Source organism: Chaetodon trifascialis, chromosome 7 (assembly GCF_039877785.1).
Source record: "Chaetodon trifascialis isolate fChaTrf1 chromosome 7, fChaTrf1.hap1, whole genome shotgun sequence".
Classification (NCBI taxonomy): domain Eukaryota; kingdom Metazoa; phylum Chordata; class Actinopteri; order Chaetodontiformes; family Chaetodontidae; genus Chaetodon; species Chaetodon trifascialis.
In genome coordinates, this window is record NC_092062.1 from 18,154,363 (window position 1) to 18,298,000 (window position 143,638).

A 143,638-nucleotide genomic window follows, 5' to 3' on the forward strand; every position below is an offset into this window, starting at 1 on the left:
CACAGCTGAAAACACCATATGGAGAGGGTCACATACTCTACTCGAGTGTGTGATTCCATAAAGTGTAATAACAGCAGGATTCTGCTCGCGCACTGTAAGAAATGATGGCCGCGCTGTGAAAATGTGAAGAACACCCTGAAGATGACATGTTGCATCTGTTTCTTGTTCATCTTTGAAGTAATCTATATTTTTAACTGTTGTCTGCACTCGTAAGTAGTGATTGCGCGTACTGTAGCTGACTTTTCACCTTTGGCCACTTAGCAGTTATTTGAGGATCAGCAGTGGATGTTTCATCTTGTGCCTTTCTTCCTGGCTTGTTGAATGTTTGATTTGATTGAGCCTCCTGTATTGTACTGTGGTGTAATAAGTCAGATTTGTTATTTTGCCAATAATGTGCAACTGGGGTTGTAAGAGTCTCAGTGCTGCACTCAGTGAAAACTTATAGACTGACTCAAACACACAGAATTTATGATGTTTACCCAAATCCACTCTGTTTATCCCAATTATGAAAAGAATTCAGCATCTTTTTTTAGAGGTAAATAAACACAAACAGGACATACAGATGAGGGTTGATGTATGCAGGCACAACATGACGCTCTGAGCTCCACAAATGAGGTGAAACCACACAGGATTTTTATTATTGTTATTTTTTTTTTGCCATGAAAAGGTCATGTCTTAGCCAGAAAGAGGTAGATGTGCTATGAACATTTTTTTAATCCCCAATAAAAACTGCTTGAAATAAACATACTGCACTCACAGCTTCTCACAGAACATTGCTGTAAGCATAAATAAATACAGTTAAATTATAAATAGTTGCTCTAAATAAATCAAATTGTGGTTTAAAGTGGTTTTGTCAGTGTGGCCATGCCAACAGCAACATCCGCACAGAGGTCAGAGACGGGGGGAACGTGGACGTCAGGGCAGCGAGTGGAGAAGGATGTTTGTGAAGGTCTGCGTATGTGAATCAGCTTCAGTACGACAGATTAAGGCTAAAACAAAAAAGATTGTTAGAGTAGCCCTTAGCTCTGCATGCTATCCATGTGTTTGCATACGGTTTCCACCATTCGCACTTTGTGAATGTGTGTGTGAATGTGTGTTCAGTGTCTCCCTTTCACCTAATGCATGCTGGTGCGGCCTGCAGCCCCTGAAAAGCTACCAGTGGTTATGGACATGAACAGATGGGCATTGTAGCAACCTTCACTACTGTATCTTGTAGTTTGCATCCAGACTAAACTTTTAAGTACATGTTTACCGTATGACAACATTGTCTGTGTGTGTGTGTGTGTGTGTGTGTGTGTGTGTGTGTGTGTTTTTTTTTCTGACAGTTTCTGAATTATCGTCATCATCGTTATGATGAACTTCAGCAGCACTGAGTCCTGGCTTTTTATCAACACGTCATTCTCCGCCCTGCCTGTAGTAGCCAGTCCCAATAGCACAAGTGGCGGGGGAGGATATCTTCTGGCTCATTTAGATGAGGGGCTCTACAATGACTTCTATGGCCTTTGGATTGCACTGATGGTCATAAACTCGCTCATATTCCTGGTAGGCATCTTTTCAGGAAGCCTTATGTTATAAGCAGTCTTACATTCTTACATGACTTTCAGAACTCGTATTGACTATGTTTGACTGTACACACTCCCTACTCCTCCTCTCCTCTCCCACAGGTGGGCATGGTGCTCAACATAGTTGCACTTTACGTGTTCTGCTTCCGCACCAAGCAAAAGACCACATCAGTCACCTACACCATCAACTTGGCAGTGACGGACCTCTTGGTGAATCTCTCTCTGCCGACCCGCATCCTGCTCTACTACAGCGGAGGAACTTGTGTCACCTGCTCATACCTGCACACCTTCAGCTACTTTGTCAACATGTACTGCAGCATCTTGTTTCTGACCTGCATATGTGTTGACCGTTATCTTGCCATCGTGCAGGTGGGCACACAACATGCTGAATACCCGCTCATCCTGACTTCAAAACCACAGGGAATTCAAATCTAAAAATTGTCTTTTGTCTTTGTAGGTTGAAGCCTCCCGTCGGTGGAGGAACTCCAGTGTGGCCAAATGTGTGTGTGTCTCTGTCTGGCTGTTTGCCATCGTGGTCACCTACTCCTTCCTTTCCTCTGCTTTCCAGCACCCAGCCCTCTCAAAGCTCCTCTTTCTCACCATCACTGAGTTCTTTCTTCCCCTCATCATCATCGTGGTCTTTACATTGCGGATCATGTGGGCACTAATCGACCGCCGCCTGATGCAGCAGAGCAGGTACAACCAATGTTTGGTACATAGATACCAGTAAGGATGGACAGAACGTCATGACAATTCTGCTCTTGGTCTGTTATTTGCTTGTATTAGAGTCTGAAGAACTTGTAAAACTTTAAAGTGGCAGCACAAGTTTTTTATACAAGAGGGCTGAGGAAAAAAGTGACTCACATTTGCAGCACTGAAAGCACTGGAGGCTTACAGCTGATGGGATGTCACAGAGGTTTTGACTGTATTTCCTCAGGGAGAGGCGGAGGAGGGCTGTCCAGCTGCTGAGCACAGTGCTGATCATCTTCACTGTCTGCTTCACACCCTTCCACATCAGAGAGGTGAGTGACACATTGTTTTAAGATGTCATTGTCACCTTTTTGTAGCCCTGTAAACCCTCAAGCGGTCAAAATATAAATATAAAGGGTCACAGAAAGAGAGCAAATGCTTCTTTTTCTCCAGAAATCCTTCAAATGAAACAAACATTTGGTTTGGTCGAGCTGCTCGTAACTCACATCCATGCTCAGCTCGTAATCTGGACTAGTACAGTGTTTTGTTTTCAGAGTTTAGAGGCCGGAAAGTTTGTGAACTGTATTATCAAGATGAGCAGACGATAATGTAATGTATGTTGCTGCTTTAATGTGAGATTCATATCTGTTTGTGTTGTAGGTGGTGGTGTACTTCTACCCCGATATGCCTCATCATTTGATAGTCTACCACCTGACTGTCACTCTCAGCAGTTTGAATAGCTGTATGGATCCTGTCGTCTACTGCTTTGTTACAAATAATTTCCAGGTAATTCTGGAGTCCTTTTCTTACTCTTCCTCCCCTTTCTTCATCCCATCCATCACCACATCCTTCCTCTCTTCCACATGTCCATCTATCCATCCTTCCCCGCAGCCATCATTTGTCCATCCATTGTCCTCATTTATTCAGTTATTTACTCATCGATCCACTAAATAATTTACTGGCTTTTCTCCCTCAGGCCACTATGAGAAATATTTTCCGTCGTGCAGAGCATGAGCAGAGTAGCGGTGACATCATCAGCATGCAGCACAGCTCCAAGGCCTCAGGAGGGTCGGCCACTGTCATCGCTAATAATGTGATCATGATGACCAAGATTCCCACTTCACAGCAGAGCGACAAAAAGTGAACAAAAAGTAGCTGAGATGTCACAGTCGCCTGGGAAGAGGTGGCTGATATTTCTGGACTCTGCAACATGCTGACCAGTGATAACAGCAACTAAAAGCTCAGGATCAACAACCACGACCTAATAGGAACTTTTGTTAACTACTTAAGTGAATTACAGCATTGACAAGAGATAAATTTAGTCGGCACGTAAACATTATCATCATGCCAAGAATCCTTCACATGACTTTGAGCCTTTGACTTTCAACTGTGAGACACTTTCCCGAACTGCTAGGCCAGCTTGCTGCCATATTCAGATACAAGTACAAAGCTGACTTATGTGAATTATTACTTGAATCATACATGTGAAAAATGCAAAGTCTCACTAAAAATAAGTCTTTTAACATTCCTATTATTTGAGGTGAGTCTATCTACATCAGGCGTCTCAAACTGATTCCACAAAGGGCAGAGTGGTGGAAGGTTTTCATTCCAACCAAGCAGCAGCACACCAGACTTGACTCATTTCATTAGCTGATCTCAGTCTTCAGACAGCTGATTGGTCAGACTGCGTGCTTTTGATTGGTTGAAGGAAAAACCTGCAGCCACACAGCCCTTTGTGGAATGAGTTTGAGACGCCTGATCTACATCATCTGCATGCCAGTCATTCCTTGCTCACAGTGAACTTGAGCAAAGAATATTTGTCCAAATCCTCTTCCCAAATCAATCACCACTGCAGAAGAGCAATAATAGCTGTGACCTCTGTTACGCAGAAAAGCTTAGAAATGACCAGGACAGAAGCGCTGACATTAACAAAAGAAGATGCTGATGACCAACAAAATGTAAAAAAGACCACGCCTGTATCTGTTTCCCAAATAGCAAAATGTTTTTTGCCTGAATTACATGATGATCAGTTCAGAGGATCCGCAGCAGGAGGATATTTGAGACTGATAACCACGTTCGTTCAGCAGAGGGCAACATTGCACTCCATTTGAACGACCACTACAGTAAGAGACCAAAGAAAATCACTCAAATAGAAACCACTTGGATGACTGAAAGCTGCTACATTGTGAATGTTTGGGCTGTAGTTATGCTGTTTTATCATAACAAAGTTGGATATTATGTCCTTTTAAGAGAACACTTTGTCAATCATGACAAGCTCTCCGTGCAGGAAAATGTCACATTAAATGTTTATTGGAGAAATTAGGGAGGGAAATAAAGGGGGTGTTGAAGCAAGTGAAAAGCTTTGCTTTATGTATTGATCTGGTGCTTGATGGGATAATGAACGAGTCAAAAATGTATAACAAATTGCAGCTGGACCACCTCTGTCAGGTTCTGCAACTGAAGTACTTATGAGACTGATTTTACATTTAATGTGAAATCAGTGAAATCAGTACTTCAGTTTTATGTAATAGGAATGAATCTTTCTGGATAGATAGATAGATAGATAGATAGATAGATAGATAGATAGATAGATAGATAGATAGATAGATAGATAGATAGATAGATAGATAGATAGATAGATAGATAGATAGATAGATAGATAGATAGATAGATAGATAGATAGATAGATAGATACTTTATGCATCCCCAAGGGAAATTCACATGCTGCTTCTCTGACACAGTGAGCAATAAAGATGCAAACTGCAGACATTGCCTGTTCTATTACTACACATTAACAACTACAGTTTTGCCAGAGGCCCCCCGGAGAAGAAGAAACCCGAGGAAGAAGCAGAAGAGAGTAGAGAGTGAGAAGGAGATGGAGGAGGGGGGCAGAGGTGTTCAGGTACCTCTATCATTGGGTAATTAATGGGGCAATATAGTTTGGACATGAGATCTGCTACACCATGGAGGCACCAGTGCTGCTATGGAGAGGTAAGGAGACGCAATATGCTCATATGGACACAGACGCACCGCTGCTCTTCTCTCAGCTCTGAGCATCTTGTTATTTGTTCATGTTGTGTTGAAACCCACCACAGCTATCAGAAAGAGATGCCCATATTCCAGCTGCGACAGCAGTGACAGAACATTGTGGATTTTGACTGGATCTGCTCATTTTTCTGGCTGCACCGCTGTGTAACCTGCGCACCCAGCAGTAGCCACCCAGGGACTACGTAAGGTTTGCCACCATAGCAGAAAGTAAACAAAAGGCATTTTCCCGTGGCTAGGTATGACAAGAATGTCTAACACAGCACATTTTAGTCTCTCTGTTTTCCTCCCTAGTCACAATATTGTAAAAAAGCTAATAGCTTGGCTTATGATGAGTTTTATACAAAGATGACAAGACAAATATGCTTGTTTCCTCATCATTTATCCTGACATGGAGCCCAGCAGCTCAGAACAGGGCGAGGGCTTGAGGTGGAGATTCAGACCAAAATGAAGAAAAGACCAATGACCAGAGGTTGAGTCTGCAGAGCCTCACAGGTGGACGTAGTTTGAAAGAGACAGAGAATCACCCTGTTGCTGGATTAGTAACATGCAAAGAATTATGTTGAATTATCCTCACTAAGCACACGCCACTGCATGTGGGATTTACAAATTTGATTGCAGATAACAAAAGAGGGAAAAGATGAAAGAAAGTGGACATTCCATCTAAAATACTGGGTGGGATGGATTTGGATAGATTATCTTCTTGGATGGAGGACTAACAAGAATGAACAATCTCAGTTTTGCCTCTGCCTGACCCTTCATCCATCACGTCCTGCTCTGTATGTGGACATTACAGATTTTTGCTCAGTTTCACTGGTGGCCCTGAAGCAGCATGAAGCAGGAACAAACCATTGGATATGTTACAGGCACTTCTGCAGCTGTGTTGTACCTCCATCATGTGGAATGGTGCAGTATTGCAGCCATTATCCACATGATGATTCTAAATGTTGCACGGTGGCGCAGCAGGTAGTGCACGTGCCTCACAGCAAGAAGGTTGCCGGTTCGATTCCCGGGTCAGGCCTTTCTGTGTGAAGTTTGCATGTTCTTCCCCTGCATGCGTGGGTTATCTCCGGGCACTCCGGCTTCCTCCCACAGACCAAAAACATGCTCATTAGGTTAATTGGTGACTCTAAATTGCCCCTAGGTGTGAGTGTGAGTGTGAATGGTTGTTTGTGTATATATGTTGCCCTGCGATCGGCTGGTGACCGGTCCAGGGTGTACCCCGCCTCCCGCCTGTTGACAGCTGAGATAGGCTCCAGCCCCCCCGCGACCCCGAAAGGGATAAGCGGCATAGAAAATGGATGGATGGATGATTCTAAATGTCTTGGAGGTTGATGACAGAACACCTGCCTGCATGTTTATTTCTGTTTACATAACACTAATATTCTCTTAGATTGTATCATTGTAAAAAGCACACACCTGTCTTTCACCTGGTCGAGCTGCTTTATAGACTGATAGATTTCCTGCCATTCTGGTAACAAATAAAGCCATTTGTTAAATTTCCAGTGTCTTTCTTGTGACCGAAGTAACAGAAATTACTTTAATTACTTTAATTTCCATGGTGCCAAAGCATAACCTGGTAACTGCAGCTTACTGAAAAAAATCCTGAGTATCTGAATGACAGACACACACAGACTTCATTATGACTCCTGCCCACCTGCCTGACAGGCCAATCCTCTGGAATAAAGCCTCGAGCGTCCAGGGTCTGGCCAAAGTGCTCTCCCTCTTTCTCCAGCTGGTAGGACACTCGTTTCAGGGTGGCAGTGCTTTACCTCCGTCTCCTCCAGGATCCTGAGTTGTGTTTTCTGCTGAAAGTGGCAAAAGTTTTTCATAAGATCCAGACTGCTGCAGAGCTCCTGCAGGGTTCTTTGCAGTAGATGCTGCTGGTAGAGCAGAGGTTTGACCTCTGGCCACACACTGTGTACACTGAGCACATCTTCAGTGTGTGTTCAGAGATGAGTCCTCTTGCTGTGAGATGAAACACTGTGAAAGTGTGAGTTGTCTTTGTGTATTAGAGATGGGACTGTCCCAGTCCTGTCCCTGTCCCACTCTAACTGGAGGAGGGCCAGTGTCTTCAGGAACCTTCCTGTCATTGTCACAAGTCTCCACTGGGTGGAGCTGTTTTGCATCATTGCTAACGTCACTGGTCCATAACTGTTGGTTTGTGAGGGAGTTGACTGTCTGACTAAGTTTCATGTTATTTGTTAATTAACATGACCTTTCTAGATCCACTGATGTATTTTTTGTGAGTTCACCTGTGTCTTAAGAACTGCTTTTAAGTCTAAAATTGCTTTTTTTAATTTCTATTGAAATTGGACATTTTCAGTGTGTAACTCAGTGTTTCTCAATTGCGGTCCTCAGGCCCCCCTGCCCTGCATGTTTAAGATGTTTCCCTCCTCCACCACACCTGATTCAAATGATCGGCTCGTTATCAAGCTCTGCAGTGGCTGATAACGAGCCGCTCATTTGAATCAGGTGTGTTGGAGCAGGAAACATCTAAAACATACAGGGCAGGGGGGCCCGAGGACCGGAATTGAGAAACACTGGTGTAACTGTTGTCCACAAGTTCAGATACCGTCATGATCACCATGATCTTGTGAGACCAAAACATTCCCACTTAACATTAAACAGGCCAGTCATTGTTTTCTTTGGCTACCAGTGTGCTCATGACACAAAATATTTTTTATTTGATGCTAAAACATCTTAATTTAATTATTAATTATGTTCTTTTCCTCCATATTTATTTTATTAGTTTATGCACATGTACTTAACAAAGACTCAAGCTCTGTTCATGTTTCTATATTTGATTTAGTTTTACTCAGCCAGTGAGCAAAGAAGAATAAGATGATGTGACTGAAATTTGTGGGAAGCATCAGATGACTGTGGACTAGTGACTCAACACAATCTAAACTCTCAAATCACAGTTCTTAATGACGCATTCTCCTTCAGTTTTCATGGAAAACAGCTGATGTTTGGTCAGTCTGAGACCACACACTGGAGATGATGGATAACAAAGGGAGCGTTAATAAAAGTGTTTTACATAGTGTTAGTTCAGATACAGATACTTGATGAAAACTTTATTTTGGACTTTAACTGGTGAATTGCTTGTTAAGAAATCAGTTTTGTTTCCTTCCTAATCATGATGTCATAAGTTAAACAGTCATTTTTACCATCATAGATGTTTCTGTTTGTGTGGACATCTTTCACTAATTTTAGTCAAGCCTATGAATCTTTTGTAGACTGTTTTTGTTAAAACAGAAATGTTCCAATTCAGACACAGACGATCACATGAACATTTCAAGGTGCTTCAAGCTGGAATCGTTTGACCTTTGATATTGTAATTACTTTAACACTATTGTTGCCTCCACACCCAAAAAACTCTAAATGTTAAACTTTAAATGTAATGAATTTGATTAGTTCCCCCATGGAAGTTTAAATTGCCACTTTTTCTGCAGGGCTGCAGGTAAAAGGCAGGAATGAAAGTTGTCGTGGGGTATGTCATGCCAGTTAGCCAGCTAATTCAACAGTTCACCTGTTCTGGGAGGTGGTTAGTGAGGAACATGGCATCAACCCGTCTGGGACATACCACAGGGACAGCAACCTACAGCTGGAATGAATCCGCGTGTGTTACAACGAGGCAACAGGTCAACATCAATTTACTAAGCGTTCCGAGCTACAGAGGTATAGAATCAGATTCATGCCAATGAAATCAACAAAACTTTTTTGAGAATTTGAGACTAACACTTTTCTGTGTGGCTAGATTAGGGATGGTATTGTTATACCAAATAATACCTTTGTAATGACAAAAGCACTGAGGCTTGATTCTCAGCCTGAGCCCTCACACTGTAACATTTCCTGTAGAGAACATGTGTTTTTGGCATTTGGGCGAACTGACTCATTAACGTGTTACCATACAACAAATCCTATAAGAATGGCCAGTAAATCTCTGAAGAACTTCTGTGCATTGACCCTTCCTCAGATAAGACACTAGTTAACTATTGTGCGTGCTTGGTCAGCTTAGGCGTTAAACGCTACACACCCTCACACTCTAGCTGTTGTTCTCTGACGCTAGTCAATCTATTACAGAGGTCCATACGTAATGTAGGATCTCCCGGAGTGAGCCACAAATTACATTCCAGTACTCTACAGTGCACTGCTGTACTACTACAATACTGCAGTGTTTGACAGATCATGAAGTTAAAATTCCCCAATCCAGGCCTGGAGGACAGAATATTGTCCCATCAGCAGCTGGACCAGCTGGAGAAGGAAGAGGCTGGAGACAGACCGAAATGGGACAACAAGGTCCAGTACATGCTGACCTGTGTGGGGTTTTGTGTGGGACTTGGAAATGTCTGGCGGTTCCCTTATCTGTGTCAGAGTCATGGAGGAGGCAAGTGATGCTTTCATGGTTTACTGTGCTTATTCATTATTTGATTATTTTTAATAAATGAACAAAAGAAAAATTAATATATATCTCTTGACATCCAGACAAGACGGAGAGGAAAAAGTACTTCCCATACATCAATATTGACACTTCATTCACAGGCATCATTTCGTTTGGTTACATACTTTGATTGATTGATTTGTCTGCTGATAGCAGTATCAAGAATGCATTTGAAGAAGGTGTGTGACAGTCAGTGAAAAAGGGATATTCATTTTACTGCTGGTCAGCCATGAAATCTTTTTCTCAGCTTCGATTTTGATTTGATTTATTTGACTTCAGTGTTTTTGAATCATATTTTGTATTTTCATACTGTGTTTATATGTGTGAATGGATTATTTGCCGTGGTTTTATGTTTGCTAACTAGCTTGCCTCAATTTTCCACCGAGGGACAAATTAAGCACTTTGAATATAACTGAACTGAATTGCATTGCGGTTCTGGATCACCGGGTATGACAGTGGGATCTAAATGATAGTAGTTATTGTCCAATCACAAGAGTGCTGATCCGGTAAAGACTCTATATTCTGATAAGAGCTCAGATAAGTGTACATCGGTGTGAACTCAAAAACCTGTCTTGTAACTGATCTGTTCAGATAAGAAATTTTAAACATGCTGACAGGAAACCCTCTTAAAGTGTTAACTACAAAGGCATGAATGGATTGTACATTGCACTGTAAACCTAAGTGCGTTCAGTGTCTAACTTTATCTCTGTATGTGCTCACGTGCATCCAAAATGATTAACACGAAGATGTTGGAATTCATTTGTAGTATCTATTGAACATATTTTATTATTTTTCAAAAAAAAAAACAAAAAACAGTTTTGCTGTTTTTCCTCCAGGTGCATTTATGATACCATTTCTGATCCTGCTGGTTCTTGAAGGAATCCCACTGCTACATCTTGAATTCGCCATTGGTCAACGTTTAAGAAGAGGCAGTTTTGGAGTGTGGGCTACAATTAATCCTTATTTGACAGGCATTGGTAAGAAACATTTTGCATAATGTTTGTTAAAACTAGTGGAAAGTGGCCTAAAAAACCCTTTTGAAACATTCATTGGCAGGTATTGCGTCCATGCTTGTATCTCTGACAATCAGCCTCTACTACAACACCATCATTGCCTGGATTCTGTGGTACTTCTTCAACTCATTTCAAGAGCCTCTGCCTTGGAGTCAATGTCCCATGAATGCCAATTTTACAGGTAGTGCTAGAGCTGGTTCTGTGTTTCTGCAGAATGGAAAATGAAGTTAGAGAAACTGTTGATTTTGGCTTGGTGACACACTCGGTTGTTAAATTCTGTCAGGTGTTGTCTCAGAGTGTGAGAGGAGCTCCCCTGTGGATTATTTCTGGTACAGGGAGACCTTGAACACAACTCCAACGATTGAAGAGGATGGCGGTCTGCAGTGGTGGACAGTGTTATGTCACATTTGTGCATGGTCTATGCTCTATATCTGCATCATTCGTGGCATTGAGACAACTGGGAAGGTAGTATACAGCGCATTGTTTACTACATGTTTTATTTATTTTATTTTATAAGATTTTAATCCAGCTGAACAATAATTGTGTGAACACTTTATTTTCTTCAGGCTGTGTATGTGACTTCAACCCTCCCCTATGTGGTGCTGACCATATTTCTGATTAGAGGATTGACCCTGAAGGGTTCTCTGAATGGACTGAAGTTTCTCTTCACGCCAGACGTGAGTTGCATTTCTTAAATCAATGTTAGGAATCACACTTACAGTGGAACAATTCATTGCAGGTCATTCCTTCCTGCAGCTGTCAGACTACACAACAAGAACTGCTGAAAGTAATTTTTTGATAATTTATCTGTAAATAATCTGTAAATTTCCTGTGCAATAATCTGGGCAATTCATTGTGTACATAACACTCTGCAAATACAATTTAGAATTTGATAATGCTTATTTTTATATAATGCTTATTTTTATTACACTCTTATGTATATAATTGTGTTTTTTTTACCTAATTCTATCTTTCACTGGTGCTGCTGTCAATTGGAATTTCCCCTTGCGGGACAAATAAAGGTATATTGAATTGAAATTGAATTGAATTGAATATATAATATAAAGACTGGATCCATAATTGACTGCTTTGTTAATTCTTCCAGTTAGCAGAGCTTGCTAAGCCATCAACATGGCTTGATGCGGGTGCTCAAGTTTTCTATTCATTCTCTCTGGCTTTTGGTGGACTTATTTCCTTCTCCAGCTACAACTCAGTGCAGTAAGTTTGGTCTCTCTGACTCAGCATGAGTCATTTAAAGTTACAGGCAAATGCACCGCATTGTCAGTAAAAGAAAAACATGTTTGTTCCTTCAGTAACAACTGTGAACAGGATGCAGTGATCATCTCTGTCATCAATGGCATCACCTCTGTCTACGCTGCGATCGTCATTTACACCATTATTGGCTTCAGAGCAACAGAGAAGTTTGAAAGCTGTGTTTCTGGGTACATTGTCTTTTATGTGAAAGCAGACATCTTAGAAGCTCGTACATTTTTTCTTCAGCAGCAGTACGTCAACTATGAAAATCTTTTAAACTTAACAAATTTTGTGTTTTAGAAACATCCTAACATTAATAAATGCGTTTGAGCTCGCTGAGGGCAGCGTCACTGACAGCAACTACAATCAGACTGTTCAGCGTCTTAATGAAACATACCCCGATGTTATTCAAGAGCTGGATCTAAAGACCTGCAACTTAGATACTTTTCTCAGTGAGGTAAGACTTCATCAAATTTTTGCAATATTCCAGATGTTAACTCTCAATCAATCCTACCATGCGTTGCTATATCACTGTGCTGTTTGGGCCCAGGGAGTCGAAGGAACTGGTTTAGCCTTCATTGTGTTCACCGAGGCTGTCACCAAGATGCCCGTCTCACCAGTGTGGGCTGTCCTTTTCTTCACAATGCTCTTCTGTCTGGGCCTGTCTTCTATGTTTGGTAACATCGAGGGCGTTCTAGTACCACTGCAAGACCTCAGAGTTTTCCCTAAGTCATGGCCAAAAGAGGCTGTCACTGGTAACTCCCACATCTATTCTGTAGTTTCACATTAATAAGGATTTCTAGTATGTTTGATCCATTCGTTGCTCTCTTCCAGGTGTAACATGTACGCTCTGCTGTCTGGTGGGTCTGATATTTGTCCAAGGCTCTGGGAACTATTGGCTTTCACTCTTTGACACCTATGGAGGATCCATCCCTCTGCTAGTTGTCGCGTTCAGTGAGATGGTCTCAGTGGTGTACATATATGGGATAGACAGGTGATAATAAAATACAAATTCACTTTTCTTTGTGTTTATGTCTTTTAAAATGACTTGTGTGTTGATGTTATTCTGAAGTTTTAATGCCTGGTGTTGCTTTTAGTGCTTTATTGTGAAGTCACTGACAAGCAACAATAAGCGATAGTGTAAACCAACTGGTGTCATGATTTATCATATGTGACACTTAAAGTAATAGTGTTCATAATTCAGTACTGTTACTTGGATTTTTAGATTTGAATATAAATATTCCTTAATATATCGTAATCTTATCTTAATTTATCTCATCATGCTCACAGCATTTGAAACCACAGTGGTATAACAGCATGATTAATGATCATTGATAGCAAAAACATACTTCCTTCCTTCACCCTAAATTTGGAGATTTCATATAATCACTTGGACATCGACATTGATTTCCAACTAAGGGGAACAAAATTCTTTCATGGGAAAGCATCCCACATTATTATTCATTTATTTGGGGAAACATGTTTGCTCTTCTGTTATTTTGTCTTCGCACTGTTGACGAAGCTGTTTGTGTGTCACTCCTAGGTTCAATGACGATATTAAGTTCATGATCGGACACAAACCAAACTTCTTCTGGCAGGTGACATGGCGAGTCATCAGCCCGCTTATTATGCTTTTCATCTTGGTCTTTTACTTCATCACTAAAGCTTCTGAAAACATCTTTTACAAAGCCTGGGATCCTGAAATGGTAAATATGAGTTGATTTTCAGGCGACCTCCCTTGAATTATGGATAAACACACTGTCATGTACCATCAAAAACTCAAAATATAACATTTCTGTCTGTTTTTGCAGGAGAAATTCCCTACACTGGAGGAAAAGACATATCCAGTCTGGATCTATGCGGTCATCTTTGTATTGGCAGGGATACCCAGTATTGCTGTACCTTTAGTTGCCGTCTGGAAATGTTTAAAGACGAAGAAGAGGGACAAGTCTCATCTCTGTAATATATCTCACGACACTCAAATGAACAATGAGAACATAAAATCCCCTCTCTAATATTCTGGCGTAATTCCCAATTTTCTCTTTTTATTTTTGCTTTTAAATGAATTGATGATGAGTGATGTGACAATAAGAAAAGCTGCAAAAATTCACAAGGCGCCGTTATATAACAACGAGTGGCATCACTTTGAGAACACCCGTCGTGCAAAGAGCTCACCGTCCCTAGAGAACTGCTGCTAGCAGGGCTAAAAACACCATAAATTATGGCCTCAAACAATATTATGGAGTGTTAACAACTCTCTGACAGTTTCCAGAAATTTCGAATACTATTATTTTCAAAACAGTGTTCTCTCTGGGAGGCGTTATGGGGACCCTCTAGCAAATAAAAATGTATTTAAGAAGTCCTTCACCCCAAGTGCCATCAATATTCTTAACTCTGCAATGTGACTGGTGAGAGTTGTTTGTCTATGGTTGGTTTACAAACTGCTTGTCTGTTTTTATCTTGTTGTTTCTTGTGTTTTGTTAAGGCAAACTTTTCTATGGCTATTATAATGGGTGGCATTATGTTGTACAGTCCATGTGGTCATGATTTAGTTGGGACACTATCTGAAATGATGAGACCCTTGCCATGTACAGTACTCTATCATTATTCTTGAGACAGACAAACGCTAAATCTAGTGAAAGCAGGATCACAGCAAAAGCCCAAAGTAGACTTCTGTCCCAGGGCTCCATCATGGATCGATCCTTCAGTGGGGTTAAGTATGATTTCATAGCTATAGTGGACAATGTAATTAAACAATTAAGGTTGAGAGTGGCCTGAGGTGCTGCTCCAGAAGGAGGCTGACTTGAGCCACGCTATGAATGTACATGTATCTGTCCAGCTGGGGTCACTATTGTGCCGTGTTAACAATGTGGAGGAAAGGTGAATGAAATACTGGCTAAATCAAACCGCATATTCTTAGTTTTAAGCATTTGATTCTTTATTTGTAAAGTGAATTACGTTATAGTCTGTGTGCCCCGGTTTCCAGTTAAGAATAATAGACTGATAGTATCCTGTGTGAATATAATAATAAATATAATAAACTTTATTGATGCTGCTGTATATTGGAATTTCCCCTCCTGGGACTAATAAAGGAATATTGAATTGAATTGAATTGAATTGAATTGAATTGAATTGAATTGAATTGAATTGAATTGAATTGAATTGAATTATACAGAAAAGAAACTGAGCACAAAGCATCTTGAATAGTGTTTTTGGGGACTGGGTCTGATAAGAAATTCCATGTTTTTTTTTCCATAATTACCACTGAATGAAATAACCCAGACTGTGTGCAAGTAGCACTAATGTAAACTGTATCACCGAACAAATTAAAAAGGAATGTGTGTACTATCACAGTTTTACTCCCGGGGTTCCTCATTTATGCCGCGCTAGCTTTACAATCAACTGTTATCGCCTGGTTTTCATCATATCTTGCCGCTTTAAACAAAGGCTTTTATTAAACAAACAAACCACATTGTTCTCACAAGCTTTAAGAGTCGACAAGAAAATACGAGGCTGATAAAGCAAATGTCGCCCCCTTCGTCTCCTGATACAAATATGTAACAAGTCACCGGGGCCTCCACTTCTTTTCAGACAAGAAAGTCAGACAGGAGAGATTTGTGCTTGCCTCATAAGATATAGAGACAAGTGATGGATACAGAAGCTGAAAATGCTGAGCAGATGCAGGATGAGGGACCTAAAGAGATCATTGAAAGACCACAATTCGACAGTAAAATTCAGTATTTGCTAACCTGCATAGGTTTTGCTGTGGGACTTGGTAATGTGTGGAGATTTCCATATTTGTGTCAAGTCTACGGTGGAGGTAAGAGCCTTTCATTTCAATGTAAACATCACCTCCACATATACTTTCAAAACTTGTCAGCATGACTGTCAGCATGTCTAAATTAGTGAATTCTCTTCCTTTTTTTGCTTTCTGCCGTTTGCTTTGTGAGCTACAGGAATGGATAATTTCAATCTGTGTCTTTATTATTCTACTAGAAACAATCTAGAAACATGTCTGACCAGAGGGATTTTAGTACGTTACTAACGTAGAGAGCGATGAGTGATTTTGTGACTGTAGCGTGTTTCTTGTAAAATGTTGTTGGTTACATGGGACAAAATGTTTTCACCAATTCATACGCTGGTGTGCAAAACAGACAGTAGATGAGTCCAAATACAGGTGTTAACATCTATTGCTGCTGATTGTTGATAATAAAATGTCCAGTAAACGGACCTTCAACCATAAAGACAAAGTCAGATCCTTACTGAAAAAAGGCATGTTGACTGTTTGCTTGTCAGTTATTAAAATAATATTATCTCTAATAAATTCAAGGTGCTTTCCTGATTCCTTACGCCATTGCCTTGGTGCTTGAGGGACTTCCTATGCTGTACATGGAACTGGCCATCGGACAACGGCTCCGCATGGGAAGTGTTGGCGTCTGGAATTCGATCTCCCCATATCTGGGAGGTGTAGGTGAGAGGGTTTGGTACAATAAACTCATTTTGGGAAGCAAGATGCCAAAAAATGCGCTGTACAATGTTAAGTTGTGTAAAACTTTCCTTGAGGTCACCTCCATCCATTGTGTGTGCAGGTGTGGGTTCCATGCTCGTATCCTTCTTAGTTTCTCAGTTCTACAACATGATCTTGGCCTGGATCCTCTGGTACTTCTTCAACTCCTTTCAAAATCCACTTCCCTGGAGAAACTGTCCAGTAAATGTAAATCATACTGGTAAGTTTTTACTTATAATAATATGAAATCAACAAGAAATGCTGAATAACATGTGGAGTGAAAGACATAAAGTGGCATTAATTCATCATGATATGAATAATCTCTTTGATACAGCCTATGTAAGCGAATGTGAAAAGAGCTCACCGGTGAACTATTTTTGGTATCGTGAAACACTGAACATAACAGCAAACATCTCGACTAGTGGTTCTGTTCAGTGGTGGCTTGTGCTGTGTCTTGCATCTGCTTGGTGCATTGTCTACATCTGCTTCATACGTGGAATTGAGACTATTGCCAAGGTAATTTACCCGTTTGATGTGATGCTACAAATGATTTTTATTGTTGTATTTATCTGCCTTATAGCCTGTATACAAGCAATTAATGGCAAAATTTTGTTCCCTTTACAGTAACACTGAGCTAAAAGACACATGAATGGGAAATAGATCTGAAATTTGCACTGTGCAAGTAGGCAGGAAAAAAGAAGAGCATCCCACTGCAGAACTTACCCAAATGAAATTCTGGCTTTAAATTGAATCACTGGCAGACTAACAGAAAGTTCAGCAAAAGCACAATAATATTATTCAGTGTTATATTTTCACATATATGACACAGATTCCAGAAAAGTAAGAAAGGAGGAAAATATAAATAAAACAGACTGTGATAATTTGCTAATTCTGACCTTCAATGGAAAACAGTTACAAGACAATATATTTAATATTTAACCTCATCAGCCTCATTGATTTTTGTAGATATATGCTAACTGTGAATTTGATGCAGCAACATGTTTTAGACAAGTTTGGACAGGAGCAGCTAAAGAGTGGGAAAGTTGTGGAATGCTCCAAAAACACCTGTTTGGAACATTCCACAGGTAAACAGGCTCATTGGTAACAGGTGATCGTATCATGATTGGGTATGAAAGAGGCATCCTGGAAAGGCTCAGTCGATCACAAGCAAGGGTGGAGAGAGGTTCACCACTTTGTGAACACACGATTGTCACACTCGAGTGTGGATTAGAGCAGCAATCAAGCTGACTGAGCAAAAAGAAACAGGATGTATTTTTTATATCAAATGTGAGTGGCATACGTGACCAAACGGAGGAACTGTCTGCCTGTCGGGCAAAGGGGAACTAAGTGAGAGGTGTCAGAAAGGTCATGAGCGGATCTAGTTTAGGTCGGTTTTGCTGTTAGCTGTCTGGGGGTACAGTTACAGTTACAGTTACAGACAACTTTATTAATCCCACCAGGGGCAATTGTTATGAACAACTTGCAACAATACAAAATACAAGTGCACACAAGGACAGGTAAAAGGGACAAAAACAGAGAAAAAAAAAAAACAGTTCAAATAGAATACCAAGGAATACAGTGGAATCAACAATGGGAGGGTCAGTAATCAATAAAATCAAGTCAAATATTCCTTATGTAAGAATAACATCGTAAAGGAATAAGAGAAGACCTTATAAAGAATTTAAAAGACGAATGGCAGAGGGGATAAAAGACTTCAAAAAGCGGTTGGTCCTACAGACTGGTGAAACATAGCGACGGCCTAAGGGCAACAGAGAAAATTCTCTGGCCAGCACATGACCAGGAGATGAGAAGATAAGTTCTGCCTTCCTCAAAGTCTGTTGGTCACAAAAACTTGCCAGATCCCTCAGTTTTACTCCAGTTATCTTGGAGCAAGTTTTTATGATGTTGTGCAAGCTGTTTTTATCTCGCAGTGTAAGGTTGGGGAACCAACAGATAAAAGAAAAACACAAGAGACTTTCGATAAAGGACTGATAAGAAGGACAGAGGATGGCAGACGTACCACTGTGTGTACACAACTATGATAGAAACTATGTGTCCGTATACTGAGTTGTTCGTTGGGTTAGAAGTACATGGTGAAAGTATGCTGTGCTGCGTGAAAGTGCACAATATACAGGAAAAACAGACAGGCACATTATGATTAACTGCCTACGTATAACAGGCAACTCTTTTGAAATCAGGGTTGTATTTTGCATTAAAGGCAATAAAGGTGACGGATGGAAGATTGTTGTTCATTATCCAAAAAAGTGACCATGATGGGAGTGCATGCAAGGGGTTGGAAACATGTCTTATTCCACTTGATGTGAATATGAAATATTTTATCAACATTCAAACTTTTTCAACAGGCTATTTATGTCACAGTCACCTTCCCATATCTTGTTTTGACCATCTTCTTGGTCAGAGCCTTGACTCTGTCTGGGGCTTCTGATGGCTTAATATATCTTTTCACGCCAAATGTAAGTTTGTCAACTCTTATCAAATAAAAAGATTAGATTTAATGAGTAAAATCTGATATCTGACTGACAATTAATATGTTCATCACAGTGGGAAACCCTGAAGAGTCCTGACGTTTGGTTGGATGCTGCTACTCAGATCTTTTTCTCTTTAGGTTTGGCCTTTGGGGGATTTATTGCTTATTCCAGTTATAATGCTCAGAAGTAAGAGTATTTTGAACACATTTCCATTCATGGAAAATTGCATAAATTTGTACAAAATTTTAAAAAGTTCAATAAAACTGAGACAGTATTTTTACTTTTTCAGGAATAATTGCGAGAGAGATGCCCTGATTGTTGGACTTGTGAACAGTTTTACTTCAATATATGCATCAATTCCTATTTTTTCCATAGTGGGATTTAAAGCAAACGAAAACTATAATAACTGCAGAAACTGGTATGTACCATTGAGGTAATTATGGTGTGCCACCATACAGTGTATCCAGCTTTCTAATTACACAGTATTACAACTAGATGTGCTGCTGACAGTTTTGTAATTACAAGTTGTCAGACCCTAAAACAATGATTGCTGCTATACTATATGGTCTAAATTTTTAAAAACACTGTAAATGACTTAAATGATCTGTCAATTAACCAGTACAAAAACCCACAGATTTTTCTGTTTTCTCAATTAATTACTAAATCATCATCATTATTAGCAGTGATGCTTGCACTGCTAACAGACTTAATAAAATTCTTGCTGATTTTAGGAACATATTAACGTTGACAAATGCATTCAGCATTGGGGATGAAAACATAACTCTTCAGAACTACGATGACTGGTTCAGCTATCTCAACCACACTGATCCCGAAGAGGTCAAAAGCCTCAATCTAAAGACTTGTGATCTGCAGACTTTCCTGGATCAGGTAGTATCATCTGTCACAGTGACTATAAAAACAGTTATGGTTTGAGCAGTTTTCTCAGTGAGGTTTTGTGAGGTGGTGAGTATGAGATCATGTAACACATCCTACCTGCAGAGCGCCTCTGGAACTGGTCTGGCCTTCATCGTGTTTACTGAGGCAGTGATAAATATGCCAGGCTCTCAGTTGTGGGCAGTGCTCTTCTTTGTCATGCTCTTCAGCCTGGGCCTGTCCTCCATGTTTGGGAATCTACAGGGAGTCTTCACTCCTCTGATGGACCTGCATGTTATTCCACCCTGGATTCCTAAAGAAATTTTCACAGGTAAACTGAAAGATGTGATAAGTTCACACTGTATGGTGTGTGCATTCATGATGTTTGGGGCACTGATAACACTAGCTTGTCTTATGATATATATAAAACTATATCCCAACTACAGATTTCCATTTTAATGAATTCAACATAATATTCATGGCATGAAACTAAATTTCATATTTCCTATATTTTCCTTCTTTACTTACAGGGTTCATTTGCATCATTTCTTTTATTGTGTCCCTCATCTTTACTTTGGGCTCTGGAAACTATTGGCTGGAGATTTTCAACAACTACGTGGGATCCATCCCTCTGCTCATCATAGCATTCTTCGAAATCATCGGTGTTGTATACATCTATGGAATAAACAGGTGATGCTGTGCTTCATGTCACCATTATACTTGCAATATTACAACGCACAACTGATTCCTATATTCCTATTGTTTGCCTGCAGGTTTAGCGACGATATTGAATGGATGTCAGGTCGGAGACCAAATATCTACTGGCAGGTCACTTGGCGCTTCATCAGTCCTGTCATGCTCCTGCTGATTTTTGTGGCCTATGTCGTAGTCGCGGCCGAAAAACGACCAACGTATAACGCCTGGAACCCAGATTACGTAAGAAATATTTTACACTTGCTCTACACTGTAAACAGTTTGTTAAATCTGGCATGCAATGATAACGGATATTGATTTTAAACTTCATTACCCCCACAGGCACTCTTCCCTCTTGCTGAAGTTCAGTACTATCCTGACTGGGCTTATGCTGTCTGTGTTCTCCTGTCTCTCCTTCCTATCATCTCCATTCCTATTGTGGCTCTCTACAAATTCACTGGCTTCCTAAAGAAATACTTCATGAACAGGCACAACCAAAATCCATATGAGCATGAAATGTAAATGACAATTTGTAGCCATCTTATGTGATCTGCGGTCTGGACTACCAGTGGTACATGTGACAGATTTTGTCCTTTAGTCACTTCTTATTGTGTATTTTCATTGGAAAACAAAACGTTTTCACTGATCGTCGTCACAATTTTTTCTATCCTTATTTCGCATATTTTGGTATTGCAAGCATCTCATTACGTTACAGTTTGAATGATATTATCACTAATGTAGCATATTGGCAGTAGCAGCTGTAATTTCAGTATATTTGCTAAATTAAAACATTTAAGCTTTGTCTTAATTTACACAAGTGTATCCATATTGCTGAAGGAAATGCAAACACTGATAGCAGATGAAATCAATGCAAGACAATATCCTTGAGAAAAAATATTGACTATATCAAAGGCTTCAACTGAATATCAGGTTTGTGTTAATATTTGATTAAAGGAAGACAACAGTTAATTTCCTGTGTTGGTGTTTTGAATGGGGAAGAACAGAAGGTGATGGAGAACATGTGTGAATGGTTTGTGATAAGCAGGACTCTGTGGCAGAAGAGATATTCTATCTCAACAGGATCTTATAAAGGATTAATAAAATAAGTGCATTATTAATTCTTGAAAAAATGATCAGAATGAGAATAAATATGTACAAGCAATGCCACATGAATTGGTACTTGTAGCAACGTTGTGTTTGCGTGATCTGTTAGCATCATCATTGTCATCATTTGTTAATATTATGCATCATCTTGAGAATCATATTCCTGTCTGCCAAGTGAGCTGCTTTTGTTATGCGATGAGATAGCCATCTGCCTTGCACCCTCTGCTATTTGCAAGTGTGAAGAGTGATGTAGTGTTGCATGATGTGGGGTTTTTTTTGCATGTCACCAGTGCATGTGGGTGTATGCAAGTAGTAGGGCTGTGCATGCATGTGCTCACTGACCACGCGCATGTGTGTGCATGTGTGTATTTTGAGTCATACGAGTTACACGGTTGTCCTTTTTGTGGTGTGGGTGGACAGTGATATTGTCCTCCCACTGTCACGTGCTTTGGAATATGCTGGCTGCCTTTGTTGCCCCTCTGCCTGTTCTGCTTTTCTGGCACTTTCATACAATGGTGCACTTGAACACTGTGATGTTATTAAGCCTTTCAAACTACTACAGCTTGAATTCCAGCTCTCAGGAAAGACTAGCATCCCAATGTAGGATACATGGCACAAGATACATCATCGAGGAACAGCAGCAAGGATTGAGTGTCACATCAGAACGAAGGTGATTGACCCTGCTTTGAGTCATGTGCGCTTTAATTATTATCATTTTATAACTGCATTTATAGAGCTATGCCTCAGCTAAGTGAGCTACGTGTCATGCTAATGCTATTTTCAGGATTGCCATATCTAAAGAACTGATGAAATTTTACTGTTTGACATTATTTTTCACAATCAGAGAGCCATTATTTAAGCCTCTTGTATTTTTGAAAAAACAAAAACAAGGCAGAAATTATATATACAGTGTTGCATACACACTGAAGAGGTTACAGTGGTCAGCAGGGTTCAAGAGGAAATGGTTGTTCCAGGTTTTGTTGCATTAAGTTGCTGGCTAGGAAAACCAAATTGTGTATTTAATTAGTTGCCACATATTGTCATGTATCGATTCTTGTTGCCATCTTTAAAATTGCTTGTATGTTAATAAGCAGGCAACCAGCAATGCTAGATGTTGTCCAATCTAAGTGATGCTATGACCATCAGTGATGAAACACTGTACTGAGACACGGGTACGACAAGTTCAACAGTTTATTGACGTACGATCCAACACTAGGCAATGTCCCAGCGAGCAGATGCCTCCCAGTGTGGTGGGGTTGTGGTCGAATTTGAGTCCGACGACATCAGGAATGCCAGAGCTAAAAAGGCTAGGAGCATGCCAGGTGAACTCCACTTTAAATCCAACTGGAATTTGTATAATGTGTTTATAGTTTATATAATGTGTGCTAATTACTTTTTCACGCATTTCCTCATAAGGCTCAGCTCTTATCTACCTCAAGGGCCCCAAGTTTCTCATCTATGTGAGTGGAGCATTGTCAATGTGGGTAAGAATCATTTCCTGAAGAAACAGATTCCTGGAGAAATAGATATGACATCGAAACTTAAATAACTGCAAGGTAGTCTAATTGTTGTGAACTCTGTGACAGCATACAGACAGCGCCTTGCAAATCAACACATAATGATGGCGCCTGTTATGTTGTGTTAAACAGGGTGACCGCATGTGGCATTTTGCAATCTCTGTGTTCCTGATTGAGCTGTATGGCCGTAACCTGCTGTTGACTGCCGTGTTTGGATTGGTAGTGGCTGGGTCAGTGCTCCTACTTGGGGCTTTGATTGGAGACTGGGTTGACCGCAATCCCAGGAATAAAGGTATGCGCAAATCCCATTTGACAATTTTAGCATACAGTACACCATAGCACAGTGATATAGATCAGTGGGTCTCAATCTTGGGCCTAGATGTCTGCTGGTTTCCTGTTCCACCAGGTGGTAAATTGCATTCCCCTGGTGCCTCAATTGCAAATCACACACACTGATTTGATAGCTAGCAGGACCAGCAGGACTCAAGGCACAAGCTTGACAGCCACTGACTCATATCTGTAAAGGCTAGCATTTTATTTTTTTTTACAGAATATATCATGGGTGCTCTGGGAATCTAAAACTGTTTTGTTTTGTCCCCTGTTTTAGTTGCACATGCATCTCTTTTCATTCAGAACATCTCAGTGACAGTATGTAGCATTGTGCTCATGTTGGTGTTCTTATATAAGCAAAGGATTGAACAGATCTGGGATGGATGGCTCACTGTGAGTACACGCTACATATTTGACTAATAATTGCATTTCATGACTTGATACCATGTTTATATGCAAACTGAATACTCACCATGGTTATTGCACAGAGGAGTTATTGCTGCTGTTGTTCCCTCTGTCCTGTGTCCCTGTTGTCTCTGCTTCTGAGCTTGTGGCTACTCTGTGCTGTCATAGTAACATGTTGCATTGCAAAACTTACACAAGGTGGTTTGTTATACGGTGGTGATCATCCTGGCAGATGTGGCAAACCTTGCAAGCACAGCACTGACCATTGCCATTCAGAGGGACTGGATAGTGGTTATCACAGGCTACAACCGAGGTCACCTAGCTGGTGAGGGGGAATCATTCTGTTAATGCACATATTGGCTTGTATTCCATGTTTGTCACGGGCTTGCGTCACTGGTTGTCCATGAGAGATACTTGAATTACAAGGAATGTAAGAATGGAATGAAGTATTGGTCTATTCCTGCACTTGCTGAAAGTCCTCTAGTGGAAGCACATTGACCTCTGTGTCTTTGATCCTAACAAAAGGAATGAATGCGACCATGAGGCGGATAGATCAGGTGACTAACATCCTGGCCCCACTAGCAGTGGGACAGGTCATGACCCTGGCCTCAAATGTAGTTGGCTGTGGCTTCATCCTGGGCTGGAACCTTGTGTCTCTCATTGTGGAGTTCTTCTTCTTGTCACGCGTGTACCGCATTGTCCCCGCTCTTTCAATCAAACCACCGGTGGAGGAGGAGGATCAGGTGTATCTGCAGAGGATGGAGAGGAGAAGGTCACAAGGTGAGGTTTCCGCCTTTCCCTGTATACCTAGATTTCAACATTAGAACGCTTTGAGATTTACTGAAAGCACAAATAAAGGCTGGTGGACATAATGGAGTCCTACACTTGCCAAGTGTCCTTGATAGATATAAAAGATAAAAATGGAGTTCTAATAATAAGTTTTAGCATAGTACATTAGGCTAAAATACTTCATGTCGGCAATGTAGAGATGACATACAGCATCGACTGTTAACGGCAGTTGAATCTGGAGTCAGGATTAGTATAGTACAGTATATATTAAAATCCCTTTCTCCTCAGACTGTATCATTTCATCACAATGGTTCCTCTTTGAAGGTGCTGAAAGGTCAATCAAGTCCAACTTTAACATGGAAATTTAATTCAAATGTTAAAAACAGTGATAAATGACAGGTACTGATGTAGTGAGATGTATTCTGCAGGATTTCCATATGGGCAAAGGGATTGACCATTTTATGCTTTTAGGACATTACAGTCCTCCAGATTGTGATAGTAAGCACTTCATTATTACATTATTTGAAGACACAATCCTCAGTTTGTATACAGCACCCAAATGCCACTCTGTATGCCGGTCTGTATTTCACATGTAGGCCATGTAGCTTGGCGTAGATAGTGTATGTGTGTCAGATGATATGGATTCTAACATGAAGGAGCAGGAGGGGTGCAGAACACCAAGTGAGGATTGAGCCTTTAAAATTCATGAACAGAAGTGATGGATGACATTCCTTTTTCTCATCAGATGAAGGTAATGTTGCACAACCTCAACCTCTGACAGAAGGTAACTGCAACACAAGCCTGCACCTCAAAGAAATCACCGACCTGCCGCTGTGTTTCCGGAGGTTTCGTTGGCTGGTGAGCACCTGTAAGGACGGCTGGAGGGCCTACTATCGCCAGCCCGTCTTCCTGGCTGGAATGGGTCTGGCTTTCCTCTACACCACAGTCCTGGGCTTTGACTGCATCACCACTGGCTATGCTTATACTCAGGGCATAAGCGGGTCTCTCCTTAGTCTGCTGATGGGTGTATCAGCTATCACGGGGCTGATGGGCACGGTGATGTTCACCAGACTCAGGAAGACCTATGGCCTAGTTAACACAGGCATCATCTCAAGCTGCCTCCACCTGGGTTGCTTGCTGCTGTGTGTGTGCTCTGTGTTTGCCCCTGGCAGCCCTATGGATCTTAGCTTGCTGATGCCCTATATTACCTCCAACTCCTCTGCTGAGCTTGGAGGGATGACAAGCCAAAGGGAAAAACACACTTACCCTCTGAGGGGAGGCAGCAATCAGCCACTGCTACCAGACCGCTCCTCTATCCACTGGACCAACAACACTGTGCTTTTTGACAATGTGCCCTCTGGCACAGCGCCAGAGTCCTACATCTCCATTATCTTGCTATTCTTGGGTGTCATCACAGCACGCATTGGTGAGTAGACAGCCGTCCACAGCTGACTGGTTTCAATGGATCATATTGATATACAATGTATACTGTCAACTGTAGAGCCTGACCCATACACTGACATGGCACATACTACCAGCCAATATAGTACCCCATTACGAATATATTGTTATCTATGTCGGGCGATAAATAATAAGAAATTGTAGTACAAAAACGCTAAAGACATATTGCAGGCAATTTAGAAAGTGTTGCCATTACATAGTCTATCCATTAGAGAGCATGGTCAAAAGAAGTTAAAATATTGGCAACAGTTACAGTATTTACCTTTGATTTTGGCATTTTTGCCTTTTATTGATAGTTGGCAATAAAGTTGAAATGTCTACAGTATGTATGATATGTAGCATAACCACTCTAGTTCTCTAGTTAACTATTCCTATAAATTCATTTCTTGAATGAATAAATGCATAAGTGTTGTGACAAATGGCTGATTTAACAGCCGGGTCAGCTTTCAAACCTCAGTGACATCTGTGTTTTAGGTCTCTGGTCCTTTGACCTGACAGTGACTCAGCTCCTGCAGGAGAACATCTGCGAGTCAGAGAGGGGTGTGGTAAACGGGGTGCAGAGCTCGATGAATTACCTGATGGATCTGCTTCACTTCATCATGGTGATCTCCGCTCCACAGCCACAGCACTTTGGCATCCTAGTTATCATTTCTGTATTATTCATCACCACTGGGCACACTATGTACTTCTTGTACGCACACAAAACCAAGAGAAAACGCCGCCTCAACACATAAAGAGCAGACATGGCCCACGCATCCAGGCATGAGATGCTTACCAGCACTGACTCCACTCTGCACCTGTGAAATGAATGTCTCCCTCCTGTTCTTTTAGCAATCTTATTGCAACACTCCACTCCCGACTTAGCCATTCATTTCAGCACAACACAGCAAGGGCCTGTCCCTCCTAGGTTGCTTTCTTCCTGCAGGGCCATGTGCCATGGCAGCAAACGAGAACTCAGGTGAAATAGAGTGGGAGACACGCTCTCCCTTCGTGTACATAAGTTGAGGTGGCTACAATAAATGCAGCGATGGTACCTCCAGGGGAAATGTCCTAATCTAACGTACAACTGGACACAAAGGTGACGGCTAAGGCACCAGCACATGCCTTTGCAAACCCTGTAGGATTACAGCGAGACTCATCAAACAAGCCTGTTAACTTGCATAGCTTTTTGGATGGGAGGGTGGATGGACGGAGAGATTTTTCTAACCTTCACTCAGTAAAGAACTGGTGTTGTGAGGAAAACTTAACAGTGATACATGAAAAATACAAACAAGACGAGACAGTATTTTTACAAGTGGCATTGATGTTACTGATCCGTCCACTTGGAAATATTCCAGGATGTCCAAAAAGGAACATAAAGGGAACTTGATGTAAGATTGTTTGATAAAAAAAAGAAAAAAAAAAAAGAAATAGAAAGGCAGCCCCCCTTTTAATGGACAGAAGTGAAAGGACAAAGTATTTCCTTCCCCTGGTTTGTTTCTCTGTGGATGAATCAAGCAAACATTTGCCTTTCTCTTTTGCATGTAAAGCCAGCTTATGGATAACAACAGAGACATTAGCGCATTACGCCATGTACTTAGTCAAACTTTATACAAACTATTTAATTCTAATTGCTTGTGTACTTAGAGAAATAAAAATAGTTTCCAAACTTTCTTTCCTTCCAATATAAAGTGTGATATTAATAGTTTTATAGAAACCCAAGAGGAAAGCAATCTTGTGACGTTTGAAATCAGTGATAGCTGTATGTTGATAGCAAATGTCAATCGCTGCTACCAGCAGTGCTGTATTACACTTTGCTTCATTCTTTTGTAGTTCTGATGAACTAAACATGACCTTACCTCAACTAAGAACAAGAACACTGTTGGGACTATGACTTGGGAATTACTCTCAGCTACTGTATGTTTCATATCTCCTTCATGTACAGTGGAAATAACATCGAAGTTCAACCTTTTGTCATACAACCAGCAACACTCAATATATTTGTTTAATTTTCCTGTGAAATTTCCGTATTGCATGTTGTCCTTATTTTTCAGACTGATAATTATGATAATAAAGATGACTGAAATTGATGTTTGGCTCTGATATGAATATGTTACATGTTACGCTAGATGAATCTAAGCAGACTGCAAAATCTCAGCCATGACATTGTAAATCCATTTGACCCTATCTACAGCTTGATGTCTGAATAAAGTCACCAATTCAACCTTCACAAGTTCATGTTCACGCTGGAATCATTCCAATAAAATGGACAGCCACGTGGTTTAATACAGTCTGCCCCTTATGCAGTCTAGATATACAGTTGTACATTTACAGAATCCTTATCCCCCGAGAGGTCATTAGAGATTTAGTTCCATTAATAACCCTGAACTTGATGTCCAACTACTAGAGAGCCTTTACAACCTGAGATATGGTACTACAGGTGGAGTTAAAGACATTATCCATCAAAATCAAGCTGTAGCACCCACAAATCGACCATGACTGTTGGTAGAAATACCCAAACTGTAAAGCAGAGCCTTCAGGAAGGGCACAACTGAAAATATAAAACATTTACACAGGATCAATGTTGAGGACATAAAGGTATCAAAAGCAGGGTACAGGCAGCGCCGATATGCAAATGTAATGGCTTCTTGTGGCCAGTAGAGGTCAACGTCACATTAAATGGTCATGTCTACTGTATGCCAGTATAGAATACTTCAGACCCTTACTACAATAGAAATATACACACATTATCTTTAGACTGTACCTTAATTCTCAGACTTGCTATAAATAGTCAGCATCATCTAAGAGTGATTAAGACCCAACTTGAGACGCTAAATTATGTATATATATGCATATTAAGGTTATAAAGCTTCCATCACAGTCACTGGCAGAGTGTAGCTACCTCGGTAATGAACAGAAGCCTTGAGTCGGCTTGTAAGGGCAACCAGCCAGGAAGAGCTGTTGCTGGAGTGGGAGGCTGTTTCACTGGAAGCAGTACATACAGTACCACTGTGGATCTGATAAATATTAAGCTTGAAAATTAATATATAACCTACAGGTTTACAGTCAGTTCTTATCTGCACTGTGTTACTGTATGTGAGTCAGGCCTTTCTGTGGTGGAGACTGTTAAAGGCACATTAAGCTGGAAAGAAAAGCAGAGTGGTATATTAACATCTTCTAAAATCTTTTTTTTTTTTAATCCAATTTATCCATTTCTCCAACTCTAATGTTAGTTGGTTAAAGCTACTGAAAATCTGCAGACAACCAGCCCTGCTAACTTCAGCCAAGACCCAGATAATGCCTCTCATGTATTACCATTAACTGCATTTCAGAGTAAAACTCACCCATCAGCAATTTGACTATCATCACAATGAGGAAATACCTGAAGCAACATAGATGAGGACTTCAATTTTCCAGTCTTTGCCTTACAGCTACAAACTGAAAATGAGCTCAGTGGCACCACCCTGTGGTAGAAGCAAGAACACGCAACAGAATTACAAGTCAGAAAACCCAACAAAAAAGTAACCATTCAAACGTTTTTTCACCACATTAGTTGCTCATGTTTGTGTGCTTTCTGTGGCTTTTAGTATCTTTTTCATTTCAGTGTCTGAGTTTCTGTTTTGCATATTTTACTGTTTTCTGCTGCGTCATGTTGCTAACTTTACTCATTGCTAGCTAAACATCACTGTGAGATTCAAGCACCGATCAACGTTGCTAGCTAACGCTAATGACATTTCAGTCACAGAGGTAATCCTCAAGAGCCAGGCTTTACAAAAAAGACAAAACAAAATGAAAAACAATCAAACAAATTAAAAATGTCTTTGAGGGATCTACATGGAAATGGCAGAAAACAGCTGAGTTTCCAATGCACCTCTTTTTAAAAATTTGGCTCCTTTCCCTTTAGAAAGACAGATGTCTTGACTTACAGAGAGGTTTAAGGGTAAGCTTTTGCTATGGTTTAAATGTTCATTTGAACTGACGCCATGGTGAAAATTAGCCTTGTTTCTCTTGTCTATCATTTTGATGTGTGCTTGGAAAATAAAGAAAAGTATTGACGCAGACAATATACTTAACATCTATCATTCATACACAATGTGGTAATGTCGTTGTATCTGTTGTTTATGAGATTATACAGCTGTTCAAAGTCTGGTTGTTATTTCAGAAAGGGGATACTGTAACAAGCTCAGCAGAGTTTCATCACTTCTTCACTCGTTTTGCACTGCCACAGGCCTATAGTAACAGAGCACCTCCCATGCTTTTCATGGTAGTCCCTGGTTAAAGAGCGCAGTGTTAGAGCCATCTTGCTAACAAGTCTGACTTAAGGCATTCTCACTTTGCAATTCATCTACTTGAGAAACTGGGTCAGTGGTAGCACGTTAAAGCTGGAGTTGTCCTCCTGGCTCTGTCTCACAAAGGAATGTTCACCAGGAGGGAGAAGGAAGGAAGACAAGGTTGTTTTTAGATGTTTAAGGCCAATAATGTCCTTTACTTCCTTCCCCTGGTGAAGTGGTATAGAAGAGCATACTGCTAGAAGACACTAATATATAGCACAGTATAGCTACTAGGTTTACTAGCTGAACGAGTCATTGCTTATTCTATTAAGTCCTTGAGGTTGTAAATGATGAGGAATGCTTTATTACAGCATTTCGAGACCTCAGCTATAATTAACAAGCGCCGATATAGAATTAAGGAAAGGAATTATTTAACTCAAGTTCCGCAGAAATTGGCTCACATTCACTTTCAAAGACATATACTGTATATGAGCACAGTGGGCATCTTCCCGATCAGTGGCTTTGAAAGAACAGTAGAGCAATGTGGAATGATGGGTCTCAACCTCACATGAAAGACAAACACCACCTAGAGATGTGGACCTCTTCTCATTCTACAGTTTGCTGTATCAGCACTTTGGAGCGGCAGCACAATTGAATGGCTTTGCAAGGACCCAGTCAAGCGTCACACTGCTGACAGAAGGGGAAAAGATATAACGCTAATAGATTAAGTGTTCATAGGAAGAATTAATGTCCTTGCTCTACCTTGGTCAATACCTGTAGGATCGCGCTGGTCCCTCTGTAACTATGCTAAGCAAATGACAAGCTTCATTTAATTAGCAAGTGCTGACAAGACTGTGATCTTTAATGAAATCAGAGACACAGATACAACAGTAGGGGGGCAGTTCCACAAAACAGCATCACCACTGATAAAAACAAAAACTCCACAGTGTAGTTTGAAGGCTTTACCTATGCAGAAAGGCAAGTATTAGGGCCAAAACTACGATTATTTTTAACAGTTATTACTCACTTAATTGCTGGTTCCTCAACTTTAAAATAAGTAAGCAACTGTTCTGATCAATCGTTTTTCAAGCAGAAACAACAAAATTGTTTGACTCCAGCTCTTTGTTTCACTGCTTTTCTTTGTCTTATGTGTCGTTTGGAAAAAATGAGCAGTGTGATGTCATCATCACCTTGGGCTCCAGGACGCCGTGATGGACAATGTCACAATTTTCTGACCATTTAAAAACCAAATGACTGATGGATTAATTTAGAAATTAATTCAGTTCATTACAGATTGATTACGTAGTCTTGCACCAGAAGTCCATTAATTGGTCGCTCTTGTCTTTCCATCTTATTATTGTGTGATGAAGATGTGATTCATTTACTTGTAACAGCTCTGTGACATTTGTGACTCTATTTGTGACCAGCTGCTTGTTGGTGACATTTAGTTTCTGCATCGTATTCTGAAAACAGAACAGTTAAGAATCCTTTGTGTGCTCGCGCCTAAATAGCTTTAAACCTTCACACTCACGCAATACATCTCTACCCTAACAAGTGTTTGACCTTCCAGTGTAATGTGCCCTGCCCAGTCCTGACTCTAGATGCTCTCCTGCTTTCGGGAGATTTTGAAACTTCCTTTTTGGGGCTGTCTGGCTCACCAGATGTTTCCTGAACCCGCCGTGTTCCTAACTCACTCCCCTCCCCAGTGGTAAAAGGCAAGGGAAGGACAGAGAGAGGGAATTTGTCATTCACTCTCAGTGAAGCCAAGCACACAGAGATACCTGGAGTCCAACTGATGAAGTCTTGTCTCACGGCTACAGAGCTGACCAAGGCAAAGAGCGTCTGGGATTTACTTCTGCTGCAGTGACAGCAGACTCTGTAACTCATCTGAACAGCATACACAGAAACACGCACTATACAAACACTCACATTTGAGCTGCTCACCTCCTCTTACACTTTTTTAAGAGTAGTGTGAGCTCACAGGCAGGAGCCCTGCTGTTTTTCCTGGTGGACAGCCAGCAGTCAGTGAGCCTGCGATGTCTTGGGACTGTGGTCTGAGGTACATGTTCTCCGTGTCCCCTGCACTGCAGCAGGGGAACATGTGCATCCTGCATGACAAGGAGGACCTGTCCAGACTGGAGATGGTCCAGAGACTGGCCAAGGACGGCTGCCGCTTCCTGCAGAACCACAGCAAGGGCCCAGAGAGGACAAGCGAGGTGAGACACAACCAACAACACTGCTGCAGTCACTGCTGCATTTTTATAACACAGGATTTTTACAACTTTCTTTGGTTTTTATACAGCAATACTCGTAAATAGATGAATATAGATCCACTCTCCGATGCATTTGGCTGAACAGCTATCTTTGGCCTTGTCACAGTGAAGACATCAGTCAAACTGCTTATCAGATAGTCCTCTCTGTGTCATTATGAACCTTGCTCAATTAGCATCTATTATCCTTGAATATTCAGTTAGACAGCATTAGATAGTTCATTTCACTCTGGGCGATAGATACTGTGTTGTATGCTGCTGTTTTGTGAGCATTGTGCCTAAGCATCATTCCTCATGCCCCCTGCGGTGATCCATCCATCAAACTGATGTTAATATCTTGTCTGCTTTTATTGGCCTCCCTACATTTGAAAACATCTCTGCTTTCTCTGAAGATGAATGTTGTCATTTAGATTCTGCCGAGCCTACAAAAAGCTTCAGTTAAAAAAATACCATAAATAGTCTCTAGACTGCTTTAAAAGACATAGAAGAATTTAACTGATATATAGAAGATTTCATAACAACATACTGTAGAGTGTATTTTCTCATATGCATAGGAATGTTATAAATGTGCTGTGTTGAATTCAGCATCAGCTAAGCCTCTCAGGCCCTATCGCAGCTGTATGTCATTAATGAAGATTCAGTGTACATGCACTACATGTTCAATTCAGCCTGCACACTTTTTTTAAAAAATCATGACATCACCTGCCAGTTGGCCAGTAGGACGTCTGATTGGCTGACCTCATGGTGGGCTCCCTTCCTGCCAGCTGTATCTGTGCACTGAACTGAACAACAATGGCAGGAAAAGTTGACGCAAGTGACCAGACCACCATGCCAAGGCATTGTGTGGCTTTAGGGTGGATTCCAGTGCATCAGGTCTCTGACCTTTACTTTAACACAAGGCTCGATCGCCTTATCAGTGTTGGTATTCAATATAGTGACCTTTTCATCTGCACTAAGCCACATACGATCAAATGTTAGTGCTGCATATTACAGCAGTCTGTCTGTGTTACCTTTGCTCTAGTAACATGCAGTGCGCACACTTGCATCTATGTGTCATTTATGTAATCCCAGTGGTAATGGCAAGATGACCTTGCATATAGTACTTGACATTATCTAGAAATACTAAGATTATGTGAGATTATCTAACAGTGTTTTGAGATTATAGAATGGTTTAAAGTAATCCAATGATGCCACAATGCACATACTGTGTGGCTCATATAAATATCTAAGCCCAGACATCAGAGAGCTTAGAAATCAGTTTCATCCCAGCTGGTGGAAACAGGGATGCTTAATATACAGTCGACTCATGTCTGTGAAAATGTGTGAGAGATTCTGGCATTGGGAGATCATGAATGTTATGCAATCTCCTTAATTTTGAAGCCAAGCATGTTTCTGGGTCTTTTCCTTTGGTAGTTTAGAGAGAACTATTCATAATTTATTTTGCTGTGGAAAGAAATGTCAGGTTTAAGTGTTGCAGTTCAGAGTTTTGACTTTGGAAATCACTTTTTCTTCTTTTGTTTTGTTTTTTTTAACTTAACTGCTGTTTTAAATTATTCAGTGGGCATCAGAGACATGAACATAGAGCTGCTCTTCTCAGCCAACACATGAATCCTATGAGTGCTTATGTGCCAGTGTTTATAATAACATGCTATATTATCAGAGCTTTACAGGAATTTGAGATAATTGCTGTTGGAGATAATGAAGTGCATCTACATCAAAGGGTTCTTTGAAAGCAACAGCGATGCTTATGAACCTTTGGTCTTCCTTACCTTCCCTTACTGTATGATGCACACTAACGATGCAAATCTGCACCCTGTCAGGACTTGACACCTTCCAGATCCCTTTAAATGTTCCATACCGAGCGTACCAGACCTGCTGCAGCAGCACGGAGACATGCACATAGCAAGTATCCCTCCAGCCAATGGAATGCATCTGGAGCAAAGAAGGAAACAGTAAACCCTTTGACTTTGTGCAGAGGCCTGATAAGTAGTGTTTACGCGTCTGCTGATGGTGTCCATGTTGGGAAGACTTCAGAGCTAGCTGTGAGTCGAGGTCACCTCCAGGCTCGGGTAGGAGCTGTGCGTCCCTGGCACTCAGTCTCATTATGTGCATTCACTCTTCGAGGTCTGATTGTGTTTTTGAGTTTGGACGCTGGTAACGGCAAAGCCCAGTGCGCACTGAGCAGTTGGCCTGCAGCAGCTCCAGCAGGATCAATAATTCATTGTGAGGAAAGGTTTGTTTTGCTGTTTGACCAGTTCGCAATACACTGAGACACCCTGTTAATTATAGTCAAGAATTCGACTTGCTTGGCTGTCACGCTTAGTGGGACAGAAACAGCGGGCTTTGATGAAGCTAAGCGCACACAGTGACCGTCACGTCTTGATAAAGATAGAACCACTAATGTCCTCTTCCCAAGAAGCAGGAAGCTAATCAACACAGCCCTTTCTTTCTGGGAATTTTCTAGTTCTCTGTTTTTCATCATGCCCCCTAACCTTATGTCATACTGTGGGTGACTGGATAATGCAGTCTATTATTGCACAGGATACACCCTTAAGTGCATGAAAGCATTTTTTATACGTGTGTATGTGTTTGTATTAAGATAAAGAAGGAATAAATTCACAAGTTGTCACTTAAACAGACATGCAAACATTGCCTAGAGTCATAAATCACAGCACTGAAAGAACTTCCAGCAAACATTGCCATTAATGGTTCTTTCTGAGGGTCTAAAAACATCTCTGGTGTTTATGGGATTGGTTGACTGCGTAATGTTATGATGAAAATGTGGCCCACACAGTGATGGACACGGTCGTGTGTCTTTGTTGTATTAGATATTGCAAGTGTGTGTTTACATGTTGTGTTAATGCATTCATCTGTGTACGTGCTGTGTATCTCCAGTATGCCTGTTTATGTATGTATGTCCACAGATCACAGATAAGTGATAATGTGCCAGGAAGTCATGCTTAACTGAAGGACTCTGGATGCTTCTCTGCAAAAGGCAATTAGGGTAGAAAACTGCAACCGCTTCCAGCCTGTCTGCCTGGCTAATTGCATGCACAGAGGCTTGTGTTGCATTGACTGATGGCTGAGGAGCGGAGGGGGGGAGCGAAGAGGGGTTAGTTGATGCAGGATGCGTGCACTATACAGTGAACTCCTCATTAAGACCAGTATCTCTGATCCAGACCCTGCACCGCCAAACAGCTACCAGTCTTCTTTACAATTCAGATGCTGCAACCGGCCAATTTGTTTCAAATGTAGGATTTAAAAAGTTCAATTTAGAAAAAAAAAAAATCATTGAATGCTCAGTTGAATTACCAGTGATGTACAGCATCATATCCATCACACTACTGTGTGCATTAAAATTTTGGCCTTCCGTGGCAGACAAAGTGTGCATGTGCGCTTCTCATTCCTGAATCTCGTCTTTTTGATACATCACCAAACATACCTTCATGGGCTGATTGAATTGCTTTGTTGTGTTAATTGTCTGACCAGTAGAATAGTCAATAAACCAATTTTGGTAATCAATTAATCATTAAGATTGGAATGTATTTTGGTCTGTAAGTAATTACACAATGAATAATTTAAACCGATTATCAAGTAAAATACTAAACATTTGCTAGTTCCAACTTCCCTCTGTTTGATATATTTAGGTTTTTGAGTGTTGATAGAACAAAACAAGTCAACTTGAGCACTGGGGTGTTGTTCACTGTTTTGTAGACTAAACAATTAATTGAAAAAAGCTGAATGATTAAAAGACAATGGAATTGTTAGTTGCACCTCTATATCTCACTGCTCTAACAGTCTACTCCTTGAGAGAGAGGCATTAAGAAATGTTTTTCTGTTGGCCAGGTGAAGGTTTAAGGGATAGGATGGATGGCTGTCTTTTGCTGAGGCTTCAATTGATAACATGTGACAGTGACTAAGAGAGAAAGACAGAGAGTGGGAGGCTGTAGGCAACATGAGGATGAATTTATCATTCATAGCACCTCATAGTGGTCACCAGACAAGGACTGACCATGTGAGCTGAAGTCTGAACTAAGCTCAGAACCACTCACCATTGCTGGTGTGCAGAGTTCAACCGTATGACAACTTGAAAATAGATTGTCTCTAGACGCTGCCCATCGTTTAATAGGCTCTGCATAGGAATCAGTAATTAAAAATTGTGTGAGTCTTTTATGTTAATCCCTGAATGGGCTCCACTGATAAGGACTGAATAATGATATATGGAAATTCTCTTTCATTTACAGTGCTGGCTTTGACAGAGTATTATGATGGAAATCAGTGGTGATTTGTGTGGGGCAGAAAATTCAGGGGAATCTCCTTGGTGATAACACCCTTCCTCCCTCCCTCCCTCCCTCCCTCCCTCTCTCTCCAGCCCCAGAGTGACGAGGCAGTCCGTGTGTGTCTAAGGGAGAGGGGCCACGATGTGCTGGTTCTCCAGAGAGTGTCGTCAGAGCCGCCAGCCCCCTCTGCATCAGCGAGGGGAGGAGGGAGAGAGGAGGCGAGGAGCAGGAGGTAAGCCTCTCCACTCCCCTCCCTCCTAGATTCCCTCCCTCCCATCCTCTCTCACTATCTGTTTCTCTCCCTCAGCACTCTCCCTCCCATCATTCTCCCTCTCTGTCTCTCTGGATCACACTCTCATTCAGGCATGCTTACATCACAGCTCCCTACACATAAATGACTACATTAAATACATATAAGTGAGCAGCATGGGACTGTGAGGCAGAGCTCTGCTGGCTGCCTTCCCATTCAAGTCAGGAGTTCTTTCAGCCGTGGAAATACTGGGATACCTCAGTGTGCTTGAGGGATAGGCAGCCGTGGACCACGGGGCTGTAGCAGCTGCAGGTGGATGGATGGATGGGTAAAGGGGGCATGCAGAAGTAACCACGGCAACATTGCCGGTGTGAGGGCACAGGGATTCTGCAAGGATGGGATCTCAGCCACAGCCCCCGAACCTGCGGCAGGAGGAGGGCAGGCTGCTGCACGCTGCCCTGGTGGAGCAGGAGGAGGACGAGGAAGACGAGGAGGGCTCTGAGGAGAGCAGCAGTGATAGCACCAGCCGGGCAGAGCCGGTGACGATGCCCACCTTTGACGTCCCCTACTTTCGCTACATAGACGATGAGGGGACGGAGGGAGAGGAGGAATGGAGCAGCAGTCGCTCTCTGTCCTCTATCGAGGAGGACTCGTCCACTGACTCTGTTGTGTCTGACAGGTACATGGTGCTATCAGGGACCCCGGAGAAGATCCTGGAGCACTTGCTGAATGACCTGACACTGGATGAGGACCAGGGGACAACACAGGGCAAAGAGTCAGGTCAGCATGCACACTTTAATGTTCTGAAACACCTTTCTCATCCTCCTTCTCCTTACTGTGTTTTGCCAGTGTGCGAATAAGCATTTTTGTATTTTAGAGAGCAAAATTTTAAAAAAGGAGGATATTTAGTTGGTGGATAACTTTATGATTATAGCATTGTTGAAATGGTGTTCTTATGTGTGTTTGTGAGAGATAGACAGAAAGAAAAAGAGAGGAATAACTCCCTTTACTTTCCCTTTTACTCCCCTCCCCACCCTTCTCTCTCACAGAGGAGCTGGGACAGCAGCCCCCTCTGGGCATTATTACTGGGCTAATCATGTGCTATCATTCCCAGAATGGCTCAGACTTCGAGCCTGCTCATTTAAAAGCCTTTTACAGAGATAAACGTTGCTCATATCTTTTGAGCGATACCATAACGGTCCGCATGACATGCGGTCCAGCCTCACAGCGACAACAAATCAACACATTTCCTCTCATCCCAGCAGGTACATGATAATGTGACACTGTTGCCAAGGCAGAGGAGACTCTGTTGATTGAGCTGGAAAGATGGTTTGATGAGAGATGATGATTGAGAGCAGCAGCACAGTCAGAGAAGCAGAGGAAGAATACGAGAGAGAACAGAGAAACACTGTATATGCAGAGAAAAAGGGCAAACAAGGAGAGAAAAAAGGACACGCATATTTTTCCCTGGAGATGGAGGTGGTCACAGACGATCTCCCATCAGGATGAAGGCTGGCTAACTGCATACCAAAGATCATTACTCATTCTGATGAGGAAGTGAATGAAATTGATCTAAATGTCCTCTCAGGAGATGTGCCTGGAGTTACAAGATGGTGCTTTTTTATTGGTATAATTTAGTATTTAATATTGATGATATGTTAAACACCAAGCTAAATTAGTGGGCATGTGGGTAAGACCTCCTCCATTCCTTCAGTTTAGCTTACTTACAATAAACCCTTCCGCACCTTATCCTATGGGCTGTGTTGTTGATGAATCATTCACCATTAGCTCACCTTACAAGGACTGTATTGAAGTGAAGCCTCTAAAGGAAGCCGTGGACCAGAGCATGATGCTGAGTGATATCCCAGGGTCAAAGAGCCAGAGACCTGCGGAGGAGAAGGAATGAACTGAGTCCTGGAGAGCAATTGATCTGCACTCAGTCATGTTTAGTAGTGTGACTCCTGCTGGCCTTGGTTCTCTCTGCGTGAATACTGACGCTCTATGCGCTCTAGTTCTACGCTTAAGTGTGCCCCTGAAAGTTCAGACCCCGTGAAGCGTGGTCATGTGATACCCTTGATTTCATCAAAAAGAGATTTATTTGAACATCCACCGAGCTGCCGCGCTCGGTCTCTCTCTCCCGGATGGCTCAGACAGCTTGTGCAGCAACATGACTGATGTCTGCAGCAGATTATTGATGTTGTGTTTATGACTTACATGCAGCACAGCACATTAGAAAGCCAGTTTCATCTCATCATGGTAGCACTTGCTTCCATCTATACTGCATACACAACATTAAGAATGCAGAGGAGCGTTCTGCAAGAGATGGCACTTTTCTGAAAGCACCACCGGCATGTTTGAAAGGAGCAAACATGAAGCACTGCAGTAGTCTATACTGTGGAGATGTCTGACGTGCTGCCATCGCATTTCCTTCTGTGGGCTAGCACTGTGGGTAGCATGCTTTGTTGCCTTGTTTCCTGTACCCAGTCTGAGTGCATCTATTGATTCCAGCTCTGCACAGATTCATGCTGCACATTGCCAGCTCTGAAAAACATGGAAAGGAACATTTGTGTTCCTAATGGGAGGATTTTCCAGCCCTTTAACTGATGCACCATGTGGGGAGATGTTGATGCTTATTCATAGGGGAAAAAAGCAGATAAAATAAGATAAAATTTTTAATTTCTCAATACAGACAATCATGATAATTTAAGGCTTTTACACCAAGACGATGGCTTCTGGTCATTACATTATTATTAGTGACACATCAACATCCTTATTTCAAAGGCGGCATTGATCAATTTTTACGAGTACTTATTGGAATTGGCAGGTTGATTGTCAGGATGATTGATTTAAACAGTAGATTGACAAGCGAGATCAATGAATCCATTCTGCATTTCCTCTGAAAAGGAAACTAAATTTGTTTTGGGTTGAGCAGAAGCAGAAGCAAAATCACCATCATCAACCTACATTCACCTCTCTGATCTCAGCCAACAACTGATGATAGCTGAAAATCCTAAATAAAAATCCTGTGAGGCAGCAGTCACACATCAGCCCTTTAAACTTTATCCGTACAGCACAATCCATACACGTCTTTTGGTCAGTAGCTCCTGCTTAACTGTCTGGATTAAATTTACTCTGCGGGACACTCCCTGTTTTTTTTTTTTTGGTTTTTTTTTGCTGCTTTACCAAGAAAACTTGAGAGTATTACTTTAGGTTAAGATTAAATATTTATTCTGTTTTCCAACTTTCAAAACTTGCAGTGTGTACAGCCTGGGGAGTGGTATGTAAGCTGTTACTCATGAGAAAGTGTTTCAGTTAAGACAGCTTGGAGCATTGCGCACTCACACAGAGCAGTGTGTGAGCAGTGCATGGTGCTCTCGCGTGTGTGTGTGTGTGTGTGTGTGTGTGTGTGTGTGTGTGTGTGTGTGTGTGTGTGTGTGTGGAGGGGAGGAGGTAAAGTACAGTATGTGGGTGGGTGATCTTTTGCATGTTGCTTTCTGGTTTTGTGTTAAAGTGTGTTATTCTATTCTTTAGGGGAGTTACATGTGTACAAGTGTGTAACCTCTCATAAGCAGTGAGTGATGCATCCACAGCTGCTCTGCACGGATTAACATAATGATGTCAGGGTGTCCTGTGGACCAGAACGCACACAAAGCCCTGGGAAGCCAGTGTGAAATTAAAGGGGAGAATTTACAATTCTGGGTGTGAGGCACACTTGCAGAGGGGTTGAGTGGAGGTTGGTCCTAATAGGATTTGTAAAGCCTTTCGCTTGTGGCTGGGCATCATGTCTGGGAGTTACTGTCCTATTTCTCTGTATGCCTTACAATTTTATTTAAATGGCTTACAGTCATTTACTGAAATGCACTTTTACTGTTTGTCATATTGTCCAACAAATAATTATTTACTTAGATTCTGGGAGAAAGGAGCTTTGTGTGTTGTATTAAAACAAAGTGATAGTTTAGAAGTTTAGTCTTTGTTTATCATGGTAAAAAAAAAAGTGTTGCTATAATGTAGTCTATAAGTGCATTTCATGTCACGGGGACTGTTTGATCAGCTTTGATTCAATCCATTTACAGAAACACGTAGCCACGTGTAACCTTGGGAAGGAATCATATGAGGATACAGTGGCAGAAAAGGCTGCTTGTAAACACATTACGATGATGGCTGAACAATATCAGATTGCTTTTCTTTTCACAAGATAATCACAATGAAAACACAGACTTCATCAGAGGGCAGAGAGTCAGTTGACACATTAAACATTATTGGCTTATCGTGGCTGATACAGCCTGCAGCGGCGAATGTGTGAGATTGAAGATAAAGCCAGTAAAGGCTTGTTTTAACTTGTAGGAGCAAAACGCAGCCAGAGAATCCTCAGCGGTTTCAGCACAAGTGATCATCTGAGACTGACCATGAAGGATAATGTGCCATTGAACGGCCTCTCACAGCACGCTCACCTCTGAAATGTCTCCGCTTAGTGCTTGGTTAGACGTTTGACAGAATGAGCTCTCCTTGACGTATTATTAAGATGGAAGAGGAAAAACTAAAGCCAAGTCTCTGAGCTGCCACCTCAATTAAAAGTACAGGCCGACTGTTTGTGCAGCTCAGCCAACATCAATCACGTAGCTGTCAATGTCAGTGGTGCACCTGCAGCTCAGCATCCTGTAGCATAGCACAAACCTAATGAGGATTTATACAACGCTCTGCACAGAATTGAAACTTAAGTTTCTCTCTTCAGTGTAACTCTATTCAACTACAGCTATTTCTAAAGTTAGAACACCACAAAATGTACCATTTTTTGTTCATTGTTGATCATGTGTTTCTCTTCGCAGATACACTTCTGGATGACTTTCTGCTGACCTACCCAGTGTTCATGTCCACCAGCGACTTATGTCAAGCTCTGCTGGGGCAATATCCTTGAACACAGGGACATTATTTCAAACATTCGCACACAATAACCCTCCTTTGTGAATGGTACTAATAGACAAAAACACGGCCGCTTTATTGACTCAAAGCTGCTTCGCTTCCAAGGAAACGGAAAGTCTCTTCTCTATCCTTAAATCAACACTGCGCACACTCTTTTCATTTTATACTGCATTTGATGTCAGCAAATAGATCTCACTCTCCATCTGTGCTGAAGCCTTAACCCAATCCCACCTATTGCACCAAGCGATACCGAGGGAAGGAGGACAGGAAGGAGGCTCTGGAGAGGAAACAAAAAGTGCTGCACCTGGTGTCACAGTGGACGGCTCTCTGCAAAGACTTCCTGAGGGAGGACGAGCATGTCAAACTGTTCATGAAGGTAGGAAATGTAATGTTCTGTGAAAAGGGTGGAAACTGGGGTGTGAGCTGAACTAATATGGGAGAAATGAAAATTGACATTTCCTTCCAGACTCTCTATCGTTACATGTTGGATGATCTTTACGAGCACCCGGCCCTGGAGAAGGATGTGAGGGAACTGCAGAAGCTGTACCAGCTGCATCGCAGACAGTGAGTGGATAACTTTAATATGGCATTATGAGTTATTAGACACAGGACAGTTCAGGACATACATGCTAAACGAGAAAATGGAAAAACTGGTGGATTTGATGATTTTAAGTCTGCGTATGTACAGTGAGTATGACTGTGACTGTTTGGGGTCTGGAAAGATGCAGAGACATGAGCTGGTGTCTGAGGACAGAAAGAGCTGCTTCTCTGCTTGCTCCTCATCAATGAATCCATTCAGAGCCTGAAGAGTAATTGCAGTGTTCCGGGGTGTTATGCACTAAAGTATGAAGGTCATGGAGTTCTTTATCCTGAATCTCTAAAATTGAGGAAATACAGGATTTTTGAGAATTAATGACAAGCCGGCAGAAATTTTTCTCACTTATCATGAGAACGAACAGCTTGTTTACACATTTGTTTGACGCATTTTCAAGCCTGCTTGCTATTAACGGAATCATATTCCATTATATATGTATAATGCACCTCCATATGTATAAGCACAGTGACACACATCATCTGACTGGGAAATAGATTACATAAATTAGCCCATAATCTAAATAGAAAATGCATACAGTAGGAATTTACTGATCAATGCACTAGATTGGCATTGGCTGTGGTACTGACTATTTTTAGCGTTCTACTGATATTACCAAATCAGATTCTATTATACTTAGAGACCACAGTGTGCCTTCATGAAATGTATGGAGTTCACTGTCAAAGGCAGACATTAAGCAAATATTATTTATTCATGCATGTATGTATACACACGGATATAGACGTACTGCATACAAAATGTGCATACACAGGCATATTAGCATACAGGAACATGTATACATACTCACATGGACATAAGCATGTGTATATGCATACATGCATACATGCACATATACAATAAACAGACAGACCTAGTGATGCTCTTGTACACACTGGTATGTTGTATAAAGACATGATATCAACAAACAAAGAAACATCTGATTTTCCCTGCAGATTTTGCTGGTCTGTTTTCTCGTTGTTTAAGTGGAACTGTTGCTTAGTTAAAATTTCTTTCTTTTTTTTTTTTTTTTTTTTTTAAATAAAAGTGAGCATCATATTGCTCTTTGTCGTTACAGTGTAAACTACCCCCAACTCACCAGACACATTGCCACACCCCTGTCTCCCTTCCCCTCCCTCAACCACAGCCTCCGATCAGACCCTTTCCCTGGGGATGCTCCAACCTGCTGCCTATAAGAAACCAGTGCAGATGATTCAACTTGACTCTGCTGCTTTATTCGTGTTTAGAGAGGGAGCTCAACAACACCCACTCCTTTAAAGCGGTGGACTTTGCGTGGGTGTTTCTAACTGACATGCTCTGCTATTTATGAGCTTTTCACAATCAGGCTCACCCCGAGGGAGGACAAGGTTCACTGCTTTTAGGCAATCTGCTACTGAGTGGAAAGCTGAAAGGTGCCATTTTTTGTACAAAGAACACTCATTTAGTCCTTTGCTATAATAAACTTCTATCTGGTCTTTGTGCAAAAAGAAAGCTTAGGAATCAAACACCACTTGTTCTCTTGCGCTCTCTCGTCAGGTGGCGTTGTAATGTACCGAGCTCGTTGACGTCCGCTGTGGTATGTTTTTTTTCTGGAGTAAGGCAGCGAATTAGATCACAAGCTCTGTTTTGATGTGACAGTGGGAATCAGGTTTTTCATTAGCACAGGATTGCTGCTGGCCTGCGGGAGGAGATCCCTCAGGGCAGGCTTTGTGCCAACAAGCCTATTGTGATGCAGAGCCCAGCAAGAGCTGAGGGATGATAATGGACACGGGGCTATCCATCATGCTAGCCAGGCCTAACTGATGAGAATGGGGTGATTAACGGAAGGGATCACATTGGAAGGTCTAAAAATCTGCACAGCACTCTAATCTCGCCTTGACACTGATCTTAAATAATGGACTGAACGCAACAGAGGAGTATACATGTACATTCACTTATAGACTGCATTGATGTGAAGCTGTTATTTAACTTGATATAGGTGCAGCTTGAGTAATCACCAGATTGGGTCTTTTTAGGGGAAATTACAGTTATTTGCACATGTATAGGCGCATGATGGTGCTGATTTCTTTCTTCTTTTTCCAGCACAGTGGATGAATATTCCCCTCAAAGGAAGGTGAGTGATACGATCTTGTGTTTGCTCCCTTTACAACACTTCAGACAGAGAGAATTGTATTAAACAGAACTGGCTATCCACTGCAGCATGCTAGTTTGGCCGTTGGAGCCATTGTCGTCACATTTCCTGCTAAAGACAATGTTCTGTGGCTCCACTGAAATGCTTAATGTTCTCAGGCAATATGAATGTGTGTGAAAATCCACGTATTTCCCTTCTTTTAGAGCAAAGCACTTTTCCACCAATTGAGCCTGAAAGAGAACGGGCTCCAGTCCAGAGGCACACAGAGGGAGACCAAGGAAGGTAAGACGTAAAACGAGGCGTTCTTCACACATTCCTCCCGTCATACGTTGTTTCCAAAGACATTTAGTCTGAAGAGTAGAACAATGGGAATCTTTCCAGGGAATGTATGAAAAGGTTTGGAAATGCAGATTCCTGAGTTATGACTTAATAATTATTTTTCCCTTGTTGGGATCAGGTTCTGCTTCTTTTAAAGGGCAGGTTCATGCTTACTGCTCATGCCATCTAGTTTTCACGACAGTCTGGATTTTTTCTGCCAAGGTTTGGAGGTAGACTAGTTTTCTGCTTCTGGATAAGCCACAGATCCACACTACACAGTGCTCCACAGCTGACCACTGAATGCTTACACTGGAGAAGTTGAGGGTCAGTCGATTCGCTCAAGGTCACCTTATCAATAAGGGGCAGCCCTGTAATATCCATTTCTTCCTGTTGTTTTCGGAGACGGCAGCAGGTGACTTAATTAATTGCTTTCTTTCTGGTTGAACGAGTGCTAAATGGTAAGATAACCCGCCGTAGTCTGCGTCTGGGAAGAAAGCCTGCATGAAGTCTGCCCTCTACTGCACACAGTGGTTGATTATCCCTCCCCTTGAATACACCAAGCCCTTTACCTTTTACACCAGCTCTCACAGCAAAGCCAGCAGCTGCCCAGGACCCATGAAATTTTAGTAATTTGGTTATTTGAAAATTTCCTATGGAATTTGCTCCAATAAAATATAAAATCTCTGAGGCGATTCCGGTATCATTAGCTTGTCTTGTGGCCCTGTGTCATGATCTTATATCAAGAGCTTTATTATTTAGAAAGCCTGATGCCATTTAGAATTGCTCGAGCAGCATCTGGCTGCTGGTTTGTCTGTGGTTATATAATGAAGTGATCATGCGTAGTCTGCTGTGCGCACTGGCCATGGGCCAAGCAGCACTTCAAGGGCTGTGCTATTATATATTGTACTTTACCGAAACAATATTTTCTCTGTGCTACAGTGCTGTGTCATGTGTATATTACCATGGACTCCTACCTAAGTATGAGGGCTCATCTAGGAGTCGTGGCCCAGGAGCTGCTGCAGGCGGTGGCAGAAAGGATGGATGTCCCACAGGGCGAACTGGTATTAGTGGCTGTCACTTACCCTGGAGGTAAATACAGTACATATCAACCAGCAATACAGTCATGCATGACAACTAAAAACTCACAGAGGCAGTCTGAACAGAAAGTAAGAAGCTGCATCTGCATTCTGCACAGCTCTCTCATTAAACACCAGTGTGCAATTCAGTACATAGTAGGTCAGAATAGGTTAATCTGAAGTGTCTTAAGTTATAAACTATCCCAACTATACTAGTCTAACTTGTAAAAAAAAGGAAATATTCCCTATGAAAAACACACTCACACTCACAACTCACAACATTTAATGCTTGAATTTTTTTTCCCACACATGAACGTGTGAGATCATAATCAGCAGAACTGACCCGAATCTCCCAGCATTTACACTCCAGTGATATGAAGTCAGTATCTGTTATCAGCAACTGAAGTGAACCTCACACAGCAAGTCTTATCTACTACTGATAGCTGCTAACACGCTGCCTGACAGATTTTTAATGGTGTTGTGCTATTTGTGATATGCTTTCTCCCCCTGCAGGCAGGCTCCTCCTGCAGCCTCAGGACAGAGTCTTCTCCGATTCTGTCCGGCCGATGGGGAGGCTGCATGTCTGCAGGAAGGACCTAGGAGAGGTCCTGGTAAGAATATCACTGCAAGGTGTCACTTCAAATTAAACATGCTGTTCATATGCTGTCAAAACAGTGTCCTCTGTTAGGTCAGAAATACATTCATGCATCAGATCAAAAGCGATGAATAAAATAATCTATAATTCAGCATATTTAGATTATGTTAGAAGCTTCACATCTCAATTATCAGGACAATTTATCAAAACCTGCTCACATCAAATAACTTCTAATCTGCCTTTCTGGGGACAAAAAGAAAAGACAAGCAGCCCTGATCTTGTCAGTGTTTGATGTTGTTTTTCTTTGGTTTTCCCTCTACAGAACCCGTTCACAGACAACTCCGAGCTGCAACAGAGGACGGCTCGCACGCTCAGTTTAAACACGTGGGACGTGGCTGTTGCTCTCACCAACTTTGACTGGACCATCTTTGACTCAATACACGAGGTTTGTCCCACTACTTGAATGCTTGTGCAGGGTTTGTTCCCTCTAAAATTTAGGCCTGATGTGTCTAAACCAGGGGAGCCCAACTTTTTTCATCATCTGGCAACTGAAACTGAACCTTATGGTCGGCCATCTTTGGCTCGCAGGCCCAAGTTTTAAGCGACATGAGCCATGACGCGCCGTGCTCTGCTCAACTCCTGAATATACGTTCTTCTTTTTACAGCAAGAGCTCGTCTACTTCACATTCAGCCGCCACAGCAGCAGCGGTCACACTATGGCATTAGAGCTGCTGCTGCAGCGCTGCAATGATGTCCAGCTGTGGGTGATGACTGAGGTGCTGCTCTGCCCGACGCTCTGCAAAAGGGTCCAACTCATCAAGAAGTTCATCAAGATCGCTGCCCAGTGAGTAGCTTTTCTCTGGCCAACACCACAGCATTCCAGCCCCAAATGTTAGGGTGAGGTGTTTAGATTTGCGTGAGGATGGTGCCCCCTCCAGTGGCAAATCAATAAACTGCACCTCCTTCTGCACCGATGAGCTGTGCCCCAAAGGTAACTCGATTGTTTGCTCCATTGATCATCTCTAGCTGTAAAGCTCAGAGGAACCTCAACTGCTTCTTTGCCATTATAATGGGCCTGAACACTGCAGCTGTTAGCCGCCTCAGTCAGACTTGGGAGGTAAGGATGTCCTATTTTTCATCCAGACGTCTGCTCCAACTTTATAGCTGAGGCACATCTGAATAAAATAAATCTTATCTTTGCAGAAGATTCCTGGGAAATTCAAAAAGCTGTTCTCAGAGCTGGAGACAGTTACAGTAAGTGTGATCCGTGGCACTCTGTGTATACAACACACTGTATATATCTGTTCTGAGATGAAAAAACAACGACATTCATCGACTCTGACAGGGAAAACAAACCTGTGCTTCAGTGTGTATGCGGTGAAACAAACAGATGTTTTTAATTTCCAAACATCAGGTGAAACATCAGGTGCTCTGGATGATCATTAGTCTCTGATGCTGCCGTAATTCAGCTCTAACAAAGCATGCATGCACAGGCACACATAGCACCCCCCCACCGGGATTACACTCATTCGTTTTGAAAAATGTCTTCACAGGATCCGTCGCTGAACCACAAGACCTACAGGGACTCCTTCAAGAAGATGAAGGCGCCAAAGATCCCCTTTCTTCCTTTACTCCTGAAAGGTGCTCTCATTATTCTGTCCCTTCGCTACCTCACAACTAATCCAGGAGGAGAGCTCTGTGAAAGATTTCTGGCTGGCAGATTTGACATGAAGAAACAAACAGATATCAGATACCTGTTGGTGAATGCTCACAAAATGTTTATCTGTTCCAGACATCACCTTCATTCACGAAGGCAACAAGACGTTTCACGACAACCTGGTTAACTTTGAAAAGCTGGTGAGTTCAGGAGCCCTTTGTAGAAAAAATACAGCAGTGCTGAATTAGAAATGTAGATGTTAATGGCGAAATGTCATGTTTAATGAAGCCTGCATCCCTCTTTGTCTCAGCACATGATAGCAGACACAGTACGGCTCATCCGGCAGTGTCAGAAAGATCACATGGGTCAGTATTCACATCAGTCAACTGTCAGCTTTAAAATACAGGATCTGTATATAGTTTAAACCAGGTTAATGCTATTTATATGATGTCCACATTTCTGTTTTTGACGTAAAAATGACTTGGCTGGCTTGACAGAGGACAGACAGAGGAGCTGTCCTAGGTGCTGCTGTCTCAACTTGGAAGTAAAAGATTTTCTTTCCCACCAGGAAACGGCATCACCCAGAAGAGCAGCTCCGAAGTGCGAGCCTACATTGATTACCTTCATATCGTCGACAATCAGCAGACTCTGTTTGAACTGTCGCACAGACTGGAGCCCCGTGCTTAGAGGACAGCTCTCACTGCGCTTCCCTCTGTGTCAGCCAGACCGTCGGATTGCCAAGGAACAATCTATCGCTGTCTCAGCCATCTCTCAGGACTCAGAGTACGCTGCACGATCCTGTCCGACCACAGGAGGGAGCCGCTCAATCAGGAAAACTCTCACTAGAGACGAGAATAAGCAGCGGAGGACACATCTTAGGTTAAATGCATAAATGTTTGCATAGATCCACAACAGTCAGTGATTCAGAACACCTGAACGCAGGCCCAGCCAACATCACCCCAACAGCTGAGCGTCAGTGCCAGCACATCCACTCCAACCTCTGCTGCCTCTTGGCAAGAGAAAGCAACAGCAGCAGCAGGTCTGAGCTCAAGATGTTGATCAGTATGATTAGATCTGAGTGTCCTAACCTGCTGCTGCTGCTGCTGCTGCTGCTGCTGTTGCTGCTGCTGCTATTACATTACATGCAGAGGCTGGCAGGTTTGGGGCTCTGACCATGACCCAACAGCTCCACTCTGTGGAGAATCAGCAGAAAGAGTTGGTTTGCAGGTGAAATGCTCCCCATCTAATAAAAAGCTACAGGACACAAATGTGCAAACAAAAAAATTAGAGCATGGGAGTTCATTCTCAACCTTGAAAGCTGTACATTTGACAAAAACAGGGTCCACTTACTCACCTTTCCAGAGCTTTGAACACATCACGTCACATCAGGTGATTGAGATGAGTCTTTTTGTATTTATAGATCTGTCAGCGGAGGGTTGTCTCATCAGATTTAACCAAAGAGTATTTCAGTCCGATACTACACACGCACTGCTGTTTTCTCAGAGTCCGCCACGATCCAGATGACCTCTTAGCCAGATGTAGGACATCCAGCGACTAGTAGATCAGCACAGTGGATGACACAAGCTGACGTCTTGCTAAACGGATTCAAGATGATTGTTAAATATTTGACATTTCATATATTATTGTCATTATTTTTTACACTGCAGAATTCTCTTACCATACAGTTTTTTATTAACCTAAAGTGCTGTGTATGAGGCTTTACACAATGCAGAGCAGGAAATAAGAATACACAGTATACTGTATTTCTTTGGTGTGCGTGCAAACAGATGAGTGTCCTGTGTGTGAGTCATAATGACGCATGTTAGTGCCAAATACTGTAAAAATGCTCATTCAAATGAATGCTCATCTTTTTTTCCCCCAAAAGCATTGGTGTGAGGATCTCCATCTAGCTGAGCTGTGGACAATCAGTTCAATGAAGCAGCAGACCCGCACTGACGCAGCCCTGTGTCGCTCTTTAAAGTTCAGGTTCCAACACGATATAGCGTGTTAGAGTTTCCAAAAACGCATTACATGGTGACATATAACAACCCATGCCAAGCCTTCCTCTGGACGGTGTCACTGAGCTGCTTTTGGGTTGAATCGAACGCTACTCAGCTCCATCACTGAGCTACAGCTGCTCTCTTTTATCCTCAGTACATGTATGGATAGAAAAAAATATCTGTCCCTGTAAGTAAAGAGCAATAGCAGAATCAAGTTTTACAGCACCTTCTGGACTAAAAAGTAGAGAAAAAGGAAGAAAACTGGAAGCCATTTGCTTGTGTACAGTGTGAAGTAACACTACTGTATACAGATGTATAGTGTGTAGTCATGGGAGATGCAGTATTTATTCTCTAAATTGGTCGACTGAAAATTCTCCCTCTTGCCCTTAAGTTAGGCATTTCAGGCAGGCGATGTGAAGCGCTGTAGATGGACTTTTGCATTATATTCTTGAGACTTTATTTGTATATTTTGGATTTTAAAGCCCACGGCCGACATGGAGAGAACATGCTTTAGCACTATCTTATTTCAAGTTTCCTTTGTATCATCAACAATGTACAGTTGATTCTGTTTATACTGTATATATGTATGTGTTGAAATTCTGGATAAGGATATTTATTTATTTCAGAATTATTTATTTGTTCCATAGATACAAAGTTTGATCTTTTCTTTCTTTCCTTTTATTTTTTGTACGCACTGTTTTGGCTGGTCTGCATGATATGGCAAACCATGGATTGAACACCAGTGTCAACTGTGCATGCAATAAAATATTTCTCATCATCATGACTTGATTAATGTGAAGGATGCATACAGGTATAAGGTGGTGAGTGAAAATTCATTCCCCATTCCTGCAAATGGCACTTTCTAACTCTTTCAGCAGTAATTCTCTTAACTTGGAATGATTATAATGTCCAATGCGAATGCATTTACATTTCTAGTGAGAAATGTCAGCATCAAACATACAAGATGAGCCATCTCAGATTTACCATATTTATAATGTGTTATTGGTAACTGTATCTATAAATATTGTATTGTCTCTAACTTGCCGTGGTTTAAATTTAGTTTTAGGATCAATCAAATGACTCATACTGAGGTCATAATAAAAAGTGTTTTTAGGGAACCACAAACAACAGCGAAACAAAGGAAGCTGAAAGGCATCTGTTAAAGTGATACTGTGCTCAATATATGCACAAACAACTCGTCAGCACTGTGTGTGCTTCAAGCTCGACACCAAGCGTGTTACATTTCCTTTAATTAAATATCAGAGCATATCGGCTCCTCTGCCCCTGTGTGGCTGACATACTGTACAGGTCATGTCTCATGAACTGGAAAGTCGGGAAAGGGAAATCCCCTTTGGCCCCCGACCCTGAAGGGGCCCAGAGGCTCCAGGTCACTGCATGACAATTAATTTGTAGTTATTTAGTTGCAGTTGAATGATTGTTATTTCTTATGTTTATGTTGTGTACAAGACACATTTTATAAAATTATTTTGTGCTCAATCAAACCACCACAAACAAATCACTTATCCATAAACGATACATGGAGAGGGGGGGAAGCGGGGTGGTTGCTCACTAGGGGCCCACAGCTCATTTTTGGCACGGGGCCCTCTAGTGGGTTCATCAGGTCATGACAATCTAAAATTGTTTTTAAATAAGAACCCACTATTCTAAAATTGTACACTGATTTTTGGTTATGTTTTTCATGAATTGGTAATATTCCAGGAAACTACGCTCAGGTCCTTTATATTAAAATATAACAGCTTTACTGTAACCTCGTGCACAAATGCTAAAGATGTGGGACTGTTCCATTTTTGATTGTTCCAAGACCATCGGTACACGTTGTCTTTCTCTGGGTACTGTGAGGCGGAGGTGTGACCCAGATGCCCTTGCTGACTTTAACCAGGTGTCCTGCTTGGCCTTTTAACATGACTATCTGTGGCACGACCCCTGCTGCGCCGGGCCTCGTACCCTGCCATTTCCTCCCAAACACTGCCAGCACTGTATCATTTCCCTGTCACCAAATGAGTGGCTGGCTGCTGTGGCGTGCTAATGAGAGGAAGAGAGGGCAGATGAAGAGAAACTACAGGAAGACTGGTTCTTCATTTCCCCTGTGCAATACAATGCACAGAATCAATCCTCCATCCTCCACTTGTTTGGCTGCAGGAAGAAATTAAGAGCAACACAGCAGTTATTAGTGTTGGAGAAAATCTCATTTACAAAAGATAAGAGTGCTGATTTCTATCCAAAAAAAAAAACCAAAAACAAAATAGTGTGATTCAGTGGCTCTAATTTGTACATCATAATGTCACTTGTTTATCTTAGCAGAGAATATTGCACTCGTCCTGTTTCTTCCAGAGCATACTGATATCATAAACTTCCGACTCTGGCAGTCAAATAAACTTGTTTTGAATAATGAATGCAGCCTATTTTTTTTTTATATATCCCCTTTTCATGGCTGAACAAAATTCCCATCTAAGCAACTTTACTGTATTACTACGCAACCCCGCATTACTGTGCCGAGTTATCTCAACCTTGACCCTGGAGCTCCAGTAATATTTTAATGCATCTCTGACATAGAGACTTCAGAACAAACGAGTCACCCTTCATTCTGCGCCTTCAGCGTATCTGGAGAATCGCACTTTAATCCGAACAGCTTCTCTTTTTCAATTAACCTCAATTAAATCAGCTTGAAGAGATAACATTTCAGATAAGACGACTGTGTTCCTTTAGTCTCATTCGAAGTAAAAGGTTTGATTTGGTTCGTATCGAGTCAATCAGATGCTGACAGAGAGTGCAGACAGATAAAGGATGGGTAATCTAATGTGTTGCTTTCTCATAGAAAGCTATCAGTGTCTTTGAATAGGTTTCTCCAACAAGGCCCGGGTGAATGAATTACACTAGTCTGTTAGTATTCTGCCTCAGCCGTACAAAAGGTCAATGTCAAATGCACCTCATTTAAAAGTCAATAGCAACCATGCACATCATCTCCTGGGAATTCTGTGCGGGAACCCTCCAGACGGCATTGTGTATCATTCAGTTAGGAGAGGGCAGCCAGAGAGCTTTTTTTAATCTTGACCTTCCGATAAAATATGCTCCCTATCCAGAATTACATGGTCTAAAATGGAGACATAAGCTCCCAACAAATCATGCCCAGACTGAAGCATCTCAAGGGAGACGATCAACAGTGTCAGACACAGACACAACAGGTTCAGCATGGGCTAAACAAGCATCTCTGCGTCTTTATTTCAGTTATCTCCAAATCTAATTGTCACATATGAAGCAAATTGGATACAATGACTGTAAGGCAAGATTAAAGGTGTTTAATTGTGTCTTTAGTATTAGTAATTGTAAGAAAACATGACTGGAAGCAAAATGACCACAATAAATGATTCAATACTGTCACAATGGAAGAACACGTCCCATTAAAAATATCTCTGTTAACACTGTTTGCAGAATACTGTCAGCAGATACTAAAAAATGTGTCTCACACAGACAGCAGCAGTGCTACTCCAGCTACAATCCACTTGGCAGGGGGCTGTTTGGTTCGGAGGCGGACGGTCCACACATATGTGGGCCCACGCTGTTTGGTGCGGTACACCGGACACTCATAAGTACTCTTCAGCTCCTGCTCCTCTGCAGGCACGGCTCTAACATACAGCACCGGCATAGCTGGGGTCAGATCCCTCAAAACTGCCTCGGAGATGGTTCCAGACTGAGTGTCCCAGCGTGCTCCTGAGAGGACACAGGAGGTGCTGTACTGTGAGGTTAACTGGCGATACGTCCAGAGATGCTCATTCTACCAAAACATATGCTTCATCACTTAATCAAGTCGAGTAGTATGAGAGGGATGTTAGACTAATTCTGACCTTCCATGAAGAGTCCGTGGATATAGGCCCCCTCACGTGGCGGATGTCCAAAGTCGTCTTTCGTCTTCTTTGTTACGTCCACAGTCAGAGCCATCTTGTCCAGGGGCCACTGATTCTTGCGAGCAATGCTCTGCAGCACAGCTGGAAAAGTCTGGGTTTTAATATTTCTGATGCATGTGTCATCTAAAATCATATGTCATGTTGGTGTGGAGTTTGTGATCTCACCAGTGAGGAAAGACTGTGGGTTGAAAAGGCCCGGGAGCCAAACAACTGCAGGAAGGACCAAGTCTTGAGTCCAGCTGTCCAACTCTCGACAGCTACAGGTCAGATCACTAAACCTAACAAAAAATAAAGGCATATTGTTGCTTGAAGCCAAGGGTCATCGTCATATTGGCTTCATGTTTGAAGATACTGGTTCAAAATGTATCGACAGAATTTAAAATAAACAACTCAGTGTCAATGGGAAAAATAGGGGAAAGAGTTACCAGTGTGCCAGTGTTTTAGTGGAGGGATAAGCCAGTCTGGCCCAGGAGTCTGGAACAGAGTCAGCGAACAGGGCTGACTGCAGACTCTCCATGCTGGAGGAGATGGTGAGTTCTCCCTGTCAACATAGAAATCCACGTTAATACTAAAGGATCTCAGCGATGAAATTTCTATTGAGTGTATGTAGCAGTGGACTGTACCTTCAGGCCAAGATCCAGCTCATTGAGGGACTTCCTTATTTCTTCTAGCAGAAAATTCATGCGCTCACACTCCTGGAAACAGACTAAAATGAAGGGGCTTCGCTTCGTTGTCTTTGAGATTATCTCTGCCATGTTATACTCCTCCGGAAGCTTGTCAAGGATATCTTCAATGACAGACTTGATCTGGCAATTATAATATACATGGTTAGCTTATTGAATTCGGTAAATAATTGTATTATCAGCTGCTTCTTCTCAATGACACTTCTTTGTGCCTCCACACCTTCTCCTCTGTGCTCTGGGTGGCCCCCTCTCCTCTGGAGGAGTCCTGCGGCTGCAGGTCCAGCAGAGTCCTTAACAGGCTGTCTGAGGTGACAGTGAGGCACTCAAGCTCAGCATTGGGATGGAGACCGTACAGAGTGGGGTTTTCCGATGGAAGATGTCTGTCGATGTAATTGTGGTAACCAACGTAATCCATGAAAGGAGGAGCCAGAAACCCAGGACACAGAAGGAGCTCCCCTTCAAACTAGAAATTCAAAATTTGAAAATCCAAAGATGCAAACACATACAGTACAGCTATTTAATATACAGAAAAAATGGCGACAGTGAGCATTCAACCTAAACTGCCCTCATAAATCAGGGGCTGTTAGCTTGGTAGTGAACTAGAAGGGGGCTAATCAGTAGCATCTATCAACTAAACACATACTAAAGGGAAAAGTACCAAATAATCACCTAATAATGCTTGTAATGGAGTGTCATGCAGAAGCTGGAAGCCAAATTTGTCATAATGTACAGAGCAGGAACATGACCACAGTGAGGATAGAAAAACCAGAAGACTTTCAGTGCAGTACTGCAGTTTAGATTTACATCCCAAGAGGGCAGCCTTTACCTTAACAACGGCACCATGACATTCACAACACCTTTATAGTTTCTTGACTCGTTGGCACAGTTAAACTGAATGTAGCCAGGCTTTGTGTGAAAATCGAACTTAACGAGTAGTGATTTTTGAAATCTTGAATTATGCAATTATACAAGTTTAAATGAAGTGGTGAGGTAATTCTGAAAAAGAAAAATAATATTCTTCTTTCACAGCAACATGAACACTGACTTACCATTTTCGGGTGCATGAACTCTTGCAAATAGGTCTTAGAAAGTCTTCTATCCCAGTCGTCAGTGATGTGTCCTCCATACATGATCTCACCAAAAAGATAACACAAGTCCTCCCAGGGCACCTGCATGGACTATAAAAAAGGTAAATATGACAATTCAAACATAAAAAATGTTGGATTTAATTAATTACAAGCATCTTAAAGAGGTGCTTTTTTTTCTACCTTATTTCATTCCTCCTTTGGAACTTCAAGCCATAACTACATGATCTCATCCCAGATGAGCTCTTGTAATAATGATAAAAGCAGGGAAATGTAACAAAATTATGTTTCTTTACACACACTGATCTAATGTATGACAGAAGAGCCTTTTCCTCAGCGGGAGATTATGATCCGTGAGGGTGAAGGAGGAAGAAAAGAACCTGTGATTCATAACAAATTACAAAAGCTGGAGGTTCACAATCATTTGTACCTGTATTGTTTTGCAAATTGCTTCCTTCATCAGCTCTAATTGCAGTGATCACTTATGTAGCGTTGTGAACTGTCACATTGGCTGCATGTAATTACATTTAGGATTACGCTTCATTGCCCTCCTAATGAATTCTCTGTATACGCACATACAGGTTACTGTTTGGTTAACATAATGAAGGACATTCGTTTTTGGAGGGCAGAATACCTAGGAGGCATAATTGGTTGTGACCAGAGTAATAGGAGTGCTAAGAGAAATGCATTAGGAGTTGTGAGGGGTGCTGCACCCCAAGAATGGATTTTTTGTCTTCATGAAATAAAGCTAAATTATAGGTTGCGTGTTCATAGTTATGAGAGAAGAAATGTGAAAAGGAGACAAGAACGAACATTTTTCAGAAATAAAAGTGGAAAAAAAAGATCCCAATAAGTAATAGATACACTGTACTGTAATTCAACATCCCTGTCTGACAATAATCTCACTGCAAACGGCATTAGCATTATACATTTACACAGTTTAAGGAAGTAGTAAAAACAAATCAAAAGTTTTTATATTGTGTATATTATATTATATTGTATATTAAATAGGGTTAAAATACTTTGGTGTTGGCCTCTAAGTAGTTGTACAAGACACTGGCTGAGATGGTGAGGTCTCCAGTGCTGAAGGGGTAGTTGTGGTTCCACCCTTGGGGACCAAATTTACGGCGCTCCGTAACACAGGCATGAAAGAAGCAGAGAGAGAAGAGCGTGGAGTTGAACTCCTGTTCTCTGGAACACAAATCCAGAGTGTCCTGAAAGGGCAGAGGGAGCGCAATCAAAACAGATTTCAGTAAATTCCAATCAACGCATATTTTGGAAGTATTTTGAGTGTTTTAACACACTTGGCTGAAGTTGTTGAGGGCTGCATGCAGACTGGCATTCATGCCAGTGGGAGGCTCATTGGTGATTTTGATGGCATTCTCCAGTATGCCTCTGGGAATAACATGCCGCTCCGGGCTCGGTGCTGGTTCCCCAGTGATGAACACCCTGTAGTTTGGGTGACTGTCCACCGCTACTGTCTCTAGAAGAGGGCCTAGAGAGGGCAGCCAGCGAGCCACAAGGTGCACATTCTGAACAAACAACATTTCAAAAAGACAACATAAAGATTAGGCAAATTATATCAAAAACTGATTAAATAAATTACCCATTTTAATGTATAATATGTTTTTGTTCATTTGTGAAAGATGCCTTGCCATGTTTTGAATTAGTAAGATAACCTTCAGTGTCTCACTTGGCTGCAGGCCTCTCCTCTGTAAAGGAGGCACTTATGCAGCTGATCTAGCCAATTATGGCTTTTATTGAACCAAATTGAGTTTATTTCTCTTGCGCATGGGGTGAGATGATATCATTAGGTGCACTACAGGCTGGTTGGAAGAGCAGCATGCAGTCACTGCAGCAGCCTAGTCTATGAACAGAAATGCTTCCTACCTGCAGAATGACCCAGTGCCCAAGTTTAGATGCATTCTTCAGAACCCTCTCAGCTACTTCCTCCTGCCCCTGTCCCAGGGATACATTGTGCAAAGTGCCCTGGTCAATGGAAAATCCCAGCTTCAGTCCTGCAGAGAGAGAATATTTACTATGTTTTTCCTTACTGAGTGATGCAGGCTGTGCAAATAACACACACTATGCAAAGTACCTAGCTTCTCTACATCTTTGAGTGGATCCACTCCAGGTGAGAGGATGAAGAACATAGGGGTTGATGGGCCACTATCCTCATACAACTTGTCAAATTCCAGCCTGGCAGCCTCCACGTATCTTGTTCCCATGCTTTCCTCCACAAAGTTCCTGCCACGATACATTGTCAAAGCTTAGTGACATACAGCGCTAACAAATATGAACGTGCATTGTCATTTACTTACCTTAGCGTGTAGGTCATCCTATCAGGGCGGAGTGCTCTAAGTATGATGAGCTTCTGCAGGGAACTTTTATTTTTCCAGTCCTGGGGAAATCTTTCCTTTTCAGGACAACTGGATTCAACGATCTTCCTCCAGCGCTTTGGTGAGCTCTCCACATCTCTGTCAAGTCCACTGAAGTTCTCCATTGTAGAAACTGTCTATATGCAAATAACAGATATTATAAGACCTTCCTAAGCAGTGGAAAATGGCATGCTTGTTATATCACACAGGTTAGCAGCTTCGTGTGTACCTTTATGGCTCCCCAGGCATGTGCAGACAGGAAGGACACAGGACTAACTCTGCCAGCTTCCACAGGGAAACGCAGAAGGAAGTCAAACTCCTGAGCATCAATCAGGCCCTGCTTGAGCAGAATCTGAGGGGAAGATCCAAGAGCAGTTTGTAATGATCCATGTTGTATTGATCTCTTTTCAGTCATTTCTACAATAATTGAAAACAGTAAGAAACCTCTGGCAAAGGGATCATACAGGCTGAATCAGTGCCTCTGACTGTGAAATGGCCACATGAAGGACAGCCTTCAGAGCAGCACAATTTCTATGATGAAAACAGTTGGTGCAATGACAGATAATTGCATTATGCCATCAGAACCAACCCCCTTGTCAGAACCAACTGTCTGAACAGCAGCCACAGGGGAAGGTGTGAGAGGTAATCAATAGCAGCGTATGGTCCTGCTGACTGCTTTTAATTGAAGTTAATGTGGGGGCAGAAAAGTACTTTGATTGATGAGGATGACAGGAGGCCCCACCTTTGAGGCGGCCCTGAGTCCCTCACCTGGAAGGCAGTGTGTGACAAGAAGGTTAACTTGTCTCTCTCAAACAGGCCCTGGCTGGTGTACAGGAATACAGAATAGGTGATGGCCTCAGTCAGGGTGTGCACTCGGGTCCTCACATCCTCGTCCCATTCTGCATGCGCCATTGCTTTGTTAAACACTGAGTTAAAGGTCTGGAAGACAACCAAAAGCAGGACAGTGGTCTGATAAGGAATATGGGCATGTAGCCAGGAGCCCTGTACTGACACATATATATATATAAAAAAAAAAAGTAATTACAAACTGATTTACAAGTCCAACAGAATACTAGTCAAAGTGGACTCTGAGCATTGGTTGAAACAAAAACCCATGTGTGTCCCCTGAGAGCACTTAAGGGGTAAAGGTTTAACCTTGAGAGAAAACTGGTACATGGGGTTAATCTTGCTGAGGTCACTGATGATGAAGAAGAGGAGTGATGCTCTCTCAGCTGCTGGGCGGTATAGTTCTCGAGCCTCGTTGATCTTTGTCTCATTCTCTCTGGCCTCCACCACCTGTGTGTTCCAATTGCACGAAATGAGCTATTAGGCTCTCAGTCATGCTCCAAAACCCTCTCATTACACATATTCCTAACTGCAAATCATTTGCAGCTAATGTAATAAAATGAAGCACTTGCTGTGTGACATTCAAAAACACTTGAGTGACAAAAAAAAAAAACAAAAGGAAAAAACACAAGCACTTGTCTACAGTGGGACGACTGAGAGGACTGTGTTGGTGTAATAACCTCACCTTGCACTGAATATGAGTGGCTGTGGTCTTGGTGTTTTCAAGTTGCTCCACCAGAGAAATATCACCCAGAAAATTACCCTGGGCCGCAGAAAGCCAATTCAACAGGTCATCCTCCAGCCTCTTGAGCTCAATCTTGAAGTGGTTCTGCTGTGTAGTCAGCTCCATCTTGGGAAATGCACACAAAACAGTTCAGGCTTTCCAATTTGGTATTATGGACTGCAGAATCACTCATGAAAATTCAAACTTTAGATTTAAAAAAGTGCAAGGATTCACCTTAAGGGCCTCCAGGTCAGGCCTTTCCTGGGACACTACCTGTCCCAACAACTGTTCCTCCAGGCCCACAGGAGTCACTGTGAAGTTGATGAGGGTGGTCTGGGCCTGGAGCTCAGGGGGGAAATGGGGATTGGCCAACTTGGTGTGGATAATGAGTCGAAAATTACTGTTGTATTCGCACTCCTTGCCCCCAATTTGAATGTACCTGGAAAAACAGGTGAGTGCAATTTTGAAAAAAATTTGCTGAAGGAAAATAAGTTAGCCATTAAAAAAACGTACACTACTCAGATTTGTTATGAAGCCACAACAATACAGGAAGTGAAATTCAGTCATCCTTAACTCTTAAGCTAGCAAGAGAAGTCCTAAAGTACTATGATGAAATCCACGACAGCCGGGCAAACTAATTGATTCAAAAATTCAGAAGCCAGTTGGTAGAATTTGAATTTGGACTGGTTTGTCAAACTACAATTTCCAGCATCAACAGTGAACTTAAAATCACCACTTTGCTGAAAACACAATTGTGACTATTTTTTTTCTGCTGGCAAGAACAAAGAATCTAATGGGGGGAAAAATGAGAAGCTGTAGCTGGTTTTGTCTTCCAATCAAGTTATATTAACATTAACTTTCAAAGTGAGAAAGCGACACATAAATGATGATTATACTGTATGATGATTCAATAATTAAGAATATCAACAGTGTTTTCCTTTACTAGACAGTGCAGATGATTTCAAGATATTTAGACACTGAAAAAAGGATCATGATGATGATGATCTTAAAAGCTATTTTTGTCCCAGTGCATCTGGGCCCATGAACTTCTCTCGTTCATACATTGCAACTTCAACAGCTGAAAGAACTTCACTCCGACTCCAAATGTCACTGTAGACAAATAATCTTGAAATAATATGAAAGATTATTATCACAGCAGCCAATATTTATCTGTTCCTGCATTTCAATTAAATTAGCACTGGCTTGACGAACCTGGTGGCTTTTCATTTTTCTCTAATTACCCCTTGGATGTCAGGCAAGGCCCCAATTTTACGGCACAGGTTCCTCATGGCCTGGGTCTGGTTCAACTCTATATCTTCACAAGCCAGAATTAATGTACTATTGATAGAACCATTACTCCACCAAATTAAAGTCCTTGCTGATGGATTGGCTTGTAGTCTTCCGTCAGCCATGAAAGGAATAATTAGTATTCATTACTTCACACTCTACAACATTCCAATTATTAATGAACTTCAGCTGTGGATCCCTACCAGATCCATCATGGCTGCCCCAGCAGGTTATATTAATCATCGACAGAAACAAGTGTGTGGGTCATCTACAAGGGATAAACTTATAATCAGATTTAGTATGATGAATTGTTACGTCTGGACAGACAGGACTTCAGAAGATGTTCAATGAACATGCGCCAAGATATTCAATATTCATGGTCATACATAGATCGGTACGAGAAAGATGTAAACATTTTTGAGAGGGGAATCAAAGCAGAATGTCAATATGTGGTATTTTCTATTTATTTTGCTGTTGGTTGTCCTGTTTAAGAAATTTGCTGGATTTTGCCTGTTGAGTGTAATTGATAAGTGAACAAAGGAAATTACAGAGCAGCTATTTTGGTGGCACTGTTATGAGTGAAGTGGATCGCAGTGGGCAGCAGAAGTCAGATTTGAAAGTCAAACAGATTTACCAATACAGGGGGTTTCAAACAAGTGCCGGTTTGGATGTAACTTTATGATTGATAAGAAAAGATTTTGAGTAGCATTAATAATAAAGCCTTGTTCATGATTATGTGACACAAATATGTGATTTTATCATTAACATCACATAATGATTTGAGATAATCCAGATGCAGCAAGTCATATCAGTGAGAGGTGAGAAGGTACAGTGATGTTATTTCCAAATAAGTAAATGCAGGCAAATGCTGGAAAACCACCCATCAGCATTATGAAATCAGTGAAGCTGAATTGAATTTGCCATAATGATGGAGGGCCACTGAATTTAGTGCATTACATGCCATCTTTTTGTCAGTGACAGTGTGTCAGTGAGTCCTTATACATAACCATGACTGCCCTCAATTCAGCTTTTTACACTGAGGCTCAGCTGTTCAATATTCATCACATCTAAAGAATATGAACACACAAATATACATCTATCACCCGTCTTGAGGGGCCAATCAATATGTTGGCCTCAGGGATTCAGAACACGCACAGCAAATTCATTTAGAATCCAAAGAGTGGGCAATAATAATGCATTCAGTCATGTCTTACTGGTGTTTCAATGCTCAGTGAGCTTCAACCATCTGGCAAATCTGCCCCTATTGTCTACCACCACAGACACACTGGGACGACTTGTGGGCATCAGGGATACAAAAACCACACATTGATTTAAAAGGTTTTTTGGTGTGCAACAGCCCCATTCTTAATAGCTTCTACAAAGAGTTAACTACCAGTTAGTTTGATACTTCATATATATATTTTTTAATAGAACCATATAAATGTAATGTTGCAGTTTCACTACCAACCTTCCTCTTTTGATAGTGTTTCTGCCCAGTAGAGGCTCCAGGACTGGGTCTAACTTTTCTGGCAGGTTTTCTATCAGAACTGTTTCACCACAGGCAACAGCTCGTTCAATCACATCCAGATACCTGCGGGGAAAGAAAAGGGAACTGAGTAAAAAAACAACAACAACAAAAAGCATAAAAATTTTTTGACATGACTGTTTTTTATGGTATATTAGCTGTTCGTGACATATTAAAACAGGCCACTGTGATAGCGAACAGATGAAAGATAGCCCGTCTCACCCTCCCTGTCCCAGCTGCACCACCCTCAGCTCTGAACCTAGCCGGTTTCGGATCCACTTGATGCCCTGCTGCTGTGGGTCAATGATGAGTGGCCAACGCTCACTGGTGGTCAGGATGGCAGCGTTCTCAGTGGACATCCTATCATTTGGCAGGCCCTGGTTATGCCAGGCAGCCACAGTGGCATCATCTGTAAGCATGAGGATTGGATCCAGGCCGTCTGTCAGGGGTACAGAGACCTGGAACAGAAGAGAGGAATGATGTCACTCTAGCTGGAGTGCTGGTAGCGCCAGTTCACAGATTCTGCTGTGGATGTATGTTGTCTACTCTCTAAACAACTGATGTCTGAACAAACAAAGTTTTGTGGCCTTACCTTCTGAGACTGAAGGAAAGGGATCCATGCGTTATTTAGGAGGTCCACACGATACTGCCATGTAAAGTAACCCATGTAGGAGACGAATGCTGAAGTGATGAGGACATCACCACACAGGGTTTTCTGTTGCTTTTGATACTGAACAATTGCCTGGGACCAGCGTTCCTTCTCTGACTGAAAGTCACAAAAAAAAACAGGCTTCAGTATCGTTTTAAAAATACACAGGAGACACACAAAATATTCAAGCCCATCTGAATTTTGCTTTACGCAGGGGAATGTATAGGATGTGCACATTCCCTAAGAAGATGTAAGCAATAAAGCATACAAGTGCAATTCCCTTAAAATAGCTTTGGAAGTTTGGCTGTAGATTCACTCAGCATCAATTTAGCATTAATTTAAACCTTCAATACCATGACTGTGACAGCAGTACAACAATAAATCATGCATGGCATTTCCTTACAAGGGGCTGTGGATCTAGAATATGTCACATAATAAATTCTCAGACAGTTAAAAATCACTATAATTTTACTCTAATGTATTATGGATTGCCTGTAATATCACTCAGTCTGGGGAGAGACATTGTTAATTTCCAACAGCTGTTGAGGCTTTGAGGTAAGTTAATGATTAAATATAGACGGCCTGATTTATTAGTCTCAACACTATTGCTTCCAGGTCAATGCCATAAAGACAAAACATTTATCTTGATATGCTTAAAAGCCAAGCTGTTCCATGCAAACCACATTTATTCTCTGGAATAAGAAAGTCGAACTTATAAAATGGCCACTGAAATGGGCATCTTTTATTCCATATTAGCATCTATAAAGATAACAGACACTGGAGCCTGAAAAAGGAATGCACAGGAATGCAGAAGAGTTGAAAATATATTCAACAAATTGTACAAATATGCAAACATTTATATTTTCAATCTATGAATATTCCCAAACTTCCCCTCGATATTTATTCAAATCGTTGAAAACATCTTGAGTGAATAATTATTGTGTCATTATTGCAAAAATATGTGCACACACACACAACGACATGCTATGTATACAGTACATACAGTAAATAGACACACAACCCGTCTGCTGCACTGACTGAGAGCAGTATTATTGTTGTGTTCTTGTCATCTCTCTTCCTTTCTCCATTTGGAAGCCATTCAGCCAGCCAGTTGCCCAGTTCAGCCATGCGTTTTCTGTGGTCCAGCCCTCTCTACCTGTCTCACAAGTCCCCAGTATGCTGCTGGGCCAGGCTGTAAAATCTCCCTCTGCCTGATCGACTCACACAACTGTCAGGCTATCTTGCCAGGACATAACAACTTCTAGTCCAGATTACTGATGCAGTTCGATTACCAGAGCCTCTCCATGCATGCCTCCGGTAAATTGACAGTTTACGTTATGCCAGGTCAGCCCCAATGACACCACCAAACTCCTCCATCTCTCCTTGTTTACCTCTAAGCCCTTGACTAGTCGGTTGGCCAAATCTATGGTCTGGTTGGTATGCGTCACCTCCTCCTGACAACTGATTTTCTCAGCTGTAGCCCTTTCAAACTGAGCCGTTAGGCTCTGGAGGCTGGTATCAAGATCCTAAAGAAACAAACCAAAGGAAGACATGGAAATTAGAAACCATTAAAAAAAAATCAAGCTTTTAGCCTAAGTGACTTAATTAAGCATTATAATAATAACGTTGCACTCACCACCAATTTCTTTTGAACTGCGAGCAGTTTGGCTGTTGCTGTTTCTAGCTCTGCATTAGCTTGTGATAATGCATGCCTCTTTGGAATGACTTCACAATAAATCTGCACAAAAAGGAGGTGTACTTGATGAAAAAAAGGCTGTACGTTCAAGAACACATTTTCTTGTAGAAAATACAATAACATGTATTGACATTTATTATAACTACAACCCATCTAAAGGCATTGCCTGACCTCATAGTATCTGACAATATTAATAGTCCAGGCACAGAGACCAGCTGCAGCTGTAGATTTGGTCCGAACTGGATCAGGGTGGAACTCTGGGTTTCTCAGATACTCTTGTTTAACCACAGTCAAGCAGGACTCAGGGATGTGCTCCTTGTCATATGACATCAGGGCCTGCAGGAAATCGTCCACCTGACAGACATAAACACGAAACCAGGGGACACATTAATGCCTTCATCGGCATTTTGGGCTCAAAGCAGTAAAAAAAATCAGGTGCTGTCACAAAGACTATCCTTATTAATAAAAAATTAAAATGAGACAAATCAAAACAGCTTAAGACAGCTCTATGCTATGTTTGCAAACGAGACATATGTCCCACACAAAGATTAGAATTTCTTTCTTGATTTAATTCCGCACAAATGAAATTTATCTGTGTACATAAACATTTGATACATTTGATACTAGAAGACCTCTCACAGATTCTATATGGTCAGACTGAGACAGCATAGTGGTCTAACACTGACTACATGAATCCATCTAGATATTCACATAAAATATAAAACGTATCATCCTGAACGGGAAAGCCTTTTTGAGTATTCAAAAAAACGTGTATCTTTAAAATCGTTGTCATTTTTCTGTACTGAAAGTCACTAACCTTTCCTTTTTTCACATGTTGGCCACCTACAGCCACACACTGCTAAGGACCACACTTAAAATAATGCCTTGGTTGTATTTTTTGTTTTTTTCTTGAAATCATGTATATAAGAGAGATGTGTCAGATATGGCACTTTTCAAATAAATCTGATCAAACAATCATTCCACTGAAAAACCTACGATGTTTAAAATGCTAAAAATACGCTTTCGGGACTGAAAGAACTGATCCCCATTTCATTCTAAATTCTACCGGCATTATAAAAAACAAATACATCTCTTTATGGCCACCCTTGCATTAATAGCAGCTAGAGGTTGAGAGTCAGATTGACACACTTGCTCCCCTACCAAGTGAGCATATTCATTGAGCCATCCAGCTGTAATGTGAGCATTGGAGAGATGCTGGGCAGGGCCAGGGTCAAGGCCCACACACAAATTAGATTGGCATTAATCAGGCAGATGTGATTGACATGATGACAGCTTAACCTTGCCCATGAAGGCCCGCGCCGCCTTCCAGCTCCGATCCTTAGGCACTCGACCGCGGGGAGCTAGCAGAACCATCACAGCTGCTGCTACATTGATCACTGCAGCTGGAGGGTTTGGAAAAGCCTTCAGCTCAGTAAGATTCACCTAAAAACAATTAGAAAAATTACATATAATCTTTAGAATGACTGAAATTTGATGGAATTTTGTCCAGGTTGATAAACTGATGCACCTTGTTGAGGGTGTGGAGTGCTGCTGTGGCAGCTGCCAGTGATGGCTCTGCCTTGGCCAGGTCATTTTCACAGTCTTTCTGTTTGACTGAGACTTCTGCCTGGATGACGGCAACCTGTGCAAAGCAACCACACTGAACTAAACCACAAAAAGTATATGTAGTGAATGATGAGATATGGTGTGGTATTTGTTCATGTGGCATGAAAACCAGTGTCAGATATCTCACCTTTTGTGCCTCGACATCTGCAGCCTCTCTTTTGCTGCTAACCCTCTGAGTCTGCAGTCCAATCTTTGTAATTAGAGCCTCAATATTCTGTTTTTTAAAGGTCAGCTCAGCTTCTTGGGATGCCAATTTAGCTTTTAGATCCTCTACCTAAAAAAGAGAAAAAAATGTTGCACATACAACCATGTAATCAATGTGTAATATACTTAATATCAGGGAACAACCCAGCACAGTTTAAATCAAACACTAATGCTATTCCCAATTTTCTACCTCAACCTGGTTTAACATCAGCCCCAACAGTACATAATACAGAGGCTTACCTGAGTGGCAGTAGTTTGGAGTTTTTGAAGGCCACTGTCAAGCCGGTTCATCTTGTGCTGGAGCTCAGACTGACTCTTCTGCAGAAGGTTCCTGTACAGGGTGATTTGCTGGAGAAAGCTCTTGGGGGTGGTGTAATTGTACCTCTTCTCATTGCGCTGGTATTTTTCACTTGCCTGGTTGACACTGGTGTGAACGTAGGCCATGAAAAGACTGATGGATTCCTGGACGGCAGGCTGTAAAAATAAGCAGACCAGGGGGGTGAGGGGAGAACAGGGCGAGCTGAATTGAGTAGAGTTTAACATCCCCAACCTGATGGGGGCTGAAATATTATCTTCATAAATTTTGAATTCATCTGCAAGTTTTGCCATCTTACTTGGCTGGCCCTGACTTACTCAATCTGAAATTTAGGTGCAGCTAGCAGGAATGATTAGGCTTTGAAATCTCTGTGAAAATGATGCGTTTAGACCACTGACGTGCAGCTTGTAAAACATGCACACTGTGTACATTATCTCTGATGCCCTCCAACTTTCCAAACACTCTCTACAGCTGCTGTTGTACTACATTCCAACTATTCATCATATGGTGCTCAATGACACAGAGCCTCTATTAATCACACAGTTAGTGATCAATTAAAGCAAAAACAAATGAGCAGAGAATACAAGGATCAAACCTAGCCATAACTCACAAAAAAGCCATTGTTAATGATCATGGAGCCAGCAGGAAAAAAATCATTATTAATTAAGATCTGACATAATGCCTCTTGACAAAGCATGTTATGTTCAGTTGAGATGCGAAAGAAGTTCTCATTGATTGGCCTTGTGCAACAACTATTAGAGGGTTGTGCATTTATAACTTTAAATAAATGATGATTTCATTTCATGTTTCCCTGCCTCCTTAAAAAAATAAACAATCATTAATGACTTTAAATATACAGTGTCTGTCCAGATACAGTGTATGTCTCATATATCCGCTTCCAGAATATTTTGTTATTTATGAACATTAACTTAAACAAACAAAAAACTTTTCTGCATCCACAAAAAACACATATTCCACACATCCTCCCGTGAGTACCATTCCTTTACTATAAATTTACAGCTACTAGGGCTACATGTAACAATTATTTTCATTAACGTCTCATCTGCCGATAATTTTCTGAATTAATTGATTTGTCTATACATCAGAAAATTGTGTAAAATAGCCATTATAAAGACTGAGGGTAGAGTCATCATACATCTTATTTTGTCCGATCACCAGTCCAAAATTAAAGATGTTCTCTTTACTCTCCTGTGACAAAGAAAAGGATTAAAAGCTCAGATCTGAGAAGCTAGAACCAGCAACTGTTTGGTATTCTTCAGAAAATGAGTATTCAATTATCAAAATAGTTGTCAATTAATTTACTATTGATGGATTAATCGACTAATCATTACAGCTCTAATCACCACCCCCGTGCCTGAACACTGGTCTGCTACAGCTGCTGCCACAACCATTACTCAACTCAACCTCCAACCTCCAATAATATTAGTGCTGAAGGTGCCTCTACTAATTTTACTTAAGTACTAATGCTCTATTAACACCACAGTGCCTTAAGTATTACAGCAACTCTTAGGACACATTTTTTGCTGCATGTGAGCAACCACACATGGACAGGTGCACACCCACACACACACACACGAACACTGGAAAGTAATAGTCTGGCACACGTTCACATATGTGATGACACTTCCTGGTTGTGACAGCTGTGCCCCCTTAGAGGGTCGTTATGTGCTTAATCACTCTTCTCTCATTAACATAAATGATTCTGGGTTGTGATCCTTCCACTGCTATGATGGAAAACAATGATATGCCTGCACTCACTATGAGTCTCCAGGCATGTGTTCAGTAATTTGTCAGTACCTCAGCAGAGAACTAATGATGAGGGATCTATGGAGACGTTAATCCAGCTGCACTGTAGTAATTAGAAGGTGTTCATTAGAGTCTAACTCAGTCGCGAATAAGGGGGGTACATAAACCCAGGAAAGATACTGTACAGTATGTCACACCCATAGATGCATTTCTGACAGCCAATACTGTTATTTGCAATATATATATTATAGTTCACACATGCTGTGGAAAGCAGGGACCCACACAATCAATTCATTCAGAATTTGACTATTAGGATGAGAGAGGTGGTAAGATAAAGTACTGGAGTTCAAAGGCCTGACCTCAATGCCTTCAATCTCTTGGATGAACTTGTAGCTGACTGACTGCAGAGCTTCTGAGGTCCAAGGATGGAACCAGTCAATGGTGGTGCACTGGACTAGAGCCGGGAAACGGCGGGCCCTCACACGAAGGGTACTGCCCACAGGAGACAAACACAGCACCACCTACAAAAAAGGAAGCAGGGAGACAAAGAGTCACCCAAGCATACACACAGGTCCGTTAAAATCCCTATACATTATTTGAGCATGACAGGACATGCAGCCAAGCACACACAGGAAAATCAACACAGACCATGGATATCACAGATGCATCAAAAAGGGAAACCATAACTGGCAGCCTTCCGTGCCCCCACTTTCATCAACTTGGCATGGGGACACTGGACAGGCAGCCACATTCCCAGTTGGTTGGAGCAGACGGTGACGCTACCAGAGGCCCTGGCGCTAAGACTAGCTGGATGGCATGCATGTATACAGAGACAAGAATTTCCTTCCTTTTAACCCCCCAGTTTGTCTGGCTGTGTTAATTCAGCTTGTCAAACATGTTTAATAACATTGCACAGCAGCTGTGCTTTTAAAACTGTAGCTCAAACTTGCTAGAGCATGTGCAAGATTTCCCTAATTAATTTCTTGTTGTAAATGTCAACTGTGAAGGAACATTCAAGTGCTATCAAAAATGATGCAGTGCAACACTGATGTGATTTGTGTTTTCCATTTTATGTCAGTCATTGTATGTGACCTCCACTTTAACAGCTAACAGAATCTGAAATATTCTTGTTGGTAGGCTAGTAAACATGCAAGCAGTCAACAGCCTAGCTGAAACTAAAATGCCGTAAGTAGTAACAGAGGCGAGAGTGAAATCTGCTTAAGTGAAAGAAAAATGACATAACTCAGTAACTTTTATTCTTCAGACTGATCAGGCTAGATGTACTAGTGAATAATGATGTCTTAAGCAATAAGATTTGAAAGACTAGACCGTAAGACGCAGTCGAACTCGGTCAGTAAAGAACCTCCAGCAGTTCTCCCTGGTGTCCAGCAGGCCGAGGGCTCGGACCTCAGCTCTTACAGCCGACACAATACCTTCAATCTCCTCCTCGCTGAAGAGCTCAGGAATTTCTCCTGGAGGAAAAGGCAGAGTCATGATCACAGACTGACAAGCTTTGACAATCAATATTCACTTCAAAGGCTGAGTAAGTTTGAGAACTGATAATTTACATTCATGAAAAGCACAGCTATGATGACAACATGCATGTTGAAGATAAAACACAGTATTATTATTATTATTATTATGGAGTTTGGTCTGACCTGATGCCAGTAAGTCATTAATAATGACCAGAAACCGCTCGTCAGGTATCTGTGCATCAGTGAGGAGCAGAGCCACAGGCTGGTTCTTCACTCCAGTCTTTAGGAACAAGCCTGCCAGATCCATCTAAGCAAAACCACACAGAAATGGACACCTGCTGTTTAATGGTCACATTGATATAGAGTCTATTAAAGAACTGCAAATTGTCCAACAAGAATCAATGGGATTTGGCAGTCTCATGGTAGCACTTTGATTATTTTTAAGAGGCTTTTAAATTGAATTTAAATTGACAAACTTGCTTCATCAGCGAGACACTGAAATATTTCCCAGAGCCTTTAAATAGTATCTGACAACATTTCCCACATCAGTGGTGAACAAAACTGAATGACGTCAAAATCCTGCATGCAGTCAGAAATCTGTCTTTTTTCTTTTAATGAAACCTTGATTTAAATGAATTTTGAAGAATGAAGAATTATATCTAGACGCAGGTCACTTAAAGAGCATATTTTATGAGGTTATACTGCGCTTGATGTTCTGTTTGGCTGTAACCTATTAATAATATCAGAATTTACCTTGAGGTCTTGGATGCTATAACCCTGACTCAGGGTGATTTGGAAGACTTCCACAGAGGATACGTAGGCAGCCAGACGGGTCAGGCTCTGCTTCCCACTGCCCCCAACCCCAACCAGTAATCCATGACACCTTGGAGACTCCAGGATACGACTGATGCGACAGCTGGTAACAACACAGTCTTTGTTATTCCATGAAACATCTCCAACATTATCCAACAAAAAATAATATAAATCTATACAGTGTCTCAATATGTACTCTCTGCATAGGCGGAATATTAACTTATCTTCCTGCAGTAAAACTGGCATTTTATATTTCCTAAAATTGTTGAGGTCCTTTTTATACTACTTCAATGTTTAAAGGCTCTTTCTTTAGTTGACTTGTGTTTAGTGCCTTAGATTTCATTTTGTGTACAAAACACGAACACAATATTTTTTTAAGTTTACTATGATGATTATAATCATTACAATGTGGGCACCAGATATACTTACACATGTTGCACAGCATCTTGAAACAACACCAGATTCATGGCTGCATTGAGCTCATTATAGCTCTCCAGGGCATCTGTGAGGATGGACCTGAGCATAGACCAGTCTGTGACAGGAGTATAGGAGGCTTCATCGCCCATTTGGGCAAAATGGCAATAGAGGAGGGGCTGCTTTGTCACCTTTTTGTCCTTCAGACCCTGGAAGAGAACAAGCATCATAAAAAATTTTAATCCTTCGGTCAGTCTTGTTATCCGAAGGTGAAAGACAGCAGTTTATACTGTTTACACTGTTTATCAGAATCTGTATTGCACCTCAAAGCATTCATGCACAGTCTCCATCTGGAGCTTCCGGAAGAGCTGCAGGTCCACGACATCTACCAGTCTGTCTGAGTACACTCTGCAGGACTCGTGGAGCCACAGCAGTGCCAGGTCAGTGCTCTCTTTCACACTGTCAGGCCCGGCAAAGAGGATGCCCTGAATAACACAGAAAGTTATACGAATATTTCACTTTTCATTCAAGTCCAACTGCACAAATTGCTCACTATCAGCACTACCTGAAAGATGTTTGACAAGTCTCGCAGATTAAATGTGTAGTGAAATTTCATGGCCGTGGGCAGAAAACTGTGAACGATCTTGTGATGAAGGGTTATGGCAGCTTGGACCACAGCTGCAGCGCTCCTCTGAACCAGCGGACTGAAGAGGTGCTGCTTCAGGTGGCTGCACAGGATCTGACTGAAGATGGACATCTGAGCCTCAGATGAAGGGAAGTTCACTACGAACACTGAGAAATGTCTCTGTAGAGAACAAAGGCACAACCAAATTTTAGACAACATACAGCAGTGTGTAATTAGGGATGACTTTAGTCTAACCCCCAAAACTTCAAATATATTCTTAGTAGGTATTTTGAATTGAAGCTAATTCATCTGGAAATATCTATCTAAAGTACACATTTCAGGGTTGTTTTTTGTATGAGTTGCTACATCATTAATATACAGTATATCCTCACCATGCTGTCACTTGAGTATAAAATATTGTGTTGAAATCTGTTTTATTCATGTTCCAAACCATAATCCTTTTCTCTGCAAACAAGTATGTGAAGTGAAGTTTCTGCAGATGAAGATTCACTATAAGAACATATTGACTCAAGAATCTTGACAGCATTTTAGATGGATACACGGTGCCTCTGTCAAAGGGAGTTTTAAAATGACAATCTGTGTATTAATTAACACATACTTTAAACTATACTTTACTTAAAACTGTGAACATTTAGAAGACGGTCAACACAGGTGAAGAAATTTGCATTGTAAACTAAATTATGCTGGAACAATATGCTTCTTTTATTCCAACATCAGAAACTCAGACTAAGGGTGATTTATCTGGGAAACATACTTGTAGTCTGGGATTGATATTGAAGCTCCCAGCAGTTGGATTCATACAGGCAACATACTGGGTATTGTGTATTTCTTTTAGTGTCAGTTTCTGTCTGTCATACCTACAGAAAGCGCAAGAGAAAAGAAGACCTGGTTTAATCAGCACGACACACTGTAGATTAGCAGAATGTTTCATGCTGTGACATGAGACACACATGACAAACTGGCACTAAGTGGGTCTTCTCACCAGTGCCCATAATCCAGATGCTGACGTATAAGTGTGTGAGGTTGCACTGTTCCATAACTGTCGACAGCTGGCATGTTCATATCGTCTATGAAGTAGACCATCCTTCTGTTGCCTACAGGGCAGTAGCTTCTGCCTGCTCTTTTCTCTAATGGTCGCTCCAGAATTGCTGAAGAGAAAGCAAAGTGATTTGTCACAGCTCGACAACAACAAAAAACAAAATTAACCAAACTGCAGTTGCCTCACACATACAGCATAAGACATACAAAAGTTTTTTAAAAAGCTAAAAAATATAAACCGGATCAAATCGACTTTGGAAATGTGAGGATGTCGTATGACTGAGGTGATGACTGCAAAAACACTTCACACGTGGGTGTGAAGTTTTCTCCCCCTTCATCCTTTCTGAGTCTGAGCAGCACCAGCAGATGGTGCTATAGTTTACTTGATGCCAGCCTGTACTACAAAACAATCAAAAAAATCCCACTCACCCTGCAGCATGGCAGAGGTAGTGTAGTAGTTGAAGGGTACTTTTGTAGTCATGTAACTCTCTGGCAGACAGTCTAACTTGTTCCTGACAAGTGCAGTCTTTCCCACTCCAGTGTTCCCCACAAACATCAATGGCTGTCTCCTCTCAAGCAACAAGTCCATGAAGTACCGAAGACGCACAGTCTCTGCTGTGTGTACCAGAACAGCCTGCAATCATAGAAACAGCAGGAAGACAGAGAACAGAAACATACATAGTTATTATGGCTTTCTTGAGTGTGATTTATTGACAGACATGTGTTCAGTGAATTGTATGTGATTTATAATTTCTTGTATTTCCCCAGTACACCACAACTATTCTGTCATAATAGCATCATTTGCTCAGAACAAAACCCTACTAATTACGGCTCAGCAAGACCCTTTGGAGCATTCACAGCTGTACGCAGGAGCATAAAGAAAGACAATAGAGCGTGGGTGATAGCTCAAGCCTTGTTGCTCATGCCTTCACCCCCACACAGTCTGCTATGGGGTGTAGTGGATGGTAATCAGACACAGTGGAAAGCCTATCATCCATTCTAGCACCCCTGCCATAACCTCATGATGTGACTTTACCCTCTCTTATTATGTTCACTGAGGCAGACATACATTTTTAATATGGCTGTATTGTTCATTTTGGTTATTTTTCTTTAGGGTTACTTCATGTGATTATGTATGCATGTCATTATTTGTGAAACCACTTTGAAAAGTCTGTTTCTGGAGTTACATGAAGGGTCTTTCTCTTCCATATTTATAGTAGTTTATATGTTCCTACCTGTAATGATGTGCAAGTTTCCATTTCAAATGGAGGCACAGTATCACTCCAGGGCAGGAACCGTCTGGTTTGAGGGTCAAGGTAGTAGTCAAACACAGTCCCCTGTGCTGGCAGCTTCACTGTCTTCATTTCTTTGGTCCACCATTGACTGAACTCTACCCGGTAATCACACAACTGGGAATATCATAGAAAGTATAATATGATGCATTAATTAATATAATTTCAACAGACAACCCAATCATTAGTCCAAATGATTGACAGTTAAGTTCATCTTATTCTTGGACATTTGACATCTGTGACTCTCAAGTGTCTCAACAAAAGGCCTTCAATAAAGTACTCAGCCTATATTTATACCTTTAAGACAGAAGAAGAAAGACAAGGCAAAGAGTGAGAGGAGTGAAAACTAAATGGATTATTACCAGGAGTATTGACAACGTACCCGGTAACTGTCCAACAGTCCCTGATGTTGCCTGCGACACTAATGCCCAGTTACTCATTTTTGTATGGAAAATGCATAATCTCTGTCAAGGCACAACTATTGAGTTTTGAACATCCAAGGAATAAAAGCTTGAGCTTTATTACCTCTACTAAATACACAAAAATACAGCAAAGTATGTCATGTCAAAACTTGTCCACCGAATTTGTCTTTACAGCAAGCAGTAGCTACATATATTATATATATACTGTATATACTGTATATATGCAATTTTCCCCCCACAGATGAAGCATCTATTCATCTATGAGCTGATATGTAAAAGAAAAAGAAATCACAACTGTTATACCATATTCAATTTCATCCACTTGACTAAAACCAGAGTAATACCTGATCTTGATGCAGGGCCCCACCAAAAGCCCAAATGCAGGCAAAGACAAAGTATGTCTCATAAAGCTCACGTGGAGAGTCAGATGGAATATCTTCTGGTGTTAGAAGGCAGTCAAGCAAAGTGCAGAGTGTCTGAATGAGAAGAAAACCATTATTTTATTGTGACTTGCTGACTATATCGGCATATAAAAGAAGACAAAATTCCTTTGTGCGTGCTTGTGCGTCATGTACCTGCACCATTGAGTTTTCTGGGATAGGAATGATGGTTTTGAAGGTGTTTCTCATCTGCTCCAGACAACGAGGAACATATTTTTCAAACAGTATGGTGAGGTGGGCCCGTTCTGTCTGCCGTTTTCGTTGGTCAATCCAGCCGACAACATACCTGAGACACAATGCAAGGAATGATTTTCTATCGCTGTGCCAATCTGATCAGAACCTGAATCAGTCTTTTGAGTTCAATACATTTACACAAATTTACAATGGAACAATGTCAAGGAGGCACCCGCCAGAGTTTTACACAACACAGTCACTTTAGTGTAAGAAGCACAACACATGATACAGAAGACAATAAACATTGACATTTCAAACCTCAAATCTATTGTGTTAGTATGTGAATACAAAGTGTGTGACTCACGGGCTCCAGCCCAGGTCCTGCTGGTTAACATAGAGAATTCCTGCTCGGGACACAGTAGCAGGAGTGGCTGTCCTTAGGTGACTGATTTCAAACACCAGTCTCATGGAGGAAGTGAGAGGCACGCGTTCATTACTGGCCAGAGTCAGGACCTGGAAGATGTTATGAAGTATTACTGTTTCCAAATATCATAACATTTGAATGGTCTATATGACAGACAAGATGATAAGGAAAACACCTTCGTATCTCATCAGGTCTGACAGACTTGCTTCAGAATATTTCAAAGGCACAAGATCACTGTGACATGAGTCATTGCTCTGTAAAAAGACCTCCTAGTACTCACACTCCAGGAAGTGATTGCTGCAGGAGGGGGAAAGAAACATCTTTTTCTGTCTATACCACCTCGGTTGCTATGTGTTGCACAATAGTGTATGAGTGAACAGGAGGGAGGTACCTTGTTATCATCCATCACTGTGTTGAGTGATTCAATCCACATCGGATCAATGTCTCCATCCAACACAATCCACTTAGGTCCTGTGTGGGAGATGTTTGCTTGCTCTCGCATCAGTGATGAAAACAAACCTTGCACAGAGATTGAAGAAAGTAAACAACTGAGATTACAAAATACAAGCACTGTTTGTACCTATTATGAATTAGCACCAGTTCATGTGTTCCAAATGTTGTTATTCCCGTTCAAAACCAGCTCTGTTTACCGTCTTTCCACTCTCGAGTTGTGGGATGGATAAAGCCGAACAATTCATCTCTGTCCACTGCCTTCGGATTGAGGTCATTCCATGCAGGCTTCCTCTTCAGGTTTACATTGGTTTTATGGAGTACTCTCAATATCTATTGAAAAAATAAATACCTGTCATTTGAGGTGTCTTACAAAAATTAATTGAGCACAATTTTTAAGGCAATAAATTCCAACCTGGCTTTTCCCAGTGCCTGCATTTCCGAGAACAAAGACAGAATGACGCACTGCCATTAGTTCCTCCAACTGCACCACCTGATAAAAAAAATGTTTTGAAAAAGATTCTTCCATTCTTTTTTCAGGCAATGACAAGGTATACACCACATCATGTCAAACCTTGAGGAGGAATGTCTCCTCAGGCTGGAGTCGGAGCTCTACTGTGGTCTTTCGGACAGCCTTCTCAAATTCACAGTCTCTCTCTCTCTCCACATCCAGGCCTGGGAAGAGGTCTCCCAGCAGTCCCAAGAAGATAGTCACATCCTCAGTCACAATTTTAGGCATGTTGAAGTCCCTCAGCGCACGCATCAGCACCTGGGAAGTAAAGTGCATTTATAAATTACAAAAGATGCATCTTCCTCTTGTGGCTATGAGATGAAGTCCACACATAAGTCACCTGATCTTCTGGCCTGCTCTTGTCTCTTCTTCTCAGTGCCCCTGCCACAACAAGAACTGACTTGACGGCACGCAAACCCCAATCATAGTGGTCCTAATAGACAAAAGAGAGACAGTAAGGATGAGTATTACTGTGTTTACATTTGCCATAAATCTAAATAGAAAAGATCTACCATTAATGCTTTTTGTTTCAGTCCAAAATTCTGAAATACAACGTGCATTTAAGTGCTTTTCTCCTACCTGCTTGGAGAGCAGTTCTTTGCAGAGAGTGTACAAAGTGATAAACTTCCTGGCTAAAAGCTTAGCATGGCGGAAGCCCTCTGCGACCAACATTATCTCACAAATAAGCTCAGTGTCAGGCACCACCATGGCACAGGGTCTACAGCAAGACACAAACAGTGCAGAATGAACTTCATACAGAGCAAAGGCACACCATAAACAAAGTTACTGTATCCCACCTGAAAAGAGCCTTGAGGTTTTCAGGAAGCTCTGTCCTGCCTGCATAGCCAGGATTCATAGTGATGAAAATCCCCACAGAGGGCTTTAAAACAATGTCTTTGTCCAGGAACAGGAATCTGTAATTAGCACAGAGAGTTAACCTATTTTTCACTCTTATCACATAAGGGCTTCATGTATTCAGCTTCAGTTGCTTACCTTTTCTTTTTAGAGCGAATGGCGTCCTGTATAGTCTTGACCTGCACTGCCACAACCGACAGAACATCCACAGCGATACGGTTGAACTCATCGAAGCAGCCCCATGCTCCCGTCTGGGCCAGACCCTTGTAGATATTTCCAATAGACTGAACACAGACAAAAATTGCATTTTGCCCGTGTACCTAAACATCTAATCAAGACATAAGATGACCAGTGGGAATAATCATGAAATGACTGCTGAATTTCACACCTTGTAGTCCATCTGTTCAGAACAGTTGAAAATGTATACCATGACGCCCATGGCTCTGCCAAGATCCTTAGTGGTCTCAGTCTTCCCTGTTCCAGCAGGGCCTGCTGGGGCTCCACTCATGGTCAGGTGGAGTGACTGAGTTAAGGTGATGTAGCACCTAAACATGCCCATGGCAACAGCACACAGAGAAACACAAATGTGCTGTTGAACAATACTGAATTTGGCAAATTTATTAAAACATTGCATGCATAGACTAAAAACTGGTTGGCAGCAGGGTTACCGGTCTGTTAGGGGAGTGATGACTAGACGCGGCGTATTTCCAAGATACTCATATGAGTAAAGGAACTGAGCATCACAGATGTTAACGAAGCAGTGACGTTGCTGCTCATACCAGCAGTGTCGGAGCTGGGAAAGCCACTGGAAGGCCTGTGAGGTGGTGACCTGTGAACACAAGTGGCTGCTTTTAAACTATGTCAAAGGGATGATATGTCACAAGTAGTATGATGATCAGAAGTAGTTAAAATATTGTCTTGATTTTGTCTAAGCCTACAGTCCACATTTTAGTGAAATGGAAGCAGAAATTATTTCTTATTCAGATTTGTCATGTTATTTTAACTGTGGGTTGTGATTTTCAGTAAATTATATTCTAACCTTTAAAAAGCAAAATTCAAACACACGCTGTGATGTACTCTTTTACACACCTATAAGATGAGTAAAATGTGTTACAATACCAAAGTCTGCTCACTCACACTAAAAGGAAATGCTCACAATAGGATGATTCAGTTGCTGTTACCTTTTGGGCAATGAGGCTGGCAACAATGTCTCTAGCATGGACATCAATAGTGCACACAGTCATGATCTTCTGCCTGTCGCCTGGGCTCAGGTCTCCCAGAAGCATGCCAATCAACAAGTTGAGTTGACAAATCTGGAGAAGGAGTTATATATGAGAATGAATTGGCAACAATCTGATAAAACATTGCTTGGTTCCACTTCCCAGCCTCACTTGTATTGTTAAGTATTCAAAGTGATTAAACGTTCAATCCACACAGGACAACATACACAGTCGGTGTATGAATGCAGACCATGTGGACAGTTTGCAAAGTAGTTGTGTCTTCTTGTTTTGACTAAAATATCACTGGGTGTCTTGCATTTGTCACTGGTCCTGTATGACAGCAGATCCAATCAGTACAGTACAGTGAAAGTGAGAGAGATTATTCAAACAGCAACCAAGGACATGCTAACCTTAAATAGTGCTGATGAAACTGACAAGATAGATAATACAGCTGTGAGCATAGCTGACACCGAGTCTCCACAAACCCAGCTCAGGTCAATGACTCTGATGTGGTTATGATGGCCTTATGAAAAACATGTCCATCTTCTTAAACAGTTGCCACTTCAATCACAGATTACACAAAAAATATGTATCCGTGATGCAATACAATCTTTCCAATGAGAGAATATATCTAGGCATCACAGCAGCTAAGATGAGTAGGCACATGGATCAGTACATGAGTAGAGCACAGAAAGGAATTGGCAACAACACCAGAGGAGCCAAACACCAACTACTGGTTGACAGGGCAGTCACCCAGGACTGTAAGACCAGAAGTACCAACCTGTGCACTGCCTGGATTGACTACAAGAAGGCCTATGACTCAATGACACACACAGATACTGGAGTGCCTAGACCTGTATAAGATCGACAGGACACTTAGAGTCTTCATCAAGAACTCAATGGGGTTGTGGAAGACAACTCTGGAAGCCAACTCACAGCCAATTGCAGAAGTGAGCATCAAATGTGGTATATACCAAGGAGATGCACTGTCCCCCCTGCTGCTCTGCATAGGCCTAAACCCCCTCAGCCAGATCATCACCAAGAGTGGCTTTGGATACCAATTCCGAAGTGTGACAACAATCAGCCACCTCCTCTACATGGATGACAAAAAGCTATATGCCAAGAGTGAGCGTGACATTGACTCCCTCACCTCACTCACCTCACCAGGATATACAACAATGACATCGGGATGTCATTCGGACTGGATAAGTGGGAAGAGAAGACAGTCACAGTGGTGGATGTAATGATCCCAAGTGACAGTAAGATCAGGAAGAAAGAGCACGAGAAGCTGGAGAAATACCAGGGTCTCAAGGAGGAGTTGGAGAAGATGTGGGGCATAAAGGCAAAAGTGGTCCCAGTAGTGATCGGGGCACTCGGAGCAGTAACCCCCAAGCTGGGAGAATGGCTCCAGCAGATACCAGGAAGAACATCTGAGATCTTTGTCCAGAAGAGCGCACCCCAGGGAACAGCCAAGATCCTGTGCAGAACCCTCAAGCTGAACACTGTGGCCAGCCAGGTTATAAAAATCTCTTACACGTGCTTTTTTTTTTTTTAAACACACTTGCAATAAAAATATAATTGAATAGTTCATGTATGTTTAGAGTAAGAAGAGTGACTAAAGTTATTCATATGTCTCGGCTGGTTTTATAGTTCAATCAATCTTACTGTGCTGTCTATCATGTTTGTTTTTTTGTATGTTACAGATGTCAAGTCTACCCCAGTTTCAGCTATTTTTACAAAACACTGCTCATATCTGAAAACATTTTATTCACCAGAGGGTGAATCTGGTTGTTGAAGGGGCTTTTTTGTAACCAAGTGTTTATATTTTTGTCATCTGTTTATTGACAGTGTTAAATTGTGTGAGATTTGATTCATTCAAATGTGAATGACTGCTCAAAGTGAGAATGTTAGTGTGAAATATAACACTACACGTTGCTGTTTTCAATTAAAAAACATTTGCACAAAGCAAGCCTATCCACTTTTCCACGTTGATAACGGTATTAAAATGAGAATTCAAGGGACATTTAGAACAGATAAAAATGTGCAGTTAATTTGCAATTAATCAGGAGTTAACTATGACATTCATGAGATTAATCGTGATTAAATATTTCAATCGATTGACAGCACTATGTAAAATGTACCTGTTTCTTGTTGTAGTCCTTTAGTGCAGACTCAAATCCTTCCTCCAGTCTTCTAAACACAAGCTCCATATCATTGCTCCACCAGATCTGAGAGCCAGTGAGAGCCACTTGGGCAGGGAAGTCAAGAATCCACTGCTCTCTGGGTCTGTCCTCGTACACACACACAGCCTCAGACAGGTGACCCCTGATGCATGCTTTCATAGATTCCTCCAGGCAAGTGAGCCATGCCTCCACCTAACAAAGTATTCTTATCATCAGTCACTTTACAAAATGTGATAGATAATGCAGATTATTCAGTCCTGAATGTAATCTTACCGGCCCGTAACAGCAACATTTAGTCTGGAATGGGACATATTCCCTCTCTTTGCTGTACATGCCAACTGCAAGTTTAGAGTTATCCAACTGTTCATTTTTGGCAAACTCAAGATCTGACATGTTGTCAAATAACTTTGAGAGGTGGACAGTGACCTGCAAAAGACACCAAGTCATTAAATTTCTTATGAGAGATACAGTCGTTAAGTAGTGGCACTGGATAAAGAGTGAAAACAAAAATGAAGGGAAATTCTACATAAATTTACCTCTCGGGGACGACTCCCTTTAGAGAGGATGTCCAACAAGTCTGCAGATGAAATAAAGTAGAATCGTGGAAAGGCAAGTCTCTTTGTTTCCAGGTATTCAGCAAGAGCTTTTTCACACAATGCCAGTCTGTTCAAACAGAGTATGGGAATGATGAGCACAGAATATCAAACAGTGAACAGTGAAATGAATGTGTAATGTATTAAACATGAACCTTTTTTGTAGATCCTCTAACTTCTCAAACAGGTGAGGTTTGTTGGTGGCCTCAATGACATTTTTAGTCTTAGCACTGTCCAGCATTAAGTCCTGAAGGAACCAAAATGTCCACATTTACAATGATGAGAACAACGGAATATGTCTAACTACATGATTGGCATATTAGTGCAGACCTGAAATTCTGCATCTATTGCTTGGAATCTGTGTGCATCTGAAGGAAGCTGTTGACAGATGTCATCACAGCCTTTGAAGATGCTTTCCAGGTAGACCCACGTCCTTTGGACCTCCATCCAGACCATCAGCACGGAGTCAGCCACAGTCAGCTGTTTCTGTAGTTCGACTACCTGGAACAGGAAGTGATCTACATGCTTGCTCTGAAAGATGCCCTGGAGCTGAACCTTGAGGATGAGGACATGGAGACATGAGCTTAGTCTATCAAAAGGATTTGGTCCAATGTGAAACTCAAATACACCAAAGTACCACCCAATCCGTAGCACCACAAAGTCATATGTTATTTGGTTAAGGAAAACCTTAACCAAATAACATATGTCAGTTTTATTTCAATGTATATTCAACCTCATCAGCATGCCATGCCATAAAAAAGTGGGGGAGGGAAACAGTCTATTTGCAAAAAGATGGCGGCACTAAAGTGACAAGACTTCTAATTGCTGGCTATAACCCCCCAATGCATCTGGTGTACATGCACAAAGACTGCCACGGTGCAACAATGCCCCGTCTCCTAAAGCAGCTATAAATCTAAGGACTCAATAGGGACCTATCTACTCTCAGTTGTGCTGTTAGACAGTCAGACAGGGCGGCCCCTCTCTGCACTCTCATCTCTATTCAGCATTTAACTATCAGTGCTTCTCACAGACAACTGATCTTGAGAACTTGTTCTTGTGCTTTACAGGAATTCTGCATTTTTCAGTGCAATAAGGTCACACATAAAGTCTTAGCGGTAATATCAGTAAGTGTAGTTAGATATTTACCTGATGATCCTCAAGAGTTTCAAAAAGTTCCTCATCACTTTTAAGCAGTGGCACAGAAGTTTGGTAATGATCTTCATACGACAGCTCCACTGATGCCCACGTTTGACTTATTTGTGTCACAACCTGAAATAATACATAATGGACAGCATCATGGTAACATCTCCGAATGTTACGGCATTTACAATTATGTTTGGTTTAAGAGGAGTTCCTAAACCAATCTGTTTAAAGATAAATACAAATAATACTTAAAATAAGTTGGCGAGGAAGTTACATACTGTGAATAACTCTTCCTGTACCTATACTTCACCACCACCTTTTAAAGTACATGCTAGCTTGTAGTAACACTTCAAAAGAAATGCTGTGTGGTACAGTATGCTACATTGTATAATTGGTCATTATGACTGAACACAATCTGTTAATAACTGAAGAAGAACCTTCTCTATGGCCATTTCTTTGACCGCCTTATCCACTATGTTGCGAACTTCGTCCTCCAGCAAATGGAGCTGCAGAGCCAAGAGGTCTCCCAAGGTGGTACTGTCAGTCACAAGGATGTCCATCTAATTTAAAAGAATTATTGTCATGATGCAAAGGTTTAGATTTCTAACATGAAAAAAAGCATCACTCCATAGTAAGACCTCTGCTGTGTGTATTTTTGCACCTGCGTTGTTCTAATTAGCTGCACCCAGTGTCGCTCTCGTATTGCCAGGTTCTGTAGCTGACTCACGGCCCGTAGTGACGTCAACAGGTTCTTTACATAAAGGTCTAACCCAGAATACACGTCCCACACACGAGCCTCTTTGTCAAGCTTCCGTATGTCCTACACAAACAGAAGGTAGGTAAACATAATTAGTTATTAGGGGCATCTGTTACAAACAGCAATGGTGCATGACAGCAAGACAGCAGGAGAGATGTGCTGGTGTGATGTAGCACTGTTGGTGACCTCACCTTGGCAAACCTCCTCAATTCTGCATCCATCTGGTCCACGTTTATTTGCCTCCATTTGGTCATTGTCCAGTTTTCCACACTGCTCTGTATAGATAAAGACCAATGCAGAGGGGTCAATGGGCTGAGGGTGCTTAATGGGGACATTCAGAGGCTAAAGGGTATTCAAAGAATCAATGACAGCATCCAAGAGGACAGTGCTGGTCAAGTTATTGAGGTACTGCAGTGGCATGACGAGGTCGTTAGCTGTATTTCCTTTTCCTCCAGAACAGTGATGTTTAAATACACAAATATATTAAGCGACTTACCTGCACAAATACAACCATGTCCCAAAGTTCTTTGAGGACCATGATCTCTCGTCTGAAGAGCTTAACATCTCTGTAGTCTGGAATGGTAACGTCGAACAGATTTGTGGACTCCTGTAGTTCTGCTACCTCTTTCTCCATGTCTCGGATTGCTCTTTCAGACTAGAAAACAACATATGGCATTTGTTATTGAAAGTGTACAGTACGATACAATGTCATCTTACTCCTATGAACAAAAAATGGTTAAATTCCTACTTTCTCCAGACTGATGTAGGGATGCACTGCATTGTAACTGAAGGGTGCCATTGCTCTGAACATCTCCCTGAATTTGCTTTGTTTTACCTGGAAAAAAAAAGAGGTACCACTTAACTGCTCATCATATCTTCATAATTCCTCTGGAAATGAGAGCTGAAAGTGCCCTCACCTCAAATGCCATGCATCGTCTTCGTAAAACCATCACTTCTGCATTCTGCATGGGTGCCACCTCATGCCTTACTTTTAAGGCCAGTTTTTTGGCTCCACTCCATTTCTCGGGAAGTTCCTATAGATAAAATCATTTCTCAAAGGTTGAAAGTACATTTTTATCACATTATTTTAGTTAGAACTTGAAAGAAAAGAAAAAGGAGAATTAACTAATTTCTTCTCTTACCTCCAGCTGAGAATAGACCTGGTCTGGTATGGTCACTCCATATTGTTCTAGGAGGATTATTGTGTCTCGAAGAGGCTCAAACATCTTGTCTGTGGCTGCTTGTCTGTCTCTGACAGCCAACAGGTGACTCATCACTTCCACTAAGCCACAGTGGTTTCCTTCAGCCACAGGCTGGCCAAGCCCTTCGACAGCAGCTCGGACAAACTTCTGCAGCTCATCAAGACTGAGTGGAAAAGAATGCACTGTGAGAAAAGCTGAAGTTACCGTTTGGTCTGCATTCAACAGCCATGCAGAAATGATCTCTACCTGTTAGTGACATATGTCAGCAGGTGTTCTTTAAAAAGCCAACTCCACTTCTTTAGAGTGTTGAGGAGGCTCAGTTTAAAGAACTTGATATCCACTCGCAACCATCCATTGAACACTCTGAAGTCTTCAAGCTCGGCAATTTCAGCATACAGATCCTCATAATAATCTATCTGTAAAATTAAGACCACAACAGAGATCACAATTTCACCACTTGCCATGTATGTGAAATACATAATTCATGATTAACAAAATCCTTTTACCTGTTCTTTGAAGTTATCAATTGTAGGCAGGCCCTCAGGGAGTTCATCTGCTCCATAAGTTTCCATCTCTTCAGGTGTGAGCACACGTCCATACAGGAGAAACTGGCTGAGAAACTCAGCCCTGTCATCTTGCCAGAGTTGGGTGTAGCAGTCAAACTTTCTCTTGTAATTTATCGCCTTCTTGAGAACGTTCTCCACTCGCTCCATTATTTCCTGTCTCATGTCCAACAAATCTAGCATGTCATCCATTACATCCTGTAAGAGTTATATTACATGTATAACATGAATAGAATCCATTATATCTAGAGGAATACACAATAATGACTTGAAACATAAAAGCACAGTAGAAGAGTTCACTTTTTTGGTTTTGGTTGAAATAGAATGCTTCTTTATAACTGACTTATTTTAACTATTCTAAATTAAATCATGTACAATACTCAGATACTGGACACCACCACTGGAGGTAATAATACTTGTGTATTTTACACATTCAGTTAGTTAAAACAACCTGCAACATCCCAACAAAGTGTACTCTTATTCTCCTCTGTCTCCTGTTGGCTAACATCTCATTTGGCCTCTACTCACATACATTCACTGGTTTTGGTGCTTTAAGACCGGGAAGCCACAGTCTTTGCTCTGGCAGAGGCAAGTCTAAGGCCTATAAACACCTGCAATAAGGGTATACATTTACCTTTAACAGGAAAGTCTGCAACACTGGGGATGTTTATTTTAAAACATCCTTATCTACTGAGGGACTGCAGTGTTAAAAAAAAAGAAGTCCAACATCCAAATCTAAGTACCTGGTAGTTCTCCATGCCAAGGTGAGCAGCCACTCTGCTGATATTCACTGAAGTCTTGAATATGTCTCCAACCAGTCCTTCTATCAGCTCATAGAGACTGTCCCCTGCATCTTGCTCCAGTGAGGGGCGGAAGACCATTCCTGAGCTACTAAGCATCAACTGAGCTTCAAACAGAGGTGTTTGTTTTGGCCATGATTCCATGCTGTCTACAAAGAACTGAAGAGAGTGGCTGACGTAGCTGAAGAGCCCCTCCACCACCATCTCATCCACATACTCCAGGTAGGACTGCCACACTTCTGATGCAGGGTCAGCATGGAAAAGCATCATATTCTCCTGAATAAATTGTAGGATATTGGAGAGATAGTGAGCACAAAAACTTATACTTGTATTACTTTTGAGGTTTGCAGTTTGTCACATTGAACGTGAAAGGGTTTTATCTATTTCAGAATAACTAGAGCACATTTATTTACAAGGCTTCCAAAGTATTGGAAAATATCAAGATCATCTTTGCTGTCAGAAATAAAATGACTGATTAGGAGTAGAAGGTCTGGTCAGACGATAAGTGGATTTTTATCAGTTAATAAAATTAAACCATATTATGTGGTACGAGACAGATAAAGGTTAGATCTTTATCTCATCATATCTGAATTTTATTATTAGGATACTGAATCTAAAGCCAAGCACAACTGCAAATTCTACAACATGCTAACAGGTGTTGGAACCATGCTGAAAATTTCATATTTTTGTGTGTTTGATGACATACATACAGTCCAGCAACCCAAGTATTCATGAAAACTCTATAATGAATGATAGTAAATATTATGAAAAATCCAGGCACACACACCTGTACCAGCTTGTGGATAGAGTCTCCATCCTTCTTCATGGAGCTGTATTTCTTGTTGACACGGTCTTCTCTGTCTTCCAGCTGTATGAGCGAGCCTTTCTTGTTGTCCTTTCTGCAAAACATGGCTTGTTTGCTCCATGCCTTCATCACTGACTGGATGGCTTCACAGTTTTCCTTGGCTCTACCGACACGACATACAAGGTCATGGACCAGGTCTCTGGTGGTGCTGATGAAGCTCCAGCAGCCCGGATCTTGCCATGTCAGGTCAGACTCTGCTCTTGTCAACTGCAGGTCTATGGACTCCAACTCAGTGCTGATGAGAGGAAGTTCCACCTCTAGCACAGTCTGCTTTAGCCTGTTGTACCATTGCACAAAAAGCTGCAGACTGCTCACATACTGTAAAATACAAGCAACAAGAAGCTATATTTTTTTGAGGTGTAGACTGTGTAAAAGGCAAGAAAAAGAAAATTGCTTTTCGTTGTGTGTATAAGTATAAGTGAGCTCCTAAAAGAATATGTTTGTTTCTTACCTTTGTGAACATGAAGCGCTTCTCAAAAACAGCCATGGCAGCTGCAGGGACCTCGATCTCACTGAGAGTCTGAATATATTTCACATCTTTCAAGACTTCAGTCAGCTGAGGAGTGAAAGAAAACAGTCATCAACTCATATACACAGTCACAGTGAGGTGGTGGTAAAATGTTTTGTCTCAGCTAACAGAAACCCTTGGAGAATATAATAACTCAAATTAATAACTAACAAATAACTATTCCCTCTGCCAGGATGACTGTTTTGCATGTTACCAAGACTGTCAACAGTATATTAAAAAAACATTTTTTGCATCATGTTTGACGGAACTTGAGGACAGTGTGTGTGTCAGCAGTGTGAGGAAACCATCTTAACTACATTTTAAGAGACAGACATAACTACATTAGTCTAACAGCCAGTTAACTAACATTGGAGGATGTTGGTATTGAGTGCTTTCTAGTTCACAGGGAAAATGACATCTATCACCTTTGGATTGAAGTTGACTGAGATCAAGCCAGATGAAGCATTTCTGGAAAGAAGGGGCTGTTTCAGGTTAATCTGGCAGGCCTGTTCCAAACCATCACACCAGCCAGAGTAAACGTCATCTTCATATTGATCCAGAAGATTCAACATCTCCATGTACATATAGTACTCTTTTGCCATCTCTACACTTCCTGCAGGCCTGGAAATATTTCAAAATTGTGAGACAATTATCATTTTTAAGCCTGGCGCAATAGCCATCTCTTGTCTGTTCTATGTACACCCATCCATCCCTCTATCTGGTTAGGCATTGTTGGAAGAAGTCAGGTGTTTTTACTGACATGTCGGACAGTAATCTGATTTTCTCCCATGGTGTTTGAATGCGTTCTCTGAGCATTTTTGCCCACTTCAAAGCTCCAGATGTGTGAGCCATATTCTTACTCAGCCCGCTTTCCATCTGTAAAGTAATAAAGAACAGAAAAAAGTTGATGCACAGACAATACCTATTCTGCCTTCAATACATTTTGCTTGTATTCCATTTTGCTTCCAGTACCTGATTGAGCTGGGATTTAAACAGACATTTACATTTCTCTAACTCTTCTCTGAAATGCTGTTGCAGTAGAAGGAAGTTGGGACTGAATATCTGTCTAATTTGTCTTCTCTCCAGGAAGGGCCCAATAACAGTTAGCAGCTACAGGACAAAAAACAAAGATGTTAGTAAGAACTTGATAGCTCTGTCTCTCAATATACACTTTAACAGTATTTTCATAGCCATCATCCTATTATCCACTCTTGCTTACTTTAAATGCTGATTCCAGTCCTGAGCAATCCTTAAAGGCCAAGCATAGAAGGCTGGCAAGGCGGCATTCAAAGTCAACAATCCTCACTTTGAAATCCTTACACTCGTTTTCGAAAACCTTATGACAAAGTTATCAAGTCATAATGCTGACAATAATGATGGACACGAGTGTAAAATTGTGCATTGTGAATGTATGCAGTAGCAGTTCACAGAAATGCTGATAAACAATATAAATGTGAATAGAAAATAATTTCACCTGAGAGGTTAAGTCAAGTGGGTTGTTTTCACTGTGCTTCAATGCTCTGCAGTGATTACTGAACTCTCTGTACATCTGAGCAGCATGCTCACTGAAGAGTTTGCCTTTAAGCCCACCAAATTCTAGTTTTTCCATCCTCTGAAAGTCCATCATAATTTCAAACAGGTCCTGCAAATATAACATATTGTATCAGAAAAAAATACACATGAAAATACAACCTCTTTGTGCCGCCTGAATACAAAAACAAAAATCAGATCTCACCTCCAGCTGTAACATACGATTCAGGAACTGGTTGAAACGTGTAAAAATCATGGCAGATGGGAAATCCCAGGGTGCATGTTTCACATGGTTGGCCAACCTCTCCCTCTGGATCTGGTAACTGTCTCTGAAACATCTAAAGACTTTCATCACCCTGTTCACCATTTGTAGATTTTCCTCTGGGTCCTCTCTGAGTAACAGATCTGCAGAGAGGTATGTGGAAGCCTAAAGAATGGATTTAAAAAAAATGATGTGAATTTGTTCACAGAGACAGCCAATAACTAATAAGTCAAAGTAATGCTGACTGGCAAAATTTGCACTGTCTAATTACACCCACAATATATGTGTCGCTTGCCATAATCCACTACTGTAGGTGTTTCAAATGAAGATTTTTACCTGTTCAATGATCAGATTGCAAAGTTCCTGCAGTAACACCACAATGCGTGCTGGTCTTTGATAAGATTTGCAGTTGGTCCAGATAAGAAAGAGAGTGTGAAACAGTGCAGGGATGAATGTTTCAAAGTGAGGAAATCCCTTCTTTTCCAGTTCTAACATTTGTGCATGTAGTGGCTGTAGATGGAGGTCTATATCCAGGGCTTCTTGAAGGGCTTTTGATTGAGAAAAATAAGCAATTTTAAATAAAACAACAAAATCAGAGATAATAAGGTCTGGTTATCACATTATGTTATCTTACCATCAAATACATTTCCAGTCAGAGTCTTGATTGTTGGAAGATAGCTGCTATCCATCATTTCTAACATTTTTGCCATCTTCTGAACAATGGGACTCTGAAGCTACAAGGGAAAATACCAAACACTTTAACACAGAGTTGAAAGTTAGGAGATGAAAATAAATCCAATGACCATTTCACTGAAGATCAGAAAGATTATTGAGTAATATGTGTTAGAGCTGTGAACACGTTGTGGAAGAGCCAATTGAAATTAAAGAATAAAGGAGGAAAGGGGAGTATACCTGATGATAAATGTTCCGTATATTGCTCTTCCTGGAAGCCCAAAACTTCAGCTCTGCATTGGGCCCTGGATTACAGCCTGTCATAAGCAGGTCTGATGAATCCTCCTTTAAAGTTTTCTGGATGACATTGGTCCAGTTGATGACCTGGGTCTCTATGGCATGAGCCAGTGCCCTGTCATAGCTGTTATACCTGAGTGTGAAAATACATGTTGAGGGTGTCTGTTAATACTTCAACTATAAACCATGATGCCAGTCACTGAAACAAAACCAAATTTGTGTGTTTTCTTACATAGTGAAGGCGCTGTATGCATTTTCTATCCAGTCTGTCACAGTTGGGAGAGGGAGGAGGGTTTTTCCAAAAACTTGTCCCTGGACAACTGATGTCTTACTGCACATGCTCTCAACATGTCGAATAATATCTTCAGACATCAGGTTTGGCCACATCTGATGGTTATTGTTGTTTGACAGCAGTGGAACACATACCTGGTGACGAGACACAGACGGACGTCACCCAGAATTCATAAAAGCAAGCTAAACATCACCATAACAAAAATATATGACAGCACATACAAGAAAATGCTTTTTATGAGATAGACTTAGGAGGGAGGGTGAAACTATCACCTGTTCCACTGTGCTTGACAGCTGCAGAAGTGGTGATGGAGACAGGAGGCCAAAAAGCAGAAGTTCCCTGTAGTTTTCAGCACTGATGGGAGCAACTGTCTTCTTAAGAATATAAATTTGCTTGTTTTGAGCAACAGGTGGGACCTGTTATTAGAAATAATATCACAAGATTTCACTGCACACTGACACTTCCAAGCAATTAAATCAAATCCGTCATGCTAAATCCACCAATTTCATAATTTTGTAAGTAACCTACGGTTAGCTAACTAGCTTACTAGTCAAGTGTGCACATGCTAAGCTAGCTAGTTACCTAGGGGTGTTACGTTACTGTATCAGCGTTAGTGGAGACTCTGATGCAACCATACCTCATTAGAAGCAACCAGACAGCCTTTTTTTGATGAACAGAAAAATACAACAGACTCCTTTTCAAAGAAGTCTTTCAGATGAGTCTGAAACCCTTCGTTGGCAGCACTCCTCTTCCATGTTTGATGGTGCAGCCGCAGCAGCCCGCAGACTTTCTCTTCAACAAACTTTACCCTGACGTCCTCCAGAAAAGAAGGCGCACTTTCGTCCTCCGACATGCTTGCTCTACAACCATGACATGCTTTAACACTTTCCTCGACAAAACGGAAAAAACACACTAATTTGTGACAGAAATTTCCTGTAAATTAGCTTTTAATTTCGTGTTATTGTAGTTTTAAGACGCTACCTGTCAGCGAAAGACTGGCACGAGCTGTACAGTCCTAGGGGCGGGTCAGCATTCCGTTGCTTGGCAACAGCCACTCTCCTCAATCACTGCCAGCTATGCATATTTGGCTAGCTGCTAAATGTAAACTAAAAAAAACCCTCTTCTGGGAACCCTTTCCCCAATAAAAGTGATGGAAATTTACGTACAATTTATTTATTTTAGCAAATTATTACTGTATATGCCATTTCATATTGTTTTAGATGGCCAGAATATCAAGCATGTGGCTTGTAGGCCTTTGCCTGGAGTAACAAAACATGAAATGCAAAGTTGCAAAGGATGCTCTAATTTGTAATCCTCAATCCATGTGGAGTTTTGAAATGTGGTACTTGGCGGCCTGCAGTTTGCAAGCATTGCATTGCATAATTTACACTGTGATTGAATGTTAAATATTTAGATCTACGTGGTCCTCTCAGACATGATTGGGATTTAATAAAGGGTTTTTTTATATATGTGTTTAAGTTTCACAGATAAAGCTTAGATGAAGAGTGTGCATTTTTCATTAAATGAGAGTTGAGCTCAAAATGATTCATAGCCTGGAATTAATGTTCACACTTCAGTTTGAGAGACATTAAGCCACATACCTGTTTCAAAGTTCTTCTTCTACATGTGTAGTCATTTCACTCATGGGCAAAACACCAGTGAAGTAGGCTCTGGTCTATGTGGATATACAGTAATTCAAACATTCTTGGTTTAAACAGGTGCAAATCTGTGGCCCCGTTTTTATGACATATAAGGCCCCATTGTGACAGGACTGAACATGAAGGAGCCTATGTGTTGGAGCTCCACAGGCTGCAGTAAAATGTATGTTATATATGAGTGCGTGCCTAGTTTGACTGTTGTCTTAGCAGCAGAGCACTGTGCCCAGCAACTGCCATTTACAAGGCACTTTACTGCACCTCATTTCAGAGCAGCCTGTGGGTCTGACGGCTTTGAATGAATGACAAAATGATTCTATTAGTGAATGCTTAAAGTGAAGTGTTCCCTATAGTGTATATATAGTAAGCATAGCGGAGAGAGGATACTATGTAAGATTTGGCATTGTAACATTTCTACAATTTTTGAAAATGCACTCCTTCCAGTTTTCGCTTTTTTCTCCCTTTTTTCGTATTATGAAACTGATCCTTGCAGAAAAAAGGAGAAGAGAGTGAGACAAACTCCTCAGGTTTGCAGGTGGTGCTACCGTTTTGGACCTCATCACTAACAATGACAAGACCACCTACGGGGAAGAGATTGCCTGGCTGTTGCTATGGTGCTAATAACAAGTTGGAGGCGATGCATTCAAGCAGTCAAGATGAAGATGGCTCCTGATGTAATCCACATGCTCATTTCACTCTGGAAATCAGCACAGATGTTAACGTGGCTGAGAACATTGAGTCATTCACTTTGCTAAAGACCAGAAAGCCTTAACAGCCTCAAACTGGATGAGCACATTACATCTATCATCACAATATGGAAAGAAGGAGAAAGGTCAGCATCAGCAATGTATGTATCTCTCTATCCCTTCATCATTGTTTGGGCTCAAACAGAAAAAAGAAACAAACAAATAAAGATTTTTTTTCCCCCAGTATCACTTCCTGGCAGCTGCCTCAGATCCAGGAGCTCTAGCATCATGCATCAATCGTGCCCTCCCAAGCAACCAAAAACTGTTTCATAGGAAACAATGTTGTTCCAAACCTGGCACTATACCTGCCACCTCAACCTTTTTCCTGCCAAGGTTTGCCACACTGCTGAGCTAGCCTTCCTTATATCTCCATCCACTGCTCGTCTGCCACAACAAAGAGTGCACTGGAATCTGACTGCAAATATTTAATGCATTTATGACTTGCAGTAATTGTCACTGGTATCAGCATTAGTGATGTAATACACACATACATGCAAGCATCTGTTTGCTTGGCTCCATCTGTGTCTTCATAACAGCACAGTTTAGAGAGTTTAGAAAAATTGAAATTATATGTATATAATAGTCTGCGGTCTTGTTGTTTCACTTTGTCTTTTGGCCCTCAAGCTCGCACTGGGCACATCTGTAATACAAAGCAGCTCATCAATGACTGGCAGTGTCAACAGAGTTTTGTTGATGATGCCGTATTGATTCCCAAACTGAATCACAAAACAGCACTCCATCATGACAGAGCAGTCAATCCAACAAGCAGCAGCTGAGCAAACAAATGTGTTTTTTCCGAGTCTAAAATCTTGTACTTGTTTAATGGTGTTCAGTCTCTAATTCTGAACCATGCTTTAAATGTACACCAAAACCACAAAGGTGCACTTTATAATAATATCAGTGTATTAATTACAGGTTGAGTGTTCCCATCCAATCAAATCTGATGTTTCTAATTATGAGAGATACATTTTTGTTGAATTATTGCTATTTGCTATTTTCAGTGGGAAACTGACATTTGGTGACATATTAAGTGGTTTTACCATTTAAAAGTACAGCGATAAAACAGGACCAAAACTCAAAACCAGCAGGAAATTAATGAAAATTAAATCCACATTACAATAAATCTTGAGCTAAGAGTGCTAAAATTACTACCTCAAAATCCACTCACACTCACGCAGTACACCTTGACATATATTTTTTTATGCGCGTAAAGACATGCGATGCATGTGATATAGAAGAAGAATCCTGTCAGTCCACCCATTTATTAACACATTAACACACATTAAACTTAGAAATGATCACTGCCATAACAATATTCATCAAGCTGTTTTTTTTCTCCCAGAGTAGTATCACTATGAGCAATGTTGTCCTTTCCAGCAAAATGTAGTTATTTTTTGACAGTGGGCGGTTATATTGAGGGCACAGATGTGATTTAATCATGTTTCAGAAGACATAAAGCAAACTGAAGTTTTTTATTATACTTGAGTCACCTGTGCACAGAACAATCACACACACAAAGGGCTTGTCTCAACATGGATCATTATTATCTCCGAGGAGAAGAATTTCTATAGATAGATAGTGTGTTTTATCTATATAGGACAGAATGTCAGATGCGTCTCAGAGTGCTGTCCTCAGACCCTTCGGTGGTCTCTTAGCTGATATGAAAATAGCTACTTTCTTCTCTGATCTTATTTTTTTTTTTTACTATTTCTTTCTTGTTTGATAAAGATAAAAGAAAACATATGGTGAAGTTCTGCTAAGATGCTAAATTAATCAGATATTGGACTTGGAGAGTTACTCCCTGAGTGTGCGCATCATCACCATCAGTGGCGTCCTGCAGAGGGCACTGGCTTTTCTCTTTTGACAGATCTTCATAGAGGTCTAGGAGACATGGAGACCCAGCAGGGAAGTAAGACAGTTGGAGCCAGTTTGTCAAGTTAATTTTTGCTTACTTTGGATAGATAGATAGATAGATAGATAGATAGATAGATAGATAGATAGATAGATAGATAGATAGATAGATAGATAGATAGATAGATAGATAGATAGATAGATAGATAGATAGATAGATAGATAGATAGATAGATAGATAATTACCCAAGACAGCATTCTTCTGGTGTTTATTATTATTATCATCATTATTATCATCATAGGCCTTGTGGAAAAGAGGAAAAGAAATGGCAAGCAGCTGGTTGACAAAAGTCGAGAACTAAAGTTGCACGCCACATTTAAAAACACAGACACGTGAGACGGGAGCACGCTGCGCGCTCCTGTTGTTTGGTGACCTCCCGTTCATAAAATAATTGACCACATTGACTAAATAATAATATCTCGTCAGTCATTCCGTCATAAGCCATTGCTCCACCTGTCTCGGGAAACGCAGCCACGACCGTCTCGTTTCGACGTGTTGGTGGCAAATAATAGCCTACATGTGGGAAATTTTGCCCTATAGTGAATTAACGCCCCTGTAATGAAATGTTAAAAAACAGGACTGCTGTGCGCTTAACCTGACAGTGGGATCTCTGTTGGCAGATCACTCAAAATCCGACCAAATAGTGTCAAAGCTCTTGGGATGTTATGTAAGCCTCAGAATGAACAAATTTGTTAGCCCACACCCGAGGGCATCTGGTGATGGATATGTTGTCCTCGGGGAGCGGGGAAGCCGTGGTACAACAGCCGGCCGCTTATCTTGAAAGGCCTGTTTTAAGTGCTCCTCCGCTTGGAAACAAAAGCTTTAAGGGCAGCCCATTACCTTACAATTGTTGTACAATCCCCATTGTTTAGTTAGTTCACACACATACATATTAGAGCATATGCCATGCATTAGGCTTAGGTTTAAGCCTATTGGTTTAAGTGGCTTACATGGATGAAAGAAAGTGAGAATATAAAATCCTTAATAGTAGACAAATCCAAACTAGGCCTCTGTTGTGAGTAAGCTCTAGAAATGTCATTTTTAGTTTTGATTTAGTTCTGCTGAAGTGCATTAAATTAAAAGCCAAGCTTTAAATGGCACTTACTTTTTTTAATGTATGTATGCCTGCACTCCTGTCTGTAGTGTGTCTGTTTGTGCATGTGCGTGTGTGTGTCTACAAGGCTGGGTGGGGTGTGTTGTGGAGGAAGCTGGGTCCAGGCCGGTTAGGTAGGACTCCCCTGAGGACGGCCAGGCCACTTGTGTCTAAGGGGCTGGTTTATCCCACTTAATCAGCATCCTGAGAGACTGGCACTGCCCCCATGGCCATAATGCCTGAGGTCACTGTGGGCCGCTCAAAATGAAGTGAAGCCCCATCAGACAATGCTGCTGTCAATCAGCCTTAACCTGAGCTGGGCCCTTTATTCCTCATATAGTGTACTTGTGTAATCATTCACTCCATAAATGCAAATGATCTCATCAATGTTTTGACTAACACAGAGCAAGGATACATAGAGACCGTTTTTGCATATCAAATACTTGGATTTCTCACAGTACAGTTTGCCTTCCTGGAAACTGCATAATGGACCATACTGAAGGGCAAATCATGGATGTCCCCTGTGCAATGTCAATCTCACATACACCTGCTGAGATGAGAATATTGTCCTGTCTTATGTATCATGCAAACACATCCAATTTCTCTAAAATCAAGTTTAGTAAGATGGCAAATTTTGTTTGTTCTTATATGGAAAATAACCCTTCTTAGGCTGGTCATCATAGAAAAAAATCTAAAAATATATTTGCTGAAAACATATTTATTTAAAAACAAAACAAAAAACAAGATCATGAAGACAGAGGAAAAGGCTTCCTGCAATTTGCAGTAGCTCTTCTGCTTCATTTAGACCATAATTTGTACTTGTTTGGATCACGCATACAGTCAGTGGTTTGGGGTTTGTAGCAGTAATGTCCCAGGGGCTTCCGTCAGTCCGGCACCATTATAAATGACAGAGCTGAGTGAGCCTCCTTGGCTGTTTCTCAACACGCAGACTTCCTTGGGGCCTTGTGCAGCATTTGCAGAGCGTGTGCCCTTTTGATTTCCTAATCCCAGCACGAGCTGTGGAATGCTGGCTCCCTATGAGATATTCCACTCACAGGCCGTGATTTATGTTCTTGTGGTGCAAGGCTCAATGGTGAGAGGATCACAGGTGTTGTGGAGCCTCAGTAAAAACTTTTAATATGCACACCTCGTGGTCTCGGGCAGGGCCCAGCACAAGGATTACTGCCATTCAGTGGGGGGATGGGTCAATAAATGTTTAAAATTCATCTGAGGCCTTACAGTCTGATAGCTATTATTGAAGCATCCATGTATGTTTTTCCAGGTACAGTAACACACTGGATTATTAAAGTATAAGAAGTGTTGTCTGGCTTATCTCAGTATTGCCGGTTTGAATTAAACTGGATTTAAATTTTAAAATGTTTGTTTGGTTCTATAAAATTCATTACTCATATAGTAATGATAATATAAAATACAGAAAAATAAATCATCTATTGAGCCCAAACATCCTGCACATAAAACAAACACAGCAAAGGCATTGGCACCAGTTATACTGGCCAATTACTGCACTGTTGGCTGTGTAGTTAATTCCCACTTTAAAGTGAAGAGGTCGACCTTTGCTCATGTCACAGTAAAAGTCTCAGCGTAAAATCAAGAGTGCAAACATTTGAAGCTCAAGTGTTTGTCCTCCTTGTAGGACATGATGGGGCATCTCCTTGATATTTTAATTAAAGCTTCATCCTTTTATCATGCAAAGCGAACTCAAATCAAGGGTTTGGTTTAAGATACTATCCCATAAATGTTGAGAAATAAAGAGAATAAAGGTGGTTAACCCCCCCTCAGTTTTGCTGTCAGACTAATGACTGTGTGAATGAATGTATGACAGTTTGCATGGCAGTAGTCTGGATACGCTACATTTCATTCATGTGTGTCTTTGAGATTTCTTGGCGTGTGTTATGAAAATAAATTTACAATCAGTGCCAATCTCCATAGGCTCAGGCAGCTATCATTTGACTATAACTATAATCTAGCATTTTTCTGAATAAGGTTATAACGCTGACAAGAGAAACAGATGTAGTTCACTATTAAATGCGATGACACTAATTATGCCGTATCTTCCCGTCAAAAAATTTTCCATTCACAGATTTATTTGGGTTGTTCCTGCCAGTGAGCCAGAGTTTGTCATGACATGTCACAGACAACTTCATGTGCACTAACAACCTTCCAGCTTGATTTAATAACAGTGATCTGTGTTAATCACCCACCCTCCTTTTCCGCTTTTCATACTTTGCCAGAGGGATTGCTGTAAACTGCACCAACTTACCTGACTGCAACTATCTCATCTTCTAATGGCTGCATTAGACCCCCCCCCCCCCCCCACTACCACCACCACCACCCTCCCGTTGACTTGTTATCTAGGCGCAGAGGTCAGGAAGGCCTTTCAGTCGTATAGTGGAAGTGGAGTGACCTTTTCAACTCTCTTTACTGTGAATCCCTGGAGCTGTTGTGGTTTGGGCTCTTTCACTCATGTCGGTCTTCATACAGTCTGTTGGATCATGCTACGGTTAGAAATGAACGGACTATGTATTTAAATGCATCATCTATATTGCAATTGGTGTTACAGGTAGGAATTATATATAAAATTATTGAATTTTATTATAATCTTATTTAAGCTCTTTATACAGATATCACTGTTAATGTAATCCATATAGCACTTGCCTTTGCAATCTAAGGCTAAATTTCTACTTAATAATAATTCATAAAGTCCAGATTACATTGAAATTGGGATTGCTCTAAATATTCTAAGAATTAAAACATGAGAGTAAAACCTACTCATGAATGTAAATATTTTGTAAAGAAATGGGTTTGTTACTCATTATTAAATCAATTAATTTGCCACAGGTAGACAGATCAAGGTTAAGGGCTGTGTAGAAGTAAATCTAAGTTAATGCAAATTAAAATAGGGACTGTCTGTCTTTTTTTTTAGCCTATGCTAAAATATTACAGTGAAAAAATTACTCTCACTTATTTCGTAGTAATTTTACACTTGTAAAATTGCCTCAAAACACCTCAAACTGTTACATTCTCTGAATTTCTGTAGCAATCTTGACTGACTTTGTGCTAAAAAATGTACCTCCCCAAGGTTACACAGCAGATTCATTTAGTCCTTACTGTGCCACCCCCTTCTCCCTCTCCCTCCTTACCATCCTCCTCCCCCTGCTCCTCTTTCTTTCCCATGTCCATTAGACCTTGCAGACTAATCGAGCAGCACCAATTGCTCCCGTGGTGAGATCATTAAGTAAATTATTTTAAGATCAAACGGTCAGCAGCCACAATGAAGTCCTGTGTAATGGTAAAAGCCTCAGAAGCTGCCACCCACCCCTCTCTCAAATTAAAGCCCAGTGGGGAGAGCGCTGCACCTCTCAGGTGGATGCCCCCACCATTAGGCCTTTAGCTGCAGGCTAAGGTAGGACCCACTAATTGGTCCTTTGAACAAAACTAACCCACTGACAGGATCTGACTTGTATGCAGCTTAAATGTGCAAAATGGTTCCTGGCCAAAGACAGCGGTTAGCCGATGGAGAGAGAAGTCAGGGAGAGAAAGTCAGCATGGACTTAGCCTGGAACGGTGGCCATATATGGGTGACATGTTTTATAGTTATTATTATTATTCTTTTTTATTTAACAACAATTTATTAGAATTACATGCACAGACTTGGACTGATATCGCTTTTCTGTCCAACTCTTATTATTTTTGTTTTACACATATTTTCTCCGATGAGCTTACTAGTTTAAAAATCTACATTTGTAAAATTAAAATGAATTTCAGCGTGATTGTTTCAAGCAGCAACATTCAGTAGGCAAATATACTTGACAAATGTGGCATATATATGCCACATTTGTCAAGTTGTGCATGGCCTTGAAGAGGCAAGAACATATGTATGCGTTATTGATTTGTTGCATTAGTATAATAATATATTTTGACAAAGCAACACATTTGATATATAGATCAGTGCTTTTAAATCTTAAGCATGAAAACAAATCACTTAACTCTGCGTAAAGGTCTCAGTTTCTTCAGTTAAACCTGTGACAAGCTTGCTTTGGATCATCTATGAGGGACAAAAAAAGCAAAACTAAAACTCTGAGCAGGAGATAAAACTATAAGTTGAACAGATCAGAAGCATCAGACGTGTGTGTAGGTGCATGTAGGTTTGCGTGTATGATACACTAACTCAGTGTAAAAGCCATTAGGCAGCGATTACTCACAAAGTGCTGTCCCTGGATGAATAGGTTGACAGCTTCCCTTTTAATAGGTCAAAGTTTCACTTGGCCCAACATAATGAAGAGCATGTACTCCATGCTCAGAGAAGGATACATTCACATACAGTAGATGGAGATCCATACACCGATGTTGGCCTTCACAAGTGACATTGTTTCCTCAGATTATTTCACAAGTGCGACTAAGAAGCTTCAGTCTTAAGGACACAATGCACAACAAAACATTAAAAGAAAACCACTGCCAACAACCCAGTCGTTTATTCCCCTCAGCTGAGGAAGTGATGAACTTACAGTAGCTTATGGTGTGGAGACAGGAACCAATGCAGCAAAGTGACTGTGAGCGTGATTTATCCTCCTTTGGCATGAAGCGTCGGTGTCATCAATCACATGGTTTTAATTAGTGATGGCTCCCCTTTGTGGCTGAGAAATGTGCATGTAATTCAATTTGGGACTCACTGCTGCCTCAAGATCCCCATGCAAAGATTTGTCAATCCACTGTAAGTCCATGCACACTTGGAACAGTTGATGTTGATGAAGCTGACCACACTGATCTGCAAAGAATAGATTGCATCAAAAAAAATATGATACAGTTAAAGAGACAGCCATTGAACTGTGTCTTTTGAAAGGATTGCAATGCTTGGGATGCATTACTTAATACACATGAAAAGATTTCAGATTTTTTTTTGGATGAGTCATATTTATTTTTACACTTTTCATCTCTAATAGGAAATTAAACTGACAGCTGCAGACACCTTGTTTTGATACAGTCAATATAAATCAATAAATTTGACTACACATAGCCAAAATAAGACTTTGACCCACAATGACCTCATGTGAATTGACCCCTGAAGCATGCAAACCTTTGTTTTGACCAAATTTTGGTGAACTAGATAAGGCAAAGTGGAATGCAATAAATAAATAAATAAATAAATAAATCCTTGTTTTGAATTTCCATGAATTGAAAACAAAACAAAACACATCACATGCACATTTCATTTAATAAATTGAGAGAAGTCCTTTTTATGAGAGAACAATATTCATTAGCTGCACAATGTAAGTGCTGTCACAATTACTTTGTTTACCCTTAAAGTAATTCATTGAAATGGCAATACGGTGAAGCAAGACAAAAACAGCTCCTTTTAGCTTTTGACACACAGACGCCTCTTATCCCTCATTTAAATGTTGGTTTCTTCTGATTTCCTCTTCAATGGACAAACTCAGCTGATAGCAGCAGCAAAGGCCGAGCCTTAAATAAAAACAATGACAGCTCTGACAGTTAAGGTGGCAATTGAAATGCTAAAATATCAACAGCAGTAATTTAGTTCTCTAAAGACACTTGAAAGTCTTTTATCTGACACATGGTAATGCAAGTGATTGTAGTGATGTTTATTTCACAGCACCTCTTCACTTTATTGTCAAATAAAAGACTGATTTTGCATCTGAACTCTCATTTCTTATTGTGAATCTGACCCGTGACCTCATCACAGTGTAAAAGACAATATTTTTTCTTGAAGGCAGATTAACTGACTGATTTTAAGCAGTTTTTCCTAGAAGATAAAAATCCATCAAGTGACATGCAAATACGTTACAATATATAAGAGTATGGATTCTAAAATAAAAGTATCGCAAACGTGACAAGGCAAAAACACACCAACAGCCAGCTCACTGTTTTTGCTACAGTGCTGGAGAGTCACTGGTCTTCACTCCCTTCACATGACAACCTAATTTGTCCTCTTATCAAAATACATTTTGCACAATCCAACACTCTCTTGCAATGTCCACAGTATTTGCGCGTGTGTATAGGTATAGATAAGCAAGAGCAAGTAAAAAAGTAAAAGAAAGAAAGAAATGTGGCAAGTCATAAATCAGTGATTAGCAGATTAGAAGGTTTCATTTCTCACTCTCATTCATAAGAATAATGTATTTAATGTTATATTCTAGATGTTTAGACAATGGGAGAAATGCATTCAGGAACATGTGAAACACAATAATCACAATCATTTTAACCATACAACATCATGTCCTTAACCTAACTCCTTTTAGCGTGCGTGTTTTCATTGGTTCTGCAAGCTTGCTGATCTATTAAATGAGACTGAATTCCCTGCCTGCACTTGGTATAATCAAATCTGAATATCAACTTCTACCAGTGTTTGAAATTTAAACAATGATCGTACAAAATGGTGTTGATTCAACAGTCTGATTGTGCTGCGCAACAAAATGTCAGCTCTAAAGTGGCTGTTTTTGTTCTTGGGATATATCAGCTCCCTTACAACATCCTCCCCAATCAATTTCTTTGATGCCGGTGCTCTGTTTAACTTTTAGAGGTGCTGATTATATTCTGCCTTTTTTTCCTCTCTGGATCCCCCCTAACAGCACCAAATCAGCATCCCAATTCCACATGAACATGCTGCTCACAATCAAGCTGTCATTTGGTCTATGAAAATTTGGCCGCACCATTAGCTGATGTGCCGAGAGGAGAAATTCCAGACCTCTGTGGCTGTTTTGAAGGAAATGTTGGTTTCACCCCCTGCTGATTGACTCACTGACTGGTCTAATCAGCCCCACTGTGCCAAAATCAGTCTGTCCTGAAGCCCATATATACTGGTGGCTGATTAGGTGGGAAGGGAATTGAAAAATATATAAATATTTAGCATGCTGCGATGCTCTATAAACACAAAGGAAGCTGTTTTGATGCATAATGTAGAGTCATATCTAGTCTGCAGGGCCTACAGTGACTGAACATTCATGAAGTAGTGTACTGAAAGGATAAACTGGTCTTTTAAGGTTCAAACCGTTTCCACTCCATCAGCAACAGTTGGTACTGAAATATCAACACCATACTATCATTTCAACAGAGAGGACTTTGGTGCCAGCAGCAGTGACTGTTGCTGTTGTTCGAAAGCTTGTTGTCAAAAAAGAGCTACAGCCAAACACATCACAAGTATTGGCTTGCGTTTCCGTGTGCTGAACAGGTTTGACAAAGAAAACATCTCTGACGCCAGGCTCATGCTGCGCTGTCTGGGGCCACAACAGGTTAAAACACGGGTTAAAACACCACAGTGCCACAGCTCCAGGCTATTCTCATACTACATGCATATTTTAACCTATCGTCATTTGTGCAATCAGCAGACTGTGTTGTTAAAGTTCATCAATGCCTTTATAAGTCACCACGCAGAAGCAGAAGGGTCTTGTACACTGAAACGTATACGTATGTCAGCAGTTATACATCTGCTGACATTCGGAAAGCTAACTCAGGAGCAATGTCCAGGGGCTATGAGAGACAGGTACTTCCTATATCCTGTGGTTGATGGCGAGGGGCCTCACCTGGGCTGTAATCTGGGAGGACTGATCACAAAGAACCAGAGTGAAGTGAATTCCGCCTGTCCTACTTCAAACGCAGCAGGACAGTAAATCAGACAGGTAGACGACACTAGGCGGCTCACTCATCCCTTGCGCTCACCGCTTCTGTCCCCGAGGGCGCAGGAAACAAGTATGCCAACAATGTCACCTGACAACATCATGGAGCCATTTCAACACAAAACCGTTTTACAAGGCTGCCGTGAGGAGGAGTGTTGTGAAGTTATGTGCACACACAGAAAGAAATTCTCCAAAACACAATTTTCACACATTAGAAGATGGAAAATTTGCACAGGACGAACAAGCAGATTTGTCCTCATTGTATGCAGATAGACAAAATACTGTAAATAATTTTACAATTTGACTATTAAATTTACTATTTAGTGTTACATTTATTTTAGAATTCAGATTGCAAAGTTTTGGTGAGAGATTTAGTAAATGCTGTTCTTTGCAGACTGTAAAACAGAAAAAATCCCAGTAGGGATTCGCAGAAAAATCACTTTGAATATTGAATTTCCTTCTTTAACTAAGCGATTTCAGTCAACATAATTATTTTTTTGTGCAGAATAAATGCGATGAATGCATTTAAAATCCTTAACTTACTTAACACACAATGCATTTTACAGTGTTTTACACCAAGACAGACAAAATTACATTGTGGCACTACACAACAACTTCACAGTATTTCATTGGTGCTTAATTATATTTTGAAATTACCAGAGGAGTTACAGTGCAAGTATATCAGTCAGATGTCGAACTATTGAGAAATCCCATCTGAGGATAGGGTGACAGGGAAAAATGAATCAGAAAGGAACACCAAGGTCAGCGTGATATTTCAAGGCTTCTACTTTACATGGCCGCATAGCAAATGCAGGCCTTCAATCAAGAAGTGGATTGACGACTACACCAACACACAGCACTGAGAGTAATGACACAGGAATAAATCCATCAAATAAAAGGGGAAAAAAAGGAAATTACAAAAACTTTCAGGGTCAACACAATGCTCCTCCTAGACAGACAATATAATTCTCTGTTCAGACTAATTTTAATGAAACAAATCCAAACAGCTCCCATCTAAAACACCCAAAGAGTTCCAGTGAGGCTACACTGTGGTTCATATGCACCTCTGTGGATACTCGAATTAACAGAGTAAAAACAAACAAACAAGAACAAGTGCTGGTCCGTGCATGTGTTCCTTTCATTTCCCCAGCAGTGCCTCACCCTAAATACTTTTTCTTAGTATTGAGAAATTCAGCCTTTCTTGCATGTGCCTGAGGACAAGGATGCATATCTGACTAATAATGCCATATATTACTACCTTGTCATTACTGCGAAATGTTAACTGCTACACAAACTCTGTCTTTTTGCTCTTTTCTTTATGTAACCTGTTTAAATTTACACGGAGGGGATCTTACAAATTACATGTATTAAGACCCCTGATGCTTCATATCTTTGCTGCCAAAGTGGAATAAATCCAGGATATTAATAAGATAGGGGTTGATCCATCTCCCAGGAACCATTTATCTAAAGTTTGTGCTATCTAAATATGAGCTAGAAACCCAATGCACCAGTGCTTTAACAATCAATACATTATCTTATGTGCAAAGTCTAAATGTTCAGAGGTTTTTTTTTTTTTTTTTCCCCGAGTGTGTGGAACAAATTAAAAGCCCGGCCAGTCAGTAAAAGACCAATTCATAAAGGTGAAAAAGTGAGGCTGCGGCTGTGACGGGAAGGACCAGTGAAAAATCTCTGCTGACCCTCTCATCCCTCTGCTCATCTATCTCTCACTACTGTCCACTGATAGATTTCCCTTCGCTGATTTATGGGAGAAAAAAAATGTCACAGTGGAATGGGCTTTTGATAAAATTGTTGAAGAGATTCTGGGCAATAAATCCTGATCTTTACATCCAGGTTGCTAGCTACTTTCACATTCTTGTGCCATCAATAAGAGCAGCTGAACATGACATCTAATCAATAACTTTACAATATTCCGAGCAGTTTGGGAAAACAGTAACATTTATATTTAACAGAAAAGAGCAAGTCACTCTTCTACACTCAACAAAATATGGATAAGAGGAGTTTGACTGTAACTTAGGCTGAAAATAAGTCACACTGTGTTTTTCACTGTCTGCTGGAGAGAAATTGTTGTCCTTCACAGTATGTTTGAAAAGACAACGTTTGACTAAACCCGTGTTTCATCCAGAAATGAACAAACATGCTATCTATGCTATTTTTCTGTATGCATTCAAATTGTGTGCACAGCTCCTGTCAATCTGTAATTTTTACCATTTACTGAAATATTCAATAAATAGAGAAATCATTTGCATTTTTCCACATAACCCACTGACCAATGAAAAAAAAGAGAGTATTGATTATAAATTGTAGTGTTTCCCGAAGATAAGCTTGTGTTTCCTGTGAATCAAAACAGCCCAGTGTAATAGCACTAACAAGTTACAGGATCTCTTCTCCAACATCACTCATGATGGAGTGTTTCTGACAGGAACTCTTCAGTCAGCCGAGTGGCGCCAGGAAGGATGAGTGATTCAGCAAACCTGCCTGGTGTTGTCTCTCTCGTCTCTCAATCTTTACGATGTAGCTAAGAGGAAAACAATGAGCCTGTTGCTCAGTACAGGTGTTTCTCAGAGGAGATGACTTGTAAAAACAGGTAGATTTCCACTGAGACGAGAATTGACTCACATAAAAGGCTTCTGCTGCTGCAATAACTCACGAACGAGCCCTGGCGCTTTGCCCAGAGACGCTGAAATCATAGCTGTGCTTAATTTGCACAGCTATCCTCGCAGGAGGGAATATGAAAAAGTTCCTGTGTGACTGAAGGCATCTGACAGTGTTTGCGGTAATGTAATCCATTGTTGACTGAGAGATAAGGATCATCTGCACTGTAACCTCAGACTGACGGAGAGACAAACAGCGAGCCACTTAAAAGAACGTATTTTAAGGGACCTTTACACTTTCAAAAAGGGCAAGAAAAAAATGGAACATGAACTAAAGTAGCCCTAAAGACAAGGTTGTCACAAGAGATGAGAGAGGAGGAAGTAGAAGACAAATAGAAAGCAGGGGAGCTATCTGGCTGACTTTGTCTTTCAGATTAAAGCCAGAGCAACAACCAGCAACAAAGACATTTCTGACAGGATGAGGAAATGAAATGTTTACAGTACGGGGGCTGATAAGTGAGGCCACATGAGACATTTGAGAGCACTTGTTCGGACTGTCACTTTTTGCTGTGGATGAGGAGTGGTCATTCTTAAAACAGGTGCCATTACAGGGCAGTGAAAAATGGCAAGTTGTGCGCTCCCCCATTTAATTTACCCCATCTGTGTGTCAACCAACTGCCTGCAATTTCAATTCAGTGCAGCCCTCAGATCAGCAATTTGTTTTGTCTTTACAATGAAAGTGAAATACTTTCCCACAGCATGCTGATGATTCTCTTCCCAGTACGAAAAGATTGAAATTACATTTGCTTTGCTATAGAAATATTTCATGTATACACTGATTTAACCGGTGCTATATTGCTTCTATCATGAAAAGACTCCAAACCTGAGAGGCTGAGGACATTTGAATTATTTACATCAGTTGTCACAGACTGACGTGATTTCTGTGCTCCCAGAGGCCCATTATCCTGTTCTTGTGTGCAGGGGGAGATGAGACATTTTCTCGGTGATAGGCTGCCTTTCTGATTCCTGCGGGGAGAAAAACACCATGTTAATTTAATGTGTCCTGGCCCAACACGATATACCAGCACGGAAAAAGATGCTTGTTCTCATCTTTGCAATCACAGCGGCAGGAGCAGAGGGCACACGTCCCCCGTGTCTCATTTCAGGGCTAATCTTTCATTTCATAGCCCATCTCTCCATATCAAACAACACAAATGGCTCAATTTGCATGACAGGATTTGTAACATGGCGAATCAGGTGTCAGACTCGATTAAACATTACACCGGCACACTATCATAATCAGCCGTCTAATGAGTGTGGCCGCTGGTGTGAGAGACTTGGGTGGATCAGGGAGAAGGGCTTCTCCACGCTGCCCAGCGGGGGGTGAGTGACTGAGGGATTAAATCGGAGTTGCGGTCCCTCTGGCCCTGACAGAGGGGCTCCTCTGGGTGGCAAGGCTCGAGCTATGTGATGCTGACGAGACAAGGCAATGCAGGCCACACACACACACACACACACCACAAGGACTGAAGGGGAGAGCTGCTGAAACACACAGACAGCCAAGAGGCAGCATCTGAGGACTGCTTACTCCTGTGTATCCTCAGCTTTGAATACTAATGTGTGGGGCCATTACAGAGGATAGAAGCCCCAGCAGAGTGACCCCAGCCCTAGATCACATCAGGCTATCACTGAAATGAGGCAACGGGATCATTAAGATGCAACAAGACTCAGGACCAGACATCATTTGCGTGAGAGTGAGCTTTTACAATGCTTTCTGAAAGTGTTTTTTTTTTCCCTCAGTATACATTTACATACAAATTGTCAGGCTCATTACGCTGGACAGTTTTTGGATCATTACTTAAGTTAAAAAAAAAAAAAGACATTTCAACAGTGAAAATATTTTTAATCAATAGCGACAGGATTCTTAAAAATATTCTTTATTGTAGCACGCATTGGAAAATCTCAGGGGGAACATAATGACTGGTTATGCTTCTTTCATGTCAACATCAAATCACATGATGACTTGATGTCACTCAGCCTGTGCAGAGACCCCCACCCCACCCGCCACCAACTCCCCACTGTCATCTTTATCCCCCCCCTCCTTGTGTACAGTTTGCCCCTCCCATTGTCCAGCCCTTATTGTTATCTGCTGAATATACACTGATGCTAATTCTAGTGTTGGCTGTGTTGATGTGCAGCTTTTGGTTCCTGGTCCACAGAGACTTCCCTATTGCCACCATCCTACCACCCTCAGCATCAAGGTCCCCCTCCCCCTAACTCCTTCCCCCACCCTCTGCCCTGCTCCCCATTCGAGGTGACCCGGGTGCTGTTCTGAGGGTTCCTCACACCCCAGAAGCTGTCAGTGGCCCCCTTCCTTCCCATGAGCGGAACACACAATAGAGAAAGGGCTCCGGCTGAGAGGTTCAGTAGCCATTAACCCCTACCAGCTGTTCCTGCCGAGGGTATTCTGTGCCACAATACGTGCCCCCGAGGGGGCCCTCACGTCCACTAATCTAGCCATTGTTGGCCAGGAATGCTGACAGAAGAAAAGAAATTTTTCTTGTGTCCATGCAAGCGTGTGTATCCATGTGTGAGAGCCGAGAAACGTAGGGCTAATTTCTATAGTTGCCTGTGAAGAAGGGAGACCATGAAGAATACCCTATTTAGCTGCTTGACAAAATTCTTTTGCTTAAAAATGGAAAAACAATGGCAATTGTTTTCAAGTAGACTCTTTTACACTGTCCAAGTCTCTGAATTTGACTAGAAAATTATCTATTAATGTCTGTTGTGAAAAAGTTAAAGTAACTTTATGAGACTTGAATTATTTAGTTATCTGTGATTCATTTTTAACGCACGGCCAGAAAAATATTCCGAAGCCACAATCAGTTCCAAAGCCATTTCTAAATGGATTAAATTTGGGGGAAATTATTCCATTTTGGTACTTTGCTCTCAGAATATATTAACAATTAGTCCATTTCAATTAACATGGAAATTAAAACAGCATTTTCCAGCCAATTTAACCATGATGCAGCCATTAGGGGCTTCTGGTGTGCTGAGCATGTTTGTTACTCCAGTCACCGGTCTATAAATGAAAGAAAAAGAGAGAGAGAGATTCCTGCCTCATATCAGGAAAATGAGTTTGATATTCCAGTTGTTGCACATGTTAGTTATTTCATCCTTTTAAAAAATCTACAACGCAAATATCCACACAAAACATCACTACAGAATTCAACAATTTGCTGCAAAACTGGATCCATCCTGCCAAATAAAATCTCAGCAATCATTTCACCTGCTCCATGGCACTGAAATCTAGTTTGAATTAAATGATAATGAAATCTAGAAATTTTACAATCAATTTTCTAGGACTCCTTAATGTAGAGGACTTAGGTTGGAGCACTCCACACACAGGCTGTGATATCTGTTTTTCTCTTCCTACTGAGTAAATCAATAGATGTGATATCAACAGTGTTGACAGCAACGGGAAGCGGCGCTCCATAGCCATCAGCAGGCTGTGGGATGCAACATTTGCATGTAGGAAGTAAACACAACAGCACCTAAAGACAGGGGGAGGGCAGCTCTAATGTAAACTGTTAGGTGAGTTTTGAAGGGGAAAGGTATTTTTCTGTATGTGCTCTGTCCCACAGCCTGTGCTGTGTTGTGACAGGCGGGGGATCTGCATCAGTCAATTATATGTCCCAACAGACTTTTGTGCTAATGAGCTGGTCCAGCCATCGGCAGACTTCCCCTGTCGTCCAGAAAAGATCACTTTCATTGCTTGCAGAACTAATTCAGGGCACAAAAGTGGGAGCTTCACCATTGCAGCCTCTTTTACTGCTCCTTTTGTGGAAGCTTTAGAAGTGCGCTGAAGAGAGGGCCTAGCGCTCAGGCCTCTTCATCTCCAGTCCATTGCCTGTCATTAACATACATATCCATATGAAAAGTGGGGTAAGGCCGGAACAGCTGTCCAGTTAAGAGGCAGTGATTCCCTCTCCCAAATGCTGACAGAAGCCTTTAGCCTTCCTTGACCAATAATAAACCAAACCATTTAAACAGTCTTTCAGGGAGTGAGAAAGAGATTGGGCCATAATGCTACATTCACAGGCATCGGTGGCTCTCATTGGCTTGCAACAGTCTCTAGTAGGAGCGCAAAAGTTAAGGGACAAACCAGGGACAGAATCATTAAACTACTAACTAACTAAGATGACCACAGCACTTGATTGTACCCTTGTTGTGAAAAGATCCACATCCAGACACACGTTAACTTAAAAAAATTGCCTCAGCAGACTACTCCAGCACAGGAGCTGTTTTTGCACATTTTTTCAGAGGTTAAACTGGATGAGAAGCAGCAATCATTCTGCACAGACACAGCATTTTCAGCAGTTATTCATGCTAGCTTTCAATGTGACTTCTAAGTGTCGTCAATGGTTGGACATTGTAAAAAAAAAAAAAAGGTATATTTGTTTACTCTGAGGGCTCGTGCTGAGGGCTTTTCACCCTGAGCAAAATGATTTGGTCTAAGGGGACTTGAGGAGTGTATGGGGATGGAACTGAGCAATCCTCTTGTTTAAACTTGGGTGGTGTGCATGAAGACAGAGGTTAAGTGACTTGCCCCGGGTCACATGGGAAGTCGTTTACTTAGGGTGGATTTTCTCATCTAAACCCTTGGCCAAGAGGGTTTCTCTAACATTCCTTTACAAATATCACTTTCTGAATTTTTGCTGTGGTTCACCTTTAAAATGATTTCTTCTAACAGGATCCTGTTTATCAATGTTTTCTGTCGGTCTCTTTCATCTAAAAGGGACTGTTTGAGGGATGTGGAAACTAGGAAATAACACTTTACAAAATTTGATCTTTTGGATAATTATGGGGGGTGATTTTTGCTTTCATTTGCATCACTTTGGGATAACTTTTGGGATTTGATTTCCCTAACACATGAATAAAAGCTGGTACGAGATCATTGAAACCATAACAAAACATCAAGAGAAGATGATGGCTAAATACTTAACGCATGTGTTCTGTTTAAAGCTGCTTACAGAGTGTATTTAATGGTTCAAAATAGATTTAATTTTTACTTTTTTGCTGATGAAAATTACCATTAGTCAGTAATGATGATGGAGAAAATTGTATGTGCATGGTTGCATTTTCACGGGTGCTGGTGGGAAAGTTGTCACACTGTAACTTCTATATTCATGCTGTTTTTTTTACACCTTTCTCTCCATTTGCGAAACAGAAATGATGACATTTGAATATTCCATGTCAGTCAAAATCTATACAAAAGGAGAGTGATTCATAGGAAAACTATAATGAACAGCAAATGATGACAGGCTGTTTTCTAAAGCAGATTTTAAATTTTTGTGTGGATCCTTAAATTTCTACAGTGGCAATATTTTTCTTAGATTATTGCATCTCAGCATTTGTGGAATTTATGTTTTAAATTAGTAAAAATATCTAATAATAATTGTAATTTTTATTTTCACCGCCTATGACGTTATCCTAAACCTCAGTTCAGAGATCTTTTTGAATTTTCTCTCCTTCCACTGAGTGGTTTTCTATGCTTGAGATGCCTCGCTCTCCAGAGAAGGAGGTAAAGGGAGAAGCCAGAATCCGGATCTAATGAATAAGAAAAGCCTTTGGTTAAAAGGGGACTGGTTTGTCTCTTCATGGGTCGCTTTTTATTCAGCTTTAGAAAGACGAGGAGTCCTGATTGATAAATCCCCTCCCTTGCCCCCCTGGCGCCTGTGACCCCAGAGTCATCACGTACAATGCACAGCACCTTAAGTTTCTAAATCTACGATTGAAAAATAGAAGGAGCGAATTTGTGTCCATTGAGGGAGCTTTGACATGCTTTTACAGCGATCTCCTTCTGAGGCTGCATGCCCAGCAGACTACCAGCAGCTAGCTGCATGTAGGATTTATTTTCCATCTGATCCTCCTACCCCCACCTCCTGTGCATCGGCAGCATCCAAAAACTACAGTAATGGCACTTGTTGCAAGCGCTTAAATCCAGCGGAAGTGTTTTTTCATAGATCACGAGCCAGCACCTCAGGCTCTTACCTATCCCACTCCCCCTCTGCTCTATCCTTTATTTATCACGGTTCTGCTGTTTGTTGTCTGTGCAAAGTTCCACAATTCATTAAAAAAGGAAAAGGGGGTGGGGAGCAGAAGAGAGGGATGGAGTACGGAGAGGCAAAGCTGGGGCTGTTGTGAGGGAGCAGGGGGTAAAGGGGAGGGATTAGGATGACTTCTTGAACACATTTTCTCCCTTTTGCTGCAATTAAACAAAGTAGGCCTGTGATTAGTGCAGCGCAGGGAGCAGAGAAAAAGACACCCTTGAATCCCAATGGAGGGACCTGACTGAGCATTATTGCCTGACAATGCCTGAGTTTATTGCTGAAACCTGCTTACCCTCCTGCATGGCAAACCATGGGAACTCCAGTCAGGTGGAAACTTTTTCTCCTTTTCTTTTCCCGCTCCTTGTTTTTCTCCCCCCTCTGACCACGGAAGCCCTCCAGGAGCTCACAGTGTGGTTGAAGCCACACAACTCCCCCCTGGTAACTGAGATGTTTAGGATAAGCTCTGCCTGGTTTTTGTGCATGAGCTCACACTTGTCTGCTGTTGTTCGAACACAGTTAATGATGAGCTTCCTCTGTTTTTTCCACACCCCTTCCTTCTCTCCTGTCCTCCTCCTCCTCCACCTCCTCTCTCCGCTCCTTTTCTCCTTTCTTATTTGAAGCTAAGCGGCTGTTTAAGTGGAGTGCCTCCTCCCTCTGGCTCTTGGGAATGCTCTCAAGGGGCCCTTGCCTGGCACTGTGTGCATGACACATAATGAAAACAATTTTACGCTGCAGAGGGAAGTATGAGGCAATTACGGATGTGACAGCCACCTGCAGACTCACCCCCCTACAGTCTCCAACTGCACTCTCCCAATCGCTGCACCATTGCCACAACCACCGCACAGTGTCACCACACTGGTAACCCCCCACCACCCACCACCCATCCCTCACAAACACACACTCAACCAGCACACAGCTTCATGAATATGTGATGGCTTGATGATGTTGTGAATGGCTGGGGCAGGTGAGGAGGGGGTGAGAAAGACCGGGGCTGTAATAAGTTGCCCAGCTGGAGGTGGTGTTGTGGCCCTGTCGCCCTGTGGCAGTCCATAGAGGCATCTCTCCACAAGTGCTGACCCTGGGATCGGCCTCCTGAGGGGAGCCAAGAGATGACGTGACAGGGGCGTGCAATGCGCCCCCCCAAATCTCTTGTTGGCCAATTTTACACATGAAGCCTGGCCCAAAAGCCCAAGTGGCAGGCCTAACAGAGCCCTGATTTAATTTGATAACCTGCTTAGTGAATGTGAATTAAATGAGTATTTCACATACAAATTATCTCCTTTCACCTATTCTGGTTTAAAGAATTACTCTTTTGGTTTACAAAACACAGATGTCTCTGAACCTCATGGGTATTTCTGATTCGCTTTGTTTTATACACCCAGATAAATCTGGTCCAGTTAGTCTTGCTCCTCTCAAGTGTAGTCAAGAGATATATGAAACTTGGAGCAAACGCTACACATTGTCTGACCACAAGGTCACGCCTTTAAAAATCCCCAAGGTCTGTAAACCAAAAAAAGTTGACCCACACATACGATGTGTGACTGCTTAAGTCTTCAATCTGTCAGGTCTATGTCCCACAGAGCTTGTTCTAAAGCCCCCAGCTATATGCAAAGACCCTCTGACCTGAAGATTATTCAGAGTGAGGCCAAAGGGTGTATTTTATGCTTTCCAGTCCCCAAGAGCTGCCTCCTGATAGCTTGATGTGTCCTTAATGGCCCTGCTGAACAGCAGAGACAGCAGCGTGATGAGTGGATCCTCAGCAACAACTGACACATTAGAGACCAGCTGATAAAAGCCACTGGATAGGCGCACGCGCGTGCACACACACACACACACACACATGCGCACACACTGCTCATGCATACACTGCCTCAGACAACAATGTCCTACATGACACAAAGCACAAGGGTATAAACAAAGACACGAACTGGAGATGTGAGCATGAAGCGAATCATGAGCGCTGATCAAATGAAACATCGGTGGGCACACGGTGAAAAATGGCCCACTGAAAGTTGATATTATGCAATGGTTTCTGTAACCATCAATCTAATAAGGCCATGAGGACTATATTCTCTCAGTGCCCCAAAGAAGTGTAATATAATAGATGAGAAGATCAAGGTGAAACAGGAATGAATAAGTGAAAACAGCATATCTAAGCATGAAAAATATCACAGGAGACATTGCAGACAGTAAACTGAGGAGCTAAGAGATGAGAAGTAGTAAATTAATCTTCCTGCAATATCTTGTGGAAGAGAAAAGTGCACCAGTCTTTATTTCTTATAACAACCCAAGACAAATGACCACAGCCGGCACATTAGTTCTGATAAGGGACATGCAAGAAAGACAATGGCTTTCAATTCCTGATTTAATCAACCCCTGGCATGATGTACTTCTGAAAATAACAAAATAGATTAATCAGGAATCAAGACACAGAGGGGGTGCAAGGGCAAGTGTCTGATTTCTCTGCATGGTTGCGATGAAATATACATAGTATAATAAAGGCCCCGCTGCTGCCTGCACAGCCTGCCATGGCTATAGGCACTGGTGAGATTGAAACTGTGGACATAACATTACCAAAATTCCTGACTGCACTGAATTAATGAGACCAAAGCTTCAGTGTGTGCACATCCAGCCCGATCTGGGGAGTCTTAATTTATTTTCTCTTCCCAACTCATCCTTTACAAAAATGACAGTGTCTTCTTATCGATTTTAGACTCAGAGATCAATCAGCTTTGCCCTGACTCAGAGAAAATTTACAGCCCCTTCCCCAACCTCCACATTCAGAGCGCTCTGGTCTACTAAAATGGCAGGAGGGGTTATATGACCCCCCGCCTCCCCACTCACACCCACATATACACACACTAAACCCATCCTCTGTCTGTGTAAAAGCCTGACCGCAGTTAAAATGAGCTAATCTACAAGAGAGGAGGAGACCGCTTCCTTGTTCAGACTGATTTTAGTCCTCTGCGCACCCCCACCACCACCTGCATCATACTCCCTCACCTCAGGCAAAGACATGAGCACAAAAGAAGTGAGGATGAGAGCTGTTTATATACAAGAGCGACTGCACGCAGAGAGCTGCCAGAGCAGAATATGACTGGACTGAAAAAAGGCCTGTCACAGCCTCAAAAAGAGCCAGTTTTCTGTTTTAGATGATGGACTATAATATCTCAAAGTCCTATAAGTGCAGAATCAATCTGCTGATATAAATGACAAACTGTTTGGGTTTATGGTACATGGTCCTTTGGGAGAGTGTGAAGATGTCTGTGAGTCTAGATGAAGAGCAAAAAAAAAAAAAAAAAGTTGTTCTTCTAAGTAATGCTTCGCCGTGTTTGTCAAGGCGTAGACAGGGCCAGAGAGCAGAGCTCCTTATGATCCTAGAGGGATGGCATGGCTGAGTATTATCCCGGCCTGGCAGTGGCACTCGGATGCCAGCTGTACAGAGATGGCCATGCTGTCACACTGCCCCTCGGATGGAGCAAACGGTGCCAGCGAGAGTCAATGGTACCTGGCATTGGGCACACACAGCCATTAGCCAAGGCCATTACCTTGCACTTGGGCCTGGAGGGTTAATCCAGGGTTAATTCTATTGCCCCTCTGGCAGAGAAGATGTGAGCAGACTGACAGCACTTCAGTACATTCAATACAGGAATACTAAGTCTGCCTGGGGAGGGAGGGAGGCACTTTCTCATTATCATGCTTTTGAGACAGTAATGAACGAAAATGGGATTTTGTTGCTGACAACTGGACGGATGAAAGATGTGTTGATTGAAGCAGAACAAAAATTAATCCTCAGCTTGCAGGAGATTCTGAAAGTTTGCAGCACAGCAGTGACTTCTCCTGGACTGTTTTGTAAACCATCAGACTTTGCATGGGTAGAAATAATTATGTCATAAATAAGAGCAAGAATGAGAGTGTAAGTATGAGTGAAATCTCAGCATCAGGAACATTAGGTGAAATTCTTTTAAATCTCAAAATGTCATTGTTAACTCCACTGCAAACTGCTCTAATGCCTAAAAATGCCACAAACGTTTCAATCTTAATGGACGCATCCAATGCTTTATAAAGCCTGAGCAGTACGTAAATGCTCATGATTGATAGTGTGACAAAATATTTCTATATCTAACAAGTCTCTCTCACAGACAAGGTTATTATAGGCTTGTTACTGTCACACATGGACAGAGTAGCTCATCTTTTTAGCAGTGCTTTTTATAAAACACGCTCAACAACATCATATCAAACAAATGACACTTTATTCCCTGAAACCAGAAAGTTCATTTACAAAGGACTAGCTGTTGCAATCACAGCTCTAATGTAGTAGTGTGGAGGAAAAAAAAGGGTAATTGGTTTGGTAAAGATTGTTTTCCATCGCACCATAAAGCACTACACAATAGAAAAGGTCGTCAATTAAGCAATCATGAATACCAAGTACCATAGCTGATGAAAATAGGCCAGTGGTTTAAATAGATTTGCAAGCAATTTACCTTTTCACAATGTTGGCAATCTGATGCAATTTGCTTGCAATTTTGTCTGCTTTCAGTAGCACTCTGAGCTGACACTACACGGTGCAAATGGCAAAGAGGACCACATAGAAAATGTAAAACTATCTTGGCCACATCAAGGTATCAGAATGGCGCTTCATCAGGAAAATTACAACAATTAGCATAAGTGCTCCAAAATCAACACTTTAAATGTCAGCGCCAAAGGTTGGGCCACAGATGAGCAAGGGTGCGCAATGTCCTCCAGGATGGACTTGCCATGGAACGCAAAGCAATCACCCATCATCTCTTGCCAGTGATGGCCCCACAATTGCTGTGACATTCTCTCAGGCCTGTCATTCTTGGTCATAGACTGTTTTTTCCTCTCTGCCTTGATTTGCTCGCAGCAGAATTGTGGCAGCCTCGCATCTGCTTCAGCAGTCTAATCTTTTTTTTCCTGTAACTTTTCCTTCACCATCTTTTTCGTCTACTCAGTGGACAGCTATTACGTATCTCGGGTTCAGGTCCGGTTTGGATATCTGTCCATTTCAATTTCTGTGGGTTCACTGATTTGTCACATAAAATGATGTGAGACTGGAAGAAAGAAGGGATCCATGATGACCTGACACATTTTAAAGAATAATATTCTCAGTGCTGGAAAAATGCTAAAAGACACACTTTGCTGGGTTTTCCTTAACAGACAAGTTATCAAAAACGTTTTTTTTTCCATCAGTGTAATGTTTTTAGTCACTACATGAAAAACATTTTAAATTCCTCCCCAAGAGAAATATATCTGGTGCATACAGTTTGTCTAAAAAACAGCACATGACAACATTATTAATGTTATGAATACATTTTGGGAAATGCGAATTACTCACTAAGAAAACTCAAAACAAATCACAACAAATATACTGCCTATGTGAAGGTGTATGGCCCAATAAAATAAAACAAATCTGTGCCACATTTTTCCAGTACTTAATCTTTAACACCTTCCTATAACACAATGCAGCTAACAGACAGAACATGATGCAGATTGGATTAGTCAATCAACAAATTGTCTTGACACTGACGGGAAGCTGAGCAGTCGAGTGCCTTGTTTGTTGACACCTGAAAGAACATGACTTACTAATACTCTGCTCATGGCACATCGTACCTGTCAGAGTTCAAATAAAACATCTGATTTTAAGATGGCACAGCCGGGACATCTTTCAGTTGTGGTTAAGTGCGTACGATAACCACTCAACATTATCTTTATGTCTCATCTGCTGCCTTAAAGCACCATTCAAACAGAACAGCTGGCTGTGGCCAGCGGCTCCTCCCCTCGACTCGCAGGCTCTCCAGTTGAACTTGTCAGAGATTGCCAAAGGGGACAGATGTGTATGTTGTCTCACTATGTCATGACAGGGCAAGAGCGAGACTGGTAGGTTTGGGAGTGGAAAGAGGACATTTTGCTGTATTTTAGCGATTTGTGAAGAAAAGATGAGAGCTTATGGGCTAGATTGCGTGCTAGCGATTCTTCTTATTTATGCATTTGACTGTGGGAGTGGTCTGATACATCATCAAATATAACAATGCAGAGTAATTCAGAAGGTTTATTTATGAGACACAAGTATGTTTCTCCAGGCAGCAAATGCAATCCTAATATCTGCAACTGAAGCAAGACTTTTCACATTCAACATGGATCAAGTAGATCATATGAAGTTTTTATGCAACTCCTCTTCTGTGCAAGAGAAACAAGTCACATATTGTAGTTTCACCTGATTCATAAAGAATTCGAGTCAGTTTTAAAGTACTCTTGGTTCATGCATTTACTTCTAAATCTATTGTTTTGTACTTTCATTTAAAAAGTTTTGTTCTGTTTACGTACCTCAACTGGATATTTTGACTGTTTTGTAGCATATGTTGTCTTAACCTGTTCATGCTGATTGCATTGCATGTTGTAGCAATATTTTAATGCTTCCCTCTTGGCCAGGTCTCTCTTGAAAAAGATATTTTAAAGGCGTTTACCAGGTTAAATAAAGGGAAAAATGAAAATGGAAAAAAAAATGACAATGAAAGAATTTGATGTATGAAACACAGAAAAAAAAAGATCAGTATTGGCTTTTGGTGTGTGTTGTTGTTTTTTTAAATTCATTGGCAAACAAGAATTATTGATTAGCTGCTGAAATGAATTACCTGACAGATACTGTGATGACTGGTACTGGAGCTGACCTATAGCAATGGCATATTGTGTACACAGTCAGTAATGAATGAAATGAAACTGATACAGTTCAGAAGATCAATGAGATATAAATCTTGTATATTTTGTAACATTCTACTAAAAACAAACAATTGGAGATTTAAAGAAGTTGATGCTAAAATCTTGAAGACACATGGCATTAAAACAAGGCACAGCGTGTGTGAATGAAAACACCATCAGCTGCGAGTGTGTCTTTGAGGCTCCTGTGTTTGTTAATTTGTCCATATAGATTTCAGCTCATTCCATCCCTCTAATGCTGCATTTTGTCAATAGTTGGTCACAGTGTTGTCTGTTCCTCACTGAGGTGCATTTAATATTTACCAGAGTCTGAGCCTTATTAAAGCAGGATGAATTAGCCTGGTTGGGATAGATTTTCTTTCAGCGCAGAGTGAAAGAGAGCAAAGTGGAAAAGAAAGATAAAGGCAGGGAGGAGGGAGGCAGAGGAAGAAAGTTTGTGTGCTCAGATGATCAGCATGCGGGGGCCCCGGCTCGGGAGCGGCCCCCAGCGTTGGAGGAGTTGTGAGCTTGCTGATGATGGGGTTGCACAGATGGGCTCGAGCCTGGCTTCCAGCTCACTCCTTTGTATGGACCCTGCTCTCTAATTACAGCTGATGAGTGTGTATGTGTGTGAGGGAGAGTGAGGGGGAGAGGGGGAGGGAAAGGGGAACCAGAGTAGGCGAGGGGAGGGGGGGGGGCACACAAGCAGGTGACAGTGCGAGGAGAGGAACCTGTGGCAGATCCTCAGCACCATCAGGCACAACGTAGCTGCAGCCTGACAGCTAATTAGAAACGACACGGATTTCTCCCAATGTAACAGATGTTGCCTAATCAGTCCAGCTCGGGAGAACCGTGCGCCAGCAACATTTCATGCACAATTTAACCATCTAAAAGGGATGAAATACTTAATGCATTGTAAGGCCAGCACAGCTGTTTCTCTCGTCAGAAAATTTCCCAGTCAAAAATATGCATGTTTTATGTAACTCTAACCGAGTGTTTATAATGCTATAATAGCTGAGAAAAAATTGCTGCCACACATCTGCCAAAGATTTCAGCTCTATTGGTTACCATAACATCGATGGAGCAAAAGACCAAATGCAGATTTGACTTTTCTGAGACGTGAATAGGTTGTCTTTCCCTGACAAAGAAAAAAAAAAAAATCAATAACCTTTCATGCAACAGAAAAGATCTTAGCAAGAAATCAGCAAATGCCATTTTAAATAAATTTGAAAATGTTTGGTTGGATGCATATTTATACATTGTTAGAAATTTCCTCAAGATAATACTTTGATTCAACATCTTATGAATAAAATCATGGACCACAAAGTGTTTTATACCTCATGGTTTCACAGTATTTTGTGCCAGTAGAAAATGGAGTTTAGAGACAAACCATAAATGCCTATTCAGGTAGTGACATTTTTTATTTATTTTTTGCAAACGGCTAAATTATATGCACATGTAGCATGCACACCATTTAAACCACATAATATAAATCACAAATCTCTGTGCCAAGAGGAAACCGCCTGTGATTGTGATGGTAATAATACGTTCTATTTGCCTCACTATCAGATAAATGTAAATTTGTGTCCTCACTGTTCCTTTCACATCCAACATTCTCCATCCAGATCTTTTTCTTCCTATCTGCCTCGGTATTGGCTATATCTCCTCAACTCTGCATTTTTATCTGATGCACTGGATGACAGGTAATCTAGCTGAAAGTTCCAACAATTGCACACAAAGAAAAAAAAAAAGCCCTGGCTGATGAAATCTGAGCAGTTATCACACTAACCATTACCTGTCAAGCTCTCCGCTTCAATCTAAGGGTGCATCAATTTTCTGAAGAGGAAATCAAGGGCGAGGAAGAAAAGCAGTCCAGATAAACAGTGACAAAGGCCTCTTTTCTGCTGCTTTTATTTATGATGGGATGTTGCTGTGCGGGGACCAGGGCAAGGGCTTTATCAGACCACCTGATACATCTTTGATAGCCTGGGAGTCTTCACCCTTGATGAAGTGTTGCACTTGCCAAAGAAGATTTCGAACTCAAATGACTTTCCCTCGAAAAACCTGTGTAGATAGGGGAGTCCCTGAACGGCCACACACGGCTGAGTGAAGTGACAGAACAAACAAAGACGCAAGCTTGTGTGTGCATGGAGACTTGTTGGTGGATGACGTGCAAAGCTTGCCTTGGTTTTTTTTTTGCGTTTAGTTTTTTTTTTACGTGTGAGAAAGCGTGAACTCTAAGGAAGATAATTGATGTTTAAATGACATGCAGGTGCCCCCTCCACTATGTCTTTATATAAGGGACCAAACTGTTTATTATAACAATACTTTTGTTCGAGAGGAGTCTTTATGAGAACCTTTGCATAATGCATAAACACTGTTCTATCAAGTAATCAAATCTGTGTTAAATATGACATATCACTCGTGTGATGCTCCGATGAAGATTTAGAGCTGATGATGGTAGTGCCAAAAAATGACACAAAATGAGTACAAAAATAGAATTACACAACATCTAAACAACAGAGACATCCATAAAAGGAAAAATACCAATAAAGGCTGAATTTATTCAGGGTGCTGTCTATCTAATCAATCCACTTGGAGGGTTTATTTTGGTTAAATGATCAGCATCTCCTTTGATCTGCAACGTTTTTCTATAAGAGACACATTTTATTGGTCAAAATAATAAGTGCTTTTTTTCTAATTTGCATATTGTTCATAAAGGGGATACAGACTCCACCTCTAGGCCTCCATTCAGTAGATGTGTTAAATCTATAGGCTCCCAGCATCCTGTGTTGTGTTTGTCCAAACACAGCCTGAGCTGTAGTCTCGCAGTAAATTAATCTTTAGAGAGGCACACTGTGGGTAAACAGATCATGATGTTCTTACTTTAAAACATGAAAATACAAATAACGCAGCAGATTTAAATTCTCCATGTAGACAACAGCGTCTTTCCTATGAAGACGTACAGAAATACCATCAGGAAATAAAGCTCAGTGAATGACAACTCCATTTTGTAATTCCTCCACAGAAATGTGCATCCATGTATGACTGGGATGCATCATAAGACATCATAGCCACTTTAGCTTTAGCACCAGTGTTAAGACTTTATGGTGGGGTGTTAAGGAAGGAGGTGGGACTCTAAGCCAACTGTCCTAATGTTGTGATAGCTCTGTGTGTGCGTGTGTGTGTGTGTGTGTGTGTGTGTGTGTGCACATACTGGTCATACATGCTAAGGGCTCCCATGCTGACAGTTAACTGAGTAGACAGAGAGGAACCATAATTAGATTCATCTACTGGTATTGACAGACGCGACAAGACTCCAGTCTGATCAATACACACACTCACCATATTGTTCCAAATACCAATAACTGTGAATATCCATCTTAACTGCATTAGTTACAGTCAAATAATTAAATGTGGCCTTTTAAACATGGATGATCCCACCTGTCAGATATATATTAGTACATACAGATCCTCGTATCTTCAAAATATTACTTTTTTATTTTAATTGATAGAAAAAAGCAATTGAAACATTCCTCAACAAAGAGATTACTGTATTTCCAGCTAAATAGATTTTCACAGGCTTAATTAAATTTGCCTTAAAGAAACTATAAAAAAACAAAAATCCTGGGTTGATTCAGATGTATCCATCAGTCTCTTTCACAGCTGAATGTGTCCAGTTGTTCAGTATGTGAAGTGATTTGGACCTTGTGGTTTTTACAAGCAACAGTGCACTCAATGGTGGATCTTTTAAAATCACTCTTAGAAAAAAATAAGTATATATATACATACATACATACACACACATATATATATATACACAGTTGATTTTAGAAAAAAAGTCAGGAGCTCCTATTTTTTCCTCTGCATCAGCAATTTTCAGACAATATATCCTCTGTCTTAATCATGTGTTTGTTCTGCTTTATCAGTATGTACATGATATAGTGTTCTTGCATGAATGACTTTGGCCCACCACATCCCGCCCACCAAAAGCTTTCTCGCTGTGAATATCCGACCCTTGAATGGAGAATCCATTATTGACAATACCCAACACTCTCCGACTCCCTGCCATTGACGTTTGACCCCCTCAGTATTTTTTTCTCTATTCAGAATCACTGATAGCCTTTTGTTTGCCATAACTGCCCCACTTATATTTCCACGGACGTAGTCCTGCATTGACGGACTCTTTGGCAGCAATGCAGATAGGCCTCAGTGCATAGCACATAATAGCCACCATCTTTTACCCTTTAACGATGCTGTTAAAATCAGCTCAATGGTGACATCTCAGCAGCCGTCAAGGACATCAATACATATTTTGTGCAATTCCAGGCGGAACTTTAGTTAACTGTTGTGCACAAAAATGAGAGACACGTGATAATTGAGACCAATTAACCAACAATAACCATTGTTCTTACAATCCATGTTGCTATTTATTCTTGGCAATTATTGGTGCCTTAACTAATGACTGAGATGTGCACCACCACATGAAACTGACAAACCTTCTGTTGATCCTGTTGAGAGGATCTTTCACTTTCCTGCACGCTGATTGAGTCACTCTCACTTCCAACTGTCAAACAACAAGCCATTTAAAAACTCAACAATGCTTCATAAAAGGAATATAATGTACAAGACAGGACACTTGACCGGTTGTCATGAACAATTATGTGCTGATTCCCAATGAAACGAAGGTTGAAATGTCATTCGGAAGAAAAAAAAAAAAAAAACAGTTTAAAAGTAAGATATTAAACAAGTGAGAGGTTCCGGAGAATGGATGAGTGAATGTGGTCGTCGCTAACAAACTTGGAGCTTGATGGTTTCAAGTTGTGACAGGTAATTACTCACACTAAGCGCCGGCTGAGAACAGGAGACGCGCTCATATTTGATGAATGATTCACATGTATTTTAATTTCGCATGTCCTCTGACCTCCAGGGCAGGCTAATGTCTTTTGGGTCACCCCCTGCACACTCACAGACACTCTTCTCCTTCGTTCTCTCTGTGAGACACACGCACACACACACACACACACACACACACACACACACACACACACACACACACACACACACGCACACACACACATTGGGAGAGAGAGCTACAGGAGTCACAGTTAATGGGATTACCCCAGCAGTCCTGAGCCATCCCTAACCTCACCTCCAGGTCCCACTGTGGCAATCAGAGGCATCAGCATCCTTAACGCATCATGGAGAGTGCTTGTGATACCACGCTGTGGGGACCTCTGCTCTCTAACCTCTTAACACAGCAGCACTCTAACTGAAGTGACCTCTGCTGCTTTATAAAGCTACCCCCAGAGGAGACCTAAACGCAGCAACCACCAGGTCACAGTATAAGACACCATTAACCCGAAACCTTCGGGCTGGACTCAGTGTGTTTAAAAATCTCTCCTCCGGCAATCACAGCAGCATCAACACCTTGTAGGTTGACCCTGTCACACAGCAGTCCAGATACTTGATCTTTAATGTGAGGGTCACATCTCTAATGGATCTGTACTTGTGCGTCTGCGATATGTGTAGCTGACAATAAAAAGACATGCTAATTTTTATGCTGCTTTGATACTGAAAACACAGGAACGGGTACACATTCCTTCCTATCCACACTCCCAACACGATTACTTAGAAATGAAGCGGAAAATGGAAGCGATTTATTAACGAGACATTAGAGGCACTTTTAATAACCTTCCCATCCTGCTCAGCGGGGAGCTGCGGATTACACCACACAGGTTTCGGTGACACCAGAAAGGAAGTCCCCCGCCGGGTGTGTGAAGAGCGCAGAGGGACACAATACCCAGCCTGGGGTTCTCACATCCCGCTCTGGGCCCTCACCCCAGGGGGAAGGACAATGGGTTAAAAAGGCATGAATGTCCTGCCTATCCAGGATATAATGTAGGTGGCTGCCACTGGGTCTGAATGGCCTGACAGAGCAGCGGAGGGAGAGGCACAAAGAGCCTATAATAAAAGAGATTCCTCGGGTCAGTAAAGCATTGCATTCACTTTGGCCTCCACAGCTCACAGCCTCCCCTCTCACATTCACCTTTAGTCTAAACTGCAACAGCTATAGGCGATATTTAAAACAGCAAATATATCTGTGAAGCGTAAGTGTTGTTTTATTGCCTAGAAATAAATCTGAGTAAAAAAAAAAAAAAATCAACATTTAAATACTTTTAAGGCCCTTATTTAAGAGAGGAAATCAGTTCAAGACAGCAAATATTAATGTTATTCTCAATAACTTTTTTGGCTAATATCATTTTGGCAGACATACTGGTACAAATTGTATGTGATATTTTTACGAGGCAATGTAAGGTGTTCATTGGAGCTTGTTTGAGTGCACTTAAGAAAAAAAAAGAAAACTCCCACTAAAAGTAGAGGAAGGATTAGAGAATTCCACAGTATCAGGTGACATATGTTCGTGCAGACGTGTGAGAAATCAGCAGCTTGATTGTGTCCTTTCAAACACTCACAATTTGTCTAAGCCAAACTTTGGCAATATGCTCAGCTTAAAATTCTTCTTTGGGTGTGCAAATAGTCAAAAGAGTGCATTGATTGATCTTTTATGCAACGAAATAAGGGAGAAAAAAAAAAACACTGATCTAATATATGCAAGTGTCTCCATTGACTGAATGGAGTGAACAATCACTAAAATGCATAACCATTGTCTGATTCACTGGCTGGGACAATCAGATAATGCAAGGAGACAAGGGATGATGCCCACACAGACGCATGCCTTTACTGCACCCTTAATCTAATTAAAGTAAATAAACTTATAACTGATCTCCTTGGTGACAAAACACTGCTGAGGAAGCTAATTTGCTTCCTTGTTGTGGCTCCAGAAACAGATAATACTGTTTTATTACACAAAGGTCACCAGGGAAATTAACTTCTGGGCCAGCAAATAAAAGAAAGACCCGGCACTCGGAATAACAAGTACATACTGATTACATTCAATCATGAGAGTCCCAGTTGGATAGGACACTGACCTTTCTGCTGTCTTGTCGGGAAATAAGATATGTAAACGCAGGATGGGCCACTTACACAGGAGCATCTCTATGTTGTATTGTGGAAACAATCTAGCGAGGCAGCCACTACAAGGGAGATTGGACAAGTTATCCGTTTGAAAGAAGTTTAATTTTAACAGTTGAATAGAGATTCATTGCTTTTTTCAGACCCAAAGAGCACTAAATTGGATTAAGAGCACGCCACTGAATTCACAATGAGTGAACAAAAAAGTTTCACTTTCTTTGTCTCCTATTTACAGCTGAGGTCTCGGGGTATTATTAGTCACCCTCCATTAATTAAGACAATCCAAGTTTTTCCACTTATATGAGATAATTTACCACAAATCGACAAACTAGCAATCATTTGATGATTATCTAAATTTATTTCTGGCATTATTCATTCTCCAACAAACACCAAGCGGGGATGTTTCTTTTATTGTACACTTTCATTTCATTTCGTGCCTCTCCTGCTGGTGCAGTTAGTCACTGTCTCCCTCTTTCTCAATGATTGATGTTTACAGGTCATAGCAATACTCTTAACTCATTAGTTAGAAAGGGAAAGATGGGAGCACTTGCTGGAGTGAGATATTGCAGAGGAACAGAGGGAGCTACTTCAATGGGGAGACAGAGAAACTTAGCATCAGTGTGATAATAGCCCCTGAACTATTGCATGTTTCAATCAATGGAGACAGAAGTAAATAAAAACCAGAGGGGAAGATTCACCGGCATCGATCCCAGCTCAACACAGACCTTGCTGACAATCTATGGTCTGGGCCAGTAATGCTCCCAGTCATCCACAAAATCAATGAAACTCATCCTTTCAATAGCATCCAATTATTAGCACAAAGTAAAGGCAGCCTTCCACAATAAATCAGAAAACTTTATTGAAAAGTGACGCAGACAAGATAAATGCTAATTGGAATGTGAATAATGTGCAATACTAAAAAAAAAATACTGTTAAAACAGTCTCCCAGACGGTCAGCTAGGATGTTTCCAACCCGAGTTGTATGTTATTGGCTGAAAACAATATTTGTGTATGAGAGATGTGATTTTCATCCAGCGGAATGATCCGGATCCATATGGGTTTTAACCTTAGTTACCAGCGATTTCATACAATACTCATCTAAGACTGTGCATCTGTGCAGCACGTAAGAAATGCTCAGAGAAACGTACTTGCTGTTTTAGAAGATGCGGGAATTGGTTATTAAAGGGTCAGTTCATCCAAATTCACAGGTGGAAGAAGTACTCAAATACTACTCTATAAACAAATAAAAGTCCGTCAAAAAAACTAATATAATAAAGGTATCAAAAGTATTCATGATGAAGAATGGCTCCAGTGTTTATTCATATGCAGTTGCATAGTGTTAGTTTAGTGTTGTCCGGGTGGTTTTAACTGCTTCATGTACCGTTGGGTACTTATATGGGCTGCAGGTACTCGTTAATAACACAGCATATTTTATAAACTGATCTTTTTTTGCATATAAAACCTTGATCTGAAAAGTAACTAGTAACTAAAGCTGCTAATTAAATGCAGTGAAGTAAAAAGTCAAATATTAGTAAAGTAGTAACGCATAAAACAGCATAAAATGAAACCACAAGTAGCTAAAATTATACTTAAGTGCAGTATTTGAGTAAATGTACTTTCCACCAGAGCCCAAATTACTAAAGAAAAGATTTTGCCGCCTGCATTTGTTGATATCTGGCCACAAATAAATCAAACATAACTGGAAAAGTAAATCCATGATTCATTTGTCCAGGTTTTGAGATTTCTGCCTCAACCCGTCACGAAGGAGTCGAGCTGAATTTTGTGATTCTCAAAGCAGAGGACACTTGTTACTTTTAGATGAACAGTCTCTTGTCAGTCCAGATATTATGTCCATTTTTGTCCAGGATAATACATAAAACACTCTGTGGACAGTTTTAATTAGAGCTGCTTTCTACCCACAAAATACTCCCCTATTGAAAACACAGCCCTCCCTGTTCAATCTGCTGACTGTGTTCTGTGGGTTATCTGGAGAAATAGAGGCAAAGAGGCTGCTGTTGAATTTTAAACTACAATTTTTCAATGCTGCGAGTGCCGCAAATGAAATTCCAATCACCTCCATTATGTTGTGGTGGTTGTCCAAAATCTCACAGGTGGATAAAACTTGGACAAACTAAACTCTGTAGGGGAAGACACTGCTAGAGGCAAGCGACATGGTTTTTATTTGGGTGCACTGATACTTTAATAATCCATCCCTGCATCATGAGAAGCTAAAAGCACACTTCATCAGCGTGTGATCAAATAATCCAAAGGCCTTCTTTGTCATGTTTCATCGCTTGTGAATAAAATATGTAATTTTGTAATTTGGCTTAACTCATGCTTAAAGCTCGACATCGTAATCAGCTCTATGTGAACTTCACAGGACAGTCCAGTTCTTTTTTGTTTTTTTGTTTTGCACTTGCTTGTGTGCTTTACATTAGGTGAGGGAATATCCAGTATTCCCCTCCGCTGGCCCCCGAGTAATAACCATTAATTTCCCATCATAGTTTGCGTTAATTAAAAAAGCTACAGGTTTAATTGCCGTTAAATGTAATGATGTTAGATCTCATGTTCATGTGTTCAGCTCCACCCATCAGCAGCTCGTTACTCAGACTTGCGGGATTTAATCAGATGGAGAAGGAAGACTTGTCTCTAATTATCTGCTCTGTTTCATCATTTAATCTTACTAAAACAGCTCCTCACATGTGCCGCAGCCTCAACTTATAATAGGTCTTCACCCTGACTGTTGATGAAACACTAAAAAAAACTGTTCTGCTAATGTAATCCTTTGTTTACATAGACGATGTAGTGTGCGTATTCAGAACCACTGTTTATTCCTGGCATATATTTGATAATCCGAGTGAGACATAAAAACTTGATTTGCGATGATTGCCAATCATTGCTCACAATGAGCATGACATCACCAGGAAGTAGGCGCCATGGACTGGCTCTTCAGAACATGTATAATACTGGCTGTCTGGTATTTGGAAAAGCCTAAAAAAGAAAGAAAAAACGACGGTGACCTTTCCTCTGTTGCACAGTTTCCCCTCATGGCACACTCAACATCATTCCTCTTCATTTCGCCATGTTTAAAGCTGTGCATGGAAGGTCCACGTTTGGAGCACGTTGTGGAATTCGTCATGGAAGGCAAAAAAATTCTAACATGCTCGTCTTTTGTCCCAGAAATGGCATCAATTGTCGTCCACTATAATCTGTGTAAAGAGATATGTGCATACGGATGTAGAATCTGTAGACAAGGGGCAGGATTTTGGTATCAGAAGCATTCTGGTTTCCGTTGTCTTTTTTCCTTTTTTACCAATCATGTTTGAGTGGGTTTTGGTTGCATGCCGGTAACCAGTCTGTGTGGAGAGCAAACGAGGCAGAATGCATTGGCTGAAAGGCGATCTCAAAACCCATCCACTATTGTCTTAGCTTTTTTTCATTTGTACTTATCTGCATTCATACGCAGATATCTGTTTATAACGATTAGCTGAAATGTTCAGAGTTAGCTTGGATCTCAAGTTGCTAATCGGACCGTAAGCAATGACCAGCACACAGGAGAGGAAGTCTTGGCCCAGATATCTGTCCATTTTTTGGGTATCCGCTGGCTACACCAGAAACCCCAAAGGATTGGCTGCTGTCTCCAGAGGCTAAATCGTTAGCAAGCGATAACCAATGAGTTCTGAGATGGCGTCCACTATGATGCACTACACAGAATGAAATGAATGTCGACCCCAATGCCCATTTTCTTCCCCGACCCCATGCCCAGCGTCTGCCAGATCCGACTATAATCGAGCTATTGAGCCATAAATTTTTTTTGTGGCTTTGATGCTGACCCAGACTCATTAAGTATTACAGGTATTAAAAAACAATTATCTACCATTCCTCCAAAATGGCTTCCCAGCGCAATGGTCTGCATTGTAATTTAGTCGGGTGCTGCGATAGGGTGCAAAACCAGCTGTTGTTCAGTCATACAGTAAACAGGACAGTACGTGTAGCGAGTGTGGAAGGATCGTGGGTACTACTGCGCTAATTTATGAGCCTTCTCCAAATGTCATAAATCTGCTCTGCTCAACACCTCATCAGCACCACTACTGTTATAGAACAGTGTCTGGTAACTGTGCACACAAGATCAATCAACTCCTCCTCATCCAAAAAGACTTTTGGGTGACCATTTGTAACAGAGAGCTATCAGAGAGCTGTCAATCATGTTTCTCAGCTGCTAAAATGGTTAATATCAACAACAGTAACATTACTTACTTAGAAAGTCCAATACAAAGCGCTAAATGAGACAATAAAAAACCAACATCCTACTGGGGGAAAACGCATGTAATATGTGCATTCCTTGCAGTCACATGACTAGGTGTTTGAGAAGATATAATAAACAGACATCTCGATTTCCAACCATCCGAAGGCCCCTCAACAACCTCATATGAAGAGCGTGGGTTTCTTCCACTGCATTGTCAGATGAGTTGCTGGTGGAGCACACTTGCTTGCAGTATGGAGGGGAAGAAAATCTGATTAAACAATTAGTGTCAATTAGCCCCGACCAAATCATTCTACAAACAATTGGTCTCTAGTGCCTGGCTTAATTACAGGCGACTTTCAGCTCCTTATCATGAGCCCCGTCGCCCGTGATTCATGTCCGACTCACGCCTGTCCCTCAAGCACCATCAATTATCCACCAGTAAACAAATCCACCGGGCAAAAAAAAAAAAAAAAAAAACACAATTCCAGGTCCCAAGCCTGATTAGCATACCTCTCTGTATGCTCCTCAGCTGTTCTGCAACTACAAGTGATGAAATCAGCGATGTGATGAGATGAACAGTACGCTGATAAAAAGATAAGAGGAGATGATAATCAGAATAAGAAAAATAACATGCTTTTGTTAAGGTCTGATTTGAGCTGCAAACACACCAGTTTTCGGAAGGAAGGAGTTCCCCTCAAGGCCGATGCTTGATTGCATACTGGCATATGAAATAAAGTGTATCATGCTATGTTTATATTATGCCCTCATAGCACACGAGTGATGCATTTGATGCCAGTCTGTGGAGAGATAAGCTGTGTGGTTGACAGTGATAACAGGGGGGGATTTTGAAGTTTGATCATGCAAACACAAAGGCATACAGGCACAATCACATCTCAGCATGTGAGGTCAGAGTTTTTGATTTCAACACACAAACACTCACACATACACAGCGAACATGCACAATGTACAAAACGTGTGAAGGGGAGCGACAGCAGGCGCGATGACATGTTAAATTACCCCGGTGATGTATAGCTTAATGAACCCCTTGTGTTGATCACGCTCCACATTAATCAACAGCCATGAACAGATTCCCTTATTTTCTCAATGCTGCCTTGATAAACTGCAATTTCATTTAACCTTGGACAGCAACTTTAATAGCTTCCACAGGACAACTGTCAATACTTCCCTGGGCATACAGTGATTAAATTGCAAGGCGAGAAGTGTGTCCCAGCTTCCTCCTCGCACTCATCCTGCATCTCCCTCTCCTCTTAGCCCCCACCACCACTACCCCCGTTTACTTCAAATCACAATTTGTACTTCACACTTGCACAACCTGCACTTAAAAACCAAAGTCACAACAGACATATTTGGACTCTGCAGTGCAATCACCGGAATAATCTGTTGCTTGTGTGTTGTGTGTTGTGTGTTTTCTCTCGATGCAGACATTCATTTGTCATTGTGGCAACTCACTTTTACCTAATATTAATGCATTTTTATCAACAGAATAACCTGTTGGTTGTCCGTTCTTGCTCATTCAGGTTGGAAAAGCTTAGTATTGGTTGATTTTTCAATGGTAACTCGCGGGCTATGTGTTGCTCATTCTGCGGATAGCGATCATATCTCTTCACTTTAAAATCCCAATTTCTACCGCGGCTGTGAGTGTGGTCAAAACCTTCACACGATGTATAAAACATATTCTGAATAATCATTTTGAAGATGAGAGGTGAGCTAATATTTCCATCACAATTATTTGCCATTTGCGAATTTCATGCTTGTCCGTGAGCTCAGCGGACAGGATGAAACAAGACGGTGACAGGCAGTGACCTGAGCCCTGTCATAATGATTTTCTGTGATATCCTCCACCCTTGTCAATTTAGCATAAATTATCAGCCATGAAAGACCTGCTGGCTGATTAAAACCAATTGTCTGGGTAGGGAAGGACAAGGCAACCTCTTTATTATATGATAAACTAAGTTAATGGAAGAAGACAATCTCCCCTCTGGGAAATCGGACTGACTCTTAATTAAAGCATTGTGTTTTCTCTGCTGGATGTAAGGGCCTTTCTATTATTCCACCATGCACTTGAGTGAAACTTTGAGGATGATGTGATAGATAAACAGAAGCAACATGCCAGGATTCGGGGTTGCAGTTGCTCTTCCTGTGTGAATATCTGACAAGAGAGGAAAAAGGATAACATATTTCTGCAGCTTGCAAATGTAATCAACGCCAATCAGATGACACTCACTCGCAACAAATAATGCAACCGTGTGTTTTAACAGATTTGTTTATCAAAAACACGTGCCTGACACTTGGTAATTACGCTTGATCTCAGAACACATTATCACCTCTTGGAGAACATGTTTCATTATCACATCCACAGCTGAAAAGATTCCAAGTTGTGTGTCACATGTTAAGCAGAGGAAAATCAGTGTTGTCCTGCAGCTTCTTCTCCGCTCTGCAGACAATGCAAGTTTGCCTTACTGTTGTGCTCCTCCGATGACATAACAGAAAAGCAAACATTTCTCTGTTCTGCGCCTCTCGTTGGCTTCCTCCACCCACACTTGAGAGGTGACAGGCGTACAACCCGGACTTCCATTATTATCCAACACAGCAAGAATGCCTCCAGGAGGATAATTACTGAAACTTGAAGAGCCAGGGCTAATCCTAAGTACTTCACTTTGTATGACTGCCTCGCCCGCCTGTCTCTTAGACTGCCGCTCACACTGACAAAGTGCAATGTTGGGCTCAGTGAAAGTCAATAAGAAGACCTCATGGCCCTCAGATGTAGCAGTCAAGCCAAATGGTGGCAAAATACACTGTTATCTCTGTTTATCATAAACAGCCTGTGTTGGAAACGCTGCAATCTATCACTTCAGCCAGGCAAACAAGGGTCCTGGGAAATACAGACCATGGCATCCAACGAGCCAATCCAATAAATGCCTAAATTAATTATTCAGCTAATTTCATTTTGAGTGAGACTTTTGGTGAAAGAAGAACAAACAATCCAGACAGGCTGCAGTAGCACGAATGCAGCCGCTATATAACGTGAACTATGGAGTCCATGCCTGAGAATGTCACTGCCGCTCCTCTTTGACTGACAGGTGCTCAGACGGACCATTAGCACCTGTCTTGATATATTTGCGTGACAAGACACATCCCATGACACCCACTGCAATTCTGAAGATGTTCGTTATTTAACATACAATTATCTTAATATAGGGAGACAAATTATGCTCATCTAAATCACCATTTACATGGTTTCCATGTAAACCAACAACATGACAACTGTGAACAAAGAAGCCTGTGCTGGGCTTGTTAAATATAATAAGCAACTTTAAATGAAAGCTTTTAAACAGACCCAGGAGCCTGACAAGCTCATTTTCTGATTTTACTTTATGTGAGCGTAATAAATATATAAATGTTGACCTACGGGAGGTGGTGAACGCCATCTTGTTTTGATTTTTGCTCCTGAGAGGCACAACTTGAAAAGCTGAGGAGAGCTTTTTTGGCGGCTCTCTCCATTCATCCCAGGAGGAACCAGAGGCTCCCGTCCTGCCAGACAAAGCCAGGAACAGCTGGCTGATCGATACCCGACAAAGGCTCAGAGGTTAGAGCAGTCAAAAGATTGTTAACTAGCCATTTTATTTGCCAGACATTTATATCATTGTTTATGGTTCAGTGCACCCCTTCAGTGCAGGCCATGCTGCACACCTGTGCTTGGAACACTTTCAAGGCCTTTTCACCCACTTTGCATGACCTCATGGGCAAAGGAAAAACGGCATACAGTCTCCTCGATAGACAGATAGATAAACATGGGGGTTTGTTTACTGTTTTTGTCTGCTACATTTACATCATTGATATTCACGTCGCCACATTTTGCATCACTGTCAGCAGCTCATCTGAAAGATAAATAATGAAAATAGCTGACTGGCTATCTATACGAAGGCTTTAGAGAAAAGCATTAATGTGTGTATGTTTTACGCTGAGTGCAATGTGCAGGTGTGAGCGTGCGCTGATGGCAGTGGAGGATGAGGTTGGCCTGTATTTGCACATTCCTGCATATGCATGTGTATTTATGTTTGTGTGAATGTGAGCGTCGGTGTACCATGCATCCCGGCCGGGTAACACATGGCTCTGCTGCCACCACTCTGGCTCGTGTTGTGAGTGTCCCTGCAGGCTGGCAGAGAGGGGAGACCCTCTCTGTGGCTCACCCAGGCGAAGAGGGGCTTCCTGCACATCTTTTGTCACACCATTTGGGCCCTTGTGTCTGTGGCTGCCCCGCTCCGGACCCACTTGGCAGCTCACAGTGCAGACGGACATCTGCTCTTTCCAACCTCCTGGTGAACAGAGAAAACAACAACCAACAGACCCTGCTCTCTTACTCTCTGCTCTGCATACTTTACTGCATAGGGTTACACAGTGTTTGTTAGGACAGTGACAATATTTTGATGCAGCAATAGGAAAAGGAGAAGGGAGAAGGAAAAGCCACATCTATCTATCTATCTATCTATCTATCTATCTATCTATCTATCTATCTATCTATCTATCTATCTATCTATCTATCTATCTATCTATCTATCTATCTATCTATCTATCTATCTATCTATCTATCTATCTATCTAAGGGTGTGCTAAATTTAAAAAAAGGATTGGATGTCTCTTAATTGTTATAAGTTAATATCATGAGTTTTAATATTGTATGCTAACCTTTTATTTCTATTTTAAAAATATCTGCAGATAAAATAAGTAATTATGCAGGTACAGTATGCGCCCTAGCCAAGGGCTGTCTTCTAATTGCTGATGAAAGCCACAAGTGATTACCTTCGGTTTTCTTACAGAAAAATCTTTGATAGGATGGCCTACAGATTATCGCGTTGCTTTGTAAATCTCCACATTAAAGTATACTTCTGCATCTCTGCCTTGACTCCTTTCTCCCGGCTCTCTAAGCGCAGTGATTCTGGAGCACGCAATATTGAACACACTTTGTTCGTGCTCAGCGGCCCAGAATAACTCGGTCATTATGGTGGCGAAAGGGACGGGTTTTGAGTTTGATTTCATGATGGTAATATAGCCCATGTGTGTAGGAGAAGAAAGCCTTCAATGGGGACATCTGTTCAATGCGGCTTACAGTTACAGCCTTGCGTTAAGAACAACCTGTGCACACCATATGAACTAGGAGCGACCCTGAACGCAACAGGCAACAAAAGCTTTTTCTCTTTCTTTTTTCTCTTTTTTTCTTTTTTCTTTTTTGTTTTCGGTGTGTGTGGTGGGGGGGGCTTAGAATAAATTAGACAATCACATTTTGAAGTGCGCGTGGATTAAAAATCTCTTGTACCTCTGTATCTTCGGCAGCAAGACGTTTCCTGTCGAGGAGTTATCACACTGACCTCTGACATCAGTCTTGCTGGTGCGATCATTTAGTAATTTGTCACCAGAGGCCAACGTGTCCCCTGTAGCTGTAGCCCAAACCTTGCTCTCCAAATGCGTAAAATCACTATTGCGCACATATTATGAATGACCATCCCCACTAGGAGGAAGAAGAAGGGGGAAAACCAGATAGCTCACAAACATTTAATTGTTTTAGAATGAAATATACACTGTGATTGTATGTATAAACGATGTGTGTATCTTTCTATCTTTCTATCTACCTGTTAGGGGTTTGGGTGCATGTAGGGGAAACAGAGGTCGGCGGAAATTTTCCAAGTTATTCCTAATTGAATTGCCAGTGTAACATTTATCTGGCATGATCCACAGTCACAGCGGCAGCGGGAGATGTTGTGTTATACTCTGCTGAGAGCAAACGTCGAGGGTCAATCAATGCGCTGCGGAGCGGAGGTGCACGGTATGTAGGTTTTATTCTCCTCATTACTTTGTCACATTTTATTCGCCTTTAAACACGGCTGCATCACGTTCCCGGCTTGCTATGATTTTTCGACAGTATGCGTGATTGGTTAGTTTGACGGAAATATAATAATGGATGAGCAGAAAGCAGATCGATGCAAGTTCTGTCTTATCTCCAACGTCAATAAGCCAAGTGAACGTGTGTGTTTGTGTTTTTATCAACCCCTGTTATCTATAAACCTGCCCTTGTTTTCATCCAAACATATGGCTTACCGTGATTTCTCATTTCCCCTGACATAATTAAATCGACTCTTTACGCGTTTGACACAAGCGCACACACGTTTAAATAATAACTTAAAGGTATAAATGGAATTACGCATTAAATAAATAACACAAAACTGTTAACACTGTCTCTAAATATTGGTTAATACTGGAAACAAGATAACACATGTGTTGTAAGAATAACAATTAAGATAAGTGCATGTAAAATGTTGCTGCATCTATTTATTTATTTTTTAACTGTGCAACATTATGGATAATTTCGGCTGTTTTTTTTTTTTCTTTTCCTTCCGCTCTTTCATTTTTTACACCTGCAGGTAAGGCAGTGTAAATTAATCCAAAAAGCTGTTGTCCAATCCTAGAAACACAAGAATTAATCAGATAGTCCATCTATCACGCTGTGTAATAAAGGAAGCGACATGGGTTAGGCAGATGATGTGATGAATAATCCCTGGTCGTTTTAATTAACTTTTCCCTGTCCTGTAATGACCAAGCTGGTCAACAGACCCGGTCAATAAGCATGTTAATATCAAACAAATAAAAGTGCGGATGATTAAAAACCTCCTGCGTTATTAAATTTGAAATTCAAATGAAATTTATGCTCCCAGTGCACACTGCATGCTAATAGCGCCCACAGAGAGTCCCAGGGTTCAGCACACGTTTTGCCTTCAACTTCTTATTATGTAACAGGAGCTTCCTCTGTAGATTTAACTAAATGTCAGTGTCTCAAAGTGATGAGCCCCTTCAATGTAGCCATCTTAACATTTCATTTTCAGCCTGACGCACAGTGAGATCTTTGAAATAATGTCAGCTAACCTGCGGCACGCAGTCTCCAATGGCTCATTTTGGGGGGGGGGTTTCCAGGCTAATTTTGAGGCCGAAAATGTTCCAAAGTCAACTGCATCGACCCCTCATCATCTTCATCATCATCTGTTGTTTTAAGAGCATCATAAAACGAACAGTCCTCCACCGGAATGCACCATCCAGCAGCTTTAATCAAAACCGTTGAGATAATTGAACACAATTACAGTAATGTGAAAGTTTGAGACGGTGTAATATAGGTGCACGATCAGAACAATGCGGCCTTTGTAGCTTGTGTAATAGTTTGTGTATATTAACTCTTCAGAAGTTAAAACATGCAAAATCCCGCGGGGTAATTTATGCCAGAATCGGTTTCTAATATAAAGAAGATGCTAAAAACACAGGGAGGCTTTGATAGAGTAAAACATCTTAAAAAGATCTGCACTGAAATCTGTAAATACGTACAGGAGTGTGGGATGAAGAGGAGCTGGCCCACTCAGACTTTTCACGCACTTTATATTTGGAGGAAAGAGTTCCCATCAAACTTTTAGAGCATTTAACGACAGCAAGGAGTCATTTCAAAATGGATAAAAAGGAGCTGAAATGTGAGCTGAATTTTATGTACAGTACGATGTTGGCTGCTTTGCCTTTTCTTTTTTCCTTTTTTGTTGCGCGCGGTGCTGTGAAGGCAGTTTGGCCAACCTTTCCATTCGCCACCGGCCTCATCACCCACGTTAACATCACGCCGCTTTCCCTCAAATTTATGGAACGTGATGTTCTGTAAAATTTCAATAAGTGGCCCCTTAATTCCTCCTTCCTAATTCGCTCTCATTTAACTTTACCTTCCTTCCGCTGTCTTTTATTATGGAGGGGGCGGCGGGGAGGAGGTGGCGGAGGGTGGAGAGCTGTCTGAGGCGCTCTATTGATGACCTCACGGTAGTATGTGGCGGTGCGGCGGGACGGAGCCGCTGATTGGTCGCCCGTGTCACAGCGGCACTTCAAAGCCGGAGAGGAGCCTACAATTGTGGAAGAATGGGCGGAACACATCATTGTATTGCACACCTCTAAAAAAAACAGTGCTCTGATTCATAAATATAAAAAGATCCTCTGAGGAGGGCAGTGTTTTTGTGTGATGGCAACTTCACTTCTAGGGGTGAGTCGAAAAGGACTTTCTTACCGGTTTAATTAGTTCTTGTCATTGTCCGGCGGAGGGGGATTAAACTTGCAGCAGTCGCAAAAGTAGCAGCAAAGGCAGTGCGTCGGTTATATTTTCGGGAAGCGGCTCGTATGAGAGAGCTGAGGCTCTTTAGACGGAATATTAAGTTTGTCCTGGTGCTGAAAACACGCATGTTCTCCTTGGTGTCCTGTCTGGCATGCATTTGTAAGCGCAGTGTGTCGCATTTCACTTGTCTGCTTTCTGTTCGTCCAGGTAGGAGGTGATAATAATCTACTGTCATGATTTCCAAACTTTGAATGTCATCTGCTCCAGCTGGGGGAACAGTTTCCTAACTTCTCCTTGTCTTTGGGGCTGAAATGCTGCGCAGAAATGCCTGTCATGAACCTGTGAAACTTGTTAGGCTGAGCGGTCACTCACAGCTTTGTCTTGTCCTTTCAGGAGGAGCCGAGGTTAGGATCGACTCCTTTAGCCATGTTAGCAGCAACATGCAACAAAATAGGGAGTCCGAGCCCTTCACCGTCGACAATTTCGGATAATCCTTCGTCATTTGGAAAAGGCTTCCACCCGTGGAAAAGAGCCACTGCGAGCAGCTGCAGTCTCGGATCCGGCCTATCCGGCTTCGGGGTGTCCCGCAATGGATCCGGCATCTCGGACTCTTTCGGCACCAACAGCTCCACCGGATCCAGTGCCTTTTCCCTCACGTCTGGTACCTCGTCTAGTTCACACTTTGGAAACGATTATTCTGTTTTCCAAGCATCGGTGTCGAGCAGCTCTCAAGAGTCCAGCCACCAGCCGGTTTTCATCTCGAAGGTGCACACCTCAGTGGACAGTTTGCAGGGCATCTATCCGAGGATGAGCGTTGCGCATCCCTACGAGTCCTGGTTCAAATCGTCTCATCCCGGTATCCCCGCAGGAGAGGTCGGAACCACCGGAGCCTCTGCGTGGTGGGATGTGGGAGCGGGATGGATTGATGTTCAGAACCCAAATGGAGCAGCACTACAAACGTCCTTACATTCCGGTGGACTCCAGACCTCCTTGCACTCTCCTCTGGGCGGATATAATTCTGATTACTCGACTTTAAGTCACTCTGCTTTCAGTACAAGTCCCTCTCCACACCTGTTGACAACCGGCCAGCACCTGATGGACGGTTTCAAGCCGGTGTTATCCTCTTATCCGGACACAAGCCCCTCTCCGTTAGCGGGGGCAGGGGGCACTATGCTCTCCGGGGGTCCACCTGCGCCTTTAGCGGGGTCTCCGAGGTCATCTGCCCGGCGATATTCGGGCAGAGCCACCTGCGACTGTCCAAACTGTCAGGAGGCGGAGAGACTGGGACCGGCGGGCGCCAGCCTCCGGAGAAAGGGTCTCCACAGCTGTCACATCCCCGGCTGTGGGAAGGTTTACGGGAAAACGTCGCATCTCAAAGCGCATTTGAGGTGGCACACCGGCGAGAGGCCGTTTGTGTGCAACTGGCTCTTTTGCGGGAAGAGGTTCACGCGCTCCGACGAGCTCCAGCGACATTTACGCACACACACCGGCGAGAAAAGATTCGCCTGTCCGGTGTGCAACAAGAGATTTATGCGGAGCGACCACCTGAGTAAACATGTAAAAACTCACAGCGCCGGGGGATCCGCCGGCTCTGGCTCCGGGGGCAGCGGAGGGAAGAGGGGGAGCGATACCGACAGCGAGCACAGCGCGCCCGGCAGCCCTCCGTGCCATTCCCCCGACCTGTTGCACCCATCTGAGTCAACCCAGGGAGTGGGCATGAACGGCCTCTAAAACCCCCCCTCAGTGAAGTAAAAACTGTAAAGAAAAAAAAAAAAAGTGTTGTGATGGAATTGTCCCAGACGACATGAAATTGGACATACTTTGCGTATGCGAAATGCTTCACGTCCCAAGTGTCGCCATTTAATGAGAAAATACGTTTCTTCGACTTTTTCCCAAGTGTTTAAGACAACTAATTGATTATTTCATAGCTGTACCGTCAGAGACTTCTCATTAATACATCTGCGCTGTGGAAGTGTAATCAAGTTATCGTGGGCACACTGGAGCAGGGCAGAAACTTTCTCTCCTTTCCTGCAGCCTGGTCCTGCTTCATGTTTCTGAGACGCAGAGAAACACTGTTGTGAAAAATGTAGGCCTGCAAAGTTGCGCTCCTGCTGTCACACATGTTGTTCAAAACCAAACTGTGGCACTTTATTATCGAGCAGGAGATATTGTTCTTATTTTCTTTTTCTTTTTTGTTGTCCCTGTGGATGGACTGCTCGGTAGGAACAAATACCTGTAGAGTCCGCTGATAAGTGGGATGAGATGAGTCTCGTTGTATCCGTCTAGTCCCATCAAGCGTTTGATAATGGAGGAGCAGTTGTAGGTTTATATCACATATTGCTATTCACTCCACAGTCTACCATATGTGCGCCAAGTTTGTAAGTAGGCCAGCTGAGGTTACTTGCACTTCACTTGCAAAATGTGTTGTATATAATGAGAAATGTAGGTTAGAATTATTACAGCCCAATGTAAAGGTGAGTAATGTATTTGTCCAGGAGACGATTTTGTATAGGTATTTCTAGTTGTATATGGACTCTAGTAAATATTTGAAAATATACGGAAATGTACTTGGATTTTTCTTTGACATGATATGAAATGTATTGTGGGGAGTTATATTTAACCACGAGTTTTCTTGTATTTAGGGGTCTATCGTTAGGCGCACTTTGAATTTATTTGTATGGTTTTGAAATCATTTACTGTTTTACCCACTCATTTAATTTAAGTACGCATGTTGTAAAGTGATTTTAATTTTACAATATTTTTTTCCCCCCTCCGAGAATGGCTTTTTATGTAAGCCACTCAATAAAGTCAGTATGAATTCAGAAGCAGCTGATCGACTCGGGTTTGTTTGATTGTTGAGTCGATAAAATCTATTTCTGAACGGCAGACCAGAAAGTCTGACATGATAAGATGGCCTCGAATTTATTGCTTTATATTATAACACATTGCGCGGCTTTATAATTTAAAAAATAAATAAACATCATGAGTGCGAAATAATACAGATGCTGCGTTTCATGACCTCCGCGTACAGCTGGTTTTTCAGGCCAGGCTGGGAAAAGGGCCTGCAGTAAAACCAAGGCCTCATACACAAATTCATTTAAATTTGAATCCTAAAACTGATCAATCAAACGGAGCACGTTTTTTTTAGAGAGAAAGAAAAAGTCGCTGTTGTAAGAATATAAATTCAGGCTAAATTCAGTTTATTCCCGGTTTCTGTCTGTTTTTCTGTTGCGTGAAAATGAAACTTCTGTGAGGCGTCACAGGTCAAACACGCAGAATTATGTCACCCACCACTTCAATAGTATTTCACACATGAATGAGAAATATCACCTTTATTTCTGTATTTCCAAACGTACGCAGCCAACTGTCTTTTCTCTTTTTGGGTTGTTTATTTTTTCCCCAAATTTCGAACACTTTAATTAGAAGTTTTGGGCTTTGCTCATCAACCTTTCATCATCAGCGGACCTTCTCAGAAAACACGCAAAGCCTTTGCTGAATCCAAATGCTGTTGTTAATAAATGCGCAGAAGGTTTGCCGTTTACAGATAAATGCTGACATTACTGCCAGCAGTCTGTAAACGTTTCAGCTGTGTGATCCAATTTAAGAAAAGGTCATTCTGTGGCGAGGAGTCTTCTCAGTCTTTTTTTTTTTACATGATCTCAAGTTAGACCAAATCACTTGGTCTTTTACTCAAATTCAAAATTATCAGTATAAGTTTTTAAAAAGCCACAACGTGTATTTATCCTTTATTAATAATTTATTTCTCTTCGTTTGGTATTTTTTGCATGTACAATAATGTATATTTGGACTTAAAGGTCACACAATTCGCCCTTTTTCCGTTTACGCAAGCAGCTTGGATTTTTTATTTTCTGCCAGTTACAACAGAGATAACGCCAGTTTCTCCTATTTGTTTTCTAATTCTTGTTTTTAGCTTTTTTACACATCAGATTTTCGCACCTAAAATCACATGACAGTGTGCGCCCTGACGCTCAGATCACTCTCTAAACTGTATTACAAATGATAAGCATGGATTATACCAGCCCTTTAAATTATTCTATATTTTTAAAGATTGTTTTCTGTTTCTTGGGTTTACCGTGAAGGTTGAACTGAAGCCTTTCAAACTTCTGTCAGACTGCTTCTCATGCGCAGCTTTGTAGCGCCATCTAGCGCTTCAATCAACCAACAGCAATGTAAAGTCTAAATTATGATCTAGTCTCCTCCAGAAATTTGTGGTTTGGGGTTCTGGTGTTATTTCAGGTAGCTGAAAAAGCTTATTCCAAGTTATTTAAGCAAGCTCTCATTCAGTCTTGCTGTTTTAAACCAATGTGACACTTTTAATTGTGGCATTGAAAGTTCAACAAATTGACCTGCAGGGATGAACGCTCGGGACTATCCGTGATGTTTTTTTTCCCCACATTAAGAGACATGTGCAATGATGAGGACAACAGAAGGTGATAACAAGACCCGGTTCACCCACTTGGCCTTTGAATCACAGGCGCTGCAGGTCTGACTCAGATGTGTGTCACATCAGCGTTGATGCACAATCTGGAGAGAGAGGCTCATTTGAACTAAATGCACTCACCGACAATACTTTCAAAAAGTTTGAATTAAGAAGAAAATTAGGAATTAAAGTCAAAGTACTTACAGGTGTGTAAC

At 41.4% G+C, this 143,638-nt stretch overlaps 7 protein-coding genes across 8 annotated transcripts; 6 read left to right on the forward strand and 1 right to left on the reverse strand.

Annotated features, from left to right (window-relative positions):
* Positions 1–1,353: 1,353 nt before the first annotated feature.
* Positions 1,354–7,451, forward strand: LOC139333502 (G-protein coupled receptor 20-like). Its single transcript, XM_070965963.1, has 7 exons — positions 1,354–1,542; positions 1,665–1,931; positions 2,020–2,258; positions 2,500–2,584; positions 2,913–3,038; positions 3,229–3,392; positions 7,313–7,451. The coding sequence occupies exons 1-7, from the start codon at positions 1,354–1,356 to the stop codon at positions 7,449–7,451; spliced, it is 1,209 nt and encodes a 402-aa protein (XP_070822064.1).
* Positions 7,452–9,488: 2,037 nt separating this feature from the next.
* slc6a19b (solute carrier family 6 member 19b) lies at positions 9,489–14,023 on the forward strand. Its single transcript, XM_070965964.1, has 12 exons — positions 9,489–9,687; positions 10,578–10,718; positions 10,798–10,935; positions 11,038–11,219; positions 11,321–11,431; positions 11,860–11,972; positions 12,068–12,196; positions 12,309–12,465; positions 12,559–12,763; positions 12,843–13,002; positions 13,552–13,714; positions 13,820–14,023. Exons 1-12 carry the CDS (start codon positions 9,489–9,491, stop codon positions 14,021–14,023), a joined length of 1,902 nt encoding a protein of 633 aa, XP_070822065.1.
* Positions 14,024–15,656: 1,633 nt separating this feature from the next.
* LOC139333586 (sodium-dependent neutral amino acid transporter B(0)AT3-like) lies at positions 15,657–21,092 on the forward strand. The gene is made up of 12 exons (XM_070966093.1): positions 15,657–15,828; positions 16,339–16,479; positions 16,598–16,735; positions 16,850–17,031; positions 18,879–18,989; positions 19,078–19,190; positions 19,294–19,422; positions 19,736–19,892; positions 20,004–20,208; positions 20,408–20,567; positions 20,651–20,813; positions 20,913–21,092. The coding sequence occupies exons 1-12, from the start codon at positions 15,657–15,659 to the stop codon at positions 21,090–21,092; spliced, it is 1,851 nt and encodes a 616-aa protein (XP_070822194.1).
* Positions 21,093–22,893: 1,801 nt separating this feature from the next.
* LOC139333587 (ferroportin) lies at positions 22,894–26,910 on the forward strand. Its single transcript, XM_070966094.1, has 8 exons — positions 22,894–22,996; positions 23,091–23,158; positions 23,324–23,483; positions 23,799–23,914; positions 24,125–24,251; positions 24,452–24,706; positions 25,461–26,141; positions 26,651–26,910. The coding sequence occupies exons 1-8, from the start codon at positions 22,894–22,896 to the stop codon at positions 26,908–26,910; spliced, it is 1,770 nt and encodes a 589-aa protein (XP_070822195.1).
* A 5,464-nt stretch (positions 26,911–32,374) lies between these two features.
* Positions 32,375–51,290, forward strand: LOC139334057 (rap guanine nucleotide exchange factor 5-like). The gene is made up of 18 exons (XM_070966797.1): positions 32,375–32,642; positions 37,069–37,208; positions 37,906–38,006; positions 42,053–42,131; positions 42,378–42,522; positions 42,613–42,710; positions 44,818–44,848; positions 45,070–45,148; positions 46,124–46,273; positions 46,774–46,871; positions 47,178–47,300; positions 47,521–47,699; positions 47,882–47,972; positions 48,059–48,109; positions 48,409–48,496; positions 48,648–48,712; positions 48,823–48,877; positions 49,081–51,290. The coding sequence occupies exons 1-18, from the start codon at positions 32,463–32,465 to the stop codon at positions 49,197–49,199; spliced, it is 1,872 nt and encodes a 623-aa protein (XP_070822898.1). The 5' UTR covers positions 32,375–32,462; the 3' UTR covers positions 49,200–51,290.
* Positions 51,291–53,821: 2,531 nt separating this feature from the next.
* On the reverse strand, positions 53,822–91,915 carry LOC139333484 (dynein axonemal heavy chain 11). Its single transcript, XM_070965928.1, has 82 exons — positions 91,700–91,915; positions 91,335–91,478; positions 91,003–91,196; positions 90,714–90,903; positions 90,436–90,535; positions 90,138–90,349; positions 89,745–89,966; positions 89,484–89,651; positions 89,229–89,345; positions 88,982–89,119; positions 88,770–88,885; positions 88,435–88,630; positions 87,953–88,057; positions 87,424–87,819; positions 86,580–86,912; positions 85,780–86,034; positions 85,520–85,689; positions 85,214–85,436; positions 84,989–85,105; positions 84,820–84,906; positions 84,568–84,726; positions 84,263–84,346; positions 83,976–84,134; positions 83,752–83,874; positions 83,318–83,440; positions 82,502–82,726; positions 82,327–82,418; positions 82,115–82,241; positions 81,852–82,004; positions 81,537–81,770; positions 79,357–79,488; positions 78,844–79,004; positions 78,564–78,720; positions 78,314–78,459; positions 78,118–78,234; positions 77,900–78,038; positions 77,661–77,753; positions 77,384–77,578; positions 77,225–77,302; positions 77,010–77,142; positions 76,751–76,878; positions 76,300–76,448; positions 75,897–76,047; positions 75,666–75,797; positions 74,843–75,016; positions 74,037–74,241; positions 73,552–73,717; positions 73,324–73,426; positions 72,489–72,728; positions 72,247–72,408; positions 71,939–72,132; positions 71,450–71,612; positions 70,880–71,003; positions 70,551–70,693; positions 69,581–69,742; positions 67,379–67,612; positions 67,062–67,208; positions 66,837–66,950; positions 66,608–66,751; positions 65,480–65,662; positions 65,249–65,350; positions 65,004–65,138; positions 63,556–63,729; positions 63,186–63,421; positions 62,907–63,029; positions 60,386–60,590; positions 60,113–60,277; positions 59,737–59,877; positions 59,350–59,520; positions 58,811–58,933; positions 58,525–58,718; positions 58,302–58,450; positions 58,094–58,221; positions 57,508–57,735; positions 57,226–57,417; positions 56,168–56,296; positions 55,339–55,581; positions 55,059–55,241; positions 54,861–54,976; positions 54,601–54,713; positions 54,376–54,516; positions 53,822–54,241 (listed from the first exon to the last, which is right to left on the reverse strand). Exons 1-82 carry the CDS (start codon positions 91,913–91,915, stop codon positions 53,994–53,996), a joined length of 13,386 nt encoding a protein of 4,461 aa, XP_070822029.1. The 3' UTR covers positions 53,822–53,993.
* Positions 91,916–138,760: 46,845 nt separating this feature from the next.
* sp8b (sp8 transcription factor b) lies at positions 138,761–141,803 on the forward strand. Of its 2 annotated transcripts, none has more exons than XM_070966448.1 (2): positions 138,761–138,913; positions 139,376–141,803. In XM_070966448.1, the coding sequence occupies exons 1-2, from the start codon at positions 138,893–138,895 to the stop codon at positions 140,711–140,713; spliced, it is 1,359 nt and encodes a 452-aa protein (XP_070822549.1). In that variant the 5' UTR covers positions 138,761–138,892; the 3' UTR covers positions 140,714–141,803. The 2 variants fall into 2 exon arrangements, with proteins under 2 accessions (XP_070822549.1, XP_070822550.1); XM_070966449.1 differs by having other exon boundaries at positions 138,834–139,189.
* Positions 141,804–143,638: the final 1,835 nt, after the last annotated feature.

What these genes read in the sequence shown, in the direction of transcription:
- LOC139333502 (XM_070965963.1), top strand. Translation starts at nt 1,354, where the DNA reads ATGAACTTCAGCAGCACTGAGTCCTGGCTTTTTATCAACACGTCATTC. An exon ending in TAAACTCGCTCATATTCCTG is followed by an intron (nt 1,543 to 1,664) that starts GTAGGCATCTTT and finishes CCTCTCCCACAG; the next exon opens with GTGGGCATGGTGCTCAACAT. An exon ending in CACCCTTCCACATCAGAGAG is followed by an intron (nt 2,585 to 2,912) that starts GTGAGTGACACA and finishes TTTGTGTTGTAG; the next exon opens with GTGGTGGTGTACTTCTACCC.
- slc6a19b (XM_070965964.1), top strand. Translation starts at nt 9,489, where the DNA reads ATGAAGTTAAAATTCCCCAATCCAGGCCTGGAGGACAGAATATTGTCC. An exon ending in GCATTGAGACAACTGGGAAG is followed by an intron (nt 11,220 to 11,320) that starts GTAGTATACAGC and finishes TATTTTCTTCAG; the next exon opens with GCTGTGTATGTGACTTCAAC. An exon ending in TACATATATGGGATAGACAG is followed by an intron (nt 13,003 to 13,551) that starts GTGATAATAAAA and finishes TGTCACTCCTAG; the next exon opens with GTTCAATGACGATATTAAGT.
- LOC139333586 (XM_070966093.1), top strand. Translation starts at nt 15,657, where the DNA reads ATGGATACAGAAGCTGAAAATGCTGAGCAGATGCAGGATGAGGGACCT. An exon ending in AGTAAATGTAAATCATACTG is followed by an intron (nt 16,736 to 16,849) that starts GTAAGTTTTTAC and finishes TCTTTGATACAG; the next exon opens with CCTATGTAAGCGAATGTGAA. An exon ending in GAATTGAGACTATTGCCAAG is followed by an intron (nt 17,032 to 18,878) that starts GTAATTTACCCG and finishes CTTTTTCAACAG; the next exon opens with GCTATTTATGTCACAGTCAC.
- LOC139333587 (XM_070966094.1), top strand. Translation starts at nt 22,894, where the DNA reads ATGTCCCAGCGAGCAGATGCCTCCCAGTGTGGTGGGGTTGTGGTCGAA. An exon ending in GTGGAGCATTGTCAATGTGG is followed by an intron (nt 23,159 to 23,323) that starts GTAAGAATCATT and finishes TGTGTTAAACAG; the next exon opens with GGTGACCGCATGTGGCATTT. An exon ending in GGAGAGGAGAAGGTCACAAG is followed by an intron (nt 24,707 to 25,460) that starts GTGAGGTTTCCG and finishes TTTTCTCATCAG; the next exon opens with ATGAAGGTAATGTTGCACAA.
- LOC139334057 (XM_070966797.1), top strand. Translation starts at nt 32,463, where the DNA reads ATGTCTTGGGACTGTGGTCTGAGGTACATGTTCTCCGTGTCCCCTGCA. An exon ending in TACCAGCTGCATCGCAGACA is followed by an intron (nt 42,711 to 44,817) that starts GTGAGTGGATAA and finishes TTCTTTTTCCAG; the next exon opens with CACAGTGGATGAATATTCCC. An exon ending in TCTTCCTTTACTCCTGAAAG is followed by an intron (nt 48,497 to 48,647) that starts GTGCTCTCATTA and finishes TATCTGTTCCAG; the next exon opens with ACATCACCTTCATTCACGAA.
- LOC139333484 (XM_070965928.1), bottom strand. Translation starts at nt 91,915, where the DNA reads ATGTCGGAGGACGAAAGTGCGCCTTCTTTTCTGGAGGACGTCAGGGTA. An exon ending in ATTCGCTCTAAAAAGAAAAG is followed by an intron (nt 78,235 to 78,313) that starts GTAAGCAACTGA and finishes TGCTAATTACAG; the next exon opens with ATTCCTGTTCCTGGACAAAG. An exon ending in ATATCAATCCCAGACTACAA is followed by an intron (nt 72,729 to 73,323) that starts GTATGTTTCCCA and finishes TGTTCTCTACAG; the next exon opens with AGACATTTCTCAGTGTTCGT.
- sp8b (XM_070966448.1), top strand. Translation starts at nt 138,893, where the DNA reads ATGGCAACTTCACTTCTAGGG. An exon ending in TGGCAACTTCACTTCTAGGG is followed by an intron (nt 138,914 to 139,375) that starts GTGAGTCGAAAA and finishes TTGTCCTTTCAG; the next exon opens with GAGGAGCCGAGGTTAGGATC.